Source organism: Puma concolor, chromosome A2 (genome assembly GCF_028749965.1).
Source record: "Puma concolor isolate L17-30 chromosome A2, mPumCon1.1.hap2, whole genome shotgun sequence".
NCBI lineage: Eukaryota > Metazoa > Chordata > Mammalia > Carnivora > Felidae > Puma > Puma concolor.
The window spans coordinates 158403662-158539498 of record NC_141668.1 but is presented as its reverse complement, the minus strand read 5'-3'; the positions used below and the strand labels follow the sequence as shown (position 1 = coordinate 158539498).

The window sequence follows — 135837 nt, the reverse complement described above, 5'->3', positions numbered from 1 at the left end:
AGAGCTGGAATAGGTGAAGACCCTAAGCTCTGGGTTCAAATCCCAACCCCACCATATCCAAGCTTTGTGACCTTGCCAGGGTTCCCATTGCTAGGACTCTACTTTCTTAGCTATGAAATGGGCTGACTCCCCGCCTGCCTTGGTTTGCTGAGCTGAGCCCCAAAGTCTCAACATTTTTGATTCTCACTAACTGGCACAATCCTTAGCAACATGCCGAGGGAGCAGTTAACAAAAGTCAGCTAAACCAGACAGGAAGGTCCCGTGGCAGGGCGGCTTAGCGGTTCCTATGGGGGAAGGAGGGCATGAGGGGAAAGAGATCTTTCCCGTAGGGACACCCCAGTGTCACTAGCTTCCAGACCTGGAATCAGGACTTTCCCAGTCACTCTCCCCAGAGGGGATCAGGAATCAGGACTTTCCCAGGCCCAGGAGCCCTGGAGCCCCAGTCACTCTCTCCAGAGGGGATCACTTCCTATTTCTTTTTTTTTTTTTTTCTTGAAACGTTTGTTTATTTATTTATTTGAGTGAGACAAAGTGCGAGTGGGGGGGGGGGGGGCAGAGAGCAAGGGAGACAGAATCCGAAGCAGGCTCCAGGCCCTGAGCTGTCAGCACAGCACCCGAGGCAGGACCCGAACCCACGAACCTGAGCCTGAGATCATGACCTGAACCGAAGTCGGAAGCTCAACCGACTGAGCCACCCAGGCAGCCCCCACCCCCCTTTCTTTTTTGATCACTTCCTAACAGCGACTTAATTGTGGTCTTCGTGGTCTTTCATGTAAACAGAATCAGGCAGTGTATCTTTCGTTTCAAATAAATCTTAAAGATACAGCCACATTTTAAATATTGAAGGTAAAAAAAGAAAAAGCCAGAGGGGGTGCTTGAAAATGCCCTTGTTTTAACTCCAAAAGTCCCATAGCCCCCGCAGTGGGTTGGTCACCCAATGCTCTGGCCTGGGGCCTGGGAGGGTGGAGGCTGGGAACTGTCCCTCCAGGGACGATGAACTCCAGGCTCGAGGCACAGTGATACATTCAGGTCCAGAGAGCTTGGAATTTGGGGTCTCATGTTATGCCGAACAAAGCTGAGGCCCAGAGAGGAGAGCGTTTGTCACAAGCCACAGAGCCAGCCCTCCCAGCTGTCTGTCTGGCAGCTTTCCTCAGAGGCCTTTCCTTTGTCCCCAGCCACAGCCATTCACACACTCCCCCCAACCCCCACCCCAGAGCCATGTGGCTCGCCAGCTCTTACCTGGCAGCGGGGGACCCTGGGCCAAGGACCGGAGGGCAGAGCCGGGAGGGAGGCAGCAGGAGGAAAGTCCCACCGGGCTCCTTCCTGTGTGGGCCCCTCGGCTTCCTGAGCTGCTGTCACTTACTGAAAGTCATGGCCATGTGGGGGATGGGGACGGGGAGGCAAGAGGGCTTGGCTAGGGAGGGGCAGACAGTTCCAGAAGCCTCCACAGCCCGGTGGCCCTCCTCAGACAGGCTGCTGGAGACCCTAGACCTACAGGAAGGAGCGACAGGACAGAGAAGGGCCCCGGTCACAGAGAGGCTCTCAGCTGGCTCCGGACTCACTCACCGTGGGGCCCTGGAAATGCCCCAGCTCCTAGGGCCTCAGTTTACCCATCCGTAGCACGATGGGGTGGGGTATGCAAAAGGACTAATTCTGCACCCAGGAAGGAAACAGGGAAGTTGCCCCAGATAAACGTCAAGTTCTTCTTCAGGGTACTTTCCCCATGAGATCCTAGGAGGAATAATGGGCCCCTTCCGTGCACCACGCTTTCTGCACAACGCTGTTTGCTCTGTGCACAACCCTAGAAACAGCTCTAACCAGGCAGACCAGGCCTGCCTTCAGGCTCACCTCACCCTCTGGTCGGTCAAGAAGATGATTACTAATTACAGATAATGAAGAAAACCAGGGTGGGGCACCCGAGTGGCTCCGTGGTTCCGGTTAAGTTCCTCTGTTGGAAACCAAGGTCTCAGCTCAAGTCGTGAACTCTCGGTTTGTGAGTTCAGGCCCCCATGTTGGGCTCTGTGTTGACCGTGTGAAGCCTGCTTAGAATTCTCTCTCCCTCTTTCTCTGCCCCTCCCTGGCTCTGCTCTCTCTGTCTCTCTCTCTCTCAAAATAAATAAATAAAACTTAAAAAGAATAAAAGAAAGAAAAAAGAAAACCAGGGTGATGAGACAGGCACAGGGTGGAGCTGGGGGCAGGGAAGTGCCTTTTGCGCAGAGGCCACGATTAATTGACCTGCGACGTGAAGCAGGACAGAGAAAGGGCACTCCTGGTGGGGGCACTGTAAGTGCAAAGGCCCTGAGGTGGAATGAGGTGAGCAGTCCGAGGACCAGAGAGGAGGCAGGAATGGCAGGAAGAGGTAAGAACGGAGGGGGAGGCACAATGGTGAGCAGGGGTCAGATCTGACTTACCTTTTTTTTTTATTTAAAAAAAAATTTTAACGCCCTGGAAGCTGTCATGAGTGGAGGAGGCAGGAGGCTAGGGCAGCATCCTTGGGGAGACCCCAGAAAATAGAGTTTTGGGGATAGACTTTAGAGGACTCTTTCTATAATTCCATCACATATCCTGGCACCAAAAACGGCTTTGGTATGTATGTATTTTGTTGACTTTAGTTCAATCACCCACGGACACTTACCAGGCACCTCCTGTGTGTAGGGCACTGGGGACACATCGGGGGACAGAACAAACCCAGTCTCTGCCTGGTGGAGCCGACCATGGTGGGGGGGGGGGGGGACATGATATTAAACTGTTACACAATAATTGTTTCAGTTGCCCTCGGGGCTGGGCTGGTAGGAGACACCCGGAGTCTGCAGGGCTTCCTGGAAGAAATGACTTTGATACTGAAATCCAAGGGCAAGTGGGATTGGCCGAAGAGTGGTCTGGAAGTGTGGGGAGTTCCTGCAGAGGGAACAGCCCAGGCAGAGGCCGGGTCACAGCGTTTCTGAGAAGAGCAGGATGTCAAGGGCAGAGGGCTCGGAGACTTGCTAGGAAGCATCAGTGGGGCCTTGCGGGTGGAGGGAGGGGTAGGAGGGTGGCCTCAGTGGCAGGAGCCCCAGCAGGCTAGTGGCAGGAAGTGCCGCTGGGGGTGGGGGGACTTAGCTGTGGTATTTTTCATTTACTTCCTGGGTGGCTTTGGCAGAAACGAATGTAAGCATACTCCCATCCCTGGCCCTGAGACAGAGGCTCCAGTCCTCCAGGAAGGACGGTGAGTTTCTAGGGCCCTGAAAACTTCAGTGTGACGGTCACTGTGGTATTTTGAGAGTGAGCAGGAAGGGAACAGGGGTGGGACAAACGTGACATCCTCAGCCCCAGAGAGGGCTGTGTGAAGGGGGAGGAAGTTTCAAGGAGGCAGAGCCCAGACCTTGCTCAAGAATAAATTGGAGGGCGCCTGGGTGGCTCAGTCGGTTAAGCGGCCGACTTCGGCTCGGGTCATGATGTCGCATTCCGTGAGTTCGAGCCCCGCGTCGGGCTCTGTGCTGATGGCTCGGAGCCTGGAGCCTGTTTCGGATTCTGTGTCTCCCTCTCTCTGACCCTCCCCTGTTGATGCTCTGTCTCTCTGTCTCAAAAATAAATAAACGTTAAAAAAAAATAAAATAAAATAAAGAATAAATTGGAAACTTTAGTGAGGCAAATATCTCAATTTTCCTGCTGCCAAAAACCTCATAAATACAGTCAAAGAATAAATAAGACTGGAAACAAACGTGAATTCATATTGTGGATAAAATCTCTTCATTATACAAGCACTTCCTGCGAAACAAGAAAACACCAAAGCTTAGCAGGATATGAACCCAGAAGTCACAGAAAATGAGGCACAAATGGCTCTTTTTTTTTTTTAATAAATGGCTCTTAAACCCGGGAAAAGATGCTCAGCTTCACTCATAATAGGAAATGCGCAAATTTAAAAATTTTTTTAAGGTTTATTCATTTTTGAAAGACGGAGAGAGACAGGCTGCAAACAGGGGTGGGGTGAAGAGAGAGGGGGACACAGAATCCAAAGCAGGGCTCCAGGCTCCGAGCTGTCAGCACAGAGCCTGACGCGGGGCTCGAACTCATGAACCGCGAGATCACGACCTGAGCCCAAGGCAGACACTTAACCAACTGAGCCACCCAGGACCTCCAGAAAGTGCAAATTTAGAGCACAGTGAAACCAGATGATCATTTCAATGGATGCGGGAGAGATTGGCCAACACTCAACACCTCTTCATAAAAACGTCTACCAAAGTAGGTGTAGATGAGAATGTCCTCCACCTGATAAGGAGTGTCTACAAAAAAAATCTATGGGTAATATTTTACTTAACGTGAAAGACCAGATTGTTTCCTCCTGAGACTGGAACAAAGACAAGGAGTCCATTTTCATCATTTCTATTTGATGTTCCTCCGGAGGTCAAAGTCATTACAATGAGGGTAGAAAAACAAACACAAGGCATAAAGATTGGAAAGGAGGAAGTAAAACTCTTCCTATTTGCAGATGGTATGGTTATTTACAATGTAAAAAATCCAAGGGAATCTATGACAACTCCTGGAATTAGCAAGTTCACAGGTTAAAAAGTTAACGTACAAAAGTCAACCGAATTCTTATATACCATGTATTCTTATATAAGACCACACAATTGGAAAATGAAATGTTTAAAAAATCCCATTTGCAGCAGCACCAAAAAAAAAAAAAAATTAAGTATCTAGAGATAAACCAAACAAAGGAAGTTTAAGACCTCAGCACTAAAAACTACAGGCATTACCGAGCAAAATTCATGAAGACTTAAAGAAATGGAAAAGTATACCATGTTCATAGATTGGCAGACTCAGTGTTGTTAAGATGTCAGTTCTCCCCAGACTGATTCATGAGTCAACGTAATTCCAATGTATGGGGCACCCGGGTGGCTCAGTCGGTTGAGCGGCCGACTTTGGCTCAGGTCATGATCTCACCATCCGTGGGTTCGAGCCCCGCGTCAGGCTCGGTGCTGACAGCTTGGAGCCTGGAGCCTGCTTCGGATTCTGTGTCTCCCTCTCTCTCTGACCCTCCCCCGTTCATGCTCTGTCTCTCTCTCTCTTTGTCAGAAATAAACATTAGAAAAAAATTAAAATTGGGGCGCCTGGGTGGCTCAGTCGGTTAAGCATCCGACTTCGGCTCAGGTCATGATCTCGCGGTCCGTGAGTTCGAGCCCCGCGTCGGGCTCTGTGCTGACGACGGCTCAGAGCCTGGAGCCTCTTTCAGATTCTGTGTCTCCCTCTCTCTCTGACCCTCCCCCGTTCATGCTCTGTCTCTCTCTGTCTCAAAAATAAATGAACGTTAAAAAAAAATTAAAAAAAAAAAGAAAAAATAAAAATTAAATTCATCAGGATTTTTTTTTTTTTTTTTTTTTTTTTTTTTTAGAAACTGGCACTGACTTTAAAATGTATATAGGGGCACCTGGGTGCCTCAGTCGGTTAAACATCTGATTTCAGCTCAGGTCACATTCTCATGGTTTGTCAGTTCAAGCCCCACATCGAGCTCTCTGCCATCAGTGCAGAGCCCGCTTCAGATCCTCTGGACCCCCCCCTTTCTGCCCCTCCCCTGCTGGTTCTCTCTCTCTCTCTCAAAATAAATTAATCAATTAAAAAAAATAATATGGAGGGCGCCTGGGTGGCTCAGTCGGTTAAGCACCCGACTTCGGCCCAGGTCATGATCTCGCGGTCCGTGGGTTCGAGCCCCGCATCGAGCTCTGTGCTGACAGCTCAGAGCCCGGAGCCTGCTTCGGATTCTGTGTCTCCCTCTCTCTCTGCCCCTCCCCTGATCATGCTGTCTCTCCCTGTCTCTCAAAAATAAATAAATATTTAAAAAATAATAATAACATGGACAACAGATACGAATAGACGTTTCACCAAAGCCGACAAGCACATGAAAATATGCACAAAATCATTGGCCATAAGGTAAATGCAAACCTAAACCAAGGTGAGATAGCACTATACAGTCGGCAGGATGGGCAAAATTAAAACGACAGACAAGTGTTGACGATGTGGGACTGGCGGGGGGAATGCAAAAAAAAGGTGCAGACCCTGTGGTGAAGTTTAGCGGTTTCTGAAACCGTATGAGCCAGTCATTTTCCTCCTACGTGTTGAGAGAAGTTAGAGCATAAGTCTATATAAGGGCTTATAAACGCATGCGCTCGACAGCTTCATCCGTAATGGTTCTAAATTGAAAACAGCCCAGATGATCACTCACGTGAATAGATACACAACCAGTGGTCCAGCCATGCAGAGGAATACAACTTGGTTAGAAAAGAAAATAAAGTAATAAACTAGTGAAACACGCAACAATATGGGACAATCTCAGAATCATCAGTGATGATCAGTGAGTGAGTGAAAGGAGCCAAGCACAAGGCTTACACGCAAAATTCTGGAACGTGCAAACTATTCTTAATGGCAGAAAGCCGATCAGGTTGCTGCCAATGAAGGTGCCGAGAGGAAGGCATCGTGAAGGGGTGCAGGACCCCGCTGGGGGTGATTTTTAAACATTCATTTTTGAGAGAGAGAAGGAGGGGCACCTGGGTGGCTCAGTCAGTTAAGCGTCCGACTTCGGCTCAGGTCATGATCTCACGGTCTGTGGGTTCGAGCCCCGTGTCGGGCTCTGTGCTGACAGCTCGGAGCCTGTAGCTTGCTTCGGATTCTGTGTCTCCCTCTCTCTCTACTCCTCCCCCACTCATGCTCTGTGTCTCTCTCAAAAATAAATAAACGTTAAAAAAATTTTAAATAAAATTTAAAAAAAGAAAGAAAGAAAGAAAAGTATAAGACTTCAGCGTATGCTCAAGGATCTGCGCCAATTCTCATCGCTGCCGTCACGAGTGGAAACGGCCCAGCCCTGTGGAGGGAATCAGGCAGAAGCTGAAGAAAATGCCCTAGAACCCAGCAAGGATCCTTCTAGCAAATCGGCCTTCCATGAGTGATACCTATACAGAGCTAAGGAGCCATCATGGCACACTTTGCAACAGCAACGAGCTGGAAACGACCTAAATGCCCAGCCACAGGGGATTTGCTGTATAAACATGGCTGGTCTCAGCAATGAATATTACACACCTGTGCAAAAGAACGCACAAGGACAAGGCAGCACAATGCTGACAATATGGGAAGACCTCCGAGATATTTCACAAAGGCAAGAGCAAAGGTGCAAACCTGCCTGGGGAGGAAGCTTTGGTTTGTGTAGAAAGACGAGAGATGATGAGGATAGGTAGACCCTTTGCAGGGAAACATAGACAATAAATAACTTGTTCCCGCGGTGGCCACTGGGGAGCCATGGTAGACAAAGGAGGGAGATAGTTTCTGTCATTTACCTTTCCATGCCTGTTGAATGTTGTATTTGTTAATAGTGTTTAAAGGTAAGTGTTTGATCAAAAAAGGAAACGTATAGGGGTGCCTGGGTGGCTCAGTTGGTTAAGTGTCGACTTCAGTTCCGGTCATGAGCTCACAGTTTGTGAGTTTGAGTCCCGCGTCGGGCTCTGTGCTGACAGCTCAGAGCCTGGAGCTTGCTTTAGATTCAGTGTCTCCCTCTCTCTCTGCCCCTTCCCTGCTTGCCCCCCCTCTCTCAAAAATAAAAACATTAAAAATTTTTTTAATTAAAAAATGCATATCCCTTGCGGAGAAAGAGGATGTCTTTTGCATTGTTGGTGGGAAGGCAAGCTGGTGCAGCCACTCTGGAAAACAGGATGGAGGTTCCTCAAAAAACTAAAAATAGAACTACCCTACGACCCAGCAATGGCACTACTAGGCATTTATCCACGGGATACAGGTGTGCTGTTTCAAAGCGACACATGCACCCCCATGTTTATAGCAGCACCATCGACAATAGCCAAAGTATGGGAAGAGCCCAAATGTCCATCAATGGATGAATGGACAAAGAAGATGTGGTATATCTATACAATGGAGTATTACTCGGCAATCAAAAAGAATGAAATCTTGCCATTTGCAATGACGTGGATGGAACTGGAGGGTATTATGCTAAGTGAAATTAGTCAGAGAAAGACAAAAATCGTATGACTTCACTCATATGAGGACTTTAAGAGACAAAACAGACGAACATAAGGGAAGGGAAACAAAAATAATATAAAAACAGGGAGGGGGACAAAACAGAAGAGACTCTTACATATGGGGAACAAACTGAGGGTTACTGGAGCGGTTGTGGGAGGGGGGAGGGGCTAAATGGGTCAGGGCCACTAAGGAATCTACTGCTGAAATCATTGTGGCACTAGATGCTAATTTGGATGTAAATTTTGAACAGTAAAAAATAAAGTTTAAAAAAATGCACATCCTTAAAAAAAAAGAAAGGAAACATTTAAGCACTTGGGATGGGAGAGGAAATAGTAACCAGAGCTGCTGTTCAGAGGTTGACCGTGAACCAACGCAATCATATTGATCATGAGAAGAGCAAACGCAGCCAGCGCTCAGCAGTGCAATCTGGCTTTGTTTGCTTACCTCCCCCCCTCCCCCAGCTCACAAGGCCCTAGGATCATCCTCCAATGAGGTTGAGAAAAAGGAAATGGGATCTGGTCTCTGGGTGGGGATGGGGGGGGCGATACTTGCACGGAGCCTACAGAGACCCCCTTCCTTTTTATTTTTCTCCCTAGCACACATCGCACTGTGTTGTAGTGCCTATTTTTCTTATTTATCTTGTGCTTGTCCATTTCTCCCATTGGTATATCAGCTCTCAAACGGCTGGAGTTGGTTGTCTTGATCACTGCTGTGTCCCCAGTGCCTGGCCCACAATAGGTACTGGAATTCATTCATCCATCCATTCATTCATCCATTCCTTCCTTCCTTCCCTCATCCATTCATTCATCCATTCCTTCCTTCCTTCCTTCCCTCATCCATTCATTCATTCCTTCATTCATTCATCCATTCCTTCCTTCCTTCATTCATCCATTCCTTCCTTCCTTCCTTCATTCATCCATTCCTTCCTTCCTTCCTTCCTTCATTCATCCATTCATTCATCCACTCCTTCCTTCCTTCCTTCCCTCATCCATTCATTCATTCCTTCATTCATTCATCCATTCTTTCCTTCCTTCATTCATCCATTCATCCATTCATTCATCCATTCATTCATCCATTCCTTCCTTCCTTCCCTCATCCATTCATTCATCCATCCATTCCTTCCTTCCTTCCCTCATCCATTCATTCATTCCTTCATTCATTCATCCATTCCTTCCTTCCTTCATTCATCCAATCATCCATTCATTCATCCATTCATCCATCCATTCCTTCCTTCCTTCCCTCATCCATTCGTTCATTCCTTCATTAATTCATCCATTCCTTCCTTCCTTCATTCATCCATTCATTCATCCATTCCTTCCTTCCTTCCCTCATCCATTCATTCATCCATCCATTCCTTCCTTCCTTCCCTCATCCATTCATTCATTCCTTCATTCATTCATCCATTCCTTCCTTCATCCATCCATCCATCCATCCATCCATCCATGAATTCGAAGAAAGAGCCTTAGGAGGGTTGAGAGCAGGAACAATTAGGGGCAGGAGACAAGGCGCAGGAGGCTGGGGCCTGAACCTTGTGGCATCTGGGTTCCATGGGAGTGAGTGGCTTGGGTCATTTGCAGGATAAAGTGACAGGAGCAGAATCTTGGGCCACTGCATGGAGCACTGGAAAGACGGAGGTGCTGGTGGCCCAGATGGAGAAGGGGGTGAGCTGGATGGGAGCAGCTGAGGTGGTGACTGCCAGGACAGCTGAGGAAGGGTGATGATCCAAACTGGGGTGTGGCCAGAGTGTGGCTCAGGAGCCAGGATTAAAGCCTTCAAGGTCTCAAGGAGGAAGAAGGGCAGTCAGGGAGGGGGCAGCCCAGGGGTGGCCCCGCCAACCAGGAAGTCAGCCAGGCCTAATTGAATGGTGGTAACAGAGAGGAAGGGATGCCTAGCCAGGACCAGTTGACCCAGCTGGGCTTCCCTGGGCGGGGGCTGCCAGGAACAGGAGCCACGAGATGGAGGGGGGTGGAAGGGCAGGAGGGAGGAGCAGGTGCTCAGAGGAGGGGCCAGGGCAGCCAATAGGGGGGCAGGGAAGCTCAACAAACGTTAGGACACACCCCCTGCCCCCCCCCGCCCCGCCCCGTTCCTCCTTCTGCTCCAGCTGAAGCGGTCACCCTGACCTACCTGGCTCCAAAGCCCTGCTGAGCCTGGGGCCTTTCCTTCCCATTCATTCTCCCCCCTCCCTTCTCACCTGTCTTCCCTGCTCCCCCTCCTCTGGCCCCTCTCTTGCTCTCCCAGCACTCATTTTCCAGGACTCCTTTCTACCTTCCCATTTCCCGCCCCCAGCCTGGGGAAACTGAGGCCCAGCGCATGGAGTTCACCCGTGCCCAAGGCGCACAGCTCCAGGGCTGGGGCTTCTGCCTCCCCAGTCCAAACATTCAACGCCATTTAAATCTCATAACCCCAGGAGCTGGGGACTATTATTAGCCTCATCTTAAGGATGGGGGAACTGAGGCCCAGAGAGATGATGTTCCAAGGAACTATGAGTGGGATTTGAACCTGTTCCTGCCCCACCCACACCGACGTCCAGGCTCTTGGCCTCAGCCCGGTGGAGACAAAGCGAAAGGTCTGCTGCCACCTGGTGGACAGTCCAGGCAGCGCCGTTTGGATGGGGTCGTCTCTTCCAGAGAAAAGGGCCAGAGCCGGGAGGAGGCAGGCCTGGTCCCTTGACCACACTCCACGTCTCATGCTCCTTTCCCGCCAATTTTCCGAATTTTCAACACCTACGTGTCCATGAAAAAGGCACAGCCTAACCCATTTCCTGCTCACGACTTCTTTAAGTGCAGAAAGACCCTGGATGTCAATTCTAACACACGTGAAAAATGAAAGGCCACGGGGCGCCTGGGTGGCGCAGTCGGTTAAGCGTCCGACTTCAGCCAGGTCACGATCTCGCACTTCGTGAGTTCGAGCCCCGCGTCGGGCTCTGGGCTGATGGCTCAGAGCCTGGAGCCTGTTTCCGATTCTGTGTCTCCCTCTCTCTCTGCCCCTCCCCCGTTCATGCTCTGTCTCTCTCTGTCCCAAAAATAAATAAACGTTGAAAAAAAAAAAAAAAATGAAAGGCCACAAAGACAATGCTGTAATTATAAAAAACAGCACAAATGCACTTTTTTGATCTCTTACCTGATTTGGAAAGCAATTGTAGGGGCGCCTGGGTGGCTCAGTCGGTTAAAATACCAAATTTGGCTTAAGTCATGATCTCCCGGTGGAGGAGCTCGTGCCCTGAATCGGGCTCTGTGACGGCAGTATGGAGCCTGCTTCAGATTCTCTCTTTCCGTCTCTCTCTCTCCGCCCCTCTCCCACTTAGATTCTCTCTCAAAATAAATAAGTGAAAGTTAATAAAAAGCAATTGTATAACAATTATATTAATTCCATCATCAGGTCTATAGCATGTAGGCATGTAATATATTTGACGATAATACAAAAAGACGCGAGTAAAGCCGTATAGGAATGAGGAAATGACACCAGGTAGTAATGCTAATCCACAAACACAAGTGGAGGGAACCAGAAATGCAAATGGAGAAAATTAATATAACAAACTTTATAAATACATACTTGTCCTCCTTTAATTTCTCATGATTCTTTAACAGACATACGGTTGTAAGTAACAATTATAGCAACGCGTTGTTAGGTCTGTAACACATAAGAGACGTAATATGTATAGCAGTAATAGCACAATAATAACAATACTTTGGGACAAAAGGGGGAAGAGGAAATGAGCTCTATAGGAGCTACTATAGGAGTAACATTTTGGCATCTCATTAACATGAAGGCAGCATAAATCGTAAATAGATTGTAAATTAAGATGTACGTGTTAGGGGCGCCTGGGTGGCTCAGTTGGTTAAGCATCCTACTCTTGGTTTCAATTCGGGTCAAGATCTTGAGGTTCGTGAGTTTGAGCCCCACGTCAGGCTCTGTGCTGACAGTGTGGGGCCTGCTTGGGATTCTCTTGCTCTCTCCCTCTCTCTCCACCCCTCCCCTACTCTCACTCAAAATAAATAAATCAACTAAAAAACAAAAAAACAAGCAAACAAAACAACGATGGATGTGTGAAGCCCTAGAGCATCCACTAAGGAAATAACTTAAAAAATACAGTAGGCTTGAGGGTGCCTGGGTAGCTCAGTCCATTAAGCGTCCAACTTCGGCTCAGGTCATGATCTCACGGTTTGTGGGTATGAGCCCCGCGTTGGGCTCTGTGCTGACAGCTCAGAGCTTGGAACCTGCTTTCGGATTGGATTCTGCTTCCCCCTCTTTCTCTGCCCCCTCCCCTACTCATGCTCTATCTCTCTGTCTCAAAAATAAATATATATAAATATATAAATAAACATACATACACATATATACATACACACACACGCACATATAGTAGGCTTGGGGCGCCTGGGTGTCTCAGTTGGTTAAGTGTCTGACTCCTGGTTTCAGCTCAGGTCATGCGTGGTTAGTGAGTTCGAGCCCCACCTCAGACTCTGCACTGCTGGTGTGGAGCCTGCTTGGGATTCTCTCTCTCCCTCTCTCTCTGCCCACCCTCCACCCCCGCTAGCTCGTGCTCTCTCTCTAAATAAACACGTAAACTTAAAAAAAAAAAAGTTAAAAGGAAAATAAAAACAAAACAAAAATATACAGAGTACGTTCACGGTGCCTGCTTGCTAGTTAGAGCCCCACCTTGAGTATAGAGATTACTTAAAAAATAAAATCTTAAAAAATAATAAAAAATATTATATAGTAAAAAAAAAAACAATTAAAAGAATTAAAATGTTACACTAGAAAAGCCACGTCATGCAGTATAAAGCAGTAAAGACATAAATTCTAAAAACAAACGAATAAATAAATAAAGAAACAAACAAACAAATAAATTCCACACAAGAGCATCACGGTAAGTGGAACGCTCGGACTGCCACCCAGACACCCCTAGGCCGCCTACAACTCCCAGCGTGCCTGGCACTCCCAGGCTCCCTTACCAGTCAAGGCGGAAGGGGAGGGGCTAGTAGACCTACCTCCTGTGAGTTGTAGTCTAGCTGCGAACGAAGGCGGGGCTGTGTGAGGTTGGTGGATCCGGAGGCAATGAAAAAGCAGATCTGGTTGAGCGCCGGGCCGACAAACCAATGGGCGTGCGGCTTGCGGGAGGCGGGACTTCCGTCAACGAAGTCCTGGTGAGCGGCTGCGCGAGGGCTGCCACTTCCTTTCTTGGCTGGCGGCGAGAGCGGAGGGTGCGCCATGAAGGCCTCGGGCACAGTAAGGCGAGCGCGGTGGGGCAGGGGGCCGGGGAGTGCGGTGCGGAACGAATCCGGGGCCCCGGCAGGTGGCGTGGACCGGGTAGAGGGAGCGTGCGCCCGGCTTCGTCCCTCGCCACGCGCGCCACTGCCTTCAGGTGCAGCCAACATGGCGGCCATCGCGGGCGCCGCGTGGGGAGGCTAATGCCATGCTCCCGGCCCGCTTGGAAATCACGGGGCCCGAAGAGGCCGGGCCTCCTTTCCGGGGGAAGGGACAAGTTGCGCGACTTGGACGCTCGACCGACGGGACCTTGTTGAGCCTCCGAGCCTCAGTTTTCCCATTGGCGAAGAGGACCCAGTGGGAGGGTGCAATAATATTACTCTTCTCGGCGTGGCTGTGAGAAGTAGAAGAGAACTATAAACCCGAGTTGACACCGGGAGTGCGAGCCTTATCTGTGACAAGTGCTAGGTGAAATCAGAGGGCGCTGTGGCGCAGAGATGGAAGAGCAAGTCCCCGGGACCGAGGGGGTCATGTACAGCTCTCCAGCCTCAGGCCAGCCGCATCGGTCCCTTCCTGAACGGGTGGTCCGCGGGGCTGATGAGTCAGATTGAGAGGTGGGAGTATGAGCCGAGTTGGCGATACTTGGGGCTGTTATGTAAGTAAAACAGCAAGTCCGTGAGAGATACGTTCCTTTGTACTATATCGCAGAGTTTGGCCTTGGCCGACATACTTGTCTGTGCATCCGTGTAAACAGGGAGTTTCCACTGGGAAGTCCAAACCCCTTGGACTGCTGCTGGGAAACAGGTAGCTGCAGGTCCCGTGGCAGCAGTGCTGAGAGTCCAGAGCTGGGGAGGGCACTGGATTTTTTTTTTTTTTTTTTCCTGGTTCTGCCTGGAGCGTGCTGTGGGATTCCAGGCTGGTCACTGTCTTTGGGCCCCCGAGTGGAAGAGAACTTTGGGCAGACGTAGTGAGCCGCAAAGATGCAACGGAGTTAGGAGGCTGCAGGCCTAGGCTTCAGCTTTTCCCAGGAATGTAAACGGAAGGAGGAAGGACAGTGAGATTCATAGCCCTGCCCAGCTTTCTGGAGCCGAGGCAAAGGGTACACAGGCACCTTAGTGAATCCTCCCTGCCCTCAACCCCTGTTGTGGAAAGGCTGGGACAGTGGCGTGGCTCCTTCATCAGGATTCCACACGGATGCCCTGGGAGGGGACAGTCTTCTCTCTCTCCTGCTCCGTATTGGGAAAGGGAGCAGGGTCAATCTTCACGGTTGCCTCAGAGCTCTGGGTCAGGCCTCATCTCACCCCTGTTTGTCTTTCAGCTGCGAGAGTACAAGGTGGTGGGGCGCTGTCTGCCCACCCCAAAGTGCCGCACTCCACCGCTGTATCGCATGCGAATCTTTGCACCTAATCACGTTGTCGCCAAGTCCCGCTTCTGGTACTTTGTGTCTCAGCTGAAGAAGATGAAGAAGTCTTCAGGGGAAATTGTCTACTGTGGGCAGGTATGGGGCGTCGGAGACAGCGTGAGGTCTGGAGTGGGTTTACACGTTCCTGTGGGGGCCTTCCTCACTGCACAGAGTTCCCAGACTTCATAACCCCTGGCCTGTTCGAATGTGCTGTTGAGGCCCTAGGTCAGGATGGGACGGATCCCTCAGTGCCCTTTTCCTAATGAAAGAGCCCAAGGCCCAGAAGGGTGTGGCTGGCATGCCGGGACACCTTGGCTGAGGCCCGCGCCTTTGCTGGACCTCATCTACGAAGGTGCCGTCACTTAGGCACGTTTGCTGTGTTGGGCACTGGACTCTGCGTCATACGGCCGCACAGGGTGGCAGCTGGTTTTTGGTCTAGATAGACCTGGGTGAGTGGCGTTTGGGAGGAGCCTGGAGCTGGTGGTCCACACGGGGGGAATATCCAGGCCTGGGCTGCTGTGTGCCCCCCGGCTGTTACGGTGGGAATTTGTCCTGGGACAGCAGGTCTTCCTCGTGTACTTCAAAATTCAAAGACTGGGAGATAGGCTCGGGAGAGGCCTGGGGCTGGGCTGTCCTTGGAGCAGCAGGGGCAGGTGATCAGCCAGGGTAGCAGACGTTGGGCTCGAGCCCGCTCCCTCCGCTTGCCTCAGCCAGCTTCTTTGGCAGGTGTTCGAGAAATCCCCCTTGCGGGTGAAGAACTTCGGCATCTGGCTGCGCTACGACTCCCGCAGCGGCACCCACAACATGTACCGGGAGTACCGGGACCTGACGACCGCGGGCGCCGTCACCCAGTGCTGTAAGCTTCCGGTGGCCACAACCCGGTTTCTCCTTTAGACTCACCTCGCAGGCGTCTGCAGCTCATCTGCCTGTGTCCTCCCACTGCTTCAGACTGAGGCAGGACGGGGAGTGGGCGGTCCCAGGCATGGTGGTTGGGATGCAGCGGCAGTGTCTGTGTTTGCTCAGGGGACAGGAGTGGAAGGGATGTTCCGGGTGCGTCTTTTTCCGGAGCCTGGCAGCAGGCGGACCTTTGGAGTTGATCGCTCGTGTGGCGATAATTCCCACCCAGAATCTAGCCGGGGCCCTCTCCGTAACGGATGTGGTGCTGGTGGCCCCAAGTGCTCCCAGGGCAGGTTGCCTGCCGGGGCCACAACCGAAGCACCTCAACCCAAGAACTGCTGTTTCTTGTAATGGCGGTTTAAACAGAGGTGCTGACAGCAAGTTGATCTCGTCGCCTTTGGGGGGCTGTGGCCGTGCTCCTCAAAGTGAATTGAGAGGTTCTACAGCCCTGGTAGCCCACGCCTGTTGGGGTCCTTCCGGGTCAGTACTTGACGGGGGGTTTAAGGAGTGCGCGGACCCCCGGCACACGTTCACCTTCGCCCTCTGCAGACCGAGACATGGGTGCCCGGCACCGTGCCCGGGCCCACTCCATCCAGATCATGAAGGTGGAGGAGATCGCAGCCAGCAAGTGCCGCCGCCCGGCAGTCAAGCAGTTCCACGTGAGTGCCCTGGGGGCCCTGCTGGGTGGGCTGGGCTGAGGGGGGGGGGGGTCTCCCCTGGAACATGGAGCTGGCCTAGCTGCTCCCCTGTCCCCCAGCCTTGGGAGCTGCAGGGAGGCACTGGGTTTGACGCAGGAGCCCGGTGGGGGGTGGCCACACCTCAGTGGCCCCTGGAAGAAAGGTTAAGAGGCTTCGTCCCCCTCACCCATCTCTCCTTACCACAGGACTCCAAGATCAAGTTCCCGCTACCCCACCGGGTCCTGCGTCGCCAGCACAAGCCACGCTTCACCACCAAGAGGCCCAACACCTTCTTTTAGATGCAGAGCCTCCCTGGCCCCAGGTCCGCCCAAATAAACTCCTTGGGAAAACCCGGGTGCTCAGACACGCTTGTATTCTTTGTACACCCTGCAGAGCTCAAAAGGGCGCAGCCAAGCTGTGAGTTCTCTGCTCCGGCAGGGGTCTTTCTCTCTTGAAATGGGACCCAGACACTTGATTTCTCCAGAAGGGGAGCTCTAGAAATGAGAAGGCCACACCCCCTGGGACTTCATCCAGCAAGGGGCTGTCATGGGCCGGGTCCTAGAGCCAGAGGGCCCATCTTTCAGCCCCATCGACTGGCCCTCTGCTGTGAGCTTTGTAGCGTGTTGCAGGCCAAAAGGTTTGGCCCCTAAACCTGTTCCACCTGCCTTGTGAGGCACAGGCCTCAACTCTCCTCACGTCTGTGGTAAGCTGTGGCACTTGGATGCCTGGAAGGAATCGGGATGTTAGGGTTGGTTCATTCCACCTACGAGTTTTCCCTTCCAGGCTTAGAACCCTAGTCTCTGGTTCCGGGATCCTCAGAGCAGACGTGAGGGGGCACCTGAGAGGGCTGTGAGCTGTGGTAGTTTGTCCTTCGCTGGCTTGGGGGCCCCTCAAAGGACACCCTAATCCTGCCCAAGGAGGTGAAGGACTCACTGGGTATCTGTCTCCAGGCAACCGCTTACAGCCTGGGGAATTCTAGGCATGAAGCTAATCCCACCCTGGCTGAGCCCATCGGGAGGCCGACACAGCCAGGAAGGAGCAAGGATCTTGGGAGGCATCTGTCCTTGGTTTGTGACCTTGAGCAGCCCCGGCCCTTTGAGCCTTGATGTTCTCAGAAGATGAGGGCACGGAGCAGATTTAATTTACTCGGTTGACAGTACTGGGGAGAGTCGCAACTACGGGCACCGGGGGCAGAGGTCAGTCAGGATCGCCTTCTATTCCGGGGAGCCAGGGAGCGAGAAGAAGGCAGGGCAAGTCTGTGTGGAGTGGGGTGTGGGGAGCAGTCTGCGCTGGAGTGTCCCAGGCAAGGGTACAGCCTCCCCTCTCCCACTTGGGGGGAGGGGGCTAGTTGGCATGATCAGTCTGAGTGGTTTCCGGAAAACTAGGTCCTTTCAAATTCCACCTATGCTTGGAGCGGCACCCAAGCCAGGGTTTGTGCACAGCCAGCCGTTGTCATAGGAAAGATCCCCGAGGATGGGGTGCCAGGCTTCCGAGACCTTCGCGGCTGCCCTGTCTGCTGTTTTCGAGTGGTTCTTTCCCATCTCCAGGCCTTTGTGCTTTGATGGCTAAAGAAAAATCACTTCTTAGGATTTGAATTTGCTATTTTCTTAGGAGGTGGGCACTTTTCTTTAAGTAAAAATACTTGCGTGGTCTCGGCTCATTACGGGGCTGCGGGTCATTTTTTAAGTTACTGTTTTGTAAAGGTCTTTATGTATGTAGGCGGAAGATGTGAAAAATACATGTTTTTCCCCATAGATGGTACAAATACTTTTCTAGGGCACTTCATGTTTCTTAAGGTATATTTGGGGAGCCAGGCTAGAGTTTTTGAACTTTTTGCCTTGTTGATTTCATTAATCTTTTGGGACTTCGGGCAGAAACTCCTCCTCCTTTCTCAGTAATTGGATCTCTGTATCTAGATGCCCCCCACAAAGAAAAAATCCATTTCCCAGCCTTCTCATCTGGGAGTAATCACGTGATACTAGCAGTGGTGATGTCTGCCATTTCCAGGATGTCCCCATCTGGCTGGAATAGAGGCAGGATGGCCGGTGCGCCAGCAGCCCTCTTTGGCCATCGAGAAGCCACACTTGAGCAACAAAGTGGAAGGGCCTCGGACACCTGACCCTGTGTCTGCAAGATTAGAACATGGAGAAGGAGCCCCAGTCCTGCTTGGACTGGAATCTGGAGCCCTTCAGTCAATTGTGACTTGGTCTTGAGGTGGCCCTAATGGTTGTGCCTGGGGCTAGTCACTACCCACTCAGCTTTTGTTCTGTGTGAAGTGGGGGTGGGGATAGTTCAGGTGAGCTAGAGACTGGATGCGTCACTGGGAAAGTGGAAGGCCAGGGCCTCGACAAACTATCCATGTTACAGCCTGGGGGCTGGCTGGGAGGGCTCTGCCCAAATCAGCCAAATGGTGGAGTCAGTCCCACTATTGAGGGACCTTTGAACAGATGATGAGTGCACCCCAATTCCCTAACTTCCATGTCTTTGTTCACCCACCCCCCCCCCGCCCCGGCCATCTACTCATTCTTGCCTGCAGACCCCTCTACTGTGTCCCCACCCCATGGACCCTGCACAGAGCAGCTGGCAGGAGGTGGAGACCACTGAACTGGGCCCTCCGTCTCCAGAGGTAGGTGAGGTGCTGGAACCACGCAGAGCGAAAGCCCAGAGTAGGTGGCGATGGGCCCTTCGTTGTGAGGCCCATGAGATAGGACTGGCCTCTTGGACTTTTAACCCTCTGGCTGGCTGGGGTCCAGGGAGGGGAAGGTTCTTTTGGGATCACCCAGCCAGCTCAGGTGGACAAGAATGTGGAACCCGCAAGGCCCTGGTGGGCCTCTCCTGCTTCCGGCGCTGAGACTCCCAGGTCCTGTCCCTGGGTTTGTCCAGGTGCCAAGTGTCATTCCTGGGCTGGGAGCCCTGGGGGAGAGACCTCATGAGCTGCCCCTCACTCCTGAGTCAGGGACCATCAGGGACAAGGGCGGGCACCAAGGCAAAAGTGGGACAAGTGGGGGTCCCAGAAGACCTGACCCAGATCCTGAAACCAAGAGAGACCGAGAATTGTGGAATCCTAGAACCCAGTTGGGGTCCTCAGGATGTAGGAATCGTGGAATCTCACAGAGCACGCAGCACCGTTAGTAAAAAAAAAAGTTTGCTTTTACTGAGTGCAAGGTAGAAGTTCAAAGACAGCCAGCCAGAAGGTCGCGCTGGAGCCACAGTAGCTCATAACCAGGGAGCTGTGGGAGCACTGTGGGTGCCTGGGCAGCAGGCAGGGTTGGGAACAACAGATCCCCGTGCGACAGCCCCTTGTGCGTTCAGACTGCAGCTGCCCAGCCTTCAGGGTCTCCCTGCCCCTCCTCCACTGGGCTGCGTCCTGCTTGCCCCCTCCCTGTTCTGTGACGGGAACTGGGCAGTCAAGGGAGGTAAATCTCACCACCCTGCTCCCCGTACTCCCCCCCCCCCCCAACCCCCGGGAAGATGGTCCTACACACCTCTTCAGGGTTTCCAGAACACGTTCCCATCCACCCATCTCTCCCCGCCACACAGCCACTGCCTTGATTGGACATGGCGGTGGGCTTTTCAGAATCTACAAATCTCACTAGGTCCCTCTGGCTCCAAACTCTCCAGTGCCCACGGTCCCTCCCTTCCCCACCGCCAGCGCCCTCAGAGTAAATTCCACACACTTCACCAAGGCTCGAGGTCCCTCGTGGCTTTCCCTGTCCTCACTCTGCTTATTTGTTCCACCTCAGAGCCTTCGCACTGGCTGTTCCCCCTGCCCCAAGTGCCCTTCCCCCCCACCCCCGAAGCTTGGCTCGTTCCCCGCCTTCAGGTCTGCAATCACCTCGGAGAGCTCCCCTCCCCGAAGCCCCACATAAAGTCGCCCCCCAGGCCGGCTCCGTCTCCGACTTGACTTCACACTTGTCACCCGTCAGCTTCTGAAATGTGCGGTCATCTGCTGGCTGGGTCAGTGCCCTGTGCCGGTGAGCGGTAGGGGTCCGCCTGGATCCTACTGCGCCCCCAGCAGCCGCGGCATGGTTCTGCACACAGTAGGCACTCAATGAATGCGCCTCAGCCCGAGCGTCAGTCTGTAGCCTCCCACCTCACAGTAGAGAAAGGCCGGCAGGGGCTGGTAACCGCTCCCGGGACCCCCCTGGCGATGAGGACTAGTTGGCCTGCTCTGCAAAGGTTTGCATATATTTGCATCCGTTTGCACGGCTTTTGGGGACGGGGATCCCCACGCGGATTTCCTCTTCCCACCAGATTTTCCAGGAGGGTGCAGCGAGGCCGGGCCTGGAAAGCATGGACGCGGAGGAAGGAAGGGAACTCGGTGTCCTCCCCACCCTCCTGGCCCGCGTTGAGGAGTGCATGACAGCGGGCAACAGATGCCCGTGTGGCAGCCGCAGAATGGGAGTCCCGTGGGGTGGGGTGCAGGCCCTCTCCGCACCGCTCGCCGAGAGGGAGCGAGAAGGCAGTCCCCCCCCCCCCCCCCCCCCCGCCGGACACTAAGGGATGAAGGGGGGGAGATGCTGGACCAAGCGAGAGTGGCGTGTGTCGACCAGAGAAGACCACCAGGGGGCGGCAGAGGCTTGGGGAGGACTCCGGTACCCTCGCCTAGAACCCCGCGGTTTTGATCCCTCCCGCTTTTGCAAGGAGGGAACCCAGTTTGGGGAGACCAAGTCAGGACTCAAGCACCGAGGTCCGAGCCTCCAGTGGCCAAAGTCCCTCTGGTCCACCAGCGAAGGGCCCCAAGACGACAGCGTCTGCGTCCTTTGATGGCACGACCTCAGGCAACGGGCTTCGCCTCCCCAAACTGGGTCTGCTCATCTGTGCCATAGGGACGTGTCACATACTACCTCCCAAGTAGTCGTGGCCCTCCATTTATTCTGGCTCATGGCCACGGACAGCCCCTCCCCCATGACCTCCATTATACATACACTTAATGCCTGGCGCAGGACAGTCGCTCCTTGCCGGTGCCATGCTGGAAACCACAAATGAATAAAGAGTGAATGAGGTGCTTACTCTGTGCCGGGCTTGTATTATGCAAGTTCAATTTATTTCTCCGAGGCAGGGGCTGTTATATGCCCATTTACAGATGGCGAAACTGAGGCCCAATGACAAAGATTCCCCCCAAGTGTGTGCATTTAAGCCCTGAACCCCAATGTTTCCCACTCAGCTTAGCCCGAGGTTGGGGCTTGGTGATGCCCTCCCACTGGGCTCCGGAGAGAGGGAGTGGGTCCAGATGCCAGTTGGGGGAGGGGTTCAAGCGGCAGGACAACCCAGAAAGTGAACCCCTGTCCCGTGGGAGAGTGAGCTCCCCTCAGCCTAAGGCACAGAGGGAAGCACAGCGGCGAGCTGAATGCGGAGGCCAGCTGTGTGGCCGGCCTCAGGTGAGTGACATATGCCATCTCGGAGCCTCAGTTTCTCCACCTGTCGACGCGAGACATCATCAGCTCGTGGGGAGAGGAAACCGTCACACAAAGTAAGAGGGGCGTTTGGGAGCCTCCCCCAGCAGCCACCCACGTGGTCGGTCATGGGCCTTTCTGACCCAGTCCTGCGCGGAAAGGGTGCGGGTCCTGCCCGCCCCCGAGTCCAGGGGCGGAGTTTCGCGCACCCGGGGAGGCCAATAAATTCACAGCCGGTCGCCGCGAGCTGCCCCTTTAAGCCCCACGGAGGCCACCGGTGGTCAGCGCTGAGCCCAGCCCCCAGGGAGAGGGACCGACGGCCGCCGGGCGGGGGGACACGCCGCTGCGCTGGGCAGCCCCGGGCCGAGAGGGGGAGGCGAGGTGGACGGACAGGACAGACAGACGGCAGACGCGTAGACGCCGAGGAGGGACGGGGAGGCAGACGACCGCCGCGAGGATCCACAGATCCCTTGCCCAGGGAGCCCCTGCCCGAGTCCCGGTCGCTGCCTCCCTCCAGGGAGCGACGGAGACAGGCGTGCGGCCTCGCTGCGGGGGCCGAGCATCATCCCGCCTCCACGCGGCCCTGCCTCCTCGGCCGCTGCGGGTTTCCCTTCCCCGGGGCACGCGGGGTGGCTAGAAGGGCCGAGGACGCGCTTGGCCCCCCGCACCTGCGCGTCATGGCCGCCGTCCAGGGCGAGGCGCGGGCCGCGTTTGGACCCTGGGACTACGGGGTCTTCGCCCTCATGCTGCTGGTGTCCACGGGCATCGGGCTGTGGGTCGGGCTGGCGCGGGGCGGGCAGCGCAGCGCCGAGGACTTCTTCACCGGCGGCCGGCGCCTGGCGGCCCTGCCCGTCGGCCTCTCGCTGGCCGCCAGCTTCATGTCGGCGGTGCAGGTGCTGGGCGTGCCGGCCGAGGCCTACCGCTACGGCCTCAAGTTCATCTGGATGTGCCTGGGCCAGTTGCTCAACTCCCTGCTCACCGCGGTGTTCTTCCTGCCGGTCTTCTACCGCCTGGGCCTCACCAGCACCTACCAGGTACCGGGCGGAGGCCCGGAGGCAGGACCCGCCCGGCTGAGGACGCAGGGATGCGGCGGGGAGGCCCTGGGACTTTGAAGCGCTGCCCAGGGGGCCGCAGGCGGGCTCTCGGGTGCTTTAATGGGGAGAGGAAGGGGGCAGGCAGCCCTACGAGAGGGTTCTGGGAAGTCGCCCCAGGCAGTGGGGGGAGGGTCAGGAAGGAGGAAGAGGAGCCGCCGTCCCGGTTCTCCTCGGTGGAAGCCCGCGAAAGGCGGAGCCAGATGTGCACGGAGTGTGGGAAGGCTCATACCTGCCCCCCACATGCCTGGGCGTGCGCACGCCCGAGCCGTCGCCGGACAGCGGGCGCAGGGTTCGAAACCTGACTTGCCTCCTCCCTCGGCCCGGGTTTCCCAGTGTCAGACTGGGCTGATCAGGGGGCCTAAAGGGATTCAAATCGTGACCGGTCCACAGTGGGCGACCGACGAGAGTTGGCCACAGGCGCTGGGCAGTTCGCGTGTTTGTTCAGAGCGGCGCCGCCCCGGGGGCCAGTTAGCCGCCAGTGGGGGGCGGAGGGACGTGAGCACTTCGGCTGGATCGGGCTTCCCGGGCACACGCCTTGCGCACAGGTTGTCTGCAGACCGGTCGGAATGTGTGCGCTTGGCGGGGGCCCCCGCGGGGACGAGCGGAGAGCAGAAAGGCCTCCGGAGGGAGGGCAGAAGCCGGGAGGGCGGGCGAAGCACCCCAGAGGCCTCGGTCTCCTGGGTAGGACCTGCCCAGGTGACCACGAGCCTCGGCTCCTCCTTGCAGTACCTGGAGCTGCGCTTCAGCCGCGCTGTGCGGCTCTGCGGGACCCTGCAGTACCTGGTGGCCACAGTGAGTGGCCTCGGTCCTGCCCTCCTCGCCCGCAGGGTCCCGCTCCGGTCCCGCTGGGGTCCCGGTCTTCGTCGGCCCCGCCCACAGCACGCCCCCCGCCCCACCCCCCACCCCCCACCCCCCATCCATCACTACCGGGTCGCGCGGGTCCCACCCCGATCCTGGAAGGCCCCGCCCAGGCCCGGCCGCCAACGCTGGCCCCGCCCCTTCGCGCCCGGCCCGGCCCCGCCCCCGCCCGGCCCGGCCCCACCCATCCGCCCTCACTCCTCCCCTCCCCACCTGCTGATCCCCTGCTGTCCCGACGCCGCCAGCTCCGGCACCGCTCTCTCCTCCTCTCCTCCTCCTTCCCCCTCCTCTCCGTGGGCCTCACCCGGCCCCGCTCTCTACTTGCAGATGATGTATACTGGCATCGTGATCTACGCCCCCGCGCTCATCCTGAATCAAGGTTTGATTCTAGGAGGTCAGGGGAGGGTGACGGGGAGGGCGCAAGGGCTTCAAGACTAGACCAAAGCAAAGGGGAGGAGCAGCCCAGGAGACACTTGGAAGGAAAGAATCCTGGAGAGAGGAGGGGCCTAGGCCCTGGGGCCAAGTCCGCCCCCTGCCCGGAGGCCTAATGTGGGGGGGTTCCTTGCACAGTGACTGGGTTGGACATCTGGGCATCGCTCCTGTCCACCGGAGCCATCTGTACCTTCTACACGACTGTGGTGAGTGCCCCCCTCCCCGCCGCCATCCCCACCCCACGTAGGGGCTCCATGCCCGCTGGGTGGGGGACACCCTGAGGGCATCCTCCCCTCCCTCCTTTTCCTTCCTGCCAAGGAAGCCTGCATCCCGGCTGGGCCTCAGTTTCCTCATCTTAATAGTGAAAAGTAATTTGAAAGGCTTATTGCGGAGACTTCTGGGATAGGCCAGCTTCGGGACGGGCTGGATCCGGGGGCTACAACAGGATCCCCTGGGTCCCTCTCCCATCTCTTGGGGTCGCAGCAGCTAGGAGTTGTCGTAATAATAACGGCAGCCATCACTCATTCACGCACGGAACACTTGTGTGCGCCAGGTGTTATTCCACATATTTTCCTCAGATTAACTAATTAAATCCTCCTAACAACACCGTTTTACCGATGAGGAAACAGGCAGAGGGGGGGCATCGGTCCCAGCCCCTGCTGGTGGCCAGACTGGGTTTGGCTTCAGGCAGATCCCCGTCTGACCCCCCCCCCCCGTCTCCCACTCTGTCACATCTTGCAGGGCGGCATGAAGGCTGTGGTCTGGACCGATGTGTTTCAGGTCGTGGTGATGCTCACTGGCTTCTGGGTTGTCCTGGCCCGCGGCACCGTGCTGGTGGGTGGGCCCAGGCATGTGCTTGACATCGCCCAGAACCACTCCCGGATCAACCTGATGGAGTGAGTAAAAAACGGTGGATGCCTCCTGCTCCCCTCCCCAGACTCCCCACAGGCAAACCCTTTGTTTCCCCTCCCTATACTGCCCCAGCCCCCATCCCTCCATCTGTCCCACCACGTCCCCCAGCCCAGACTGGAGACTCCAGGCTCTCGGAGGTCCCAGCTGGGCACAGGGAGAATGGTTTTTGAATGCATACGTGGTCGACTTAATAAACAAACGAATAAATTTTCAATCTGGCAAACTCCTACTCACACTTCAAAACCCATCCCGCAAATCCCCTTAAGGCCCATAAGGTCCGGAGTGTCGATCTGGGGCCCTTGAGAGGGTGAAGTCAGAATGGCATTCCCTTATGGCTGTCCTGCCCTGCCCTTCTCCAGCTTTAACCCGGACCCACGGAGCCGCTACACGTTCTGGACTTTTGTGGTGGGTGGCACATTGGTGTGGCTCTCGATGTATGGCGTCAACCAAGCACAGGTGCAGCGCTATGTGGCCTGTCGCACAGAGAAGCAGGCCAAGCTGTGAGTGTTTCGGAGGGGCCGAGTGGGGGCGTCAGGGCCGCGCTGCCCACCTCCTCTGCCTGAGGCTGCCCCCCCCCCACAGGGCCCTGCTCATCAACCAGCTGGGCCTGATCCTGATCGTGTTCAGTGCTGCTGGCTGTGGCGTGATCATGTTCACGATCTATATAGACTGCGACCCTCTCCTTGCAGGGCGGATCTCTGCCCCAGACCAGGTAAGTCCGGCCCGGGCTCCTAGGCCACTCCTACCCTCCCCACCCCCACTCTGAATTTCTACACTCTGGGGGGTGAGGGTAGAAGAGAGAAGAGCCTGCACAGAAGCCCAGGGGCAGGAAAGAGGATCTGGAAGGATTAGGGAAGATGAGGCAGTGTGGAGCTTTGGGGGGAGGGGCAGGGGGAGGGTGTGAGTAGGGGAGGGGCGCATTCAGATTTAGAGTCAGACTCCCTGAGGGATATCAAGGGGATAGGACCGTGGTCCAGCACGAAATGACGGTGTTGAGATTAATAATAATCACCAGCTCTCGTGTCCCAAGCACCTACTCTGTGCCTCATGCTGTTCCCTTCACAAGCAGTTGGTCTCCCATAAAATCCTTCAACATGCGATGAGGCCAAGGCTGTCACGGCCCCCACTTTATAGATGGGGAAACTGAGGCTGGAGTAGGCGGGCAGCAGCTGCCCGAGGTCCACAGGCAAGTCAGGGGCAGCACCAGGGCCAGGACCCATGCCTGGTTCAGAGTCCGTTCAGCATGAGCAGAAGGTGGAAGGCTGTCCCACCTGCTGTCCTCCCCTGGGGTCAGATCCTGGACTGTGCCTGTCAGCTTTACTGTCCTTGTCAATAAAATGGAGATGACACGGGACTCTGCCTCACTGGGATCCCAGGGCTCTGTGCGCGGTGGGGGCTCAGTGACTATCCTCGGGTGTATGCAGTCAATCAGCAAACACACACCAAGTGCCCGCTGTGAGCCTGGGCTGCACTGGGCCCTGGGGACATGCAGTGTGAAGACAGACAGAATCCCCTGTCCTTGGGGTGCTGCTGTCCTGGAGGTCGACCCCTGCCTCCCCCCAGTACATGCCCCTGCTGGTGCTGGACATCTTCAAGGACCTGCCTGGAGTCCCCGGGCTCTTTCTGGCCTGTGCCTACAGTGGTACCCTCAGGTGAGCAGTCCTGAGCAACCCCGGCCACATTTGAGCCCCTGTGGGATAGAATGTTCTGGGCGTGTCCTTCATTTACAGCTCCTGCTTGGTCCCCAGTGGGCAGCTCAGGGCCCCACCTGAGTCCCCTCTCCCTTCCTTCTTCCCCCAAACACATGTTGATTGAGCACCTGCTATGTGCTACTGCTGTTCTAAATCCCAGGGCACGGCCGTGACCATGTGGTCCCCTGCTCCAGCCCTCAGGGGGCCTCACGTTCTGGTGTTTTCAAATATTGCATGACTTCTGTCACACCCCTGCTCCACGCACCCGTTCTCTGTGCCCCAATATCGATGGCTCTGTAATGATAACTCCTGTCCTTCGTGTCTTTGGTCAAGGGTATCCTTGCGCCCGTGGGGGTGTCTCAGGTCTGGGGGCGGGGATGGTGGGACGGCAGGCACCTCCCCCACTCTTGGGGTATTCTGTCACCCAGGCCTCTGTCCTTGGGATGGGTGGGGTCCTGGGAAGTCAGATGGCCTGAGCAGCCGCGGCCTCCCCCAGGGGGGGTGTGGCCAGTCCCTCGATGGGACCTGATGACCACCCTCCCCGCCCCCAGCACCGCATCCACCAGCATCAATGCCATGGCCGCAGTCACCGTGGAGGACCTCATCAAGCCTCGGCTGCCGAGCATCACACCCCGGAGACTCATGATGATCTCCAAGGGGCTCTGTGAGTTCCGGGGTGGGGGGGTGTGCAGGGGGGAGACTCAGGGGCAGGGCAGGGGGGCATCTCCCTGCTGAGGGTGACATCCCCATCTGCTACAGCACTCATCTATGGCTCAGCCTGTCTCACCGTGGCGGCTCTGTCCTCACTGCTGGGGGGAGGCGTCCTCCAGGTGAGCCCCCCCTCCCGGGCCCAGCCCCATCCCGGCAAGGAGGGGGGCATCACCCTCATTGAACTGAAGTCCGCAGAGGGCCCTAGCTTTTTTTTGTGGCGGAACTGGGTTCTGTCTGATGCCACGGGCCTGATGCATTCTGCAGCCAGCCACCTGGCTGGTGGCACCTTGAGGTGGGAGGTGGGCGGTGGGTGGCTTGGAGGCGGGACCGGAATTTGTCAGGACAGAGAATCAGCGGTCTTTGCCTCCCACGCAGGGGACAGAGGCAGGAACGGGGAGTCCCCTCCCCTTTGGGGACACTGAAGCCGGGAGGGGTCTCTCGAGGCCCGCAGTGGGATTCCTCAGGTCTGGCTTTCCCAGCGGGGTGACTGACGCCGGGAGAGGTGGGGTGGCGCTGCCCTCAGCTCCCCCGCTCCCACCCACTGTCCCAGGGCTCCTTCACCGTAATGGGAGTCATCAGCGGCCCCCTCCTTGGAGCCTTCATCCTGGGAATGTTTCTCCCTGCCTGCAACACTCCGGTGAGTGGGGGCGGGCGGGACACAGGGTTGGGAGGGGGAGAGGCTTCTCTCCCCTGACGTAGGCTCTGCCCCCAAGGGTGTCCTCTCCGGGCTGGCCACCGGCTTGGCGCTCTCGCTGTGGGTGGCGGTGGGCGCCACTCTGTACCCGCCCGGCGCTCAGTCCTTGGGAGTCCTGCCGTCATCGGCCGCCGGCTGTGCGGTGCCCTCCGCCAACACCTCCGGCCTCCAGGGCCTGCTCGGGGCCACCAACACCTCCAGCAAGAGCCCCAGGTGAGCGGGTTGGTCTGAAGGGTGGGCGTGGCCTGAGAGGGTGTGCCTGGGGGCGGGGCTCTTAATGAGTTACCGAATGAGAAGGAGGAATGTGTTGGGGCTTCCGGGTGGGTGGTTCGGGTGATGATCTCACAGTTGGTGGGTTCCAGCCCCGCTTCGGGCTCTGTGCTGACAGCTCAGAGCCTGGAGCCTGCTTTCGGATTCTGTGTCTCCCTCTCTCTCTGCTCCTCCCCTGTTCACACACTCTCTCTCAAAAATAAATAAGCATTTAAAAAAAAAAAAAAAGAATCTTCTTGGGAAGAGGTGAGGGAAGGACATTCCCAGTGGAGAGAGGGAAAGTGCAAAGGCCCTGAGGCCACCTCAGTTTAGTGCCTTCCAACTATGGTGAGGTTTGGTGAGGTTCGGGGGGGTATTTAGTGGGAGGAGAAAGGTTAGGAAATGAGGTCCAGCCAGAAGAGTTTGGTCTGATTCTTTATTATCATAAATATTATTGAGGTGTAATTAAAATCAACCACTTAAAAGTGGTTTTTAGTAGATTCACAAGGTTATACGGCCGTCACTATTAAGTCAAGAACATCTTCATCACCTCAAACGGAAGCCCCCTACCCATTAGCAGTCACTCCCCATTTCCCCCTCCCTCCAGCCCCTGGCCACCCCTAATCTGCTCCTTTTTGCTACGGGCCTGCCTTTTTTGGATATTTCTCATACATGGTATTATCCAACATAGGGCCTGTTTTGTCTGGCTACTTTGGTGTTTTCAAGTTGTTGTTTTTTTGTTTTTTGTTCTTGTTTGTTTTTATGTTTCCAAGGTTTATCCACATGGTAGCACATATCAGGGCTTGATTCCTTTTTATGGCTGAATAATATTCCCTGTACGGATGGACCACATTTTGTTTAAGCACCCATCCCTTGGGCATCTGGGTTGTCTACACTTTTTGGCTACTGCGAACAGTGCTGCTGTGAACATTTGTGTGCAAGTCTTGGTGTGGACATGTGTTTTCATTTCTCTTGGTTTATACCTAGTAGTGGAATTGCTGGATCATATAGTAATTCTTTTGTTTTTGTTTTACTTTTAAAATGTTTATTTAAGTAATCTCTATGCCCAAGGTGGGGCTCGAACTCACGACCCTGAGATCAAGAGTTGCATGCTCTTCTGGCTGAGCCAGCCAGGTGCCCTCCCCCAACCCCACATAGTAATTCTCCGTTTGACTTTTCAAGGAACCACCAGACTGTTTCCCACAGCGGCTGCATGAGGGTTCCAATTCCTCTGCATCCTTGAGAAGACGTGTTATTTTCCATTCTTTAAAATCCTGGGGTGATTGGGTGGCTCCGTCAGTTGGGCACCCGCCTTCAGCTCGGGGCGTGATCTCACGGTTCGTGAGTTCGAGCCCCGCATCGGGCTCTCCGCTGTCAGTGTAGAGCCGGCCTCAGATCCTCTGTCCCCGCCCCGCCCCCGCGCCTCCCCCACTCACGCTCTCTTTCACTCAAAAATAAATAAACATTAAAAAAAAATAATAAATTGGGGCGCCTGGGTGGCGCAGTCGGTTAAGCGTCCGACTTCAGCTCAGGTCACAATCTCGCAGTCCGTGAGTTCGAGCCCCGCGTCGGGCTCTGGGCTGATGGCTCAGAGCCTGGAGCCTGTTTCCGATTCTGTGTCTCCCTCTCTCTCTGCCCCTCCCCCGTTCATGCTCTGTCTCTCTCTGTCCCAAAAATAAATAAACGTTGAAAAAAAAATTAAAAAAATAATAATAATAAATTAATTAAATTCTAGCCATCCTGGTGAGTGTGAAATGACATCTCATTGTAGGGGTTTTTTGGTCAGTCTTTTAACCTTTATTTCATCTTTCATAAAGAACACAGAAGAGCAGATATGCAGTATCATTTAACGATGACTTTTATTTTTTTAACAGGTTTTTTTTTTAAAGATTTTATTTGTAAGTCATCTCTACACCCAACACGGGGCTCGCACTCACAACCTTGAGATCAAGAGTCACATGTTCTACTGGCTGAGACAGCCAGGCGCCCCCCTAATGAATATTTTTAAACTGCCGAAGTTTAGGGGCATGTCTGGCTGGCTCCCGTTGGTGATGTGAGCAACTCTTGACCTTGGGGTCATGAGTTCAAGCCCCATGTTGGGCATAGAGATGACTTAAAAATAAAATCTGGGGGTGCCTGGGTGGCTCAGTTGGTTAAGCGTCCGACTCTTGATCTCAGCTCAGGTCACGATCTCATGGTTCATGAGACTGAGCCCCACTTTGGGCTCTGTGCTGACTGCACAGGGCCTGCTTGGGATTCTCTCTCTTCTCTCTCTGCCCCTCCACACCTGGTGCTGTCTCTCTCTCTCTCTCTCTCAAAAAAATAAATAAATACGCTTTAAAAACTTTGTTTTAGATAATAAAATCTCTAAAAAGTAAATTAAAAACATAAACTATAGAAGTTTAGATTATAAATCAAAACTTTCTTTTACCTAAAACATAATAGTTATTTTCCTAATATTACTCACTAATATAGGGTTGTATAAACATTGACATATAATTCAAATACCATAAAATTCACCCTTTTAAAGTGTACAACTCGGGGCACCTGGGTGCCGCAGGTCCCAGGGTCATGGGATCGAACCCCGTGATGTGGAGCCTGCTTGAGATTTTCTCTCTCTCTCTGTCTCTTTCTCCCTGTGCCCCTCTCCCCTGCTCATGTGCTTCTCTCTCTCTCTCTCTCTCTCTCTCTCTCTCTCTCTCTCTCTTCCTAAAGCAAAAACGAAAGCCAAACCAAAACAAAACAAAACAAAAAGTGTACATCTCAGTGGTTTTGAATATACTGGAAGCCTGTACCTCCCTCTCCCCTCCACCTGTTTCGCTCATCTCTCCGCCCCCTAATCATTGTAATTTTGATTTGCATTTCCCTAATGACTAATGATCGACCATATTTTCATGCGCTTATTAGCCATTTTTACACCTTGTTTTGAGAAATGCCTATTCGAACCCTTTGCCGGTTTTTTAAGTGGGTCATTTCTTTTTTATGGTCAGGTGGTAATTTGTATATTCTTTAAATCTGTACGTAGTCGGGACACTAGATCCTTATCAGATGTATGATTTGCAAATATTTTCTTCCACTCTGTGGGCTGTCTTTCCATCCTCTTGATGGACAAAAGTTTCCGGGTTCGATGAAGTCCAGTTTATCTACGTTTTTGTGGGTTGCTTGTGCTTTGGGTGTCAGAGCTAAGAAACGATGACCTGATCCAGGGTCACAAAGATGCACACACCTATGTTTTCTTCTAAGCGTTTAATTTGGGTAGATTCTGAGGGTCCTAGGGAGCCACAGAGGGTGGGGAGCAGTGGCGGGAGGTGATCTGAGTTACCTTTTAGTAACGCTCCCGCTGGCTGTGTGTAGAGAACACCTGTGGGTGGCAGTGCGTTAGCAGGAGGGAAAGAGAAGTGAGCACTGCACACATCTGAGTGGGCAGTAATGGAAGGCTGGGCTAGAACAGATTGGGAGTGGCTTTTGGACTCATGCCTGCCTCTCACACCCCCAGCCCCGGAATGGACCCCGGTCGACCCGCCTTAGCTGACAGCTTCTACGCCATTTCCTATCTCTATTATGGTGCCCTGGGAACGCTGAGCACTGTGCTGTTTGGAGCCCTCGTCAGCTGCTTGACAGGTAAGCAAGGTGTATGCCCTTCTCCGAGATCACCTTGCGCATCCCTCTGCCTCCAGGACCCACCGGGCGGGGAGAAGAGGAAGGACATTCCTGTCAGCCAAATGGCCACCGCGTGCTGGATGCATCTGCAGCCTTTATGCTGTGTCGTCTTCGGGACAACCCCGCACTTCGCAGGGCTTGTCCCATTTTGCAAAGGCAGAAACTGAGGCACCCCCTCGCCCCTTCTACCTGACTCTAGTCCCTCCTCTGCCTCCAAAACTAAGTCTTTGCTAGAGGTCGCGGGGTGGAGCTTGGGACGCTGTCCATTGTGCTGAAATCTCTTCTCATCAGGGCCTTGGCGACTCCGTGTCCCTCCTGGAATTCTGAATGCCACCGAGAAGTGGAGAGAGATCAAGAGAAATCAATAGTGATCACAGCACCTGTTCTTGCTTCCTGTGTCTCAGACTTGACACTCATCTGGGCTTTACTGAGCCCTTTCCTGTGCCAGGCGTCATTCTAGATGCTGGGGAAATAGTGAACCACACACTGGACCTGCCCAGCCACCCACTGATGTATTACATCCCCTCACTGTGTAGATGAGAAAACTGAAGCCCAGAGAAGGGCAGAGGCTTGCCAGGGCACCTAGTGGGTCATTACTGAGCCCGAGATTGGGACCCATCAGTGTCTCCCTTCCCCCTCCCTGTGCTTGGTCTCCAGTTCTCATTGCCCTGTCACTAAATACCCCCATTTCCCTCAGGCCCCACCAAGCGCAGTGCCTTGGGTCCTGGGCTGCTGTGGTGGGACCTTGCACGACAGACAGCATCGGTGGCCCCCAAGGAAGAAGTGGCTACCTTGGATGACAGCTTGGGGAAGGTCAGTCACAGGGCTGGCTCCCAGAGCAGGGGGAAGGGCAGTGAAATGACTTTGGGTACTCTGGGCATGGCCATAATTCAGGGGAGGGACATGGTGAGTCACTTTCTCAACCTCTTGTTACCTCCAGTGGAAAGCCTCCACTGACAGTTGATGTGTCTTCAACACTTTTTATTCTTCCCTTAGCAAAGACTGAGCAGCATTTCATACTGTTCATTTCCTTGTATCATTTTTACAATTATTTTCAGTCTATGGCAGGTGAAACTGGTTTGCCTTTAGGGTGTTGATGTAAAGTCCCTCCTGTAAATAAAATTACATAATTCCAAAGTGAGTCAACTTGGAGAAAATCTTACATGAGAAACACAACAGGGAGTAGGCCAACTTCAGCCAAAGCCATGTGGTTACCATGTGAATGCCCCGAATTTGGAACATGCTGTCCCTGATCCAGACCTGCCCCTGCTTTGGACTCCCTGTTTCATTTTCTCCTTTCTTACGCACTTGCTGTGTCCCCAGGCCTATTCTGGGCTGGGGTTCGAGTCCACTGTCTAGGAGGAGCAGGGGAAAGCTGAAGTGAGAAGTGAGTAGGATCTCAGCAGGTAATGAGGACAATAAAACAGGGTCCTGTGATGAGGGTGGCCTCTTGGAAGAGGTGAGAGCTAGAGCCCACAGGGAGGAGGAGCCAGCCTGCAGAAGATCTGGGGGGAGGGCACTGTTGATGGAGAGCACAGCAGGCGCAAAGGCTGAGGCCAGAAGCTTGAAAGGGGGAGGTATGGAGAGGGAAGGGATTTGGCTGGAGTGTTTTGAAAGCTCCTTCCAGCTGCTGAAGGGAAATATTTATTTTCTTGAAAGGAGAGCAGGCAGAAAGTCAGAGAGAGAGAGAGGGAGGTATGCATCCGTGCAAGCTTTAACGGCCTGGACTATAGGTCACCTGGGCATTGGGGGAGAGAAGTGGATGGGGACTTTGGAGGCAGAAGGGACAGGACTGGCTGATGCACTGACCAAGGGGACAATTGTGCAACCCTCCCCAAGTCTGTCCTTCTAGGCCCTCAGTGATCCCATCTGCGGGATGAGCTGACACAGAGCAGAATGGGGTCTCTGAATGGGATTTCTTCTCTCTCCCCTCCAGGGTGCTGAGGAGCTGCCCCCTGGAGCCAAGAGGCCTCCTGACTTCTTGCCCAGTGATGAGGACCATCCGCTCTTCCTGGGGCAGAAGGAGGTGGAGAGAGCCGGCTCCCAGACCCCCAGCAGTGGACATGACCATGGCCAGGACCTTCGGGAGACCCACCTCTGAGCCAGCAGGCAACTGACCACTGAACCCCGCAGGTTCCTGGGATGGAACCTCAGGGTGGGCCACTCCCAGGCCACAGGAGCATAGCCTCGGGCTCCGATTGGCTGGACTGTGTCCTATGCAAATGAGTTTGGGACTGAATGTCCCGCCCTACAGAAAGAGATGAAGCCCTGCCTTTAGGAGGTCATTTTATCCAGCCCCCTTCTTCCAGCCAGTCCCTAGTCTTAGGTGCTGCACCCTTGCCTGCTCCCCCAAAATGAAGCCAGATTTTTCTCCACGTTCAATGGAAAGATGTTGGAGTCCCCTCTGGACAACACGGGAAAACTCCAGGCCCAAGATGAGGGTCTGAGAAAGTCTCCAGGGCTCTCTGGAACATGTCTGAACCTTAGCAAGGATTTTGAAGGTCCTCAGGCACAACCCCCTGCACCCCATTTCACAGATGGGGAAACTGAGGTCTGGAAAGGGACAACAACTTGATCAAGGTCACAGAGCAAACTAGAGATTCATTGAGAGTTGGGCACCAGCTCTTCCTCCTTCACCTGTCTGTTTTCCTCCCTTTGAAGGGTCAGACATCATATGGCCCTTGACCTTGGGAGCAAGAAGGGAGGATAAAAGAGAAATAGTGTTTTCAATCTTCTTCTTTGCACTTGGACACTCTCCGTCGCATCTACTAAGAACCATGAGCCCCCTTCCCAGAGGAATACACTAAGGCTTAGTGGGGTTTCCTGAGGTCACACAGCGAGTTGGGTCTGGGCAGGGACAGGCCTGGGAGCTGCGTGACGCTGACGCTCCATTGCCAACATGTCACCGGTGAACAGGGTCACTTAGGTTGGGCAAACCCACGTCCTGGGGATGCTCTTGACTTTGGTTAGAGACTTACTCCATGCACATCAAATAAACGGACTTTGACGCTTGATGTTCTGTGCTCTCTGAAAAATCATTCTGGCTGTTGCCTCCGCTGTCCTCCGTCAGATCTGAGTGTGAATCTCAGGGTCTCTTGACCCAAGCCTGTGAATGAATAAACCCGAGTATTTAAAGCAACAGAGCAAGGTAATAATTGCCACATCGGGGTGCATTGTGCTGCCCTTCCTGACCGCTAGCTTCTCTCCCCTTCTGACTTGCTCTTGAAGCACCCCTTCCTCACCGCTCTTTGTGCCTGGACCCTGCCAGTCTCCACACTGTCCTTGCACCTGCGCCTTGGGGTTGCTGTGGCCTCTTGAAAGCTGGCTGCACTCACCTCTGCCCACACAGCTGCTGTGGCTCCTTTGGTCCCCAAGGGAGCATCCCCGGCTCGTGTCCATAGGGTGTCCCCAAAATTCAAGACCCAGAACCTCAGAACGTGAGCCTATTTGAAAATAGAGTCTTGGCAAGTGTACCTAGTTAGATTAAGACAAGGTCGTACTGGATTAGGGTGGGCCTTCAGTCCAATGTCTGCGTCCTTATAAGAGGAGAAGAGGCACATAGGGAGAAAGCCACGTGGACACCGAGGCAGAGATGGACACAGAAATGGACACATCTACCAGGCAAGGGACACCAAGGATTGTTGGAACCACCGGAAGCCAGGGAAAAGGTAAGAGAGGGATTCTCTCCTAGAGTCTTCCGAAGGAGCACAGGCTGCCAACATCTTGATTTTGGACTTCTGGCCCCCAGAACCGTGAGAGAATAAATGTCTATTATTTTAAGCTATGACAGCCACAGGAAATTAACACACGCTTCCAGATCTGGTCTCTCTCCACCCCTCAGAGACCTGGCCCTCTGTACAGGCTGTTTTCCGGAGACCTTTGGATTTGGACTTAAAAGGGACCATTACAAATTTCAAACCAATGACTGAGCAGCACGGGAAGCGGACTTTCCACCGGTTGGTGGTGTTTGCTCAGAGCACAGCCCAACGTGGGGGTGAAAGAGGCATGAGGGGCTAAGGCAGAACAAGCTGGTCTGAGGTTTTCGAGATCCAGCCAGGCTGGATGTATCAGGAGTTCGTTCCTTCTCATTTTGCTGAAGCTCAAGCCACAGCTCGTTCATCCATTCACCGTGTCAGCCTTGAAAACAAAGCAGTCCGTTATTTTACCAGCAGAATGGGCTTATTTGGGAACGGCAGAGGAATTGCAATTCGGGACTCGCAAGCTGTGGCCGAGTCTAGAAGACAAAGGAGCGGAACATTACTTTGTAGAGAAAAAGAAGGAAGTGGGGAGGGGTTGGGGAAAAGTGAGGGTTCAGGGTGGTGATGGTTTCTCACTGGCGGTTCCTCCTGCAGGGGTGGTAGAGTAAGCTCCTTCCTGCTGGAAAATGCAAGGTGGCTTCTTCCCCTTGAAGGGCCGCCCGCCATTGACAATGAGTTGGTAAGGCGTCAGAGCGCCCTCTTCTGGCCTCCCAACTATTTTAAACGCAGTTTCCCTTTCCGTTTCACATCCGGTTAATGAACACTTGGGTTGTTTCCATCTGGGGGCTGTGACAGATAAAGTTGCTGTGAACATTCACATACACGCCTTCGTGTGGACCCTGCTTTCATCGCTCTTGGTTAAATACCCAGGAGTGAAATGGCCAGAGTCTACGGTGAGCGTGTGTGAAAGAAACTGCTGAACTGCCAACAACGTGGAAAGAGTTCCAACTGTTCCATATCTTCACCAGCACTTAGTATGGTTCATCCTTCTAATTTTGGTCATTCTCGCGGGTGGTCTACAACCACGGTCTTGATTTATATTTCTCTAATGACTAATGGTGTTGAGCATCTTTTCATGTGCTTGTTGCTTATCCATGTGTTTTTGGCCAAGCGGCTATTCAAACCTTTTGCCCATTTTTTAACTGCGTTGTTTATTCTCTTATTATTGTAAGGATTCCGTTTATATTTTGAATACAAGTCCTTTGTTAGCCATGTGCATTGCCAACATTTTCTCCCAGCATGTGTCTTGCATCTTCAGTCACTAAAGATGACCTTTGGCAGAGCAGAATTTGTAGTTTTGATTTATCAAAATTATACATTAACATTTTTTAAATGTTTATTTATTTTTGACAGAGAGAGAAACAGAGCACGAGTGGGGGACGGGCGGGGAGTGAGGGAGACACAGAATCCGAAGCAGGCTCCAGGCTCCGAGCTGTCAGCACAGAGCCCAACGTGGGGCTCGAACTCACGGACTGCGAGATATGACCCGAGCCAAAGTCAGACGCTCAACCGACTGAGCCACCCAGGCACCCCAATCAAAATTATACATTAAAAAATTTTTTTTAATGCTTATTATTATTTTTTTTTTTTGAGAAAGAGAGAAAGAGAGAGAAACAGAGTACGAGCAGGGGAGGGGCAGAGAGAGAGAGAGGGAGACACAGGATCCCAAGCAGGCTCCAGGCTCTGAGCTGTTAGCACAGAGCCTGACGTGGGGCTTGAACTCACAGACTGTGAGATCATGACCTGAACTGAAGTTGGACGCTTAACTGACTGAGCCACCCAGGCATCCCTCTTTTCTTTTTTTTTTGTGGTAAAATATAGACAACGTAAAAAATTAACGTTTTAGGGACGCCTCGGTGGCTCAGTAGGTTAAGCGTCCAACTGAGGCTCAGCTCACAATCTCGCCGTTCGTGAGTTCAAGTCTTGCGCCGTCGGGCTCTGCTGACAGCTCAGAGCCCGGAGCCTGCTTCGAATTCTGTGTCTCCCTCTCTCTCTGCCCCTCCCCCACTCACACTCTGTCTCTCTCTCTCTCAAAAATAAATAAACATTAAAATATATATATATATATATATATATATATATATATATATATATATTTTGGTCATCTGAATGACTATATATATATACACACATATATATGTATATATGTGTGTATATATATATATATATATATATATAATAATCTCAATATCACAATGTCTATTATATTGTTTGGGGGTCCCTTGAGATTCCATATGAAATTAATGATAATTTTTTTTTTAATTTAGATTTTTCTACTTCTTAAAAAAAAACACTACTGGAACTTGATAGGGATTCCATTGGCTCTGTAGGTCACTTTGGGTAGTATTGATATTTTAACAAGTTTAAGTCTCCCAGTGCATGAACGTGGGACATCTATTTGTTTTTAAATTTCTTTCAGGAACATTTTGTAGTTTTTAGTGTACAAGTCTTTCACTTCCTTGGCTAAGTTTTTCCTAATATTTTATTCTTTTTTTTTTTTTTTTTTTTTTTAGAGAGAGAGAAAAGAGAGAATGTGTGCACATTTGTGCATGCAAGTGGGGGAGGGGCAGAGGGAGAGGGAGCGAGAGAATCCCAAGCAGGCTCCATGCCGAGCACAGAACCCAAGGTGGGGCTCGATCTCATGACCGAGAGATCATGACCTGAGCCGTCAAGAGCTGGATGCTTAACCTACAGAGCCACCCGGGCGCCCCTCTTCTTTTTAATGTTATTGTAAATGAAATTGCTTTCTCAATTTTTTTTTCCATAATGTTCATTATTAGTACATCGAAATGCAGCTGAATTTGGGGCCCCTGGGTGGCTCAGTCAATTAAACGCCCGACTCTTGACTTTGGCTCAGCATGATCCCAGCGTCGTGAGATCAAGCCCTGTGTCAGGTTCCACGCTGAGCATAGAGTCTGCTTGAGTCTCTCTCTCTCTGCCCCTCTCCCCTGCTCTCTCTCTCTAAAATAAAAATTAAAAAATCATGTGTCACTGAAATTAAAAAAAAAAAGTCACTGTCAGAATTTCTCAGCCATGGCACTGTTGACGTTTCGTGCTGAATAGTCCTCTATTGTGGGTGCCGTCCTGTGGGTTGTAGGGTGTTGAGAAGAATTTCCTGGCTTCCACCCACTGTCCCTCCCCCTAAGCTGGGATAACCAGAGATGTCTTCAGACATTGCCAGTGTCCCCAGGGGAGCAGAATTATTTCCGGTAGAACACGACTATTCTATGTTCAAAAAGAGTCAAGATGGGGGTGCCTGGGAGGCTAGGTTGGTTGAGCATCTGACTCTTGATTTCAGCTTGGGACATGATCTCAAGGTTCGTGGGATCGAGCCATGTGTCCAGCTCTGTGCTGACAAAAAGGGTCCTGCTTGGGATTCTCGCTCTCCCTCTCTCTCTGCCCCTCCCCACCACTCTATCAAAATAAACTAAAAACAAAAAGCAAAAACAAAAAAGAATATCTCTAAAAAAAAAAAAGTCAAGATGGTATACGTAGGATGTCCTTTTCCATAGCATATTTTTAATTTTTAAAGTCATTCATTTTTATAATCAAAATAGAAGAATATTTTGAGGGGCACCTGGGTGGCTCAGTCAGTGGAGTGATTGACTCTTGATTTTAGCTTAAGTCGGGATGCTGGGGTCATGAGATCAAGCCTGTGTTGGCTGTGCTGAGTGTGGAGCCCACTTGAGATTCTCTCTCTCCCTCTCTCTCTGCCCCTTTCCCTCCACTCTCACCCACTCTCTCTCTCTAAAAAAAAAATAAATAAATAAAGGCTATGTTGAAATGGTTGACATTTATTGAGCATGTACTATGTGCCAAGTGGTTTACTCATGTTAGGAGTGTTGGTGATGTGTCACCTGGGTGGCTCAGTGGGTTAAGCGTCTGACTCACTTTTTTTTTTTTTTGAGAGAGAGAGATGAGGGAGGGGCAGAGAGAGGGAGAGAGAACCCCAAGTTTGAGTAGGGCCCAAACCCATGAACTGCAAGATGATGACCAGAGCCAAAACCAAGAGTCAGTTGCTTACCTGAAGTATCTGACTCTTGATTTGGGCTAGGATCATAATCCCGGAGTCATGAAATTGAGCCCCATGTCAGGCTCAGCACCAAGCCTGGAGCCTGCTTGGGATTCTCTCTCTCTCCCTCTCCCTCTCTGTCCCTCCCCTACTCGTGTTCGTGTTCTCTCTCAAAATAAGTACAAAACTTTTATTTATTTACTTATTTTAAAGAATTTTTAATGTTTATTTATTTTTTGAGATGGAGACGGAGTGTGAGCAGGGGAGGGGCAGAGAGAGAGGGAGATACAGAATCCGAAGTGGGCTCCAGGCTCCGAGCTGTCAACACAGAGATTGACGCGGGGCTCAAACTCATGAACCAGGAGATCATGACCTGAGTCAAAGTCAGATGCCTAACCGGCTGAGCCACCCAGGTGTCCTGTAAATGAATGTAAAAAAATTACTTTAAGGGGCACCTGGGTGGCTCAGTTGGTTAAGCGTCTGACTTCAGCTCAGGTCACGATCTCACAGTTTGTGGGTTCGAGTCCCGCATCGGGCTCTGTGCTGACAGCTCGGAGCCTGGAGCCTGCTTCCGATTCTGTGTCTCCCTCTCTCTCTGCCTCTCCCCCACCCACGCTCTGTCTCTCTTTCTCAAAAATAAATATTAAAAAAAAAAAAACCACTACATTTTTCTTGCTTTTGTTTCCCTCATCAAGTACTGGTACATTATTATTAACTGAAGCCCACAGTTTACTCTTTGTGTTGTATATTCCATATGTTTTGACAAATGCAGTGTCCTGTCTCCACCACTACAGTATCATACAGAATAATTTTACTGTCCTACAAAACCCCTCTGTTTGTTGATTTTTTTTCCGATTTTCTGTGGATGATAGTATCATCAGGTTTCAATTGTTTTTCTTACGTTATTACTTTGGCCAGTGCTTCTGCATCAGCATTTAAGAGTAGCCATGACTGTGGGCGTTCCAGCCTCGTCCCGGGCTAGTTTACCTCTTCTGTTTCACCGTCCGACACAAGGCAGATGATTGCTTTCCAATCATGATCTTTGATCAGACTAATTTTTTTCCTAGTCACCATCAACTAAGAACTTGGAAAAAAAAAAAATCAGAGGTGGTTGCTGAATGTTATCCAATGTTTCTGCAGCCCAGTGAGATGATGATCATTTGGTATTTTTCTCCTTTCATCTCTCCATTGAGTAAGTGAGGCTTTCTGAGGCTGAACTTTCCTTGCCTTTTTAGGGGGAAAAAAAAAATCTGCATCCCCCTGGTATGGTGTCCTTTAGAGTACAGCTGCACTCAATTTGCTGATATTTTATTTAGCATTTTTGCAGGCAGCCAGGCTCCTGACCCCTTCCTGGCATCTGCTTACCCTGCAGCTGTGCTGATTCCTACAGAGTGTGGGGGAGGGTCTGCTCAGAACATCTGCATCAGCTTAACCAGGTGACTTCAACTCAGCACCTCCCCAGCCCCCTTCCCAGAGCGGCTCCTTCTCCAGGTTACCCAGCTCCTGGACTTCTGCTCCCTGCTCACCTTCTAACCCCATCCCTTAGTACCGTTGACTGAGTCTACTGAGGGGGGGAGGGGCCGGCCACAAAGCTTCCCACCTCCCCGACACCCCAGGGCCTCCGGCTTGGCTCAGTCTCCCCTGCCCCGCTGATCTTGGCATCCGCAGCTGAGGCCAACAGAGGCCCCAGATTCTTGTTGAGATTCTTGTGAGACTTGTCAAGAAGCCAGACGGAGCAAAAGACGGGACCTGGTGGGAGGCAGGTAAGTTTCCACTGGTACAACCCCACCGGCCTCCTCCTCGGGGTGACAACTTGGGTCAGCTTCAGGCTCAGTTGGCTCCAGGCGCACCTGCGGCAGAGCAAGGCAAGGATAAAGGACCACCCCCCCACCAGCCCCTCTATCCTGTCCTCCTTGGGGCCAGGTCTCAGACTGGGGCTGGAATCTGGGATTCCCCCTAAATCATCAGCCCCTGAGGACCGAGGAGGCAGCTGACCTCACACCATCCCAACCCACAGTATAGAATCTCAACGAAAGAGCTGTGCAACCTGCCATCAGTTGCTGCCCCTGTCTGGGTCATCCACATCACTTTCTCCAAATCCTGACCTGGCAACAGGTCACTCAAAAAGCAGGTCAACCTCTTTGTTGTCCCAGCAACATAGGGCTCCTACATCATGGAAAAAAAAAAAAAAAAAAGATCACGAGAGGGAAAGATTTTCTTTTCTTTCTTTCTTTTTTTTTTTTTTAAATGCCTACTGGGTCATATTCACATTGCTCTGAAATTTACTGTTTTCTTTTCAAGAGTAAATCACAGAAAGGTTTCCTGGGCAGTAATTATAAATCTGATTCATCTCTTGACTTCTTAAAAAACTTGAATTTTCCTGTTATCTTTTTATCACACAATATGAAGTTTAGAGAGCCAGATTGTTCTGGAACGCTTATTATGAAACTCTGTAGCCCCCTACGGCTCCCATGTTTGATGAAATCAAGAAAAACAGCAACACCATCGGGAGAGAAGGAAGAACAGTGTTGGAGGGATCTGGACTCACGGGTATTAGGGAACGAGGGTGTTTGGACTGGAGCCAGACACGCGGACAAGCCTCCCTCTTGCCCACCTTCAGCACCTGTGGATCCCAGATCCTCTTTCCCCAGATTCTGAAACAGCCCCTTGGTCTCCGCTCCCTGCATTCCGGCCTCTGCCCTGCTTCTCTACTCCCGAGGGATCTGACACCCAGCCTCCCTCCCCGGCTCACACATCCTTCATAGCTCCCTACTGCCCTCAGAACAAAATCCATCTGGTAGCATGAAGCCTCTCGAATCCCCTTCCCCTCCTCACACCCACTCCCAGTGAGATAGTGAGGGCTCTGGACTTAGAGCCAGGCAGAGCAGAGTTCAAATCCGGATTTTGCTGTTTGCCGGCTCAGCCCGGGGCGGGGGGGTGGGGGTGGGGGTGGGGGGGTGGTGTCTCGGTCTCTTGGAGATTCACATTCCACGTTCCAGGTCCGTAACAATGGGTGTGTGTTCTAAGGGGGCCGTAAAGGCATTGCCCTTGACCAAAGGCATTGCCGGGATGACTGGCCGCAGGCCCTGAGGAGAGCCAACCCGGGGTTCCTGGTGGAGGCCCATGTTTGATGTAGGGAAAGAGGCACCAGACTGGGCTACTATCGGGGCGAGGTGAAAATGACGTGATTTGAAGTGAGGTTCAGGAGCGAGCGGTCAAGAAAGAGTTCTTGAGGGGCGCCTGGGTGGCTCAGTTTGGTAAGCGTCTGTCTCTTGATTTCAGCTCAGGTCATGATCTCACGAGAGATCGAGCCCCCCCTCCACCCCATGGGGCTCTGCGCTGGCAGCCCAGAGCCTGCTTAGGATTCTCTCTCCTTCCCTCTCTCTGCCTCTCCCCTGCTCATGCTCTCTCTCTCTCTCAAAATAAACAAATAAACATAAAAAAGAAAAGAAAAGAAAAGAAAAGAAAAGAAAAGAAAACAAAAGAAAAGAAAAGAAAAGAAAACTCTTGAGATGTTTTGGTACAAAAAGGTGGGTTTTTTTTAAATGTTTAAATTTAAATTTAAAATTTTTAAATGAAATTGAAATTTGTGAAATGAAATTTAAATGAAATTTAACATTTGTGAAATGAAATTTAACATTTGTGAAATGAAAGTTAACATTTGTGAAATGAAATTGATTTTTTTTTTAATTTTTTTTTTCAACGTTTATTTATTTTTGGGACAGAGAGAGACAGAGCATGAACGGGGGAGGGGCAGAGAGAGAGGGAGACACAGAATCGGAAACAGGCTCCAGGCTCTGAGCCATCAGCCCAGAGCCTGACGCGGAGCTCGAACTCACGGACCGTGAGATCGTGACCTGGCTGAAGTCGGACGCTTAACCGACTGCGCCACCCAGGCGCCCCTGTGAAATGAAATTTAAATGAAATTTAACATTTGTGAAATGAAATTTAACATTTGTGAAATGAAATTTAACATTTGTGAAATGAAATTTAACATTTGTGAAGTGAAATTGAAATGAAATTTAAAATTTTGTTAATTTAAATCGAAATTTTTTAAATTTAAATTTAGAATTTAAAAAAATTTTTTTTCCAATGTTTTTATTTATTTTTGGGACAGAGAGAGACAGAGCATGAACGGGGGAGGGGCAGAGAGAGAGGGAGACACAGAATCGGAAACAGGCTCCAGGCTCCGAGCCATCAGCCCAGAGCCTGACGCGGGGCTCGAACTCCCGGACCGCGAGATCGTGACCTGGCTGAAGTCGGACGCTTAACCGACTGCGCCACCCAGGCGCCCCAAAATTTAGAATTTTTTAATTAAAATACTGAGTGTGTTTGTACTAAAGCATGAGGAGAGGACCGCGGGCAGAAAGAACCGGAAGACCCGCCCTGGGGTGGGGAGGGGCCACTGATGATACACTCTGGAGTTGGGGGAGGGAGAGTGGAAGCCTTCAGAAGAATTTCCAAATGTCAAAGACTTCTGGGATCCTGCAGGCCTAGCTATTGTCAGGCTAGGTTGTTTTTATCTCTAGTGAGGCATTAACTCGAAGATTGGAAGGTCTTGGAGGAGGGTTATACCCCCCCAGCCCTCCCACCCCCGTCTGCCTCAAGTATTTGTCAATGGGCTATAGGTTATAAGGAAATGTAATTTTATCTACATTTCCTTTTGCCTTTGTTCCCCACACCCGAGGTGTGCAAGGGCTTCAGGGAACCCACAGATTACTCTTATTGGGAAGAAGGGTCAACTCCAGAAAGCAAATAGCAGCTCCGTGTTCCCAATAGCCCTGGTCACCCATCGAAGTCTGGTCCCCACCCTAGCCCACCTGGGGTCACCACCATCCACAGAAAGGTGCAGCATGTTTGCTAAATGCAGTCCTTGCTCAAACATTTGTTTTCAAGACAAGACGCCTGCAGAGGCCCCATATGCCCTTTAGGCAGGGACAGAGCCCACAGCTGGCGTGGAGGAGGAGGAGAGGCGTGTGTCCCCCGAGGCTGCACACAGCGGGACCCAGGGCTTCTCTCCAGGCCCGAGACTCTGGGCCAGGAGTCCCGTGGTGGGAGAACACGCCCCGCTCAGAGCTCGGGCCACGGACTCAGAATCTCCAGCCTTCATCATAAAGAAAGAACGAAGTACCGACACAGGGCACAACACGGACGAACCTTGAAAACATCACGCCAAGTGAAGAAAGCCAGGAAGCAAAGGCCACATAAGTGTTGGTTCGTAGGTTCGAGCCCCCTTGTCGGACTCTGCGTTGACAGCTCAGAGCCTGGAACCTGCGTCGGATCCTGTCTCCTTCTCTCTCTGCTGCTTGTTGTTGTGTTGTGTCTCTCCCTCAAAAATAAATGAATAAACATCAAAAAAAAAAAAAAAAAAAAAAAGGAAGAAAGAAAGAAAAGAAAAGAAAAGAAAAGAAATGTCCAGAACAGGCAAACCCATAGAGACAGACAGCAGATTAGTACTTGTAGGGACTGAAGAAGGGGGATGGGGAGTGGCTGTTAATGGGCATGAGGTTTGCTTTCGGGGAGATGGGAGCGTTCTAGAACCAGATGGACAGGATGGTTACACAACACCATGAATGTATTAAATGTCACTGAATTGTACACTTTAATCGGTTAATTTGATGTCATACCAATTTCACCCCAACAAACAATCATAAATAAGTCAAATACTGTAATAAAAAAAAAAAAGAATCATAGCCACTATGGAAAACTATATGAGACTTCCTAAAACAATCAGATGCAGAATTACCACATGACCCAGCAATCCATTTCGGGATAGATCCCCGAAAGAATTGAAGGCAAATATCGAACAGATTTTTGCAAACATAGCAACATTATTCAGAATAGCCAAAAGGTGGAAGTGACCCAGATGTCCACTGACAGATGCACGGAGAAATATATATATATATATAGTGTGTATATATATATATATATATATATATATACACACACACACACATATATAAAATTATATATATATATAGTGTGTATATATATGTGTGTGTGTGTGTGTATATATATATATACATATATACACACACACACACACATACACCTTGGAATATCATTCAGTCTTAAAAAGGAAGGAAATTCTGATGCAGTCTACAGCATGGATGAACCTTAGGGACATAATGCTGAGTGAAATCAGCTAATCCCAAAAGGACAGATATGGCATGTTTCCATTTATGTCAGGCCTCTAGAGTAGTCATATTTGTAGAGAGAGAAGGTAGAATGGTGGTTGCAGGGAAGGAACGGGGAATTAGTGTTGTTGTTTTTTTAAAGTTTATTTTCAGAGAGAGAGGGCCTGAGTGGGGGAGGGGCAGAGAGAGAGAGGGAGAGAGAGGATCCCAAGCAGGCTCTACACTGACGGTGTAGAGCCTGACGTGGGGCTCAAACCCATGAACTGTGAGATCATGACCTGAGCCAAAATCAAGAGTCAGACGCTTAACTGACTGAGCCACCCAGGTGCCCCATCCTCAGCCCATTTTTAAAAAAATTGTTGAGGGGCACCTGGGTGTCTCAGTCGGTTGGGCGTCCGACTTTGGCTCAGGTCATGATCTCACAGTTCGTGGGTTTGAGCCCCACATCAGGCTCTGTGCTGACAGCTCAGAGCCTGGAGCCTGCCTCGGATTCTGTGTTTCCCTCTCTCTCTCTGCCCCTCCCCTGCTCTCTCCCTCTCTCTCTCTCTCTCAAAAATAAATAAACATTAAAAATTTAAAAAAAATTGAGTTATGTGAATTCTTTATATATTTTGGATATTAACCATTTATTGGACATATGATTTGCAAATAACTTCTTCTGTCCAGTGGGTTGCCTTTTCATTATGATGATGGTTTCCTTCACGGTGCAGTTCGATGTCATCCCATCTGTTTAGTTTTGCTTTTGTTTCTCTTGCCTTTGGAGTCAGACACATCTCTACATCTAAGACCACTGCTGAAAAGCCTACCACTTGTGTTTCCTTCTAGGAATTTTATGGTTTCAGGTCTTACGTTCACATCTTTAATCCATCTGGAGTTACTTTTTGCGCACAGTGTAAGATATCAGTTTAGTTTCATTCTTTCACATGTGGCTGCCCAGTTTCCCCAGCACTGTTGATTGAAGAGGCTGTCCTTCCTCCATTAAATGTTCTTGACTCCTTAAAAAAAAATTTAAAAAAAAAATTTTTTTTTAACGTTTATTTATTTTTGAGACAGAGAGAAACAGAGCATGAACAGGGGAGGGGCAGAGAGAGAGGGAGACACAGAATCTGAAACGGGCTCCAGGCTCTGAGCTGTCAGCACAGAGCCCGATGCAGGGCTCCAACTCACGGTCGCGAGATCGTGACCTGAGCCGAAGTCGGCCGCTTAACCGACTGAGCCACCAAGGCGCCCCCCCAAAAATTTTTTTTAAAGTTTATTTATTTTTGAGACAGAGAGAGACAGAGCATGAACGGGGGAGGGTCAGAGAGAGAGAGGGAGTCACAGAATCTGAAACAGGCTCCAGGCTCTGAGCCGTCAGCACAGAGCCCGACGCGGGGCTCAAACTCACGGACCGTGAGATCATGACCTGAGCCGAAGTCGGCCGCTCAACCGACTGAGCCACCTGGGCACCTCTCTCGACTCCTTTTTATAAACAAACTGTTCATCTATGTGTAGGTTTATTTCTGGGCTCTCAGTTCTGTTCCATTGATCTGTGTGTGTGTTTTTATACCAACACCATACTGTTTTGGTTATTATAGTTTTGTAGTATAATTTGAAATCAAGGAGCATAGAGTTTTTCTTCTTTCTCAAGATTGTTTTGAGCATTACATAATGATAAAAGGGCCAATTCAGCAAGAAGATACATATTTATAAATATTATGCATATCTATAAATATTATATATATATATATATATATATATATATATATATATATAACAGAAGTACCAATGACCTTAAGTGATACATTAAACCAGATGGACTTAAGCTATATTTACGGAACATTCCAGATCATATATTGGGCCACAGAGCAAGTCTCAATAAATTCAAGACTGAAATCATATCAAGCATCTCTTCCTGCCACAATGGTATGAAACTAGAAATCAGTCATAAGAGGAAAACTGAAAACAAAAATGTGGAGACTGGGGCGCCTGGGTGGCTCAGTCAGTTAAGCATCTGACTCTTGATCTCAGGGGTGTGAGCTCAAGCCCTGCATTGCATTCTGCAGTGGGCATGAAGCCTACTTTAAAAAAATGTGGAGATTAAACAGCATGCTGCTGAACAACAAATAGGTCATCAAACAAATCAAGGGAGAAATAAAAAATTATGTAGAGACAGTTGAAAATAGAGATACAACATACAGTAACACCTTGGTTTGTGAGCCTGAAACATGCTTGTAATCCAAAGCACTTGTATATTAGAGTGAATTTCAAGAACCACTGACTCAGTTGTCATCGTGGGACATTTCAGCGTCACGTACTACTTGTATGGCAAGATATCGCTCGTTTAGCAAGTTAAAATTTATTAGAAATTTTTGCTTGTCTTACAGAACATTTGCACAAGTTACCTGCAGTCCAAGTTTTACTGTAGCAAAATCTATGGGATGCAGCAAAAGTGGTTCTAAGAGGGAAATTCATAGCAGTCCATGGAATCCTTAAAAAACAAACCAAAAAAAAAATCACAAGTAATCAGTCTAACTTAACACCTAAAGGAACTAGAAAAAGAAAAACAGGTAAAGCCTGAAATTAGCAGGAGGAAGGAAATCATAAAGATCAGAGCGGAAATAGATGAAACAGGGACTAAAAAGACGATAGGAAAGATCAATGAAACTTAATGCTGGTTCCTCAACAAGACAAACAAAATTTACAAACCTTTAGCTTGACCAACCCAGGAAAAGGGGAAGTTAGTATTTAATGGGGACAGAGTCTCAGTTTGCGACAATGAAAAAGTTCTATGGATGGCTGGAGGTGATGGTTTCACAGCACAGTGAATGGACTTAATACCACTGACCATTTAAAAATGGTTTTAAATACCATTTAAAAATGGTTAAAATGGGGGCGCCTGGGTGGCGCAGTCGGTTAAGCGTCCGACTTCAGCCAGGTCACGATCTCACGGTCCGTGAGTTCGAGCCCCGCGTCGGGCTCTGGGCTGATGGCTCAGAGCCTGGAGCCTGTTTCCGATTCTGTGTCTCCCTCTCTCTCTGCCCCTCCCCCGTTCATGCTCTGTCTCTCTCTGTCCCAAAAATAAATAAACGTTGAAAAAAAAATTAAAAAAAAAATGGTTAAAATGGAATGTGATGTATATTTCACTCCAAATTAAGAGAAAAAAGAATCTAGAGTCTTCAAGTGGCAGATTCCTAGAATTTGGGGATTTTAGGGACAGTAACCTTAAATTGTGTTCTTCTGACAATACTTTGGGCTCTGACGAAGGCCAGCAGCCTTGTCCATGGCACCCTCTCTCAGTGACCTGGCCTGATCCGGCCAGGAAAGCCATGGAAGCTCGTATGTCGGCTTCTTCCCTTCCCTTCCCTTCCCTTCCCTTCCCTTCCCTTCCCTTCCCTTCCCTTCCCTTCCCTTCCCTTTCCTGTTTTTTCTTTTTTGAAGTTTATTTTGAGAGACACAGAGATAGTGTGAGTCGGAGAGGAGCAGAGAGAGAGGGAGAAAGAGAGAATCCCAAGTAGGCTCCATGCTGTCAGCACAGAGCACGACGAGGGGCTTGAACCCATGAACACTGAGATCATGACCTGAGCCGAAACCAAGGGCCGGACGCTTAACCACCGGAGCCACTGAGGCGCCCCATGCTGGGTATGTTGGTTATTGGCAAGGGAGACAGACACCATGGGGACCGGAGCGCAAGGAGGGGCTTATTTTTATTGGGTTCAAGGAAGGAGAGTTGTGCTCTGGATCGGCCACAAAGAGGAAGAGGGGGATGACTCTGTTTTGGCACCTTGATTTTTCACCCAGGGGCCAGGAGGAATCGGGGGAGGCTGTGGCTATAACTGTGAGTATCAGCAGTTGCTCCTGGTAGCCAGGAAGGGAGACTTCTGGCTGTTTTTGTGATTTGCAAGGTGTTCTTGTGTTTGCCCGTGCTCAGACATGATTATGAAGGGGTCTTTCTGGGTTTTTTTTTTTTTTCCGTTTTTTATTTTGATTATGATTATAGACCCACAAGGAGTTGCAAAAATAGTACAGACAGGTTCCCTCTGCTGATCACCCGGCTACCCCCAAAAGTAACTTGCGTATATTTGCAAAAGCAGGAAATGGTGGCAAAAAAAAAAATTTATACACACACACATACAAGTACATTATACGTGTGTGTGTGTGTGTATATATATATATATATATATATATATATATATATATATGATGTGTGCATATTGCGTGAAGTAGAAACATGGCAAAAAATAAAGGCAGATTACAATTACGTGTAATGACCGGCGTTTTGTATCTCTTCCTTACTTAGAAACCAAATTCCTTTCCCATCGCTGCCACATCAGATGAGTGAAACTTAGCGGCTGAAAACAACACTCATTTCTTATCTCATTATTTTCTGTAGGTCCAGGCCCAGGTTCATCAGAGCTCAACTGGGCTTTGGGTTCAGGGTCCCACAATCCCAAGTCAACGTGAAATTCAGTGGCATTTTGTTTCTTAAGTTTATTTATTTTGAGAGAGAGAGAGAGAGAGAGAGAGAGAGCGCAGCGAAGGGGCAGAGAGAGGGAAAGAGAGAGAATCCCAAGCAGGCTCCGCGCTGTCCGTGCAGAGCCTGACATGGGGCCCGAACCCACGAACTGTGAGATCATGACCCGCGCCGAAGGCAGACGCTTCACCGACTGAGCCACCCGGGCGCCCCCAGGGTTTTGTGTCTTTTCGACAATTTTGTCCCATTAGCCAGAGCAGATGCTCTGAGAACATGCGTGGAAAGACAGTGCCATTTCCATTAAATCGTCTTTAAAGTTTCCCAAGTGAGGAGGAAAAGGAGAAAGACAGAAAAAAGAAATGAGGGGAGTCCTTTTCAGATACGATATTTCCACTCGGTCAAAGGACCGAGAAGTTTCAGTGGAGGAAAACCCATTGGCACAGGCACACAAGCACAAACAGAGTCATTACACCCAGTTCAAACATTCATCTGGGTCCTTGATAATCTCATCAAACCGTGGATTGCGGAGCCCAGCCCTTGTTACAGACGCCCCAAAGTCTAAAACAAACAAAGGGGTGTTTGGCCAAATGGTCTGTTTAGACAGGATGATCTCCCTGTGACAGCCTCTTTCTTTCTTGTTTCTAGATCCCTGTCCAATGAAAGGCCCCACAGTGGCCACTGCAATCCGAAACTTTGTTCCAACTCGTCCCCGATGGGGACAGTCCCAGCCGAGAGCGCCGTGTTCCAGTTAACGTGACGGAAACACGAAAGACGCAGGTGCTTGGCCCGGACCAAGCGCAGCTTTTTTTTTTTTTTTTCAACGTTTATTTATTTTTGGGACAGAGAGAGACAGAGCATGAACGGGGGAGGGGCAGAGAGAGAGGGAGACACAGAATGGGAAACAGGCTCCAGGCTCTGAGCCGTCAATCAGCCCAGAGCCTGACGCGGGGCTCGAACTCACGGACCGCGAGATCGTGACCTGGCTGAAGTCGGCTGCTTAACCGACTGCGCCACCCAGGCGCCCCTAAGCGCAGCTTTTGATGGAGAAAACTCCACAAGAACACCAACGAGTGTCGGGAGGGCCCCTGTGCAACCTCGGCTTTCCAGAACTTTGCTAAAGGCTGGTCGATACCCATCAGAGGCCAAGATGAGATCAGCCTGGATTTAGAGTGGACCCTCAACCCAATGACACGTGTCTTTAGAAGAGACACAAGGGAAGGCCGCGTGAAGAAGGAGGCGGAGACTGGAGCGATGTGGCCCCGAGCTGAGGAATGCCTGGGGCTGCCGGAAGCTGGAAAAGGCAAAGAAGGATGTCCCCCAAAGAGCCCTTGGAGGGTCCTGGGTGGGGGCAGCGAGGGTCTTGGCGGGGTCTCGACAGGATGCCCATCCCTACTGATGCCCTACCAGACATACCTGTAGTCAGACCGAGCTGGGTGTAATGGCTCATTGCAGGGGGGCTCTGTGTAGCATCCCAGAAAGAGGGGGTTCGGAAGGGCCTATTGTAAAACTGGGGCTTACATGAGGCAGTTTGAGGACGGGGAGGTTTGGCCCTCTCGGTGGTTTGTGATCATGACCTTGTGTTTGTCTGAGGTCACATGCACCGGAGGGGGCTTGTTTTTGCCTTGCTTCATCCTGGCTAGAGTGGCCTTTTCTGATACTGACGTTCTGTGAAATTACGTCATGTAGGAGAAAACCATAGCGCAGCTGTAGACGCTGGGCCAACTCCCACCGGACCAAGGTCACCGTCCGCTTTCTTCTTTCTCACTTTACACCTATCACCCGGCCTTTGTGCATGCCATTCCCTCTGCCCAGAACGCCTTTCTCTCCCTTTCTTCATGCAGCCCTGTTTAAAGGCCACCTCCTCTGAGAAGGCCTCTTTGATCACCCAGCCTGCTGGCTTCTGTCACCCACTCTCAACGTGGGGAATATCTTCTGAGTATGGTGAAGATCATAATTTGAGGGGGGGGGGGCGCCGGGGTGGCTCAGTCGGTTAAGCGTCCGACTTTGGCTCAGGTCACAATCTCCCGGCTCGTGAGTTCGAGCCCCGCGTCGGGCTCTGCGCTGACAGCTCGGAGCCTGGAGCCTGCTTCGGATCCTGTGTCTCCCTCTCTTTCTGCCCCTTCCCCGTTCACGCTCTGTCTCTCTCGGTCTCAAAAGGAAACAAACATTTAAAAAATAAAGGATCATAATTTTTCTGTGTGTGACTTCCTGACTGTGTGAGCCCCAGAAGACCAGGGACCACGTCTGTCTAATTTTTTTGTAAATGCTTATTTATTTTGAGAGAGAGAGAGAGAGCAAGAGGGGGAGGGGCAGAGAGAGAGAGAGAGAGAGAGAGAGAGAGAGAGAGAATATCCCAAACAGGCTCCATGCTGTCAGTGCAGACCCCCACATGGGACTCGATCTCACGAACGATCGCAAACCGAGCCGAGATCAAGAGTCAGACACTTAACCATCGGAGCCACCCAGGTGCCCCCAACTTGTCTCTGTATTCCAGCACAGGCTCGAAGTAGGCACTCAACACTTGTTTGAGAATGAGGGCATCGAAGAGCTGTAGTGTCACCACGACAGAAGCTAAGAATCCTTAGGATGGGGAGTAGCATTGTGAGGTAGAGTGCCTGGCCGGTGGCAAAAGTCATCTTGCAGAAGATTTTGCTTGTTCTGGAACGATTCACTTGACCTACACCTCTGAGTTATGTCAATATGAAGCAAGAGGCATCCTGCCCCCGGGAAGGTGTGACGAGCCAATCTCTCTTTTAAATTATTTTAGCATTTTTTTTTTTTTTTTAAACCTGGCTCTTTACCAGCAGAAGGTTGACTAGGTGTTGGCTTTGCCGCCTCCACACATCCTGTACCTAATACTGAACAATACAGGTGACCCTTAAACTGCATGGGTTTTTGGGGCGCCTGGGTGGCGCAGTCGGTTAAGCGTCCGACTTCAGCCAGGTCACGATCTCGCCGTCCGTGAGTTCGAGCCCCGCGTCAGGCTCTGGGCTGATGGCTCAGAGCCTGGAGCCTGTTTCCGATTCTGTGTCTTCCTCTTTCTCTGCCCCTCCCCCGTTCATGCTCTGTCTCTCTCTGTCCCAAAAATAAATAAACGTTGAAAAAAAAAACAAAAAACTGCATGGGTTTTTAACCGCACGGGTCCACTTATCCAAGGGTTTTGTTTTGTTTTGTTTTGTTTTCTCCATAAATGCAGTACAGGGCTACCAATGTATTTTCTCTCCCTGATGCTTTTCTTAGTAACATTTTTTTCTCTAGCTTACTTTCTTGTAAGAATGCATTATATAATCTATATAACATGCCAAATATGTGTTAAGCAACCGATTGTTATTGGTCAGGCTTCCGGTCATTCGTCATTAAGTTTCTGGGGAGTCAAAAGTTATAGGCAGATTTTTTTTTGCAAGGTTTTTTTTTTTTTTTTTTTTTTTTTTTAATGTTTCTTTAATGTTGAGAGAGATAGAGCGCGAGCAGGGGAGGGGAAGAGAGAGAGGGAGACACAGAATCGGAAGCAGGCTCCAGGCCCTGAGCTGTCAGCACAGAGCCCGACGCGGGGCTCGAACCCACGAACCGTGAGATCGTGGCCTGAGCCGAAGTCCGACGCTTAACCAACGGAGCCACCCAGGCACTTCCAATGTTTATTTTTGAGAGAGAGAGAGAGAGAGCGAGAGAGAGAGAAGGGGAGGGGCAGAGAGGGAGGGAGACACAGAATCTGAAACAGGCTCCAGGCTCCGAGCTGTCAGCACAGGGCCCGACGCGGGGCTCGAACTCACGGACCGCGAGATCAGGACCTCAGCCGAAGTCCGACACAACCGACTGAACCACACAGGCGCCCCTATACGCAGACTTTCGACCCCGTGGGAGTCGGTGCCCCTAAATCCTGTGTGGTTCAAGGGTCAGTTGTACATGTTTTCTGCTGAGGCTGCTCCAGCTGCGTGGGTTCCGTCCCATGTCACAGCCACGGGAGAAGCAGAAAACAAACAGGTCAACAAATGGACAACGCAAGCTGATTCTCCGACCGAAATAAAGGAGTGTTGAAAGGCAGTGGGAACCCACCAGGCTCTAGAGCAAGGTCCTGGCAGTGTGACTGGGGTTGCCTTTCAGAGAAGGACTCTGTGGTCCACGCGTCCTGCCCGGACGGTCCCCTAGATCCAAACCCTGCCTCTTTCCCCACAGCCAGGTCCAGGGTAACCACCCTCAGACCCCTAGTACTCCCCATCTTTACAGATGAGGACACGGAGCCCCAGGAAACTCTCAAGTATAGGTGCCTGGGACAAATTGGCCCCCCAAACGAATTGCTGAATAAAATAAAAAAGCAAGGTGCGTGTGCAGGGGGTCGGTGAGAGTGGAGCATTTCAGGAGGGGCCAGCGAGGAATTTGAGCTGCTGGGGGGGGGGGGGGGCGCTTACATTTTGAGTAAATTCACTTCCTGGTGTCTCTGAGCCTCGGTTTCCCCAGCTGAACGGGGTGGGGTGGTTCGTTTGTCTGCCACTTTCTCCGGCCTCCCCTCTCCCCAGCTTCGCAGGTGGGACGCAGAGAGTGTGGATTAGAAGAGCGCCTTCCCAGCGCAAAGCGACAGCACAATTTGGGAGGATTCTTCTGGGCTTGGCCGGCTGCGGACAGCGATTGGACCGCAGGCTCTGGCGCCCTCTGGTGGCAGGGCAACTCCCGCCTGACGCCGTCGGACCACGTGTGAAGTGGAGGCCGCCATATTTCATCCGGGCAACGGCCATCTTGGTAAAGGCGACATTCTAGATTGTCGTTTTTAGCCGCCCCTCCTAGTTTGCCAATATCTGAAGCGAGAGGAGGGGGTGGGGGACTCATCAAATAGCCTCTTCGCGGAGAGGAAAAGAAGTGGTTGATAACCTTGGCTCGGGTGGGAGGCCAGGAAGCGTTTCCCTTACCAAGATGGCGACAACGCTGACACGTCATCAGCCCGCGCCTCCGGGAGCTCGGCGCGCAAGCCCTGCGGTGACGTCATGGATTCGCGACCGGGCCGGCGCTGGGGGAAGGAGGTAGGAGCGGCCGCGGCGCGGGCGGAGCCGGGGGGCGGGGTGCGGGTGGGCCCGGCGGGGTGGCTAGGCCTGAGACCGTCTCCCTGGGGGGGCTGGAGGTGGGGTGGTCGGAGACCCGGGCACTTTCAGCGTCCAGGCAAGACGGCTCTCGCGGGGGCTGTGCCCATTTCCCGGAGCGGGCGACCGAGACCCGGGGAGAACTGCGTCCTTTTGGAGGCCAGCCAGCTCCAGCCCTGCCAGGCTTGGGGGTGACAGAGATGGGTACGGACGCCCCCCCCCCCCCCCGGTGTCTTGCAGTGGGGTCAGGACTGGGGAGAGGCACGACGGGCAAGGGGGAGCCCGGAAGGGGTAGCGGGAGGGCTTCTTGGAAGAGGCGGTGTTGAGCTTTATCTTCTATTCTCTCTTTACTTTTGCATCCAATCAACCACGTGGGTCTGGATTCCGCCCTAAACGTACCCCCTTGTCCATCCGGAGCCACTCCCCGGATCCCTGCCTGAGTTCCTTGCTTATCGCACCCCTACAGTTCGCCTCTTATCCACAGATCAGCGCCTCCCGGTTCTAACACCCTCCGCATGTTTTCATCACCCTGAAATACAGATCCCCGCTTCGCAGCCTGCCTCCCCCACCCTCCTGGGGGCTCGGGAGCCCCTGACCCCTTCAGGCCTTTTCTTAGATGTCTCCTTCAGGAAGCCCTTTAACCCCAGTCTGGGTCAGAAACCCCCCTCGGGGCTTCCCCAGCGCCCTGCATGTCCCCATCACAGTTCTTATGGCAAGTTGTCACTCTTACTGTCTAAGCCCTAGCCAGCCTGGCGGTCAGATGGGTGCTGCTTCGCTACCCAGTGTCCCACGCGTACTAGGTGCTCGGTGCGTGTTTACTGAACGACAGCGTAAGTGTTTACCACAACAGAAGAGAAGCTGTCTGTGTAAAGCTCGGGCTGCCATCAAAAAATACCACAGACGGGCGGCCTAAACAACAGGAATTTCTGTGCTCACGGTTCTGGAAGGGAGGAAATGCACGATCCAAGTGCCCCCCAGTTTGGTTCCTGACGCAGGCACCCTTCCTGACTTGCAAATGGCCACCTTCTCAGCCGTGTCCTCACGTGGTGCGGAGAGCAAGCCCTGGTGTCTTTTGCAATGATAGGGGCACCAGCCCCATTAGATTAGGGCCCCACCCTTATGACTTCGCTTAATCGCTATGGCTCCCTCACTGGCCCTGTCTCCAAAGACAGTCGTCTTGAGGGTTAGGGCTTGTTGAGCCCCTACTGTACTGGGCAGTGGGGACCCAGTAGGGACCAAGGCAGTCCCTGCCTTCGCAGAACTCCCAGCCTGGTGGGAAACATGGACATTTGTCAAATAATCATATACGTGAACATAAAATAGCAACCCAGACGAGGGCCTCAAAGAGAAGCTTGTGGTCTGAGAGAGGGTGTCTCAGGGAAGGCTTCATGGAGGCAGACACACCTGATGTAGGCCCTGAAATTTAAATAGGAGTTAACTGGGGCTCCTGGATGGCTCGGTCGGCGAAGCGTCCGACTTCGGCTCAGGGCGTGATCTCACGGGTCCTGAGTTCAAACCCCACGTCTGGCCCTGTGCTGACGGCTCGGAACCTGGAGCCTGCTTTGGATTGTGTGTCTCCCTCTCTGTCTCTGTCTCTGTCTCTGTCTCTCAAAAATAAATAACCATTAAAAAAATGAAAATAAATAAATAGTCAATTGGGTAAAAAGAGGTGTGAAGAGCAGCCAGGTGGAGGATGCAGCAAGTGCAAAGGCCCTGAGGTGGGAACCTGCAGTATGTTTGGAAGATGGCAGGGAGGCTGGTGTGGCTGCCACCAGTGAGTGAGGGGAAGATGGAGAGTAGGGTGGCAGGTTTTCTCTCTTTAAAGTTTATTCAGAGAGAGAGAGAGCGCGCACGCACACAAGTGGGAGAGGGGCAGAGAGAGGGAGAGAATCCCAAGCAGGCTTCACACTGTGTGGATCCCCACGTGGGGCTCGACCCAGGAGATCATGACCTGGGCCAAAACCAAGAATCAGAAGCTCGATCCAATCGAGCGCCCCAGGCGCCCCGGGTGGGGAGTTTTCTAGTCTGTAACTTGGACAGTGACTCCCAATTCTTGGCACTCCCCTGGAGAATCCAGGGTGGGGGTGGTTCTATTGAGTGTACTGTGGACACTCAGTAATGAATGCTGACTTAGGTGGTCAAGGAGCAGCTGGGAGGCCCGTGGGATCAGGCCAGCATATCCCCCCGTGGCAGCTCTTAAATCCAGGGGGTTGGGAGAGGGACTGGGATCCATGCTGTGTCTCAGCTCAAGGGGAGCACTTCAGCTGTGATCGCAGCTCTGAGTCTCCTGGGTCCACTGATTGCCCCTACTTTGCCTTGCTCTGCCCCATGGGGCCCTCTCCTCAGTCTCAGCCTGGACCACCTGGCCAGGAGGCCACCCCTTGATGTTACGTGGGGCGGCGGGGGGGGGGGGGGGGGGCCAGTGGCCTCAGAATCCTGATCCGCGGGGAACATCAACGGGGCCTGTCGGGACCCCAGGGTGGGCCAGCGGTTAGGAGCACAGAGTTGGGATTGGGGGTCTGGCCCTGGGTTGGAATCGGGCCTCCTCCACTAACCTGCTGTGTGGCCCTGAGCATCCTACTTACTCCTGCAAAGCCTTAGGTTCCTTCGTCTGTAAAATGGGGCTGAAAGTAGCCTCTGCTGCTGCTGCCGGGGGATGAAGTGGTTTAGCGTGTCCCTGGTGCCGAGCATCGGTCCGAGTTGACATCGTTATTACTGCCCGGCTCCATCCGACGCCACACCTCCCGTTCTGCCCATCGCATCATTGTCGTCCCCTGGCCTATCCGCACAGCAGGCACAGTGGGCTTGGGAGCAGCCTGAATCAAAATGTGTCCGTGTCCTGCTCCGGGCTGCTTAACGGCTCCCTGGTGCCCAGAGAATAAAATCCTTGCTCTTCCTTGGCCCATAATACCCCACTCTGACAGCCCCGTGCCCTCCCACCCTCTTTTCCTCCCCCTCCCCAGCGCTCAGTGGCCTCATCAGTGCCGCAGGGTCTTTGCATATCCTGTGCCCTCTGCCCAGAAGCCTCACCCCTTCACCCTCACAGGACTGCCTCTGACCCGTCCCTCAGGGCTCAGCTCTGCCATCACATACCAGGGTTGTGAGAATCCACTCAGACGCTGCGTACAAAACACGAAGCCCAGTGCACGGAGCTGCTGCAGATGGGAGCTGATGTTAGAGTTTCCAGAGGGCTCCAAGGTGGAAGCTCCTTGCCCCACAAGTCACACAGCTAGGAGGCTGGAATGGGGTGGCCTGGTGGTCCTGGGTCAAAGTGGCCCCCACGTTGTCTCCCCTTCATCTGTGGATGCTGGGCCTATTTCCCTAAGGGGACTGAGCTGGAGATATTCAGGGGAGACAGACAACCCAGGAGTCAGGAACATCAGCCCATTTCCCAGATGACGAAAACTGAGGCCCGGAGGACTGAAGGCACATGCCCTGGGCCGCACAGCCTTCCCTTTCTCACCTGGAAGGCGGGCTTTGGAGGTGAGACTCTAGGCTCAGAGCTATGTGACCTGGCCAGGTACCTTGACTTCCCCATCTCAGAATGGGAACCGGGGCAGTACCCACATTTAAAGCTTTGGAGGCATTCATGAATTTTTTTTTTTTTTTTTTTTTTTTTTGAGTAAGCTCCGTGCTGTGGGACTTGAACTCATGACCCTGAGACAAGAGTCCCATGCTCTACCAACCGAGCCACGTAGGCACCCCGCTTTGGAGGCATTCAGTTGAGTTGGTCCATATGAAGGGGTTAGTGGAGGGAGGGTGGTGCCTGCCGTTTGTGTATATCATTTCCCCAGCACCCGGCGTGGGACTTGCACCGACCATGTGCGTGCTGGACAACAGCTTTCCACTTCTACATCTCCCGGCTGTGCAAGCCTGGGCTGGGTCACTGGGACCAGTTCACGGCAGCCGAGTACCCAGCGAGGAGGATTTGGCTTCAGGGTTCTGGGGACTGAGGTGTCATAAGTGGCAGAATAGGAGGGGCCACACACAGACTGGCCCGCAGGGGTCCACCGAAGCATGACTCCAAAAGCCAAAATGTGGAGGGGCGCCTGGGTGGCCCAGTCAGTGAAATATCCAACTTAGGCTCAGGTCGTGATCTCACAGTTTGTGTGTTCGAGCCTCACGTCGGGCTCCACGCTGACAGGGTCTCTGTCTCTCTCCGCTCCCCCCCCCCCGCCCCTCTCCCACTTGTGTTTTCTCTCAAAATAAATAAATAAATAAACTTAGAAAATGATGGAAAAAAAAAAATGAAAGCCAAAAAGTGGAAGCACCCCAGGTGAACGTTAGTGGTGAACGGATAAACAAAATGTGGTCAATCTGTACAATGGAATATTACTCGGCCATAAAAAAAAGAACGAAGCACTGACATGCTAAAAAGCATAGAGGAACCTTGAAAACATCACACCGAGTGAAAGAAGCCAGACCACAAAAGGCCACAGAATGCACCGTTCTGTTTATATGAAACGTCCAGAAGAGGCAAATCCGTAGAGACAGAAGGCAGATGGCAGATCGGTGGTTGTCAGGGGCTAGGGGGAGGGGGGAGGGTGCGTGACTGTTTGTTAGTGGGTGCGGGGTTTCCTTTTGGGGTGCTGGGAATGTTCCAGAACTATAGAGGTGATGGTTGCACGACATTGCGAATGTATTAAATGCCACCAAATTGGGCACTTGAAAATGGTTCATTTTTTGTTGTGTGAATTTCATCTCAATCCATTTTTTTTTTTTTTTTAAAGGGAGATCACTAAGTCTGAGGCCCTCATTTTACAGACAAGGCCCTTGAGGCTCCAAGGGGCTCTTGACTGCAAGTGAGGGCGCGGGGGCGCCGAAGGCCACCTGCCCCCTGCTCACTGGTCCCTGCCCTCCTCCCGCAGCCTGCTGAGGGATATGCCCAAGAAGTTCCAGGGTGAGAACACCAAGTCGGCAGCGGCCCGGGCGCGGAGGGCTGAGGCCAAGGCGGCAGCTGATGCCAGGAAGCAGAAGGAGCTGGAGGATGCCTACTGGAAGGATGAGGACAAACACGTCATGAGGAAGGAACAGCGCAAGGTGGGTGGTTCCCAGGCTCCCTCAGCTGCGGGTAAGGTGGGCAGTCAACATGGAAACGAGGTAGAAGGTGGCAGGAGGCCCCTGGGGCTTCGGCTAGAAAGTGAGAAGGCCCTGGACGTAGACCAAGGACGAGGAGGGCGGTGGAGGCAAAGGGCCGGGGGCGGGGGGGGGGCTCATTAGGCAAGGCAGCCACCACCCCCTGCGGGCTCCTCTCTCTCCTCCGGGTAATGTCCGGGCTGGGTCAGACTAGCACTTCTCAGCCTCGAGCAGTTCTGCACCCAGCGGGCACTTGGCAACATCCGGAGACATTTTGGGTTGTCACAGCCGGTGGGTGGAAGGGGCCACTGGCATCTGGCGGGCGGGGGCCGGGATCGCTGCTCGACACCCTTCAGGGTCCGGGACAGTCCCACCGTGAAAAGAACGAGACAGCCCCAGACGTCCGCTGCGACAAGGCTGGGAGCTGCTGTACTAGGTCCCCCGCATCCACCCTGCTGACCCCAGGGCTCGCAGGCTCTTCTAGGTGTGTGCAAAAACACAGAAGAGTGCAGGGATGGCCATCTGTCCCCTAGTGGGTCCCAGTGTCAGGCACCCAGTGGGTAACTGAATTGGTGTGGGAAGTGGATCACGGGTGACACTGACTGGCTCTGTCCAGTAGGTGGCGCCAGAGACCCACTGTCCCTGTCTCTGCTTGTTCCTCCCCCCCCCCCCCCCCCCCCCCCCCCCCCGGGGGCTGATCAGAGGTTAGGTTCCTGACCAGACTGGTGACAACTGCAGAAAATAGCACTGGTGACATACCTTCCCTGCTTGCCCGGTTCCGGGCATGCCTGGGTGCTTTTGTGAGTTTTCCCATCATCTTGCTGTGCAGGACTGGATCCTGCCTTATTTTTAGTTGGACATGGCACGTCATTGGTTCCCTCCCCACACCCTGTGCTGCATTTGGTCCATGGAGGTCTTTCAAGTTTCTTTTTGACTGTCAATATTTTGATAATATAGGATAGTTGAAAACCCAAAAGAAAAAAAAACATCATCTGCCAAAGAGCCCTTATGCATTACGCGGAGAGAAAAAGCCAGAGACCTTTTTTTTTTTTTTTTTTTTAAAGTAGGCTCCATGCCCAGCACGGGGCTTGAACTCGCGACCCTGAGATCAAGACCTGACCTGAGCTCAGGAGTCAATGTTTAACTGCCTGAGCTAACCAGGTGCCCCATAGAGACCTGAAGCAGAGGTAGCAGCCCAGGCCCCAGGCCCCAAGAGCCCTCCCTGGGCTAGTGTCTTGGGCTCTGGGGTCCCTGGTTGAGAAAAGTGCGGCACGGATAAGGCAGGAAGCCCAGGTCGCAGGGCTGTGGCGAAGGGCTGGGACTAGCCGAGGCCATGGGTCTACCTTTTGGTCTGTTACAAGGGTTGGCTTAAAGGACAGGCCCTGTCCTGGGTGTGCGGCTTAGGGAGCTGTCTGTCTGCCCGCCTGTGTAGCATGCGCCTACAAGAACATGCAGAGCAGGCAGAGGTCGGACAGGCTGGAGGGGCCAGATGAGCTCTCTCAGCTTTTTGACCCTGTCCTTCTGGCCCAGAGCCACCATATGCAAATGGACTAAAACCTTTACCAAAACAGGTGGAGGACTGTCAACCCCTGCCGTCTGGAATATTCCCAGCCTCCAGGCCCTTCCCAGGCAGGCCACCCTCCTGACTGTTTTGCATGGAGTTGCCAACATCGGGTGGTTTTCTGCGGTTTGTCTAGCCCTCTTCCTGCTGATGGGCATGTGGTGCCCACAGTTTACGTGGCCCACCTAGTCCTTCTTTTCTTCCCTATACAACAGCTGCTTTAAAAACATTGTTTCTGTGGGGGCCCCTGGGTGGCTCAGTCGGTTAAGCGTCCCACTCTTGGTTTCGGCTCAGGTCATGATCTCACAGCTCGTGAGCTCGAGTCCCGCATCGGGCTCTATGCTGACAGCACGGAGCCTGCTTAGGATTTCATATATACATGAAAAAAACGTTTCTATGAAAAAAGCAAATCTGGGCGCCTGGCTGGCTCCATTGGTGGAGCATGTGACCCTTGATCTCAGGGTTGTAAGTTCGAGCCCCACGTTGCGTGTAGAGATTACTTAAAATAAAAGAAAATCTTTTTATTTTTATTTATTTATTTAAAAAGATTTTTTTTTTAATGTTTATTTTTGAGAGAGAGAGAGAGAGACAGAGCGTGAGCAGGGGAGGGGCAGAGAGAGAGGGAGACACGGAATCGGAAGCAGGCTCCAGGCTCTGAGCTGTCAACCCAGAGCCCGACGTGGGGCTTGAACCCACGAACCGTGAGATCATGACCTGAGTCAAAGTCGGACATTCAACTGCCTGAGCCACCTAGGCGCCCCCTAAAATCTTTTAAAAAAGAAAGGAAGAGGGGCGCCTGGGTGGCTCAGTCCGTTGAGCGTCCGACTTTGGCTCAGGTCATGATCTCGTGGTCCGCGAGTTCGAGCCCCGCGTCGGGCTCTGGGCTGACAGCTCAGAGCCTGGAGCCTGTTTCAGATTCTGTGTCTCCCTCTCTCTGTGACCCTCCCCCATTCATGCTCTGTCTCTCCCTGTCTCAGAAATAAATAAAAAAAAAGTTAAAAAAATTTTAAAAAAAGGAAGAAAAAAGCAAATTCATGCTCACTCCAAAACACTAAAAAACCCACATCCTCCCTCACGTGACACCAGACTTTTCCCCCCCAGTGTCCTACCCTAAAGCCCGTGTCTTCAGTTCAGTAGGGTCCCACAGCCATATTTCTCCTGGCCACCAGGCAGCGGTCGCGGATGGGGCCGTAATTCATCGCCACCCCCTCCCCCGCCGCCCGGAAGTCAGCAGTTTATCTCCACTTGTTCCGTATTAAGCAGCTCTGCCTGAGCACCTGACTCTCCGGGTTCCATGTCAATTATTTATGAGACTCACTTTTTATGGCGCAGGAATATTCTGCCGAGTGGACTTATCGTCACCCATCACCAGATACTGCCCATTGCTGATGGCTCTTTTTTTGCAAACTGCAAGTGACTTTGTCACAAAATTTTGCTGAATGTCAAAGCATAAATGCTCATGCTCCCTCCTCAGTCCCATGTCACTAGAGACCAACAGCCGCAAGCGAGTGTCTTTCCTGAGTTATTGGAGCTTTTTGGAACTCACGCGTTCATGCAGCACAATTTTACTAACACCTACTGTGTTACTGGGCCTGGGGCCAGCAGGCAGCTGTTCAAAACCCAGGCCAGGGCCTGCCTCCTGCCTCCAGGACAAACCAGATAGTCAGAAGACCAGAAGCAGGGATTTGCGGAACACGGGAAAGAGCCATGGGGTGGAGGGGCTGATAAGGAGCCAGGAGCTCGGGAGGAGCCGGAGTTAGCCAGGGAAGGAGGCCTCGGCGCCCCAGGAGGAGAGGACAGCCAGTGCAAAGGCTGAGGCAGGGCCGTGTTGGGGACAGAACGAACACGGGCTGTATGAGTACCGTGCAGGGACGAGGGGGCCTCGGGAGGACATTACCTCTAATTGATGGGCAAACTCAGGCTCGGACAGTGGCCCTGCCTGACGTGCCTGAACACAGATGTGGGGGCCCTTAACCTTTAACCTTGCCTCCACTTTCCTGCTGCGCAGGCAGGTTAGAGTTCAGAGGCCCAGGGGGACGCTTCGTTCCACTATAGGAGTGTCACAGAGGGCACTGAAGGAGTGGGGATCACCCCCAGGGCATGGAAGTCAGATGGCAGAGTTGTAGGCAGAGGGTAGGCAGGCGGAGGTGCCTGAGGTGCAGGGCCCTGTGGGGGTGCGGGTGGGAGGTGGCCGAATATTCCAAGCCTGTGGTTGCCCTGCATTACAAATGAACCAGGCCGTGACTCTGCCCCCTGGTGGAGGTGGTGAGGGGCAGCGGCCAAGGGCAAGTCCTGTAGGTCAGATGGCATCAAGGCCTCCCTGAGGGGCAAGGTGGGACCAGTCACAGCCCCTGCGACACTTGGCTAGGGACAGTGCCCATAAGGGCAGACCCCTGCCCCAGCCAGCAAATGGGCTCAGACCTTCCCTGGGTCCTGTCACCTTCGGAATCCAATACAAACCCCTCCCTTGAGGCCCCTTGGGGTCCCACCCTATGTCCTCCCCACCTCTTCTCCTGCCGAGCTTCCCCTCCCTGCTCCAGCCACACCAGCCTTTGTGAGTCTCTCCTCTGTCCTGCTAGGAGGTTCCTGCCTCAGGGCCTTTGCACCTGCATTCCCACCTCTAAGGACTTTCCTGTCCTCCATCTCTCTTCCTGTCTGGCTCCTCCTCCAGCCCAGGCGTCGCTTTTCCTTCAAGAGCCACCATCCACCTGCCCTGGCCAAGGTTCCCTTTGCTCCCATAGTACTGTAGGCTGGGAGCCCTCACGTAGGCCTGTTGTGCTCCAGCTGTGTCCGCTGTGCCCAGCACAGGGTCTAGCACACAGCAGGGCCTCAGTCTGCCTTGGGTGAGATAGATAAAAACCCAGACCTCATGCCAGTGGTGGGGCCCACTCCTGATCGCCTCCCTCCCCCCAGGAGGAGAAGGAGAAGCGGCGCCTGGAGCAGCTAGAGCGCAAGAAGGAGACGCAGCGCCTGCTGGAGGAGGAAGACTCCAAGCTCAAGGGTGGCAAGGCCCCCCGGGTGGCCGCGCCCAGCAAGGTCACCCGCGCCCAGATTGAGGAGACGCTCCGTCGAGACCACCAACACAAGGAAGCCCCAGACCCAGGTGGGGCTTTGGCTCGCTCTGGAGCTGCCTTTTCCCCCACTAAAGGCCAGGCCGCAGGACTAACCCTGGCTGAGTCTAGAGCCCCTTCCTCACCCCCAGAGAAGCTGCCCGGGCTGTGTGGTGAAGCAGGGGTGGGCAGCGTCCTGGCAGGCCTGGCTTTGAGCACCCAGAGCATGGGCACAAACACGTGTGTATTTACTTGCTGTGCATCTGACCTCTGCTTGTGGGCCATGGGGTCTCCGGGGACTGAATGGGGTGCCCGGAGGGTAAGGAGACAGCAGCCAGGAGTGGGGGTGCCTCCTGTGTGCTCAGTTGCAGGGAAGTCAGGATGGCAGCGTGGCCTGGGCAGGGGCCTGGGCGCTGGGAGGACAGGAGGGCGCCCCCATCGTTCTTTGCCTGCTTGCCTCCTTCTCTCTCCTCTCTTCCCCCACTGCGTCGCTCTCATCTCTCCGGAGCTCTGCATCCCCGCTTATCTCTGTCCCTGTGTGTGTCCCTGTCACTTGGCTGTCTTCCGCCCCCAGCCGAGAAAGCCAAGAGCCACTTGGAGGTGCCGCTGGAGGAGAATGTGAACCGCCGCGTGCTGGAGGAGGGCAGTGTGGAGGCGCGCACCATCGAGGATGCCATCGCGGTGCTCAGGTGATGGGGTGGGGCTTGGGCGCCGGGGGTGGGGCTATGTGTCTGGGGGCGGAGCACGGCCCTCCCCGCGGGCGGGGCCGCACCCTAGACCCCTCCCCCCCCTCACTCCGCTCTCCTCCTCACTGTCCTCCCCTAGCGTGACGGAGGAGGCTGCAGACCGGCACCCAGAGCGCCGCATGCGGGCGGCCTTCACCGCCTTCGAGGAGGCGCAGCTGCCGCGGCTCAAGCAAGAAAACCCCAACATGCGGCTGTCGCAGCTGAAGCAGCTGCTCAAGAAGGAGTGGCTGCGGTCGCCAGACAACCCCATGAACCAGCGGGCCGTGCCCTTCAATACCCCCAAGTGAGCCCAGAACTGGGGGAGCCGCCCTACAGGCGGTCAGGGTCATGACCTCACACGCCGTCCGCTGGGTCAGCTGCGTGGGTTACAGAGAGGTCCGGGGCTGAGGCAAGCATCCTGGGGGCTAGGTGGCATCATCGGTCGTGCCTCCCACCGGAGGGTCCCTGCTTCAAGTGACACCCACCACCCCCTTCCTGCGCCCGTGGAGCCCTGGGGCTGATGCCCAATAAAGGCAATCGGTGAGGCAAACCGTGCACTCGACGTCTCTGTGGGTGGCGGGTGGGTGGGTGGTGGGGAGAGGAGGGCTGGAATGCAGGGGTCACGGCCAGAGAAGATCAGGGCCCCCAACTGCGTGTTGTCGCAGCAAGCTGAGACCTGTGCCTGGCTCTTAACGGCCTCCCCACCTGGCTGGCCACTTGTCCATTAAGGGACCTGGACCACCACCCCTGGAAGCTTTGCTGGGCTGCTACGAGGGGACTGCTCAGAGAGGTGGAGGCACTGGCTCCAGGTCACAAAGTACTTCAGGGGCAGAACCAGAGGCGAGCTGAAGGCGATGTGTTAGCATCCTGAGGTTCTGGTTCAGAGTCAGCAGTCAGGTCACATGCTGTGCTCGGGGGGTCAGGAAATGCTGGCTGCTCTGGTGTTACTCCAACAGGGGAGGCATCTGGGTCAAGTCATGGGCAGGCTTCCCAGTGGAGGATTTCTTCAGAGCGGGCCTGAGCGGGAGATGAGTCAGATCCCATTGTATAGGCAGGGCCGTAGGCAGGCGAGGGCCTGGAGGCTGGAACGGGCAGGTGGATCCGGGTAGGAATAAATGTCCCATCAGAGGCTGCATGTCTGGGAAGGGTTGGGTGAGATCTGTTCCTGGTTCTGGCTTCCTAGAGCTTAGTTGGCCTTGGAAAGTTGGCAGAAAGGGAGGGCAGCAGCCAGATGGGCCCCCACGGGTAGGGGTAGGGTCCAAGCATTTACCAGGTCACTGCGATGGCTCTCACCCACGTGACAGCCTCCACAAGGCTGCCCTTGTGGCTTCTGGTCTCCATACCCCCCAACTGTGTGGCATCCAGGGCTGGGCCAAAGGGGGCCATGAGGGTTTCATGGAGGGAAGGCCTCGAAGGATGCATAGGAATTCTGTGCACAGACAGGGACAGAAAAGGCTGAAGGAACCACATGTGCAAAGGCCTGGAGGTCACAGCTTTCCTGTTCAAGGGAGGGGTGCCATTAATAATTGGGTACAGCTAAAATGCAAAATGGAAGGTTCCTGAAGCAGTTGCTGGTTGGCATAAAACTAACCAACATATATTGAACAATGGCTTAGTTTGGGGATCGTGGAGCCAACTCTAAAACCACCACTAGAAGACATGTGAGGAATGCAGGAAGTATTCCCAGAAGACCCCGTGGGCTCTAGGGAAGCAAGACAGAAAGCAGGCGCCCTGCAGGGGTTGCCATGACAAGGAGGAAAATCGCACCAGGAAGCAGGGTGGGGAAGCCACCACCAAACTAGACCAGCTGTGAGAAACATCCCCTAGATGCTGGGCCCTGGCCTAGCACATGGGAATATGTCACCGAAGCCTGGGGACAGCCCCATGAGATATTTATCCCCTTTACAGATGGGAAAACGAAGCCACCTGCCTGTCACATAGCCAGAAGGCACCCAGGGCTGTGAGGGAGCCAGCAGGGACAGCAGTGGGGTCCAGAATCAGGGTTGAAGGCCAAATAATGGGTGGAGGGGCCCAGATGTCTCCTCACAAATAGACGGTTCTGCCTTTTACCTCTGCGGTCTTAGGCCAGGGCCTTAATGGGGCTAAGCTTCAATTTCCTCCTGTATAAAACGGGACTAAAACAGTATCTAACCCCAGGCTATCTCGAGAATCAACGAGATGGTGCCTGGGAAGGGCATATCCTGAAGAAAGGCTTGGCAAAGGAGCCTCCTGCGTGGGCACGTTGAGGTCTTTGTGGTCTGGAATTGGGGGGGGGGGGGGGGGGTTGGTTAGCGACCAATGGTGAATAACCAGAAGGTAGATACCAGCTGGGCGTTCAGGGCCTCAGACGCCGGGCTGAAGAATAGGGCTTCACCGCAGGAAGGTAGGGAGCCACGGCGGGTCTGTGAGCAAGGTAGGAAAACTATCGGAGCTGCGTGTGGCAAGCTCTCCCGGGGACCTGCAGAGAGATGGCCGGTGGACCAGAGAGGAAATAACACTCCGGAGCTGAGAGGACCGCTTCGATCCTCTGACAAAGGGAATATGGTAATAGCCTTTGTTCCCTAGCACGGAAAAGCCCCTTCTTTCTCCGGCCCCGCCCCCGCGGAATCCCAGGCCCGCGCTTGCGCGCGGGCAGCAGGGAATCCCCGACTCGGCTGCAGTGCGCGGGAGGGGGCGTGAGACGGGAGTTCCGTGCTCTCCCAGCCCTCCCCGCGCGCGTTGCCGGGACAACCGGGCGGGGCTGTGGGGACGCCGGGCGCTCACTGCGCCTGCGCGGGGGTGCTCGCTTCACGCGCTAGGGCTTTCCCGTCGAGCGCCGGTCTGGGAGGGAAAGCCTCGCCCTGCGCGCATGCGTCGATCCCCGACCGACCCCCGCCCTGTGGGCAAGGGAATCCTCACACGCCGCAGTGCGCACTGGGGGAGGGGTGGGGAAACCGGCTCAAACCAGAGTGGGGTTTGCTGAGGAGGTGGCGGGGGAGGGAGAGAGAGTGGGGTCTTCCGGAGGTTCCCGCTCCGGCCCTCGCCGTCGCCTTGGCAACCGGGCGCGCGGGCCGCAGGGAGGGGTGCGGCGGCCTCAGGGAAGCCGGGCGGCTCTGCGCCTGCGTGGAGCGCGGCGCCGGTGGCCGGGGTTCCCCCTTGCGCGCCCCGGGGATTGACGGGGGAGGGTTCGCAGAAGAGAGGAGAGGGTGGGTGCCCGGGGAGGAGGTTAGCGCGGAGAGAGGGGCCGTGGAGGAGGAGGGGGGGGTGGTGGTGGAGGGACGAGGAGGAAGGGTGGGTGCCAGAGAAGGTGGGGGAAACGCGAAGGGCTGGGGAAGATGGGGAGAGGGGTGCAAGAGGAGTAGGAGGAGTCGGAGGATGGGGTAACGAGGGAGGGCGTGGAAGGAGGGGGACAACAAAGGAAGAGAGAGGAGGGGAGGGGGAAACTTGAGGAGCAGTTAAGGGACGTGGACAGCGTGTGGGGGACAAAGAAAAGCCTAGGAAGGGAACATGTGCGGCGCCGGCGACAGCGTGATGGACTGGGAGAGGACGGACACTTCCAGGGCCCCTTCTCCTCCTCCTCCTCCGCACAAACCCCAGGTTTGCTTGGCCAGAAGATCTGGGCTTAGAGTTTCCAGGTTTAGAAAAAGAAAACTACGTCGCCCAGTAAAACTTGACTTGCAGATAAACAACGAATATTTTTTATTTTTACAAGTATGTCCCATTCCGTGTCCTGTATTTTATGTGGCAGCCCTAATTGTGCATGGTCGGGCACCCCCCTCCCCCCCCCCCCCTTACTGTCTTCCCCCACATTCCGGCCTGTCCTTTGAGACTTTCTGAAACCTCTCGGATGATGCCTTTGTCTCTTGCCTGGCTGGTTCCCCTGGTCCTGCATGCCAGGTCCCCCCACTTCCCATGCCAGTTCCCACCCTTCTGGCCTTGAACACCAGCCTGAGGTGTAGTCTGGGCCGGGCAGTGAAACGTGCAAAGACAGGGCACTCACCCATCCCAAGGCTTTCTCCCTCAGCACCCACAAGCCCCCCCCCCCCCCCCCCCCCCCCGTACGTCCATGGCTGTGGGCCTGGCCCTGCTGACACCACATGTCCCTGCTCATCCCCAGCCCATCACCTTTTCCCAGAATCCACAAGGCTCTGTATTCTCAGGGACCCCAGGAATCCCCCGCCTCCTCCGAATTCAACCCTCGATCTCTGGGCATATAAATATATAGATAGTAGTTGCTCAAAGCTTTCAAGGTAAATTTATGGAGGAAAGTATGGAGGGGGGGGGTTTGATTTCTCAACACTGGCAGCTGCGCTTTCTGTCCCATGGGGGGCACATACCCTCTCTGAGCTTTTATATCCTCCAACAAAGAGATTTTCCCTTTATCCTCTCCTTGGTTTTAAAAAGTGTAAGCTAATGAAACATGGAAAAGCTAATAACAAAGGAAAGGTCACTCCCCTCCCCTCGGTCACTGCTGAGGTCACTGCTGCGGAAAGGTCACTGCTCCCAGTGCCCCCTCCTCCCCTCAGTCTTTGCTCTTTATACTTACTTGCCATCTGAGCAGACACGCCTCCGAGCTGGCTTCTCAACAGGCCTGGAACTCCGTCCCTGTGGACCATAACCATCCTGTTACTCTGGAAACGGGCTAAGCCATCCCTGGTGGGGAACATTTGGGGGCCTGTGGTTTTTAGTGTCCCTGTGCAAGGTGACACCCCTACGGGAGCAGATGATGGATCTTTTGTGCCACGTCCCAGGGGTGCTTTCCAGAGTGGCTAGCTGGGGCAGTGGTGCTATCTCTGTCTCTGGAGCTGGGTAGCTCCTGGGGAGGTGCTGGGTCAGAGTTGGCCCACCCGTCATCAGCCAAGCCCGAGTTGCCGAGAACCCCCCCCCCCATTCCCTGGGGGAGGCAGAAGGTGGACAAGTAACACAGCACACCAGGAATGGAAGACCTGAAACTAGACGGATGTTCCCAGAGCAGGAGGTGACTTTGAACCGGGCTCTGAAAGACAATAGGGGGTGAGGGAAGGGTGATCTTGGCAGAAAGAAGGGCGGATGCAAAGCCCCTGAGGCTGGACACATTAACACAGAGGTTGAGTCAGGCCAGAGTGTGGTGGGTGGTCTAGGGAGACAGCCCTAGTGCTGGGACAAAAGGGAGTGGGAGCCGGAGCTCTCAGGACTTGGAAGAGGGGGAGAGTTCAAGGAGGAAGGTGCTAGTTCTGTGGACAGAGCCATGAGGAAGGTGCTAGTTCTGTGGACAGAGCCATGATCAGTCACATAGCTGAGTATGGAATTCTGTAGTTGCATCACGGAGAAGGGACGAGGGAGGCCATGGGTGCGAGGCAAGGAGCAGTGGGAGGGGCCTTCTGGGGGCTCCGCAGGGCAGATGTCCAGGTTCAAGGGTGGAGGACTCCCCCCTCCCCCCGTGAAGCCACCCGGTCACTGCTGACTCTTGACCCTCCCTGTGTCCGACCAAGGTGCAGACCTCAGCCTTCCCCCCCGCCGGTGGAGAGTCATCCCCGCAGGGGTACTGGGTGGGACCCCTCATCGGTGGAGTCCCTGCGGTTCCCCCCAGCCCTCCCTTAATCTGCCTCCACAATGAATACCCTAGAGGTCCCCCGCCCCTTTGTTCTCTTTCCCTACACACACGGTCACGGTCACGCTGGCGGCTCCTTCTGAGAGCATCTCACACACAATGGGGGGGGGGGTGGGTGGTGCGCTCCCAATCGCCCCCCACTCCATCCCCCCCCGCGGCCCCGCCCGCACCGCGGAATCCCGGCCTCCGGGACCCCACCCGGGGAGTGCATTACCTTTCCAAGGGAGGCGCCCGGCGGCGTGGGGGGGGCGGGGGGGAGGAGAGTTGGAGAGGGAGGGCTATTTTTAGAATGAATGGAAGAAAAGAGGGGGGAAAAAAACAACCAAAAAGAAAAAGGATGGAGGCTCATGGAAGCTTCCTGGCTCCCAAGAGGAAACCCCCCTCATCCCAGGCCACGGCAGAAGGTGGGTGGGGGTTCGGAGACTGGGTGGGTGGGGCTGCGGGGCGCAGGGGGCCGAGAGGGAGAACACGGTGGTCTGGGAGGGCACCACTCCTCCTGGGGTGGGGGGTGGGGGGCGGAATTGGATAACAGCAAAATACAGCCGGCAGCCCCAAAGACCTCGGAGAGCTGGAGGGACCCCAGAAGTGAATGCTGTCCAGTCGCAAGAAAGAAATAGGCTGAGAGAGGGGCCTGAACAGGGCCAAGGTCACAGGAGGGGCTGAGCCCTGCGCAGCGCCCCCTCTGCCATCCCCTAGTGACCCTAACCCCGGGAGCCGCATTCTTGTAATTTGGCAGAGTGACCTTCACAAACAATCTCGCGGCCCAGGGCCCGGCTGTTCACGTACAGCGGGGTCCCTGAATCGTGCGGTGAGAAGAGGGACGTCACAGCCCAACAATGACATTAGAGAAGTTTTCTGTGGTTTGTTTCATGGCCACCCGAGGTACCCCTCCCTCACTGGGACCTTCCAGCCCCCAGCAACGTCACCAGCTGCCTGAAGCCTCCGGGTCCCCCCCTGGACCTCCCAGGCCCCAGAGCCCGCTCAAGGTGGGGGGCTGAATTGCCTCCCTTTCTCTCCGCGGCTCCATTCCTAACCCGGACGCCAGGAAGCGACCCCCCAGAGACAGGCGGGCAGCCGCATTTCTATGCTGCTGGGGCGCTGGGCCCTGGCCAGGGGCGCCCCAACTCTGGGTCTCAGTTTCCCCATCTGTAAAATGAACGTGATGGGCCAGCGGCGGCGGAGGGTCCTCCCAGCTCTTTGAGCGTTCTTGGAGATTGGCTGTTCCACTCCTGCGGGGAGGGGGATTCCCTCCCCACCCTTTCTGGAAAAGCAGAGCGGGAGAGGGGGGGGTCGCACGGTGGCCGCCGCAGTCTGCCTCTCTCGCTCCACCGGGTAGGCGCCCCTCCCGGGGAGGCGGGGCGGGGCCCAGGTCGGCGGGGAGGGGGTCAGCTCTGCGGCGGCGCGCGCACACCCTCCCGGCTCACACGCCCTTGCCCGGCCGTGCACTTGTCTTCGCGCTCGGGCCAGGCGCTGGGGCTCCGGCGGCGGCGGCCGTCTCTGGCCGGTGAGTAGGCACTAGTGGGGCATTGGGGTGGGGGCGCCGACAGGGCGGAGGGCCCAGCGGTGCTCCCCTTCTCCTTGGTGGGCGTTTCGGTCAGGGTTTGCCCCGACTCCCGGAATTCAAAGGGGGGAGGTGCGGGAGGGAGGGGAACCCCTTCCATCTCCGCCCCCCCCTCCCCAACTCCAAGCCTCGAGTCACTCCAGACGCCCCCCGCCCCAGCATCCCCCTGGGAGGAGGGGGGCTTCCGCTCCCGGAATTTGGAATGCGGAGACGTCCTCCCACAGAGGAGAAGGTGGAGACCAGGGGACCCTCAGGCGCTAGCGGGGGGGGGGGGGGGGGGGGGGGGGGAGGGGGGGCGGTGGTGGCTCCATTGCTCCCTTCCCCTGCCTTCCCCCTCAGTCCTTCCACCTCTCACGGAGTGTGGTGGGGATTCCCCCGGCTGGCCCACTGCAGAGTGGAAGGGAACCCCCCACTCCCCCCCACCTGCCAGCCTACTGTGCGTGGGAGCTCCTCCTCTGCTCTCTTCCCTAAGCTCCGCCTCCCCCCGCCCCCACCCCACTGACTGGGAAAGGGGCCGAGGCCCAGAGAGGGTTAGCACTTACCCAAGGTCACCCAGCTGGGCAGAGGCAGAGCTGTGTTTGTGGCGGACTCAGATTCAGGAACCCCAGAACTCAGCTGGTGGTGTGGGCTCCAGGGTCCCCTCTGCTTCCTGCGTTTAACTGTCAGGGTGGGGCTTGAGGGCCCTGTCTGGAACTGGGTAGGGGGAGTACCACACTCTCTCCAAGTCTCTCCACACTGCTGGAGGCCCAGACAGGACTGAGTGGATGAGCCCCCTAACTGGCTCCCTCCTCCGGGTTCCCCGGTCTCATGTCCCTCCTAGTCCTTCTTCCCCCAGCTTCCTCAAGCTGCCTTAGACCTCAAAGGAAGTCTGGCTGGTGAAGGGGAGAAAGGGAGGGAGGGCAAGGGGTCCTTCCAGAGCTGGTAGAGTGATCACTCTGACGCACCGACCCACTGGGTGACCTTGGACAATCTCCCTGTTCTCCCAGAGCCAGAGTCAGATCCAAAGCCCCCCCCCTGACTAGAACAGGCAGCCCCTGACTCGTCCAGGTGGCCACTGGCCCCACTCCAGATCCCCAGCGAGAGGAAGGGCAGCTGGGACCTCCATCTCAGCCCGTGTTTCCCCTTCAGTTCCATCCTGGCGTGGTGCTCCCTCACCCCTCTCCGCCACGCCCCCTCCTCCGGAGTGGGGCCTGGGTTCCATGGGTACCATGGGGCTTTCGCAACAGCCCAGTACAGAGTGAATTCCTTGAGGGAGTTACCCCAGGGCAGCTGCAGACAGGGTGAGGGTCAGGGGGTGGCCAAGAATACAGCTGGCTGAGTCAGGGATCCCTACCTCCTTCACCCTTACAGCAGCCTGTCCCAGCCTCATCCACCTAGATCTCCCTGTGGTGAAGGAATTGGGGGGGACCTAGGAGCAGGACAGGGAACAGCATGGGGAAAGGCAGGTAGAGCCTTTAGTGTGCAGTGTCCAGTGGATGGAAACGGGGCTTCCAGGGAGAGGGCCTGGTATGGGGTACTGATCTTAAACTGATCTTAAATTTCCTTCATGCTCACAGGGTAATTCGGCTAGTTAGAAGACAGGTCTACTCTAAAAACCATTGCAGTGTGGGAGGTACCTACACGCCACCCTCCTGGGGCCCTGCCTCTACCCCTTACCGGTGTCTGGTCCTTACAGGTCAAGGGGAGAAGAAAGGCAGCTCAGCCCCCTGCCAGCCAGGTGGTAATCCAGCAGGACTGAAGGGGACAGGCCCTTTGGTGGTGGCTCATCCGGGAGACCCCTGCACACCAGGGTGAGTGAATCCAGGTCTGGGTCATATTTGGGAGTAAGGGTGGCCCGGGAGCTACGTGGACAATCTGGCGACGTAAGAAAAAAGCGCCAACCTCTGACATCAGACTAACAGTGCAATAACCACCACCACAACAGCTGTGCTTTCTAGAGCCCCCAGAGAGTCACTGTCCGTTTTCTCCAGTCGCTCGTGGTGGGGAACCCGCTCTGTGTCACACAGCCAGAAGGGAGGAGATGAGCCAGGTCGGAAGGTCCCCCACCCCTGGTCCGCCACCCAGATTCTGTGGTCTCGCTCCGGGACACAGCTTTTAGGGAGTAGCTCCTTTGCTCCTTCTGGCCCCTACAAACATTGGCTGACATTTCAGGGTCAGCAATGAGCTGCCAATGGGGACGGGGTATGGAGAAAATGGAGGCTCTAAATACGTATGGTCGGTTTAATCAGTCAGCAAACACCGAACAGGTACTGTGTGCCCTGGGCTGGGTGCTGGGGACCCGGCAGGGGCTGAGGCAGGCCCAGATCAGCCCTTGAGACATACTGGGAGGGAAATAGAACACAGTGATCCTTTTTTTTTTTTTTTTTTTTAAGTTTATTCATTTATTTTGAGAGAGAGAGAGAGAGAGAGAGAGAGAAAATGAATGAGTGGGGGAAGGGCAGAGAAAGAGGGAGAGAATCTCAAGCAGGCTCCTTGCTGTCAGCTCAGAGCCCAGTGCGGGGCTTGATCTCACGAACTGTGTGTGGAATCATGGCCTGAGCCAAAATCGAGCTGGATGCTCAACCGACTGAGCCATCCCCCTTCGCAATGATGTATGAGAGAACAACCCAGGGAGAGGGAGGCTCCTGGAGGGGGGACAGAAGGCGGGAGGAGGAGCCAGCCAGGTGGCAGTTGGGAGAACGGCATACTTGGCAGCAGGGACAGCGAATGCAAGGGTCCTGAGGCAGAAATGAGGTTGGCACGTTTGAGGAACAGTGAGGAGGCTGCTGTGACTGGAACAGAATGAGCGAGGGGGGGAGAGGAGGAAGAGGAAGACCGAGGGATCTGCAGGCAGGGGCTGAGGTCAAGAAATAGACTGCAGAGCCGTGGGGAACCATGGAGGGTGTGTGAGCAGAGAGGGACAGGGTCTGGTTTATGATTTTCAAAAGCCTCTGTGACTACTGTCGAGAGCAGGGACTGGTGGGGCAAGAGTGGAAGCGGCAGAAGGCCGGAGGGGAGCCCAGGAGGCAACTGGGTAGAGTGAGCTCAGCCAGGACTGGATAGAGGCAGAGACGAAGAGAAGTGGGCAGATTCTGGGACTAAGCTGGGTGTGGAGGATGGACTGTGTGTGGCCAGTTTTCTGCCCAATGCTGAGGAACCACAGGGAGGAGGGAGAGATTTGTTGTGCTCTGGGAAATCTGGGAAGGCATCCTGGAAGAGGTGTTCTTCTTGCTCTTTGAGCTGGGTCTGGTCGGGCAAGTAGGTCTTTGCTGGTGTCCAACTGGAGTTGTGCTGAGGGTCAAATTGCACAGATGCCATGAGGGCCATGGGGAGCCACTGAGCATTCAGAATTAGAAGCAACATAATGAGATTTTAGCAAGGAAATATCCCTCGGGGGCGCCTGGCAGAGACTGGACGGGAGCCAGAGAAGTCAGAAAGGCACTTGAAATGGTTCAGATCCCCATCAGGCTAGTAGCAACTGGGAGCATCCAGTGAGCGCTTGCTGTGTGCCTAGCACATCTGAGGGGGATTGGATCCCCAGCCCCTCTCACTGCCCTCGGAGGGCCCCACTGCCCCGCTGAAGAAACTGAGGCTCAAAGAGGGATGTGCCTTGCCTGTGACCGCTGTATGACTTTCCAGGGGCTGTAGTAATAAATGACTACGACCTGAGAACGACAGAAATGTCGCGTCTCACAGTTCTGGAGGCCAGAGCCTGAGATCCAGGCATCGGCAGGGCCACATTCCCTCTGGAGGGTCTAGGGGAGGATCCTTCTTTTTGTCTCTTCCCCTTCCTGGGGGGCTTCATGTGTCCCTTGGCTTATGGCCACATCACTCCAGTCCCTGTATCTGTCTTCACGTGGCCGTCTGAGAAGGACGCTGGTCATTGGGTTAAGGCCCGCCCTCGTCTAGTATGACCTCACGTTAATTTCACTGTGTCTGCAAAGACCCTGTTTCCAAATAAGGTCACATTCTGAGGTCCTGGGTGGGCTGGAATTTGGAGGGGAATACTCTCCAAACTAGTATGGCCACAAGCAGAATACCCTACTGCAGCCATGCCTTTGCCCCCAGGGCCTATGGTGAAGCAGTGGCCGCAGGGATGGGGACCGAGTGAATTTAGGGACAAGGATGGGCAGACCTGGGGTCCCATTAGATGTGGGGGTGGCCGGAAAGGAAGAATTAGGCTGGAGCCTTCCAGCCTGAGTGTGAGAAGGGAGGGGACGCTGGTGCCTGGAATAGGGAGGCTGCCGCCAGCTGAATGGAGGAGACAGCCCCCGGGGTTGGGGGGGGGGTGGGGGGAGGCGGCGGGGATCCCCTGGTGGGTGTGACAGGGGCTCCCAGGCCAGAGGCTGCTTTTTGGGGAGTCTGTGCTTCCGATAATGCTGCTTCCCTGCCTGCCTGTCACCCCCAGACTCCCAGCTCCTCCTCCAGAGCAAGGATTAGGTGGGCTGCCCATGGGGAGGACCAGGGGCTGCCAGGCTTAGCTCCTCTGTACCCCTCCCTGGCCACATTTCCCCCGGGGACCATCTGCAAGGGTCAGTTGTATTCACTTAGTGTCTCAAGATCTGATCTTGCCTGCTGAAAACACGAGTTCAGGGGACTTGTTTTTGTGTCTTCACCATGGTATCTCCACTTCGGGCCCATGCCTTGTATATGGGAGGCGCTCAAGAAACACTGATAGAATGAATGAAGCTTCTCTAAGTCCCTGAATCCCAGAGAGCCCAGGAATAAGCCCTCTGAGACACACACTCCAGCTCCCTTGGGCCTTCCTGTCCCCCTTCCTGCCCCTACAATTCACAGGACCCTAAGGGGCTTAACCCCCCATGACTCCCAGTCTGCTGAGGCCTCGCACACTCAACCCTGCATTTGGAACCCCTGCCAGCCTCTGGCTTGCCCCATCCTTTTGCCCCTTCCCCCCAGCCACACAGGTCTCCCTTCCCTTCCTCAAACATTGCCCACCTCAACGTCTTGATCCTTGCAGCGTCCTCTACCCGATGCACCCTTCTAGCTCTTCGAGGGCCTGCTCCTTGACCCCTTTTGAATGTCCCCCCTTCCGGGAGGCCTCCCATGACCACCTCAAAGTCTCCCCATCCCCATTCCTATTTTTCTCAACTTCATTGGATCTTTTCCTAATACTTTTGTGTATCTAGAATTCTTACTGGTCCCTTTATTTGGAGAGGGTTGTGCCTAGCGTTCTAGAAATGCAGCGCCACGAAGGACGGGTTTGTATCTCTGCCTCTGCATTCCCAGCAACAGACTCAGAAAAGGGGCTTGGTGGCTAGGTGAATGAATGAATGAATGAATGGACGAATGAATATGTGAGTGAATGAATGAATGAATGAATGAATGAACGAATACGTGAGTGAATGAATGAATGAATGAATGAGCGAATGAGTGAATACATTCCCCACTCTGCCATCTCCACACTTATGGGGGACTCAGGGTCTAGCCTCCTTCTGGGCAGCTATCTGTTCGACCCAGGATGGGTCTGAGATTTCTGTGGATGCACACCTGCGGGCTTGAGTCCTTCCCTACTCAGGCAGCCTGTGGGTCCCTCAGCCCCTGGGAGACCTCTCCCAGGTCTCTTGCATCCGGACCTAGACTTGTGGCCCAGCCCTCAGGCTCCTGGAAGAGGGGCTTCCTGTTCAGCCACCACCCCAACCCCTGCCTGTTTGATCGGCCATTTCCTGGGAGTGTGAGTCCTGGGGCATCCCAACTGACAGGTTCCTTTGGAGGCTCCTCAGGTCTCTTCCAGCCAGCCATGGGCTGATAAGAGGCTCCATCTGGAATGGAATCTCAGGTGATGCCCACCCACAGCCCCACCTCCATCCACCCCTGACCCCTAGCCACCTCTGCCAGCCTCGTCTCTGAGGGGTGAGGTTCAAGCAGGCAGCAGGGCAGACACGGGTGGATGGTGATTGTTCACCAGGCCCCCCCATTCTAAATTCAGCCCCTTCAAGGGGGTCTCTGACCCCTCAGGGCAGATGAGCCCAAAGGGGAAAGAGGGATCTTTCCAGAGAGAGAAGGTGGGTATAGAGCCTGCAGGGCCTGTTCAGGGTGGGAGGCCTGGCAGAGCCTCCAGGGTCTGTGGCTCGTGCTTTTGTGAGTATCTGGATGTTGACATATTGGACTTGAATTCAAAAAGCATCAGATGCCGCAAGGACTCCACAGAAGTCTGCACAGGCTGGAGTCAGCCGGTGGGCACAGTGTGAATGCTTCTTACGGGGCAGGGACCCGCACAGGGGCAGGCTCTGTTGTCAGGGGCTGGGGCACTGAATGCCATACAGGGATGTGTGCCCGGTCCCGAGGGAGATGTGGGTGGCTTCATCACGACTGTGCTTTAGAAAGAGCCCCCAGCAGGCCATGCAGGCCTGGGGTGGGGGCCTGGTGAGTGGATGGGGGGATGGAGAGGGGATGGCTGCTCTTCGAGCATGGCTGAGAATGCATCCATTTAGGGTCCCCTCTCCTGGCATCCCTGTGGACATGGGAGGGCATGACTGGTCCCCAGGCCTCCTCTGCCACCACAGCCAGGCCTTCTCCAGGGTGTCCCCAAGAGGCTGGGATGAGAAACCGAAGTCCTGTCTGCAGACCCCAGGCCATCACCTGGCTCTGCTCAGCCTCATCGCTGGCCCATGAGGCCACCCCCTGCCCAGGCAGCCGTCCACTCATTCATTCATGCGGCCCAGCTATTTTATGGACACCACAGAGGAAACAGATCAGCTGCCCGCAGGCAGTGATGAGCAATCAGATGTCTTGACCCTGTCCCAAGCTCAGAGCTAGGAAGAAAACACTGGGAGAGAGATGGTGTGTGTGTGTGTGTGTGTGTGTGTGTGTGTGTGTGTGTCAAAGCTGGACTCAGTCACCCCCAGCCAGGCTGGGACAGGGTGAGGCCTAGGTAGTTAGGAGGCCTGGGGGAGGAGGAGGAAAGGGCTCCCCACCTCCCTGTCCCCAAGGCTGAATGAATGAGTCGCCCAAGCACGCCCTCTGTGCCAGAAAGGAGCTTGGTTTTGGACAGCCCCAAAGCAGGCTTCTGCTGGCCTGTCTTCCTGGCATTGGTGATAAGGGTTAGAAATGGGGGTGGGGGCTCAGTCCCGAAGATGGTGGCCTTGAACCTATGGCCCTAGCAGGCACCCCCTCAGCTCCTGGGAGCCCCCACGTCGGGGTCCTAGGCACCCTCCACGTGGCAACATCCTGCAAGCAGGACATCTGAGGAGGTAGTTTCAGGACGGAGGTGTCCAGTCGCTTTGCAAAGTTATCCCCTCAGCAAATGCGTGTATTTGAGGGGTTGAAGGAGGGTTGGAGTTTGAAGACCCGATTTTAGAAAGGGGGCGGCTAGGAGTTCTCGAGACCTGTCGGGGACCGGAGTTGTCGCTTCGCTAAGTAAGGTCCCCTCCATTGCGCCCAGCCAGAGAGCGAGTTTGAGGACCAGCTGAGCGCTGGGGGCCGAAGGGGGCTCCCGGGAATGTGGGATCTTTAAATGTAGGCGGAGCTTGCGGGGTCGCCGGGGGCGGTGCCAACCCGGGCTCGACCAATCGGCGGCGCCGTCCGCGTCGCACCGCCCCCTCCTCTCCCGGCCCGGGCGGGCGCTCGCCCCCGGCCGGGCCCGTGGACAGGGCGGCGGGGGATGCACCCGCCGCCGCCCCCGGCCCGGCCGCCTCCGGGCCCCACGCCCGCCGGCTGCTGCCCGCCCCGTCCGCGGCCCCGGGCCCGGCCCCCACGCGAGGGTCTGCGGCCGCGCGGGACCCTCTCCCCTCCAGGTTCTTCTGCCCACGGGAGCCGAGCCCTGCAGGTACCGGGTGGGACGGACCGGAGCGCCCAAAGAGGGAGGCACGTCGTGGAGGGGGGACGCGGTTTGGGACAGGGGCCAGGACGGAGGGTCTCCGAAGGATCCGGAACCCAGGGGACACGGAGAGGAAGGGAATGTGTGTCTGTGCACTGCCTGAGCGAGTGGAGATTTGCGGACCCCCAATCCCGGAGGGGGAAGGTACTGGGTTCACTTTGGCCGGGGTAGAGCAGTGAGTCTCTAAACTCCATAGATACGGTGGGGGGAGCTCTTGGGGTGAAGGCAGTGACCTGGGACTTATTTGGGAACGGGAGGGAGGAGACCCTCACCACTGGCTCCCAGATACTGCCGTTAGGGTCGCCCTAATGCAGGGGCCAAGGAGCTAGGTCTCTCAGCTGTCCCCGGACAGAGGTTCGGGTACCCTACACAGGGCACTGCCTTGGCTGTCCTGGAGGGCAGGCTGCAGATGTGAGTGCTGGAGGCTGGGAGCCAAATGGGAGACGCTGATGGAGAGGGGTCAGCGTGGAGGGCGCTGGTGGAGGCAGCCCCGCGGAGGGCAGAGCAGGCTAATTGCACCCTGCTGAGCGCTGGCAGGTTCTTGACTGGTAGTGATGGGGGTGGGGGTGGGGGGGGCGCCCAAGGGAATTGGGCGGTCAGCGCCTGCCTTACTGTACCCACTCCTGGGCAGCCCAGGGGTGGGAGGGCAAGTGGATCCCATCCACCCTGCAGAGCTAGGGTGCAAACAGTGCTGGTGGGTGGGTTGTCTTAGGATCCTTACGCACCCTCCACTGGGACACACACCCCACACAGCTCACCCACACGTCCTGGAAGGTTCTGCCATGTGCTGCCCTGGCCACGGTTCCAGGGAGCGGTGGGATGTGGATTGCACCGCAAGGGGGGCTCTGCTTTGGAGATGGGCCCCTTCTGGTCCAGCTCCGAAGGATGGGCAGCAGCACCTCCTCAGATGTACCCACGGCCACATGCTAAGCATTTTCCATGTGAGATCTCACTTCCATTTTGGCCACCAACCTGCTGGGGGGGGGGCGGGGGGCGGGCACCGAGACATCCTTTTACTGAAGAGGCAGGCAGCTGAGGAGGGGGGCAGTGACTTCCTCCTGGCTGGGACACCCAAGGGTCCCTCCCAGGCAGACACTGCACCAACTTGTCATTTGTAAAAGGGCTCACTCGAGGACCTTGGGGGGTCTGGCCAGTTTCTTTGTCTTTCTGTTGAGTAGAAAAGCTTTTGGAGAAGCCAGCCGCCCTGCTTCCTGTCACCTGCCTGCCTTCTCCCACTCCTCGAGTCCTCCTGGGCGCCCCCTGCCGTGGGTGGCCCGCCAGGTTCCCACAGTGTCTCTTGGGGTGGTGTGAAGGGGGGGGGTTCGGCTCATCCTCCCATGCCAGCCTTCAGTGAACAGAGGGCTCATGCCCCAGACACATTAGGGAATTTTGGCAATTCTAGGGACCTTCCGAACCAGATGCAGCCCACAAGGTGTTTCTAACTTTTCAGAACTCATTGGCGAACCCAGGGCCTTCACCCAGAAAAATACACCCTTTCACAGACATCCAAACCTTGGCCAGAGTTTTAGAGAGGCTCCTGGTTCTTTGGGAGTCTCTGAGGGTTCCAGGGACCCCAGCTTTGGGCCTAGTTGCAGTGGGGGAGGGGAAGGTATACCTGGGAAGGGGTGGGGTCTCTCATCTCCCAGGGCCCCCCCCCTCCCCGGTCCCACCCGAACTGCAGAAACCAGCTGCCCCCTTCTATGGAATCTCAGGCAGGCCACTCTGTCCTGTTTCCTCTGAGGTCACAGGAAGGGTCAGACACCCACCGTGCCTGGGTCCTGAGCTCTGTGGCCCCTCAAGGGCAGGGCTTGGCTGACTCCCTTCCCAGAAGGCTCGTCAAGAGGGAACTTGGCACATCCCACCACCCTCTGCCCCCCCCCCCCCAGATGGCACTGACTTCGTCTCTGCTCCCTTCCTGACTTTGTGACCTTGGGCAAGGTGCTAAACCTCTCTGAGCCTTGTCTCCCATCTGTAAAATGGGAGCGGGAATGCCGCCTGCCTCACTTAGTGGCCACGGAGGTTAAACATGATAATTCTGATAAAGAGCCCAACAAGCCCACAGTAAGCGCCATGGGCACGTTAAGGTGATGGGCCACAGGAAGGCCCTCCACCTCTCTCCCTCCCAGAAGCCACCTGTACCCATCCCCCCAACCCCTCCCTGCCCAGGGCACCTTAGGACGAGGCTGCCAGGCAAAGAGGAGCATGGCCGACACACGGCTGAATTTGGCCTATGCGTCGGGCGGCTGAGTCACGTCCCCAAATTGTATCTTCGTAAGTGCGTTTCGGAAGGTCGTTTGCAACACCCCCACCCCCTCCAGGCTCCGTCTGCCAGGCCACTCGCCTCTCCTGCCCGTGCCCCCGAGCCCTGGGTGAGGACCCCCTGCACTTTCAGGAGGGATGGTAGGAGCGATGCCTGGGGTTTCCTCACCTCCTGGGAGAGAGCAGGGTCTGCGATCGCTGTGTGTCTCCTGGTGACAGGCTCCCGGCCCCACCTGCCAGCTGATGGCCCTTCAGGTGGCGAGCAGGGGCCCTCGCCCGGGAGTAGCAAGGCCCCTGAGTGTTCGTGAAGGTGGAGAGAGAGATCCGGGGCCAAGGTCAGCCTTATAAGCCGTGAAGTACGGGGCGTGCAGGAGACCAGCTCATATAAACCGTGAAGTGCTAAGCCCGTGTGAGGCCAGGACTTCTAAACCAACGTGTCAGGCCACAGGTGGCCACGGCCTGGTTGAGGTAATGGATGGAGGGGCGAGGGAAGGGACATGTTCTCATACTCATGAGGTCGCTCTGCCACGAAAGGAAGGTTTCTTGTGCCCCTACTGTGCGCGGGCACCAGCATCTGGGGACATGCGGTGAGTGGGACAGACACTGTGTGGGGGGTGCCCGACAAGGTGTCGCCTTGGCATGTCTTTTTTTTTTTTTTTAAATTTTTTTTTTTTTCAACGTTTATTTTATTTTTGGGACAGAGAGAGACAGAGCATGAACGGGGGAGGGGCAGAGAGAGAGGGAGACACAGAATCGGAAACAGGCTCCAGGCTCTGAGCCATCAGCCCAAAGCCTGACGCGGGGCTCGAACTCACGGACCGCGAGATCGTGACCTGGCCGAAGTCGGACGCTTAACCGACTGCGCCACCCAGGCGCCCCAATTGGCATGTCTTTATGTGACAGTTTCCGTGTCTGTCACCCCCCCTCCCCCCTCCACCACCAGAGTGTGGTTGCAGGGCCGCAGAGGCATCCTGTCTGTGCGCACAGCCCTCTCTCCCGGGCCTGGTCCACAGGGGCCCGCCGTGCATGCCAGGCTGGCCTTTTCAAAGGGGGTCAGCACTTGGCCGCTGCCTGTCGCTGCCCCGCTTATTCCTGCTGAGAGAATCTTACAGAGCAGCCCGGTCCAGGATCTGCCCTAGAAGGACATGGCCCCTTCACGGCACAGCGCCTCAGTTTCCCCACCGGTAAAACTGGCCAAATCCCAGCACCCCTTCTTGGGGGGTATTGTCAAGGATCAAGGAGCAAATTTGTGTGAAGGACATAGCCTGGCGTGTTGTAGACGTTCGCTAAACATCAGCTCGTAGTGGCAACGGGGGGTACACAGGAGGGAGGGAGAGATGGTGGGTTGGGGTGGGACAGGGGAGGGTCTAGCAAGTTGGGACCCAGAAGGTGAGACTCCAGGCAGCCTCCTCTTGTATGGGTCACTGTCCTCAAGGTCTTCGCTCTCGAACATGATCCCAGAGGACACTGCCCTACGCAAGGGCAGAATCCCAGGATGTTGGGGCGGTCAGACAGTCTGCTCTCTGGTGGCCTGGTGGGGAAACTGAGGCTGACCCGGGGTCACAGGGCCAGGCTGAGCACATCTCACAAGGCCCTACAGAATCAACTCTGGGATCTTAGAGGTAAATACCGGGTTGCCACGTTGGTCCCGGAGTCTCTTTGGAGATCACAAACCTCCTTCCACGCAGGCAGGAGGGGGCTGGGGGGTCTCTGTAGCCACAGCCACGGTCCTCGTGTCCCCACACTGATACCCCATGCTTGCGTGCATTCAGGCCTTCGGACAGCTCTAGGGGAGGAATTGGAGGCCCAGCAGGGTGAGCTTGACTTGCCCGAGAACCTGAAGGTCAGAAGGAGACGAGCCCAGGTTGGAACCACCTCCTGACCACACACACGGCCTCTGGTCCTCCCAGGCAAACCTGCCAGCACATTCTGTCTCCAGACATTCCCAAGTGTTTACTGAGTGTCAGCTGAGTGCTCGGCATTGTTCTAGGTACTTGGAGACAGAAAACCAGTGGGCAAAGGTTCAATAAGAGGGTGTTCCAGGCAGAGGGCCCAGCAGGTGCAAAGGCCCCAGGCTGGACCAGGCTGGTCAGGATCTGGTGATGGGGATGCTTATGTGGCTGGAAGAGAATGACTCTGGAAGAGTGAGAGGGTTGAGGTGGGTAGGAGCCAGACCACAGAGGGCCTCCTGGCCACAGTGAGGTCTTTGGTTTTTGTGCAGCAGCACTGGGGAGCCATGGGAGGGTTTTGAGCAGGAGAGGAATGTAGGCTGACTTGGGTGTTTCTTGGATGGCCAGCCCACGTGTCAGTCACGTGTCTGGGTTCAGGGCTTCCTGAGCCTCAGAATGTCTTGGGGTGGTGACAGGGGTCCCTGCCCTCTGGTCGGTTGGCAAGGCCCTTCCCTGACTGTGTCCCTCATGCCCCTCAGGTCGGCACAGGAGCCCGGTCACTGAGCCATGCTGGGCCCCGGGTGGCCTACAGCGAGCCCAACCCCGGCACCCACATAGTCATGAACAGCCACAGCCACAATGGCTGTGGGGGGCGGCCGCTGGGCAGCGGGCTGGGTGCCCTGGGCAGAGACCCTTCGGAGCCCGAGGCCGGCCACCCCCCCCAGCCCCCACATGGCCCGGGCCTCCAGGTGGTGGTGGCCAAGAGCGAGCCAGCCCGGCCCTCACCCGGCAGTCCCCGGGGGCAGCCCCAGGACCAAGAAGAGGAGGAAGACGATGAAGAGGATGAGGCAGGCAGGAGGAGGGACTTGGGGAAGACCCCAAACGTGGGCCACCGCCTGGGCCACCGGCGGGCGCTCTTCGAGAAGCGGAAGCGCCTCAGCGACTACGCCCTCATCTTCGGCATGTTTGGCATTGTCGTCATGGTGACCGAGACGGAGCTGTCCTGGGGGGTCTACACCAAGGTAGGCATGGCCTTTCCCCTTGGCCCAGGGAGGGCCCTGTGGACCTACTTGGCTCCTCACTGCCCCTGGGGCGTGGGGTCAGGGACCATATTGGCCCCAGGAGGAGCAGGTGGAAGATGCTGGAGGAGGGGAGGGGGCGGGGGTCCTGGAGGCAGGGCAGGGGGTGGGTACTGGGCCTCCCACTGTGTCTACCTTCTGGGGGTTGCAGGCAGGCTGTACGTGGGGGAGTTAGGCTCCAGCCCATTCCTTCTGCCCTGCACCAAGAGGCCACACCCTGGCTTAAGGGAGGTGGGGGGTGGCGGCTGCCCCCCAGTCCAGGCCTAGGACAAGAGAGCCCCAGCGAAGGCCTGGGCCTCAGAGCCCGGAAGGAGCTTCTCCTCCTGAGAGTGATCGGGCTGGGCTGCGGCTATGGCTGCACGCCCCCTCGTGCCACCCAAGGGTGTGTGAGGATAGAGAGAGAGATCGGGGCACGTCCGCCGGTAGACTGTGAAATGCCGCCGGTGGATGCGGCGAGGCCTTCTAAACAGTGAAGTACCTACGTGAGGCCAGGCCTTATCGGCTGTGACATGCTGGGCCTTTAGGAGGCCAGGCCTTATCAACTCTGAAGTATAGGCCCGCGCTGCCATCGACCCAGGCCTAAGGAGAAAGGACAGGAGCATTCCTTCCTGAGGGGGGAGCCCAGGTGGGGGGGGTCAGGAGGGCCACCCACCCCCCAGCGCCCTTGTCCTCCTGCCCTCCTCTCTCCGCCCAGGAGTCCCTGTACTCGTTTGCACTGAAATGCCTCATCAGCCTCTCCACGGTCATCCTGCTGGGCCTGGTGGTCCTCTACCACGCCAGGGAGATCCAGGTCAGTGGCGGGCTGGCCAGGGCAGTTCCCCTCTCCGTGCCCCCAGAGACCCTCCCCGTACCAGGCACCGGGGACCCCAGCCCCCTAAAACCTGAAAGGACCAGTAGCCTCTTTATAGAAAAAAAAAAAAAAAAAAAAAAAAGACCTCTCTGAAGACATGCCCTTTAGATCACTCTAAATTTCTTTACAATACTTGTCTATGTTTTATTTTTCATTGGTTATTTGGGGGTGGGGGTGGGGGGGGGGAGGACAACGAGGGAGCCAGCGGTGAGCTGGGGTCTGGCACACATAAGTCATCTTCGCAGCCCTGGGGGTCTTCCGAGGTTTTGCAGCCTTGGAAGCCGACCCCAGCCTTCTGTTCCTATTCGGTTAGACCCTGCATTTGAAAGATTTATTACATGCCAGGGAGGCTGTTCTCCTGTTTCGGGAGTTCACTGAAACCTCGATGGACCCCGGAGAGGCCCGCTCAGGGCGTGCTGTCACAGCCTGTCACAGCAGGCAGATGTCACCTGGGGTCGGCACCGGGGCCTGGGGATGCCAGAGGGTGTCAGATCTGGCTCCCGACTCTGGCCCCTGATCCCTGGCCTGAAGGAGCCGTGGTCTGACGGGAGGTGGGTGGAGGAAAATCCTGCCTGGGTTGAACCACGTGCAGAGATCCCTGGGGACATCCAAGGGAAATGAAAACCTACACCGCCTGCATCCACACGCAACTCGTATACGTAGGCACCTAGCAGCCCTATTCGCGGGTACCACAAAGTGGAAACAACCCAGATCCCCGGTGTATGGACCAACAAAATGTCGTGTGCCCCCCAGTGGGATGTGGTTCACCCACTAAAAAACCGAAGCACTGTGTGAGGGTGCTCCCGGCTGCTTTAACAGAGCACCACAGCCGAGGGGCTGAAACGGCAGGCAATGTGTTCTCACGGTGCTGGGGCTGGAAGTCCAAGATCAGGTGCTGGCAGGGTCGGTTTCTGCTGAGGCCCCTTTCCTCCACTTGCAGACGGCTGCCTTCTCCCCCTGTGTCCTCTCGGCTTCCTCTGTGTGCGCGCATCCCTGGAGGCACCTCTTCTTACGAGGACACCGGTCCTGTGGGAGCAGGGTTCCACCCTTAGGACCTCATTTAATCTTAATTACTTCCTTGATTTTTTTAATGTTTATTTATTTATTTTTTTATTTTATTTTTTTTTTCAACATTTATTTATTTTTGGGACAGAGAGAGACAGAGCATGAACGGGGGAGGGGCAGAGAGAGAGGGAGACACAGAACTGGAAACAGGCTCCAGGCTCTGAGCCATCAGCCCAGAGCCCGACGCGGGGCTCGAACTCACGGACCGCGAGATCGTGACCTGGCTGAAGTCGGACGCTTAACCGACTGCGCCACCCAGGCGCCCCTGTTTATTTATTTATTTTGAGAGAGAGAGAGAGAGGGTGAACAAGAGAGGGAGAGAGAGAATCCCAAGCAGGCCCTACGCTGTCAGAGCAGAGCCTGATGGGGGCTCCAACCCGCGAACGGTGAGATCATGACCTGGGCTGAAATCGAGAGTCGGACGCTTAACTGACTGAGTCACCCAGGCGCCCCTAACCTTAATTACTCCGTTAAAGACCCTCTCTCCAGGGACACCTGGGTGGCTCAGTTGGTTCAATGTCTGACTTTTGATTTCAGCTCAGGTCGCGATCTCAGGGTCGTGAGTTCGAGCCCCACACTGGGCATGGAGCCTGCTTAAAAAAAAAAAAAAAAAAGGCGGGGGTGGGGGTGTCTCTCTCCAAATACAGTCACAATGGGAGTTAAGGCTTCAATTTATGAGTTTTGAGGGGACACAAGTCAGTCCAGAACATTTCAGCCTCGGGCCCATCCCCCAAATTCATGTCCTCCTCCCACGCAAAATGCATTCACAACTTCCCACCTGCCCCAAAGTCTTAAGGCATTCCGGCACCAACTCCCAAGTCCCATGTATCACTTAAGTATCAGATACGGGTGAGACTGAGGCGCCACTCCAGCCGAGAGCCGGACAAATCACCCAAGATGTAGGGGTGGGACAGGCGTAGGATAGGCCTTCCTATTCCAGAAGGGAAATCTGAAGGAAGGAAAGTTGGTAGATGCTGAGCAAGTCAAAGAGCTCCCAAGGCAAATTCTCTGCGTTCTGAATGCTCAGTGCCGCGGTTTCCGGGCCCACTGGGGTGGCACCGTTGTCCCCTCGGCTCTGGGTGGTGGCCTTTGGTGCCTGTGTTCTTCGACTCAGCGTGTTTTCGAGGTTCTGCCACATGGCAGCGTGTATCAGAGCCCCTTCCTCTTGACGGCCGAATAATAATATCGCGTTGTTTGGAAGGATCCCATTCATTCATTGACGGACACTTGGGTGGTTTCCGCGTTGGGTAGTTGTTCGCGTGCAAGGATTTGTCCCAATGCCGGTTTTTTCTTTTGTTTTGGTTTGTATGTTTTTTGTTTTTTTTTTTCCGATGCTTGTTTTCATTTCTCTTGCGTGTGTCCCCGGGGACGAGATTGCTAGGCCCTTGGTAACCCCGTGTTTTCTTCCACATTTAGTTTGAATCGTGGCTGACCCCGAGAGCTAGGGAGTTTCGCGTCAGAGGCTGTGTTTCTCATAAAAGCCAAGCCAGGGGTTCGAGGGCTGGGGGGGGGAGGGGGGTCCTCCCGGAGGGGGACACGGGCGCGAGTCTGACACCCACCGCCGCCTGTCCCCCCTCCCCCGCCCCGCCCCCCCGCAGCTGTTCATGGTGGACAACGGGGCGGATGACTGGCGCATCGCCATGACATGCGAGCGCGTCTTCCTCATCTCTCTGGAGCTGGCCGTGTGCGCCATCCACCCGGTGCCGGGTCACTACCGCTTCACGTGGACGGCGCGGCTGGCCTTCACGTACGCGCCGTCGGCAGCCGAGGCTGACGTGGACGTGCTGCTGTCTGTCCCCATGTTCCTGCGCCTCTACCTGTTGGGCCGCGTCATGCTGCTGCACAGCAAGATATTCACAGATGCCTCCAGCCGCAGCATCGGCGCCCTCAACAAGGTCACCTTCAACACACGCTTTGTCATGAAGACGCTCATGACCATCTGCCCGGGCACCGTGCTGCTCGTCTTCAGCATCTCCTCCTGGATCGTCGCCGCCTGGACGGTGCGGGTCTGTGAGAGGTACGCCCCCGGCCCCGGGGCCCACCGTGCCCTCCCGCGGCTCCGGGGACCCAGGGCTCCCCTGGCCATCACAGCCCCCGACCCACATGACACCCCCCCCCCCCCCCAGTTCCTGGCCTCAGTGACCGTCCTTCAAGCGTGGCCCCCTCATCCCTGGGACTCCAGCCTGTGTATCCTGTCCCCTACCCCAAACGACACCCCCCTGGGACCCCAGGCCTCTCCCCCAGGGGGGGGTGGGGGCGGGTCTCATGCTAGTCTTTCTCCCAGCTCCTCCGCTGCGAGCAGCTAACCTCTGACCTCTGGCCCAGGGCAGTGGAGGCAGCAGGAACAGGATGCCCCCCGCCCCCCATCTGCCTGTTTCCCCCACAATTTAACCAGCTCTCCTTCTCCCCTCCGCCCGCCCCACCGGACTGTAGGGAAAACATGTGAGTCCTACCCTTGACCAAGCTGTGTGCACAGAACCGCTGCTGTCCTGTCCGCCAGGAATTTAAGATTAGCTGCCGCAAGGTGGGGTGGGGCGGGGGGGGGGGGTGCGTTGGTGCATAGGGAGATGAGGCGGGGCCGGGGCAGGCAAGTTCGGAGTCAGGCCCAGGACTGCTCTCAGGCCGTGTCCACTGGGCATCCTGGAGGTCCTTGTCTCCGAGGTTGGGGAGGGTTTTGTCCGGACAGCTGACCCTGGGGGACTTGGACAGCCCCTCCGGAGAGTTAGGTGGGTCTGGAGTAAATAAAAACTGGCCCAGCCTTTAGTACCTCTCTCTGCACGGGGTTTGCTCTCAACACCCCTGGAAGGTGCAGGCCATTCACCCAACTTACAGATGGGGGAAGGGAAGCTCTGGGGCAAAGGAACATTCCTGAGGGCCTGATTCCTGGTCGGCCCTGAGACCCACAGGGTGCTTCGGGAAAGGGAGGGTCTGCACTGGGCCTGTCGGGACGTGGGGGTGCCTTGGCTGGGAAAGAGCCTCTCCTACCTCATGCTTTGCTGGGGAAGGCCCTGGAAGGGTGTATGGCAGGTGGGGCTGAGACTGGGCTTCCTGGGGGTCCCTGGGCTGGACTTGTCCCCCCAGGACCCCAGTCTTCACCCCTTAATCTCCTCCATGGCGCCTGCCTCAGCCTGATGTGGGGCTCACGGGGGCGAGGGCCCAGCCCTTCTCGTCCTCGAGGCTTACCGTCTTGGGACCAGACGGGGTCTCCTTGGACCCCTGCTTGGATCCCTATGCCAGTTCCCACAGCCCATCCCCTACCCTGTCACGGCGGGGTCAGGACTGTGGTCTGGGGAGCGAGAGAGGGGCTCCCCTCCTCGGGCATCCTTGAGGTGCAGTCTAGGTCATCGCAGGGGTCCCCAGGTTGGGGCAGGGAACGGGGCAGGACCAGGGGGGCAGCCAATCCTAAATTCTGAGCCCTATGATGCTGCTTGAAGCCCCCTCGCCTGCCTCGCTCCACCCCTGCGGCTCTGTCCCACCCCCACCCTGCCTCCCGCATGTCCCCCACTCTGTGGTCCTAGGTAGTCCCGGGGGGTCCTGCAGCATCCACCACAGCTCCAGCCAGGCCCCGGGCTCCCCCACCCGCTGCTGGAGGGCCTCCCTCTCGTCTTACTTGCTGGTATGGGGTGCTGGTTTACCGGGAGACAGAAGCCAGGGTAACTTGGGGCTCAGATGCCTCAGTGGGATTCGGTCCCAGGTCCCCCGCACCCAGCAAGCAGACTGGCAGCCCAGGAGGAGCGGCCTGGAATGGCATCCCGACAGGGACCCCCAAACACCACACCTGCCGAGAAGGTCTCCAGCCTTCCCGTCCTCCTTTGGGGGCTTCTATGGCCTCCTCTTGAGCCCCTGACTCCAGCCCTGTCTGTCTGGAGCAGCCCTCCCCCCAGCTTCCCCTGTCCTGCCCCTGCCAGCGTCCCCCCTCCTCTGCGCCACCTCAGTTGACCTCTAACCTTGAGCCCCCTCAGGGCCTGAGGCCTGGGAAAGAGTGGGTCATCAGGAAAGGGCTCCCTGAGCTGGAGGGGCTTCACAGGCTGGGGAACCTCGAGCTAAACCCCTCTGACCCGCAGCCTGGGCTGACCGTAGGTAGGACGTGTTTGTAGCCCACGCGACCGGGTTCGCAGGGCTGGCCATGGCCAGGGACGAATTCATGTCCCTTGGGGCCCGCCCCCCCATACCAAAAAGTTAACCGCCAGCCTCCCCCCAGTGCCAAGCTGCCGCCTCCTTCCCCAACTCCCAAACGAACCCTAAGCCTGGGATTTGGGGACCATTGGTGCTGCCCCACACATGCTGACTTCCCTTTTGCTCCCAAGTCCTGGAACACTGCAGCCACCCGTGTCCCCCAGGGGCCCTCTCCCCCTGCCCCCTCAACCTCACGGAGCCCTGCTGGCTGGGGAAGTTCTTCCCGACGTCTCACCTGAATCCTCACCTCCACTCCTTGCCGCTTCTGGCGCCCGTGGCCACCTGTGTCTGCGTCTGTCTGTGCGTCTGTCTTTGGGAGGGGGATCGCGTGGACACAGTGGACGTACCCTCACCCGGACCCCTCTGCCCCCGGACCGGGGCCAGGGAGGGCACACATCCTGGGCGGCAGCTTGGGGTGGGGGTGAAGGGAGAATGGGGGAAGGGATCCTGGGAGGAGAGTGCGGGTGCCCTCCGCCCGACGGTACCCTCGGGAGGATGCTGACCATCCCCTCTCCCTGCAGCGGTACCTTTCCGAGCCCTCAAAGTGGTCCGCTGCTTGTAGTCAGGGTCCCCACCCAGCCGGGTGGACCCAGGGCACCAGAGGGAATGATGAAGGCAGAGAGACCAGTGCGGACTGACTGGGCCTTCCCCGGCTCCCCTCAGGTACCATGACAAGCAGGAAGTGACCAGCAACTTTTTGGGGGCCATGTGGCTCATCTCCATCACCTTCCTCTCCATCGGCTATGGCGACATGGTGCCCCACACCTACTGCGGGAAGGGCGTGTGCCTGCTCACTGGCATCATGGTAAGGGCGGGGGCCCTTGCACACCCCCTACGGATGGGGAGCTCACTCCATTGTGAACCGTAATGCATCAGCCTGCCCCTTCCTCTTTGTGTCATCCTGCTCCTTCACCCCCCCCCCCTCCTTACCCCGGCCGTGACTCAGAAATCTGCACCCTTGGGCTTCCTGGGGGGCATCTCTTCTTGGCTTCTTCCAGCCCTAGGTATGTATGTAACTCCTGTGGTCCCCGCAGGGCTGGATGCTGTGGTCCGCTGTTAGCCCAGTGTTTTTCTGCCCTTTTATTCTCTGAAGCCTGCTTACTTCACAGCCCTGGGGTCCAGGGCTAGGGACTTGATGCTTCCATGCCTCAGTTTCCCCAGCTATAACCGGTGCCCATCTCCTCTGTTCATCGTGAAGCTCAAGTCTGTCCCTTTTGATTCATTTATGTCTTTTTAAATTTTTTAAAAGTTTCCCTTTATTTTTGAGAGAGACAGAGACAGAGCACGAGCAGGGGAGGGGCGGAGAGAGAGAGGGAGACACAGAATCCGAAGCAGGCTCCGGGCTCGGAGCTGCCGGCACAGAGCCCGACGTGGGGCTCAAACGCACAAACCGCAAGATCACGACCTGAGCCGTGGTCAGACACTCAACCGATTGAGCCGCCCAGGCGCCCCTCAAGTCTGTTCCTTTATGTGAAACGCCTAGAACGGTGAATGCTGTGGACACCCAGTCAACACCCTCCGGGTTGTGCCGTCACGGCTCCCTTCCCCATCCTTGCCTGATTCTTGGGACATCCCAAGCACCCCGCTGAACCCCCATGCTGTGCAGCTTGTCTCCTGTGACTCGTTGGGCCCTGATAGCACCCGTTCTCCCCCAAAGACTTCTCAAGTCTGTCGGAGGGTGTGGGCAGCCTTTGACACCCAGCACCTTCTTTCCCTGGTCCCGTCTTCGGTTTTGCTGTTCATCCCCTTCTGGAACCTTCTGGAACCTTCTTTCTCCAAGCTTCCACCTCCTTCACAAATGCTCTTCCGTGTTTTGGGTTGCAGATTATCGGATGCGTGATAGGGGACTCCTCTCCCCAGTCCCCAGTTAATAACCTGTTCATTTGTGAAGAACAGTGAGCATCGGTGGGACCAAAGTAGCACCAAAGAAGCTGACTTAATCCCACCCCCCAGGTTCCACGCCAGGCCACTCCTCCTCCGTTCTTGCAAACCTAGGGCACGATCCCCACAAGAGTTTCCTTTTCTCCCGCCGATGGAAGGAGCATCTTGCGGTGCCTCTGCCCACCCTGTTTTGCTGCTTGCAGACCGTGGTCAGTTGTCACTATGTCCCAAGGCCCACGGCTCTGTCCCCATTTCTCCTCACCCTCTCTAAGCTGTTTGAGCAGAAGCTGGGGGCTCCACGTCCTCCTCGGGCCCCCACCGGGGCCTCCTTCCTCCTGGCTGCGCTGACGCGGCCCCCCCTTGTGAAATGGCACCACGCCTATTTGCCTGTGTTACTTTGCAAGAGGCGAAGGGGGAAAAACTAAAGGTGGGCCACAGTCCAACCCCCACTACAAGCAAACGAACTTTACAAAAGAACCAAAAAAGGACTCAGGTAAGGCGAGCTCAAACCCGGAAAGCCCAAGACAAAATGGAAACGCCGAGTTCCGTTCTTTGGGACATGGCTCCTTCTGGAAAATGAGTTCCATGTGTGGCCACGTCTCCGCCCTCGCTGCTGGCACACGCACGGGTGGTCACGCTTGGGCTGGTTTCTAGCTCTCCTCTTGGCTCTCTCTGCCAACCTTGCCCAAGCGTGTCCGCTCCCGGTCACTGCCCTGTCCAGGATCTCACCAGCCATGCGTCTGTCTGTTCTTGAACTTCAGGGCATCCCAGTGTGGCCCCCTCTGAGCCTGGCGTCTTTTGCTGGGCGTGGTTTCCATGCTATTTTGCGGAGCCACCAGATGTCTTTTTTTTCTTTTCTGCGTCGTATTCCACCTGGAGGGTTTTGTTTCGTTTTGTTTCGTTTGTTTGTTTGTGTGTTTTTTTGCCCCAGTTGACAGGGCTTCTTCTGAGAACAGACTCCAGGAACCCATGTCAGGGTTTTCTCAGAAGGCGACCTTGTGCCCATGTCGCCCTGGCGGGGCATGTGGGGACCCAGACCTGCCCAGGACCGTCCGATGGTGGCCCTGGCCCTGGCCCACCCCTCCCCATAGATGTTTCCATCCATCCCTAAGAAGAACTGAGCATCCCTGGCCAAGTGTCCCAGGCCGAACTCTCCCTTCTTCCTTCTTGGAGGTCGTGGCCTCAGGAGCAAGCAGCTTGCAGGAAAGCATCAGGAACAGCCCTCCGTGCAGGCGGGGAACTGCCTCCCCCCTTCACACCTGCTCCCGCCACCTGCCTTGAACACCTGCTGGCCCCCCTCACCTGCTCCTGTCGCCGGCCTCGGGCACTTCTGGGGCTGATGGCACTCCTGGGGGCTCTAGGCTGGCCCCTGGCCCCTGCTCCTCGGTGGCAGACCCTCTCCCTCCCTCCCACGTCACTTTTTGCTGCCCCCCTCCACCTGTCTGCCCTCTCCTCTCTTGGGTCCTCACTCCTGCTCTTTTCTCTCTCTTTCTCTCTCTCCTAGGCTGCTCCCAGTAGACATACAAGTCCTCTCTGACCTCCTTCACTAGCCAGGAGATCTGCCATTTAGGGCATCCTGGGAAGTGTGATTGCATCAGGCGGGGAGGCCACCATTCTCCCCTCCACTCCCCACCTCTGCTTTGCTCCTTCCTACCTGCAAATGCCTCACCACAGGCAGCCAGCCTGACCCTTCACTCATGCTGCCTTCTCACCCTGCCAACTGACCCCTCCCATGACTGTAGAAAGACGTGTTGTCTGGGTCTCTGCCCTCAACGCCCAGACCCCAGCGCCTTGAGGGAAATGCTTCCAGATCCTCCCTCCTCCATGTTCCGAACGTACCTGCAGATCCTGCCCTTTTCTTCTCCCTTTCTTATCTCCAAGCCTCAGTTTCCCTCTCTGTCTAGTGGGGATAAGAGTGGTATTACCTCCCAGGGCTGTTGGGGATCAGATGAGCTCATCAGTGGGACACAGTCCCCAGACATTCAACCGATATTAAGCAGGTGGGGCTGGGAGTCAGTGAGCTCAGCAGGTGGGACCGGCCAACACTGTGGGCTTAGAAGGTAAAGGTGAGGGTGGAATCAGGGCAGGCTTCCTGGAGGAGGGAGGGTGTCCTGCCTGTGACCCGGGACCTACATGGGGCAGGACACTGATGTGTTCCCCACCCTCCGCATGCAGGGGGCCGGCTGCACAGCACTTGTGGTGGCCGTGGTGGCCCGGAAACTGGAGCTCACCAAGGCAGAGAAACACGTGCACAACTTCATGATGGACACTCAGCTCACCAAGCGGGTAAAGACCTCCATCACAGCCACGTCCTCTTCTCGGTCATCAAGGGCAGACCCTCCCCACCTTACTTCTGTACGTGCCAGGCATGTGCACATGCCCACCGGTCACTGCCCTGCCTTGTGCTCTGCTCCCCATGTGAATGTGCATGAACCATGCACAGAGACGTGGCAGTGGCCCCAGGTGCCCACCTGTGTGCCTAGTCATAGCCCCACCCTGAGCCACACAGCAAGAGGCAGGCATTTGGGGGCCAGGCAGCCGGGTACAACTTAAAAGCTGTCTGACCTTGGCAGGTCGACCGCCCTGTGCCTCAGTTTCCCCATGTGTAAAGTGAGAGAGATGCCAGCGTGTGTAGATTCACTGATATAACATCTGCAAGGTGTATAGAAAGGGTCTGACCCACGCTGAATGATACAAATGAAGTGCACACACACATACACACACACACAGACCCACACAGTGCAGGTGTGGCCACGTAAACATGTCCTTGCCTTACGGTCCCAGGATCCCAGAGGGGCATTTCCAGGAGTTTCTAAAAGTTTCTGGAGGTTTCCGGAAGTTTCCAGAGCCTTCCACAGTTTCGTGCCTGCCTTGAGGAACTGTTCTTTTTCTGGCCCCAGGTAAAAAATGCCGCTGCTAACGTTCTCAGGGAGACGTGGCTCATCTACAAACACACTAGGCTGGTGAAGAAGCCAGACCACGCCCGGGTTCGGAAACACCAGCGTAAGTTCCTCCAAGCCATCCATCAGTAAGTCCAGCACCTTTCCCGCTCACGTTTCTGTGTCCACCTGGTGCGGAGGCAACTGTGGTCCTCGGGAGGAGGCTACAGGCCAGGCCAGACAGCTCAGCATGGCCTCATCACGGCCCCTCCCATGCCGGGTGGTCAGTTGGTTGGGGCTTGCAGTGTCTGTGCTGGGTGGGATGGTCAGAAGGAGGCAGGTGATGGGCCCAGCACTCGTCCGGGGCGATCACCTTTGATAAGTCACGCAACCCACCCCAAATAAATGGCAAGAAGCATATTGTATTCTCCAGAATAGCCAAAATTGTTTTACCTTTTAGATGAGAAGCCATTTCCCTTTTTTGCTTTGGCTGCCAGGAAGCTCCGAATTAAATTTGTGTCCTGATCCATGTGATCATGTGGGGTAACTAGAAATTCCTTGATTCCCTCTGTTGTCCCTTTGTCCTGAGAATTATTTAGTCAAGTAGTTCTCCACCTTGGCTGCTCACTGGAATCCCCCACGGGGCTTTAAAAGGCCCACAGGCTGCACCCAACACAGCAGAGTCTGGGATGCACCGTGAGCTTAAGTTTTAAGTTCCTCGGGTGAGTCCAGTGTGCAGCCAGAGTTGGCAAACTTTTCCTATAAAGTGCCGGAGGGTAAATATTTCAGGTTTTGTGGACCAGACGGTCTGTCACAACTACTCTACTCTGCCACTGTCACAGGAACGCAGTGAAGAGGAGTGGGTGGGCTATCCTCTAATAAAACCTTATTTTCCCAAAACAGGTAGCTGGCCAGATTTGGGCTGGGCCAGGCTATCATATGCCAAGCACTGTCCACTAGAAATATCACGTAAACCACTATATAGTTTTAAATTTCCTAGTAGCCACATTAAAAAAAAGTAAAAGAGGGGGACCTGAGTGGCTCAGTCAGTGTCTGACTCTTGATCAAGGTCTTGATCTTGGGGCTGTGAGTTTGGGCCCTGTGTTGGGCTCCATTCTGGGCATGAAGCCTATTTTAATAATAATAATAATAATAATAATAATAATAATAATAATAATAAATTAAATTTTAAAATAGTAATGAAAACAAGTGAAATAAATTTTAATATATTCATGCAATAGATGCAAAATATTATCTTAACATGATTAGTATAAAAAATCAGGTATTTTAGAATTTTTTTTTGTGCTAAATCTTCAAATTCTATTGTGTATTTTACATTTATTTACAGCCCATTTTTATTCAGACCATCCACCTTTCAAATGTTCGGTAGCCACACTGAGGATGTATGAGACCAGCACCCAGTCTAGAATTTTAAACAGCTCCAAATCCTGGGAGTGAGGCACTCAAATATAAACTACAACTGAGTCCTGTGGTACCTGATTTAAAATAGTAAAAACATATTTAGGCACTTTTCAGAATGAGCCCATGGATTCCCATCTCTCGTGTTGTGGGAAAACCTATTCACAACTGGGTTCCCCTAAGAAAATCAGGTGGCTCCTTGCCCCGGGAGCTCCTAGGCCAGACTCAGGGGCCAATGAGTCACAAAGTAAAGTGAATAGTGTTAGAGGCTGAACTAGTACAGCAGCAAGGCAGCTGATTCAGCTGTGGAGAAACAAGAGGCAGCATGGAGAACCCTGGTGTCAATGGTAGAGTAGGAAGGTTGGGTTGGAGCAGAGCTGAGGGTGTGGCTGAAGCAGCCCAGCTTCTGGGATGTCAGAAGGTAAACGAGTGTGGCCATGAGGAGACCAGGCCATAGGAGAGGAAGCTCAGCCAGCTGGATTTCAACTTTTTAATCCTGTTTAATAATCTTTGTCTCTTTAAAAAAAAAAAAAAAAAAAAAAAAAAAAAAGCTTTATTAAGCTATAATCGACTATAGTCAACTGCACCTATTTAAACTGCATAGTTTAATCAGTGTTACCGTATGTATACATCCACATAACAATTAGCACAGTGAAGATAAAAAAAAAAACAGATCCATTGCCCCCAGAGTTTCTTCGGGCTCCTTACCGTCTTTGTCTTTTAGCTAGAGAGTTTAGTACATTTACATTTATTGTGTTTACTGTTATAATTGGATGGGTTTCAAATGATAACAGTCCCTACTTCACAAGACTGCAGGGAGATCTAAATGGGAGGATATGCAGAAATGCCTGGCATGATCCTTGGCACAGAACAAATACTGGTAACACATGATGCCCTCTGCTTCTGCTTCCACCATCGTCTAAAAAGCAGGGAGAGGAGCTGGTACCACACTTACTCAACCTCACTGTGTCCAGTGCCTTCTCACAAGACCCCAAGCCCCTTGAGGACAGAGACCCCTCCTCGTTGGCCCTCCCGCAGTTAGTAACTGACTACTGTTGTCCCAGTCTGGTTTCTGCCACCTAACTGTGGGACCTTGGCAAGTGACTGTGCTATTCCAAGTTGCGTTTTTGTATCTTTATAAGTGGAGCCAATGGTCGTTAATGTGCCTTTCCTCCAGGGATGAGGTGTGGATAGAACACAACTGGGGATTCACCTCCGCCTACCTGCCGTACAGTGTTTTGTAAACAGGAGAACCAGCAATGTTGTCATTACAACCCTCGATATGTTCATTTGGTTACTGTATACGCATTTCCTATGCCAGCCGGTGTGCCAGGCATGGGGGGCACAGACATTGGCCCTGTCCTGGACTTTGCCCCAAGGGAGTTTCCGGAAGGTTGTTGGAGGGAAGCAGGAGGGTAGGAATTTAGGAAAGCCAGGTCTGTGGAGAAGGCACTTGCTCTGTGAGTTACCTGCTTCCCTTTGTTCTGGGGCAGGGCTGTCTCCTTCTTCTTTATTTATTTGTTTGTTTGTTTGTTTCTTTATTTATAAATAAGCCACCTGAGCCACCTGGGCGCCCCCATTTTTTATCTTTTTAGCGATTTCATTTTTAAGGAATCTCCATAACCCACATGGGGCTTGAACTCACAACCCTGAGATCAAGAGTCGTCCACTCCACCGACCAAGCCAGCCAGGCGCCCCTCACTCCATCTTTGGGTCCCCCTAAACCTACTCCCTTCCCAATCGGAAAAGAAAAAGAAAAAAATGGCCCCGTAAAGCTGATAAAACCAAACAAGTTGGAACTAGGGCCTGAAGGGTGGGTGAGATTTGGTTAGGAAGCCAAAGGGGCGGGGGGGGGGGGGGCGGGCATAGCAAGGATTGTCCACAGCCCGGGCAGTGGTGGGGATGTAGGAATGAGCGTGGTGCCAGGGAGACTGGAGGTCTGATATGCGAGCATGAGGGAGCCTTGGCAGGGTCTTGCGCTGGGGAGTCTCCGTGACGGGGACACCGTATGATCAGCCAGTGAAAAGGCGGACGTGATCTCTGGACAGATCGAGGAACATAGTGGGCGCTTGCTCGGGATGCCATAACAGATTACTACCAACTGGTGGTTTAAAACAGTAGCATTTATTATCTCACTGTTCCAGAGGCCGGAAGTCCAAGATCAGAGTTGGCAGGGCCGTTTGCCCTCTGAAGGTGCTAGGGGAAGATCTGTTCCAGGCCTCTTTTAGTTTCTAGCAGCCTCGGGTGGTCCTTGGCTTCTAGATATATCTCCCCAGCCCTCCATCTTCAAACGGCCATCCCTGCTGAAGTGCCGGTGGGCACTGGCTTTGCCTCTCGGAGCCCCGTTATTCTTGGGAAACAGCATGGGCATAGTTCCCTGGACTGAATGTCACCTCTGGGACCAGGTGCCTGGCACAGACTGGGATACCGTGGCACCACAAGGCTGTAGACAGCTGCATTTGCTGGGTGGGCGCGGCTGGAGGGAGGGGAAGCCAACGGATGCGTCCCCCAGGGGCTGGCGCTGCCCGCTCAGGCTGAACCTCTTCGCAGAGTCAGGGCGACAGCCCCTCAGCCATCCAGGGCCCCCGGTCTGGTCTTGGAGTCGTGCATGTGGGAGGCGGGCAGGGTTGGGCGCGCGGCACCCGGCCGCACGGAGATTAAAATTGCCTTGTGATTTCTCTCTGCTCTGCCGGGGCCTGCCAGAGCTCAGAAGTAAGTCTCTCCCGGGGGTTGAGGGGTGCATGGTGCTCGCGGGGCAGGGGACACACCCAGGGCCGAGGGCGGATCACTGCCCGCTGGCCCCAGGAGGTGGCCAGGGCACGTGTCCAGCGTGTGCAGTCTTCACCTAGGCCTGGGAGTCCAAGTTCCCGGGACATCCTGAATCAGGCCGCATGGACGTGGCCAGAAGGTGGACGCTGTCGGGGGTGGCTTAGCCACCCGCCAGGCCCTGCTACCCCATGTGTGCTAGGAGGGAATGCACAGCATGGGGCCCGACCCTACCTCCGCCCTCATCTCCCACCTTCTGCATGTCCCACAAGGCGACCCCGGCTGGGGTGGGTGCATGAAGGGCCCCACTCCCCTGCAGCCTCCACCAACCCTGTCTACCCACCCCCCTGTCTGTCTCCCAGGCTCCGGAGTGTGAAGATTGAGCAGGGGAAGCTGAATGACCAGACCAACACTCTCGCCGACCTGGCCAAGGTGAGCCAGGCGGGGCTGGGCAGGGTGGCTCCCCAGGCCAGCAGGGGGTGGTCAGGCCCCTCCGAAGGAGGATGGGAGACATTCAGTAAAGAACAGAGCCCGCCTCCTGCCCGGGGAGGAACAGTGAGGGCACTGGTAGGGCAGACGGGGGACTCAGGCCGGGTCTGCAAGGCTCCACAGGGTCCGCTTGTCAGAGAGAAGCTAGGAATCCACATCTGTAAGTAAACTACTTTTTTTTTAGCGTTGGCAGCTTTTTTTTTTTTTTTTTTTAACCGTATCTAGTAAAATAGCTTTAAAGGGATATCTTTTTTGTTAATGTTGATTTAGTTCTGAGAGACAGAGCAGGAGAAGGGGAGGGGCGGAGAGAGAGGAAAACACAGAATCCCAAGCAGGCTGCAGGCTCTGAGCCATCAGCACAAGAGCCCAACGCCGGGCTCGAACCCATGAACCATGATCGTGACCTGTGGCAAAGTTGGGCGCTTCACCAACTGAGCCACCCAGGTGCCCCTTTAATAAGAATATCTAATTAGTGGGCCACATTGGTGAAGTAGTCCTTTGTGTTTTAGGCATATCGACACCCAAGCTCCAAAATTCAAGAGAAAATCAAAATTCTTTTGCTACGGATGGAAATTCAAATCCTAGCATCAGCAGAGAGCTGCTTTGCACGGCAATTAAACATCTTTCAGGAAATTAAAGCTGGTTGCAAGGGCTCTGTAAGATCAGTTTATGGTATACACCAATCTATTTGTTGGTCTTATTAGCAAGTCCTGCTCTTTGAATATTCGGCACACTGTTCTGAACCCCCTTCTGAGCAGTGGCATACCCTCCACGAATAGTTCATGTGTGAACTCTGCTCATTGGCTCCCTCCCCGAATCAGTTTAATTAGTCTGAGGTTAATTTAATATTATCTTCAGAAGATGCTTATAAGTCCCATCCTACTTCTTATACCCAGAGCGTTTCGGACTCATTCTCTTCATCATTGTCGAGAGAATGCGATATGATGTTAACCTACATAAATTAAATTTGGAAAGAAACATTATGGAGGAGAAAACATATTCTAGAACCCTGAAGAAATCATTCCGTTGGTAGTAGAGAGAACATAGTCTCAAAAGCATATGGAAAATCCTTGCCAAACTAATTTGATGTCGTGTGAGATAACGGCTATAAATACACATGAAATGCCTTTGAGACATTAGATATTATAATTTGGATTATCTCTATCACACTTCCTTCTGTTAGTACAGATGACTGAAATTTGAATTTTTCAAAGTTATTTAAACCTTGCAATCACGGTAGTATACTCCGAGTACATTTAACAAAGCCTTCTTTGAAGGAAGGCTTTAATTGGATTGGATTATATGGGTTCCGGATTTTTTTAATTTAACAAGGTTAAGATGTTTTCCAGTATTAAACTTTAATGCGCTCCTGCCCAAGGTTGCTGATTTAATTTGTGTATCTCTGATAAAAGTCACATGTGTATTCCAAGTTTAAAAAAAATTTAAACCTCGAGGCCAGGGGAAAAAAAAAAAATCATCAGAGGGCTGGATGCCTCCAGATGTTATCCTCTGGTCCTGGGGACCGCGGCCCTCTGAGGCATGGAGGTTGGAAGGGAGAGGCTAGGGGTGGAACGCAGCAAAATGCCGTGGTAGATGCCTCATCCTGTCCCCCTTCCATGGAGCGGGGGGGGGGGCGGGGGGGGGGTTGGGGGCTCTTTCCCCGCCTCAGCATCAATTCTCCCATCCCAGGCGGTGGCTGGGGAGTGGCTGTCCTCCTTGCGGGGGGGAGGGGGGGTGCCCAGCGCTTAGCTGAGGTTAGAGATGAGGAACAATATTCTATCGCCACCTGGTGGCAGCATTGGCCCACCACGTGGAGTGGCCAGCCTCCCCTCCCAGGGCCCACGTGGACAGTCGCAGAACCGCCTCCTGCTTGCTGGATTGTGGGGAGCAGTCGAGTCGGCGGGGACATCCCATGGCCTACCGTAACAGTAGTTGTTGTGGCTGTTGTACTCCCTGGTCTGTGACCGGGTCGGATCCTTGGAGCGGTCCCTTCCCCAGTGTAGGGCGGGGCGCGGGGAGGCGGTTCACAACTGACCTCCTCCCTCTCAGCCATGGCCCCAGCCTGGAGCAGCATCAGCCCCAAACCCCCTCCGGGCCTCTGGGCCGTGGTTCCCCTGGGTGAAGGCACCACCCAAGACCCCCCCTTTGGCTGCCTGTCCAGGTGGCCAGTTAAACCCCTCAGGGCAGCTCTGACCACTTGTGCCCCCGGACCTCCCTCCACCTTCCCCTGGCCTGCTGGCCCCCAGCCTGGCGTCCAAGACCTGTCTCTCCTCTTGTCTCTCCTACCAGTTCCGGGGGCCCAGCAAGAGACCTGTGGCTCTGCCATGTCCTCACAGTTGTCCCTCACTTGGGTCCGCCTTCCTGGGCCCCCCCCCCCCAACTGGGGCTGGTCAACCATCTCTGCGCCTGGCCCTCCCTCTCTCTCACTTGGCCTCTCCTCTCTCTCCCGCTCTGTCTCTGGCAGACTCAGAATGTCATGTACGACCTCATGTCCGAGCTGCACGCCCAGCACGAGGAGCTTGAGGCCCGCCTGGCTGCCCTCGAAAGCCGCCTGGATGCGCTGGGCGCCTCCCTGCAGGCCCTGCCCGGCCTCATCGCCCAAGCCATACGCCCGCCACCCCCACCCCTGCCTCCCCGGCCTGGCCCCGGACCCCTGGACCAGGCAGCCCGGAGCCCCCCGTGCCGGTGGCCACCCATGGCCCCTTCAGACTGCGGGTGACAACCCTGCCCACCACCAGACCCCTCAATCTTGGCCATCGTGTGGCCGCCACGTCCACGCCATCCAGGAAGCCCTGTACAGTGGTGCCTCTTGGAGTTCAAGGAGCCGAAGCTGAGTTGGGCTGAGTGGACCAGGGCCCTCCCCACCCAGACCGTCTGGGCAGAAGGCAGGGCCGGACCGCAGGCGAGGGCAGGGGTGGGCCACCACCCGTTTCCTCCCTGAATGGAGCCGGGGGGAGCCAGGAGCTTCCTCTGGTCCCCTGGCCCCCTGGCTTTCCCCAGGCCCCCGGTGGGCACGGAGCAACCAGGAGAGGGGTCCTTGCCAGTTCTGAATAAAGCAGGACCCACCCAGTTGCTGCCTGTTTTGCATGGCTGGGGGACACTCATGACATGGGAGGTGGCCACCCGACTCCAGGTCCCAGAACGGATGTGGGGGTCTAGGCGAGCCCCTGCCATCACTGTTCTAGCCTGGTGGCCCCCCAAGCCGGAGCTCAGCTGGGTACACCTCCTGAGGACAGCAGCGGCAGTCCCCACTGGACCCAGCCCCGGCCTGCAGGAGGCAGCAGATAATCGAGACATCCTTCCCATTCTACCGGCCGACTTTGCTGGAGCACCCGCAGTGGACCAGGGTCCGGTGGGGAAGGCGACATGAGTAAGAGCACCATGTTCATTGGACCTGCCGTGGACAGGGACCATCACGTACATCCCCACGCTTCGTCACCAGAACCTGGCCCCGGTGGGGTGGGGAAACCGCGAGCCGGAGAAGTGAAGCCACCTGCCTGGGGCTGCAGAATGAGGAGGGCTGAGTCGGGATTCAAACTCGGGGGCCCATGGGTCAAAGCGAAAAGCCTCGGTGGAGGGCGCTGGAGGGGGGGGGGGAGTACAAGTGGGGGAGGGTGTGGTAGGATCCTCGGGTTCGAGTGGCCTCCGGGGTGGGCTTGGGGCGGGCTGGAGTTCCCCTCCGGAACCTTCCCGGTTCTGGACACAAGGAAAATCAGCAAGGTCCCTCCAGGCCTTGGGCTCAGTGTGCTGCGGTGAGGCGGGGGTGGCAGGCACTTGGCAGCTGCTGGGCTCTGGGTATAGCAGGGAGATGGTGGCCTGGCCCCTGGGAGGCTAGTCCTGGCCCAGCTGAGAGCCTCAGGTCCTGGCAGCCTCTGATAAAGAGCTCAGCAGCCTGGCTCAGGAGATAATGTGGGCGCAAGATCGAGAAGAGTGGGGACGTGCCCATGGGCTCCAGACCGGAGTTGGGAGTCCTGACTACCAGGGCTGGGTGCTACCGGGCAGAGGCTGCCCCCCTGTGGGGGCCTCAGTTTCCCTCTCTGTAAGATGGGCTGAGGAGAATAGGGCACAGTGCCCAGCTTTGCGGATCACCTAGTCGGAGGGAGGAGGCACGGTAAACAGCACTCAGACAGAGACCAGAGCCATAAAGAAATCAACAAGGCAGAGTATGACTAGGGGACTCTGAGGAAGTGACATTTGGGCATGGGCGGGGCGGAGGTTGCGGGGGTGGGGGGGGGTAGTTGGGAGAGCCCATCTGGGGAAGGGCGTTCCTAGTAGGGGACTGGTCAGTGCAAAGGCCAAGTGGCAAGACCTGAGCTCGGGGGGTTTGGAGAACAGTCAGGAGGTGGCACCGAGACCAGAGTGGGAGGCTGGGTCGGTGCCCGGGGCCAAAGGTGCCGGGTAGGGGCCAGATGAAACCACAAGATAGCCCGGTGGCTGCCTCCGCTCCGGGCCAGCCACATCCGCCCCCGCCCGCCTCTGACTCAACGGCGCCGACCCTGCAAAAACAGGGCCCGCCCCGCGCCGGGGGGGTGGCAAAGTCAACAGCGCGGGCACGCGGGCGGCACGTCCCCGGCGGCCCCGGGCGCGTCACGGGGGCGGCCGCGGAGGACCAGGAAGTCGGCGGCCGACGCGCCCGCCGGGGGTGGGAGACCCGGGGCGCCCGCACGAGTTCGCGGAAGCCGGAGGAAGCTCGGGGGCGACCGGCGCCGCGAGGAAGGGCGCTGAGCCGCGGGAGGGCCTCGGGCGCACCCCGGTCGCTGGGCGCGGGGGCCGTCCTCCCAGCGGGGTGCCGCGTCCCCGCCGTGCGCCCGGGCCTGCGCCATGCGCCCTGGGGGCGTGCGAAGCTTCGCGCTGGAGCTGGCCCGGGGCCCCGGCGGCGCGTACCGCGGCGGGGAGCGGCTGTGCGGCCGGGTGCTGCTGGAGGCGGCGGCGCCTCTGCGGGTGAGAGCGCTGGAGGTGGCGGCACGCGGCGGGGCGGCGACGCACTGGCTCGAGGGCCGAAGCGTGGGTGTCAACGCGGTTTCCAGCGACTACGCTGCTGCCGAGACGTACCTGCGGCGGCGGCAGCTGCTGCTCCGAGGTGAGCCTCTCAGCCCCCCCGCCCCCACTCCCGGCTGGGATCCCCTGGGACCCTCGCCCCAGATCTGGGCGCTCTACTCCAGTGCGGGGAGAGTTTCAGTTTAGAGGCTGTGTGGTCGAGTGATCTTTCTTAAGTAGTGGGGACCTCCTCCCCAGGGTCTTGACCCTCCCACAGGACACCTACCCACCTACCCCCCTCCCAAATCCTCTTTCCCAGGAAAGAGACACCCCCCCGTTTACAGGGGGTGTCTGGGCACCCCCCCCCTTGACAGAGCTGGGAAAACCCTCCACCTAAAGGCTATGCGGGGGGACCCTCCCCCCCACCCCTCCCATCCAGAGTTTGGAGAACCCCTGGGTGGAGTCGGGACATCCTTCTCTCTGGACCCCAGGATCTCCTTTTAACTCCAGATTTGGGTCCCTGATTTCCCAAAGAAGACCCCCATCTCCCGCGCCCTCAGTTTACCCCCAGTGTTTGCAGGAACCAGTTCTAACCCGGGTTGGGAGTTCTGGTGATAGCTGCAGGTAGGTTTGCATCCCAAAGAGAGAGGAGACTTGGGGTGGGGACAGATCGGGCTGGGAAGACTTCCAGCTCTGAACCTCAGCCCCCCACATTTAGGCCAACACAGAGAGTCAGGAGCAGGCCAGGGGCGAGCCTCGGCAGTGAGCTATGTTTGCTGTGGAGGATGTTGGCTTCCTGGGTCCGCCAAACCCCTTCGGCTAAGCCAGACTTCACTATACTCTTCTGTAAAATGGGCAGAGGAAAGAGGCAACTCAGACCTGGTTTCCCACCTATGGCCCCCTTTTTTCCAAGCAGATGCTTTGCCCACAGCCTTTCAGTCTTGTCTCAACACCCCAGGTGCAGGCTCTCCCCTTACTAGCTGTGGAAACCCAGACCTCAAGGGCCCTAGGGCGGGACAGGAAGGGGCCCCCCCGAGGCACTTCCCTTCCCCTGAGGGTTCAAGGGAAGTTGGGGCTGGTCTCACCCCTGGTTCCACTCACCAGCTGCTTCATTAAGACACTGCAGGGGTGAAGCTTGCAGAACTGCTGGGTAGCCTCAGGTGAGGCCCTGCCCTTCTGTGGGCCTCTGGGGACCCATCTGTGAAATGGACTCACCTCATCCCCCATCTCCTCCTGGGCTTATAGCCTCCAGGGCTCCACTTGGCCCTGGTGGGCGGGGGGGGGGGGGGGGGGGAAGGTACTAGCCCTTCATTTTGGTCTCAGAGTCCCCTCTTCCGTGCAGACCCCCCAAGCTGATCACTGCGTCTACCGCCTCTGCCCCTCCCTTACGTACTGTTCTGACCCCAATGCCCCTGTGGCCACTCTGGCTGCAGGTTACCGTGTCCGGTTATGATTTCCTCCCACTGGGGCTTCCGAGGCCTCAAGGGTGGTCCCAGGGTCGTCTGAGGGCCCCTCAAAGGTGGCCGCCAGGGTAGTGGGTAGGTTCGAGCAGCTGCTCATCTCGCTGCCAGCAGAGGGCGCCGGTGCCCTGCAGACCGCCAAGAGGAAACTGCCTTAGAAACTCTCCTGGAGGTTCTTCTCTGAGGAAACTGAGGCCCAGAGAGGAGTCCTACCGTCTCGAGGGCACACCGCAGCCCTGACCCTAGGGGTTCCTGGGACGTCCCTTCCACTCGGCTGTCTGGGAGGGGACTGGGGCCCGGGTGAGGGGCGGGGGGGGGGGGGCTGCCAGGAGTGGGCACAAGGACGCCTAGGGGGTTTGTAGGAGTTTGCTGGGGGCTGCAAATTGGGACAGGAACATCGAGAGTTGGGAACAGCCTGGGCAAAAGCGCCGAGGCGCGACAGAGTGGCGGCTTGTGGGGAGTGGGTTGATGACGTGGGAGCAAGGCTCTGGGAGAGGTCGAGCATGGGCTACACGGTGATTCAAGGCCCGACATTCTGAGGTCAGGACTGATTTACTTCCAGCTCTACAAACATGGAAACTTAGGTTTTAAGAGATTGTCACTAGCCCGGGGTCACCCAGCTAAGCGGGATTCTAATCAGAAGAGGGGGGCGGGTGCCCAAGCAGAGGAGGGCCCCACGCACTTCCTCCTCCTTCCGCCATCACTTAGAGGGGAAACTGAGGCCCAGGGTAGTCCTGGGCACTCAAGGCCCCGATTGGGTCCAGCCCATCCCACACCCCTCTAGCTCGGGGCTGGACGTGTCTCGAGTCATATCTGAAAGTGGTGGCCAGTTGATGATTAAACCTAGTGCCAGAATGCTCTTGCTGGGTAACTTCAAGCCCGGGACCCGCTTCCGGCCCTGTTTCCCCTCTTTACCCCCGGGGTCTTCGAGAGACCGGCCCTGGCCCCCGATGCTTCAGTTTCACCGAGGGTAGAGGGCAGGCAGCTGGGGCGTTTGAGGTTTTGTTCCACGCCTGGGAGGAGCCACGCCCCTCGCCGCGCCATTGGTGTGGTCCTTTGTGGGGGTGGGGCCTGTGTCTCGCCCCGCCCCGCCCCGCCCGCCGTATAAAGGCAGCGCCGGCGCCGGGCGCGCAGGAATTTCTGGCCTGGTCCGCAAGTGCGCCTGCGCACGTTGGGCCGGTTCGAGTTCTGAAGCTGTAGCCTCGGCGCCTCGCGCCGCCGTGCCGCCGCGTCGCGGGTTCGAGGCCAGGGTCTGTGCGTCGCGGGTTCGCATCCCGGCCGCGATGCTGTTCGACAAGGTGAAGGCGTTCGTGGTGCAGCTGGATGGCGCGAGCGCGGGCGCCGAGCCGGTGTTCAGCGGCGGCCAGGCCGTTGCCGGCCGAGTGCTGCTGGAGCTGGCGGGCCCGGCGCGCGTGGGCTCCCTGAAGCTGCGCGCGCGGGGCCGCGCCCACGTGCACTGGACCGAGTCGCGCAGCGCCGGCTCGAGCACCGCGTACACGCAGAGCTACAGCGAGCGTGTGGAGGTCGTGAGCCACCGTGCCACGCTACTCGCGCCAGGTACCGGCCGGCGACCCCAACGCGGCGCACGTGCTGCGCGCTCCTGGAACCTGGCGCGGCCGCTGAGCCTCCCCTTCTGGCTTCTACTTGCAGACACCGGAGAGACCACGACGCTGCCTCCCGGGCGCCACGAGTTCCCGTTCAGCTTCCAGCTGCCTCCGTAAGTCTTACGGTGTCTGGGGCGCAGGATTGCAGGGGAATCCCTAAGCCTGCTGCTGCTTTCAGGTTTAGGGCTCCATTGCTCTGTATCTGGGGACCCTCGAAACCCCAGCACCCCAGCACTGCTCCCCTGGGAGAGGATCCTCTGGGTCTCTGCCTCTCATCCTAAGTCTCTGGGGCCACCCCCCACTTGTATCTCGCCCCCTGAAGTCCCTTCCCTCCATCTCCCCCCCGCCCCAGGACCCTGGTGACGTCATTCGAGGGTAAACATGGCAGTGTCCGATACTGCATCAAGGCCACCCTGCACCGGCCCTGGGTCCCTGCCCGCCGGGCAAGGAAGGTATTTACTGTCATAGAGCCCGTGGACATCAACACGCCTGCCCTGCTGGTGAGCGGCTGTTCCAGGGGAGGTGGGATGGGAGCGTTGCAGGTGGGGGCCTGGCTGCTGGGTGACCCCGACGGGCTCCTCACCCCCTTCACTTCCTTCACAAAGTGGGAAATCACTGCTGGGCCCTGGCAGGAAGGGAGGCAGGCGTGGGGATGCCTTTGGAGTCCAGCGGAGCTGGGTGCAGATCCCACCTGCACCAATAATCTGTGTGGCTCTAGACAAGTATCTCACCCTCTCTGAGCCTCGGAGGGCTCCATCTGTGAAATAGGGGACCGCCAGGACTTGCGATGATAATGGTTTTCCGAGCACTGATTGTATACTAAGCGATTAGCTCGTTCATCACATTTTCAGCCGTCTGAGATGGGTTTTATCTGCGGCTGTCTGTTACAGGTGGTTATGAAGAACCCAGGAACGCTGCCCCAAATCCCCCCTCTGCTGGGGGTGGTCGGGAAGCTCTTGGGGCGGGGTCTGTGGTTTGCACAAAGTGACCTGTTCCTGTCCCTCTCCTCTGCCCCACCAGGCCCCTCAGGCGGGAGCTCTGGAGAAAGTCGCCCGATCATGGTACAGCAGTCGTGGCCTTGTCTCCCTCTCGGCCAAGATTGACCGAAAGGGCTATACGCCAGGTACCAGGCGAGCGCAGCTGGTTGGGGAAGAGGGCCGACGTCAGAGCTGCAGACGGGGAAACTGAGGCCACTCCCCCCCCCCCCCCCCCGCCCCGCTCCCCACTGCAGGTGAGGTAATCCCAGTCTTCGCCGAGATCGACAACGGCTCCACACGCCCAGTGCTGCCTCGGGCAGCAGTGGTCCAGACGCAGACCTTCATGGCCCGAGGTGCCCGCAAGCAGAAGCGAGCAGTGGTGGCCAGTCTCTCGGGCGAGCCCGTGGGCCCCGGGCGGCGGGCGCTGTGGCAGGGCCGGGCGCTGCGGATCCCCCCCGTGGGTCCTTCCATCCTGCACTGCCGGGTGCTACACGTGGACTATTCCCTCAAGGTAGAGTGCCCCGTTGGTCCTAGGAGGCAGAGGCGGCCATATCTGCTCTGTTCTCCAGACTGGGGTTCCCCCGAGGCTGCCTGGGGGCCCTCCCTCACGGTCTGTCCCTCCAGGTCTGCGTGGACATCCCTGGCACCTCCAAGTTGCTCCTGGAGCTGCCGCTGGTCATCGGCACCATCCCCCTGCACCCTTTCGGCAGCCGCTCGTCCAGCGTGGGCAGCCGTGCCAGCTTCCTGCTGGACTGGGGGCTGGGGGCCCTGCCAGAGCGACCTGAGGGTGAGCTCCCCATCCCGCTGTCCGGGGGCTGGGGGGGGCGGAGAGGCGGGCGCCAGGCTGACCCTCCCCGCCTCCCCCGGCCTCAGTGGCCACGTCTGTGAAAGTACACGGTAACGATCGCATCGGTGGCCCCAGATCCCCCCCGCAGAATCTCATCCTGAGGGCACACCGCCCGGCATCTGGGGCTCCCCTTTCCCACCGGCCTCACCCACCCTGTCTCTCACTTGCAGCTCCTCCCGAGTACTCAGAGGTGGTGGCAGGTGGGGAGGTGGCGGCCGCGGGGCAGAGTCCCTTTCCACCGCTGCAGGACGCTGACGTGAACCTTGAAGGCCCCTTCTTCGCCTATATCCAGGAGTTCCGCTACCGCCCCCCACCCCTGTACTCCGAGGTGAGCTTGGGGGTCCGAGAAGCCTCTCCAGGCCCTGGGAGCCCGGGTGGGGGTGGGACTCGGATGAGGTTTAAATGTGAATGGCATGCATTCGCTCAGGGCCCGAGCCCCCCTTGCGCCCCAGTCCGCACCGCGTGCTGCTTCCCGGCTGAATGCAGGAGTCGGAGACGAGCAGGGCGGGAGAGGGGTGTTGCCGAGCCTCTGGAGCCCTGCCGTGGTAGTTGACCGGGTTCTTTCTGTCAGGAGGATCCAAACCCACCCTCAGGGGCCATGAGGCCACGCTCCATGACCTGCTGAGGGGCAAGTGAATACCTCGAGGGATGCGGGTACACACAGGCTTCCGGCCTCCGTGGACACGGGGAATGGCTGGATCGAGAGTGGCCCGACCGGACTGCGCTGAAGTTGGGGAATCCGCGGCTCGGAACAGGGCAGGGCTTTCCGACATAACCCAGGACGGGGGAAGAATCTGGAACCTGACTGACGTGGACTGGCCCTCGCGAGGCATCAGATGCCCCTTGTCGGATCCCGTCTTGTCTACACCGGCCTGTGGACAGGGCTTGGGTCCCCCGGGAGCCTCTGGTCTGGGAGAGACGTCACCAGACGTAAACGCTTCCGGTCCCGTGGGACCAGAGGAAGAGACCCAGGACCGGGAGAGTCCAGACGGGAGCAGAGAGGGCTTCCCGGAGCAGAGGGCGTTCTGGCTGAGGCGGTGGCGTGTGAATAGCGGCCCAGCAGGCAGACAAGCAAGAGGAGGAAGAAGTCGGAGAAGGTCAGAGCTGAGCGATGTTTGGAGATCACCCCCTTCATCTTAGAACTGGGGCTCAGAAAGCGAGTGCCTCCGTTGAGGCCACACGGCAAGGGCCGGCAGGCGAGAGGGCCCAGGAGTGAGGCATTCAGGGAAGCGGGTCATTGGAGCTCTGCGGGGCTTATGGGTGGCAGGAGACCACTGCTCCAGCCTTTGTTTTGTTTGTTTTTTAAAAGTATTTATTTATATTGAGAGAGCGCACGAGCAGGGGAGGGGCAGAGAGAGAGGGAGAGGGGAGAGAATCTCTAGCGGGCTCCATGCCGACAGCGCAGAGCCCAGCTCGGGGCTTGAACCCACGGATGGTGAGGTCATGACCTGAGCAGAGATCAAGGGCTGAACGAACGCTTAACTGACTGAGCCACCCCGGCCCCCCCTCCAGCCTTTGAAAGCCAGAGGGAGATTCCTGGCCTAGGCTGGGCCTGCCTGGGGGCTCCTCCAAGTACTCCAGGACATGCGACTTGCCTGGGTATTGTATGACCAGGGAAACCCGGTTCAGAATATTAAGCCAGACCTTGGGGTCAGAGGTCAGCCTGGGGTAACACAGGAGGACCAGTGAGCCTCTGGAGCCCTCCTGTATCCTGGAGGGACAAAGTGTGAGGGGGCAGCTGGACAAGCCCCCAGTTGGAGAGTCTCAGCCATAGCTGGGGGCGGGGCCCCCGCCTGGGACTCATCATTTTTGATAAGCCTTACATTGTTCTCTTTTTTACAGATTTTTTTTTTTTTTTTAAATAAAAGCGTGGGGAACGAGACTGGGCTTACTGGTTTATTTCCCCCAGCTGCCAAGGGAGCTGAGTGGCCATGACCTCCATCTTGCGTCAGGATCTCAAGGGTCGAACTCCAGGCCGAGGAGGGCGGAGGGGCCCCTTGTCCAGAAGGAGAAACTGAGGCCCAGGGACACAAAGGGAGGCTGAGCTCAGGTTGGAGCTGGACCCCGTGCCCCTTCCCTAGCACAGTCACAGAGGCTAGGAACTTGAATGGGGGAAGGCAGACAGAGGCCTCAGAGAGGAAAAAAAGCTGGCCGGGCAGGGGCGCCCCGGGACAGGTGGATCTTGCTTCTCTTGAGTTTGAACCGCTTTTGTTTTTATTCAGATGAAACTTCTATGCCATGAAATGAACCCCTTTAAAGCATACAGTTTGGTTAGCGTTTTGTGCATTCACACGTGCGGTGTGCACCCATCACCTCCCCAAAGGAGACCCCGCCCCTGTTAGCAGTCACCCCCACCCACCCCCTCCCTCACTCCTGGCACCCACTCATCTGCTTCCTGCCTCTGTGGATTTTCCTGTTCTGGGCATTTCACGTGGATGGGATCATGCTCCGTGTGGCCTCTCCGGCCTGGCTTGCACTCAGCATAAACGTCCACGTTTTCGTCCACGTTTTCACCCACGTGGCAGCGTGTGTCAACGTTTCGTAACTTTTTGTGGCCAAATAATATTCTTTAGCGTGGATGGACTACATTTGGATTCTCCCTTCACCCCTCGATAGACATTTGGGCAACGGCGAACAGAGCTGCTTTGGGCATGCGTGTGCAAGGATTTGTTGGCATGGAGGTCGTCATTCCGCTGGAGCTGCGGGTAGGGAAAGGGAGTCCAACGGAGTGAGGTGACTCGTGCAGGGTCCGGAGTCCCCACTCGGAACCGCCAGGCTCACAGGTCGGCTCCTGGAGGGGCTCCCAGCCGAGCCGGCGCTCAGGCCCCGCCCCCGACCCGAGGCCCCGCCCCCACAGGGCTGGGCCCAATTAGAACCCCATTTTAATAGTCCCGGCTGTGTTCACCCATTTGCCCCAGGCAGTGAGAATTAACTGGCAGTCTGGGGTGACCATTGGCGAGGCTGAGGAACAGGGAGGAGGACGAGGGCACCCAGGGGCTGGACCCTGGCAGGTGTGGGTTCAGGCTTAGCTTTCTGAGTGACCTACGGGCAAGGGCAAGTCACGTGGCTCTGAGCCAGTTTCCTCACCCGAGACTCTTGGGACACCTCCCTGCCACAGCCTCAGTTGTCTCCCACCCGTGGTGTGAATTTTGGGTCCTGATCCCCACCGACTTCCGGCCCCGGGTTTTGCCCAGCCCTCCCTGTCCAGCGGCGTCTGCCCTCGGCAGCTGACCTGGCATCCAGCTTTGAACCCGTCAGATTTGGGGTTCCTTTGGGCCCAGCAGAGGGGAGATGCACCCACAGCACAGACCAGGTCACCCAGACCTCCACAATAGCTTCAGGAGGGGGTGAGCTCCCTGTCGCCCTGGTGTGCAAGACACAAGATCCCAGTCTCCAGAACTCTGTCCCCAAACAGAAGAGTAAGGTGTTTGTTACAAAAGTTTCCCCTGGCAGGCTTGGGAGGACAAGCCATCGCGCGTCCCCGGGACTTCTACGTCTGCAACTGTCTGGAACCTGATCCCTTAAGAGGTGGATTATCCGGTTCAGATAAATGAGAATCAGAATGGAGCTGGCTTGGGTCATCCAGAATTCAGGGAACCCCCTGAACACAGAGTGAGGCCCATAGGTCATAGAGGGGGGTGGCCGAGATAAAATCCCACCCTTCCCTAGGCCCCTCTCACCCACCCCTCCTTCCAGCCCCCCCCCCCCCCCCGGATCCCTGACTGCTAGTCACGTAATCCAAGCTGGTTTCCACCTCAGGACCTTTGCACATGTGGTTCCCTCTGCTGAAAGGCTCTTCTTCTCTGTGACTGGCTCTTCTTCACCTCCTAACCTCATTTTTCCAAGAACGCCCCAACCTGTTGGTTAAAGGTGACACTCTCTGTTACTCCCTCTCCCATCTCCCTGTGCTGTTGCCTTCATAGCCCTCATCCCTCTCTGAAATTTTGATTTAGATACTCATTTATTTGAAGCTTTGAGGGCCTCTGCCTCTCTCTGCCTCTCCCATGTTTTTTCACTTGTCTCTTTTGCTCACTTTCTGTAAGTCTCTTGTCTTTGTCCCCCACCCCCACCCCCTCTCTGTCTCTGGTTCACCGTCTCTGCATCTCTGTTTTCTCTCACTCCTATCACTTGCTGTCTCTTGCCCCTGGCTCACCATCTCTTATGGTCACCATCTCTCTGTCTCAGTCTCTGAGTCTCTCACTGTCTCTCTGCTTCAGTCTGTCATTGTCTCTGTTTCCCCCTGTCTGGCTCACCATCTCTGCATCTCTCTCTCTCTCTCTCTCTCTCTCTATCTCTGTCTTTGTCTCTGTCTTTCACTCACCGTCTCTCTTGTTTTCCATCTCTCTGTCTCAGTCTCTGTTTCTTTCACCATCTCCGTCTCCTTTCCTGGCTTGGCCAGGCCCCCGGGGCCCTGGGGGTGACAGGCAGGGCGCCCTCTGCTTGTTTTCCACCCTCGCTGGCAGGGGGCCCGGCTGGGCCGCTGTTCAGGAACCCTCCAGCTGCCTAACTGCAGCCACCAGGCACAGCCGCCTCTGGCCTCTCCTCCCAGCACATTCTGTCCCGAGCAGGGAGCACTGGGGGTGGGTGGGGTGGGGGTGGAGGGTTCCTGTTGGGCTCCAGTTACAGGACAGCCCGTCCTGGTGGCCTTGCTCCCCACCAGTGCTGCCCCCTGATGCCTCCCCTCCTTGCTTGGGACTTAGATCTTCATGAATGGGGCCCCTCTGCCAGCTCATCCCTACCTCAGGGGCTTTGCACCTGCTGTGCCTTCCCCCTGGAGTTCCCTCTCCCCAGATATGCCCAGGACCTTCTCCCCAGCAGGCTTCAGATCACAAGTCGCTGCCTCAGGATGCCCTCCCTGTCTCTGGGTCAGAACACCCCTCAATTCCCTGACTCCTGTCCTGATGCCTTTCGCTTCCTGATCTTCCCCCTTCCTCAAAGTTATACATTTACTTGTTCGTTGGTGTGGTGTCTGTTACCCCAGAGCCCTCCCGGGCACACACTAGGTGCTCAATGAATGCTTTAGAATTGTTGCCATTTCATCCCAAAGTTCAGCTCTAGCTTAGCCACCCAGGCGCCCACACACAGCTCCCGTCCCTTCAACCTGGCTGACCTACCCCAGACCCTGCCTCCTCCTGACCTTGGCGCCCCCTGCGCCCCCCCGCACACCAGCAATATCTCTGCCCTCCCAGCTGCTTCTGGTGACTTCCCTCCCCCAGATGCACCTTTTCCAGTGAGGGGCTGAGTCTGTCTGTTTTTTAGACCCACTGGGCTCCATGCGGGGTCAGCTATCTCACACACACACACACACACACAGAGACCCAGAAATGGGCCAGTGAACTCGGGCACACACAGCCTAGACCTCCACGGACACAGACCCGCGTGCGCCTGCGTGCACACACACGTAAGGTCCAACAGTATTGACCACGCCGGGCGCCCCCGGCTCTGGTTGAGGGCTTGCAGGGTGTTCCCTCTGCCCTCGCTTCCCCCACCTTATTTCGGGTGTTCGAGGAAGGCCAGGAAAGTCCCCAGAAAGCATCAGGCTGGGCGAGAGGCCCAGGAGGAAGCAGTGAATCAGCTGGCAGCCATCAGTGCCCAAAGGGACCCCCTCCGGGGGGTTGGGGGGACTTACAGAAAACAACAATAAAGGATTGGGGGGTGGACGGGGCCAATGGGGCCTGCTGAGCGGGGTGGGGGAGGGGAGGGGGCATGCCTCAATGGGTTCCCGGGGCTCCAATACCCCCACTCTGCTGAGCCTGATTCCCAGGTGGGGAAACTGAGGCACAGGGATCAAATGACTTGCCCAAGCCCCTCCAGCCATGATGGGGCAGGCAGAGGCCCCGGAAGTCCTTGGTAAAAGGTTTTGGGGGGGCGTCCCCTCTTCCTGCTCTCCTTTTGGAGGACGAAAGGAGTCTGGTCCACTTCATGGCTCCAGATGTGGACATACGACCAGGTCCGGCCAATTAGAGCCTTTTGTGACCACAGACTCAGGGACTGGTTCAGGAATAGGCATGTGACTCTGGGCCAATCGTGCTGGGACATTGGGGGGTTCCCAGAGTTGCTGATAGGCCTGGAGGTGATAATAAAGAGGGGCAGAACAGAGAGTTCCAAGGCTATTGTGATGGAATCCACAGACACCCCTTCCCTGGAGGGTCCCGGGAGGGCTCCCAGGAGGAGAGGCCACTGGAGTTGGGGTTTTGATGGGTGAAGAGGAGTTCACCAGGGAGGTAGAGAAGGGCATTCCAAGAGAGGGCAGCCGCGGCTGTGTTTATTTGCTCCTAGGCACCCCCACGAGCCCCCTAAGGGTGAGACCACCTCTTTGCCGGCAGCCTTGTTGGCAGCTGACGTTCCATTAACGTTTGTGGCGTAGGTGGCCCTTGTCTGGGGACGCAGATGAGTGAGATGGGTGGGCCGTGAATGGGAGAATGGGATTCAGGGGGCCAGAGAGCCCAGGGGCGGGTCAGGGTGGCCCCGGGGGGGCCTGGGAACAGCACCGCGGTCCCAGGCAGGAGGGGGCACTTCCCGTCTCCCCGTCTGTGAGCCCCCAGTCCTGGGCATGGCCCTCCAAGGGGAGGCAGGTGGGGGCCTCTGCCTTCCTGTGCGACCCTGGGATGGTGACGGCACGTCTCCGGGCCTCAGTTTCGTCATCTGGAACCTGACTTCGCGGTAGGACAGGGTCGGTACCGGGCACAGAAGCAACACCAGGTCTGCGGGACCGGATGGGGTGTGCTGAGCCAGTGGAGGAGGGGCTGGGCCGTCCAACACATTCCCTCAGCAGTTCCTGGCCTCTTTGAAAACAGGAAGCTGGCTCTCAAGGGAGCCCCCCAGCAGCGCTTCCTGAGCCTCCTCATGATGCGTGCTGGGGGGGGAGGGAGGGGGGAGGGGGGGGGAGGTGCCGTGCACGCACATGCGTGTTTGCAGGCGGCCTGGAGACGAGTGAAGCCCACCAACGCGTGCACACGTGTCTGCGTGTCAGCTTTGTCCGTGGAGTTACCCGGAAGCACGTGCCCATGGTGCGTGTGCTTGAATGTGGGTTTGCACACGTCGGCCAATACGGGAAGCAAACGCGGGCTGGTGGGTGCATTTGTGAGTCTGGGTCTAGGTGGCGGGCATCGGTGTCTATCCGCAGTGGGGACCGGGGAGTGCTGGCGGGAGCTAGCCAGTGGGGGGAAACACCTAAGGGTCAGTGACGGTCTGCAGTCACTCAGCCACAGGGGCCAGAGGGGGCCAAACTGGGGCCTCCTCACGCCATGTTCCTGAGAGGCTTTTCACTTGCCTGCAAACTTCTACTCATCCTTCAAAACCCCATCTCGCCTGGGTGGCTCAGCGGGTTGGGCATCTGACTTCGGCTCAGGTCACGATCTCACGGTTCGTGAGTCCGAGCCCTGCGTCGGGCTCTGCGCTGACAGCTCGGAGCCCGGAGCCTGCTTCGGATTCTGTGTCTGCCTCTCTCTCTCTCTGCACCCCCTCCTCTCAAAAATAAATAAACGTTAAAAAAAATTAGAATAAGAAAACCCCATCTCAAATACCCCTTTTTTCTAAGCCAGTCCTGACGCCATGGGCTGAGGGCATTTCGTGTCTGGCCATGTCTATCCCCTCTGGATGCTGAGGGGCATCGCCAGGAACACAGGGCCATGTTCCCCACATGCTGACTTTCTGGAGTTGGCCCAGATTCCTTTGCCATACCTGATCCCCAGGAGGGGGACTCCTGCTGCCATATCATCCTCAGGACCTGCCAACCCCGGTGGTTTAGAAGGTCGGGCAAGACATTTCCACTTGATCCACAGGCCCATGTGTTCCGGAAAGTCCCCCGCCCAGGCCTGTGGGCTTTCTGGCCTTGGCCCACAGCAGTTCAATGCCAGTCTGCTTTGTCTGTAGGATGGACCAGAGGTTTTCCAAGGCCCAGGCCGTGTGATGGGGGTTTCTCGCTGGTGTCTCAGTGTGCCAGCCCCAGGGACGCCATGGGGGGCTTCGAAACAAGGCTCAGATCCCATCGCTCACGCCCCCTCCCCCAAAGCCCACCAGGCCCTCTGTGGCCTCGCCCCGCAGCCTCTATCACAACAGATTTAGGCCTACCTCAGGGCCTTTGCACTGTTCCTTCTGCTCAGAGAGCCCTTCCCTCGCTCCCTACCTTCTCCTCCTTGATCTAAGTTCAAGTGTCCCCTCCTCAGAGGCCCCTCAGCCTGACCAAAGCTGCCGCTCTCTCAACCCCTCCCTTCCGCCTCTGGCCATTCATAATTACCACATATCTGTGGCTTCATGGCCATCCTCCACCTCTCCTCTGTAATGGGACCTCCAAAAGGAGGGGGCGGGGCATAACGCCCCTCCCCCAAATGGGAGCGTTTCCCAGCATCATGTCTCACCCTTTCCTTCCAGACTGGGCCTAGAAGTTTCCTCATTCTGGCTGTTATCAGCCAACAGCATAGATGGGAAATCCCAGGGAAGGAGAGGCGGTGTCCCCGTGTCCAGGCAGAGCATACTCCTCCCCCTACGTGGCCAGAGCTCCACCTCACCTGCGGGAGAACGTCCGGCTCTTAGGCTCGGAGTTCAAGGTCCAGCCCGCGTATGGCAAAAACCCTTCCTCTTCCTTTCCTTAATTCTCAGCTGCTGTCAGAGACCAACTATTTGCTGCACTGAGCATGTCAGCACATCGGGCTGAGTACAAAGCAAGGGACTCGTTTGCACGGTATATGCACGTTGCGGACCGACGAACTCATAGTCGGCCCCGTACGTAAACGCCGTTGCTTGTTGGCTACTGACAGCCGCGTAGAGAACAGAGGCTGCCCAAGCGCTTAGATCAGGGGTTGACAAACTTTTGCTATAAGAAGTCACATAGTATGGGGCACCCGGGTGGCTCAGTCGTTGGAGCGTCCGACCCTCGCTCTCAGCTCAGGTCTTGATCTCAGGGTCAGTTTGTTTTGCTTTGTCTTTAACGTGTGTTTATTTATTTTGAGAGAGGGCGTTCGCATTAGCGGAGGAGGGGCAGAGAGGGGGAGAGAGATTGGGAATCCCCAGCAGGCTCCCTGTTCCACGCTGAGCCCGACGCGGGGGCCGGACCTCATGAACCCCGAGAGCCGGTGGCCCAAGCCAAAATCAAGAGTCCGCCGCTTAACCCGCTGAGCCACCCGGGCGCCCCTCAGGGTCATGACTTCAAGCCCCACGTTGGGCTCCATGTTGGGCCTGAAACCTACTTAAAAAAAATAAAATAACATAGGGGCGCCCGGGTGGCTCCATCGGCTGGGCGACCGACTTGGGCTCAGGTCGCGATCTCACGGGTCGTGAGTTCGAGCCCCGCGTCGGGCTCTGCGCTGACCGCTCGGAGCCTGGCCAGCCGTTCCCTTGAAAGCAGCCATAAACAATACACAAATGAGGGGGGGGGCGTGGGCAGTGTCCCAATAAAACTTTATTTACATAGTTGAATTTCATATAGTTGGTCGTGTGTCCGGAAACCTTCCTTCGTACGTTTGTAATCCTTGCAAAAGCGTAAAAGGCACATCTAGCGTGTGGCCAAAGCTACATCGTTTGCCAACCCCTGGATGAGACCTTCAGTGGGTAACAAAGTATCGGGAGTGGTCGTCTTACAAACACTGCAGCTCCGCTTAAAGGATTGCAGGTCGCCAGCGAGGAAAATTTTAGAGCAGGGTAGACGCTTAATGGCGTCTGACCCCTGACAGGCGACAGGTATCATGCTTGATGTTTACGAAGCATTAGATCGGAGCAAGTGAGGGTGGCTCCCTGGGTGTCAGGACCCAGTTTAAGTTGGACCCAGCCCCCCCCCCCCCCCCCCCCCCCCCCACCACCGCTCCAGCACCACGCGGACCAAACCGGGCGCCGCCTGCCCATTCTCAGAACACTGTTTACCAAGTATCAAGTGACAGGGGCCGGCGGCCGGGTATCGAGTCACAGGGCAGTCACACTGAGGCTTGGGCGCTGTGACAACATCTCCAGACACCAGCTGTTTACAGTGACATGAGACTGGCTGTTTACAGGGGACCAGCTGACCTGCTTCCGGATGCCAGAGCCCAGATGGCCGGTGGGACGGGCTCCTCTGCAGGTGTTTGCAGAGGGCCCAGGTCCTGGGGACCCCCCCCCCCGCGGCTGCCTCCAGCAGCAGGAGTGGGGATGAGGAGAGAGCTCGTGGCCGAGGCGAGGCGAGGCTTTTGCTCGCCGAGGACCCGCACGCTCATCCCTGCTCTTTGGGGGCAGGAATTGAGCCCTGCGGGGCATCAGGTTCCGAGGTCTGGCCGCCACTCTCTCTCTGTTCATTCCCGGCTGCGCCACCTTGTGCGCATCGCTTCGCTTATCTGAGCCTTCACTTCTCTATCTGGAAAATGGGAAGGGCGATGGATCAAGGTTGCCAAATAAAATACAGGATACCCAGTTAATATGGAATTTCAGGGGCGCCTGGGTGGCTCAGTCAGTTGAGCGACCAACTTCGGCTCAGGTCATGATCTCAGGGTTTGTGAGTTCGAGCCCGCGTCGGGCTCTGTGCTGACAGCTCGGAGCCTGGAGCCTGCTTCGGATTCTGTGTCTCCCCATCTCTCGGCCCCTCCTCTGCTCGTGCTCTGTCTCTTAATAATGGATAAATGTTCGGGGCGCCTGGGTGGCGCAGTCGGTTAAGCGTCCGACTTCAGCCAGGTCACGATCTCGCGGTCCGGGAGTTCGAGCCCGCGTCGGGCTCTGGGCTGATGGCTCGGAGCCTGGAGCCTGTTTCCGATTCTGTGTCTCCCTCTCTCTCTGCCCCTCCCCCGTTCATGCTCTGTCTCTCTCTGTCCCAAAATAAAAATTAAAAAAAAAAAAAATAATGGATAAATGTTCAAAAAAAATTAAAAAAAAAAAAGAATTTCAGACAACCAGCCAATACATTTTTGTAGGAGTATATCCCAAATGCTGCATGGAATATACTTACGCTAAAAAAAAAAAAAAAAAAAAAACACACAAAACAAACAAGAAAACAAGGTGTTTATCAAATATGCCTCTCCTATGATGAAGTCTCCCTGATAGGAGGTTGTGAAGGTCTTGAGGGGATCACAGGCCGGACACAGAGAAAGGGCCTGATGCATCATAGGACTGACGTTCACTGTCCCTATCTCCCCCAGGGGCTCACAGGGATGAGCCCAAGTGAGGATGCTGATTAGCTCATAAGTGCATCATGTGCCTCTGGGGAGCAGGGCCTGGGTGACAAGAATGATGCCATTATTCAAGAGTTTCACTAGGATGTCAGCAAGAGGCTCTGCACCACAGGAAGGAGAGGATTTCTTCATTCATAGTGTGTCCCCAGCACCCAGATGCTCTGAAGGGCTCAGCAGAGTTGTTGGGTGAAAATAAGAAGACATTCAATAAATAGTTGTTGAACTCCATGTTTGATCCCACCACTCTTTATTGAATACTTACTGCATGCCAGGCGCTCGAACCCATGCGTGCCCAGGGCTCCCCATCAGCAAGGGAGATGGGTATTAATACAGTCATCAGGGGCGCCTGGGTGGCTCAGTTGGTTGAGCGTCTGACTTCGGCTCAGGTCATGATCTCGCGGTTCGCGGGTTCGAGCCCCGCCTCGGGCTCCGTGCTGACAGCTCGTAGCCTGGAGCCCGCTTCAGTTTCTGTGTCTCCTCCTCTCTCTGCCCCTCCCATGCTCACACTCTGTCTCTCTCTGTCTCAAAAATAAATAAACATTAAAAAAATTAAAAAAAAATACAGTCACCAGCATAAATGCAAAATTATAACTTGGACAAGACATGCCAAAGGGAGATACACAGTGCTAGTAGGATCCAGAGGGTCCTGAGTAGGGCCCAGAGGGGCTTTCTATGGAGTGACACTTTATGGGGAGCTGGAGGAAGAGATTCGCAGGTACAAACATGGCACAGAGCATCCTAGGTAGTGGGCACAGCCTGTGCAAAGGTCCTGGGGTGAGAGCGAACGTAATTTTGGGGGCTGGCTTCGTGCCACCCCCAGCTCCCTTTGACAATTTGCAGGCTCCAGCAGATAGTCAAGGCTAAGTTTAAGATGGTCGGGGTCTCCCAGCGAGTGGAGCAGGATGTGATGCCCTCAACCACCCACAGTGGGGAAGGACAAAAGTCTGGGCGCATCCTCAGCCAGAGGGGTGGGGAGGAGCAGGTGAGTGTGAACGGCGCCCAGCACCGCCTCTGCCCTGGAATTTCCTGAGCTACTTGCCGGCCCAGTCCACCCTCCTCGCCCACATGGCCATAGCCACTTCCCAGGGCACAGAGCAGCAGGATCGAGACAAGGCCACAAGCCACTGCTGGGTGGAGTCAGGAGGCAGAGAGAAGAGTTCTGGGACGCCCAGCTGGGAACTCTCAGGACCGAGAACCAGAGCCGGGATGGCAACAGTGGCAATCACAATAATAATAGCTTCTAAGGCCTAAAGTGCCCAGCTGAGTCCTGGCAGGGAGATTTAATAGCCGCAAAAGCCCCAGCAGGCTGGTTCAGAAGTATCCCCGTTTTACAGACAGAGAGACTGAGACTCAGAAGGATGAAGCTACTGGTTGAGGGCTCCTGGTGACCCCGGGATGTGGCAAATCTTCATTCAGGCTCCTACGACAATAACTACCACGGAACGGGGGGCTTAAACAGCAGACAGGTACTTCTCACAAGTCCGGAGGCTGGGAAGTCCAAGATCGGGATGCCGGCAGATCCGGTGTTTGGTGAGGGATGATTCTTGGTTTGTGGACACCTGCCTTCTGTCTGTGTCCTCACATGGCAGAAAGCAGGGAGAGGGAGCAAGCTCTCTTGTGTCCCTTCTCATAAGGGCACTAATCCCATCGTGGGGGCTCCGCTGTCGTGACCTAATCGCCGCCCAAAGGCACCCCCCCCCCTTGTAACGCCATCACACTGGGGATCAGGGTTTCAATTTATGAACTTGGGAACGGACGCAAGCATTCAGTCTATAGCCACACCCGCATTTCCTTTTTATCCTCACTGTTGAGGGGCTGACATCAGGGCCCATTGACCCTCCGGGCCATTTGTCTCTAGCCTCATTAGTACTGGCCATAAAATGGGACTTTGGCCAATTGCCAATATCCAGAGGAAGACCTTGACCCCGGGCCCCTGAGCCCACTCTGGGCTCAGCCCAGGGGGACTATGGCAGGAGATGTTTCCATCTCCCGGTTGAATCTGTAACTCACCATGTCCAGTTGGTAAAGGCAAATGTGTACATCCACTATCTGTTACTGTATACCTGGGGGAGGGGATGGACTGCCACGGGGCCGATGGAACTTTCTGGGTGATGGAAATATGATATCCAGATTGACAGTTTCAGGATTTATGCATTTGCCAAAACACATCCAACTGTACTTTACTGGGTTTTGTTTTGTTTTTTTTTTTAATTTTTTTTAACATTTATTTATTTTTGAGACAGAGAGAGACAAAGCATGAACGGGGGAGGGTCAGAGAGAGGGAGACACAGAATCCGAAACAGGCTCCAGGCTCTGAGCTGTCAGCACAGAGCCCGACGCGGGGCTCGAACCCACGAACCATGAGATCATAACCTGAGCCGAAGTCGGCCGCTTAACCGACTTAGCCACCCAGGCGCCCCTAGGTTTTATTTTTTAACGTTTATTTATTTCGAGAGAGAGAGAGAGAGAGAGAGAGAGAGAGAGCTCAGGAAGGGGAGGGGCAGAGAGACGGAGAGAGAGAATCCCAAGCAGGCTCTTCGCCATCAGCACAGAGCCCAACTCTGGGCTCGATCCCACGAACCACGAGATCATGACCTGAGCTGAAATCAAGAGTCGGACACTTCACCAGCTGAGCCACCCAGGCTCAGTACGTGAGTCACGTACTGAATTCTATTGTATGGAGTTATGCCCTAACAAAGCTGACCTTTAACACATTTATATGAAATTTTATTTAAGACCAGTTGGGGAAAGGCAACATCATAACAAAACTCACGTGCTTTTTTTATTTTTATTTTTATTTTTTTTAACGTTTATTATTTCTGAGACAGAGAGAGACAGAGCATGAATGGGGGGAGGGTCAGAGAGAGAGGGAGACACAGAATCGGAAGCAGGCTCCAGGCTCCGAACTGTCAGCCCAGAGCCCGACGCGGGGCTCAAACTCACGGACTGCGAGATCATGACCTGAGCCGAAGTCGGACGCTTAACCGACTGAGCCACCCAGGCGCCCATAAATTCACGTGCTTTTATACAAAGTCTTCTGTTTGGGGAACTTGAGTTTTTTGCTGTACCTACGGAAGGACGTCAAGTGCTATCTCACTATAGACTCTAGTTGTCCAGACGTGCCTGGTAATGTTCCCTTCCTCCCTTCGGAATAAAACGCATCTGTATTTTAAATCATGTCGACCCTAAGGTGCTATCTGCAAAGCCTTGGCGAAATACACACGAACATACTGTTACATAAACACAGAAAAGAAGATAAAAGCAGTCAGTCTAGGCTGGGCGATGTCACAGCTGTCAAAGCCCCACACCCAGACGCTGCCTCCGTTTCCCCATCTGTGCAATGACATAATAACCTCCTTGGGATTCTCTCCCTCCCTCTCGCTGTCTCTGCCCCTCCCCCGCTCACACGCGCTCCATCTCTCTCTCAGGATAAACAAAAATAAAATAAAATAAAAATACATCCTAGATTGGATTTGGTGTCCTTTGCCCTGTCTGCTGTACGTGTTTGCTTTATGCTGACGTAAATCGACACAACGGGTGGACCGCGATTCCCACCGTTGTCCAAGTGCCTGAGTTGTTCGTCTACACGGCAGGCTTGCTTGCAGGGTGCGGGCCAACCCAGTGAGGCGGCGTTCAGCAGCACCGCCTCAGCCATGCCCAGCGCGCAGCCGCCCCTTGACAAGGTCCACTCGTGGTCTGCTTCTCTTCTAGAACAATCTTGGGGGTGCTGAGGAGCCCAGGCCGGTGCCTTGAGACCCCGGAGCCCCTGGGGTCACCAGGAGGTTGGATTCAGGGTGACCAATGGGGGAGCTGGGGTGGGGGGCTTTGGGACCCAGCAATGTGGCTCCCAGGATGAGGGGAGGGGGTTAACGGGTGGGGCAAGGGAGCCAGGCCCAGGTTGGGCTCAGCGTGTATAACTTTGGCCCCTTTCAAAGTCCAGCCCGTCAACCATTCCCTGGAGGTTCGACAGCGTGGCTCATCCCACTCAGACTGGAGGCCCAGAGCAGGAGACGGGGGAGGTGAGACAGGGGACCCAGTCCACCTGTGAGAGAGACAGACAGATGGGGGAGAGACGGGGAGAGAGGGTCTCAAGGGTGATTTTGATTTTGGAGCCGGGCTCATCCTGTAAGACCCATCTCAAGTCTCGGATGAGAAGCATGACCCTGGGATTAGCAGGAACCTCATAAGGTCGAGGGGGAAGGCGTGTCATGGAACTGAGGTCAGTGCCTCCTGGGTCACTGTGCGTCCGGGGACGGGCCCATGGGTCACCGTGCATTCTTGACTTCAGGGCATGTTTGAAATTTCCATAACACAAGGCATTTTTAAATGATCTCTGGAAAAAATAAATAAATACATAAAATGATCTCTGGGCTCCTGGGTCTGATCCCAGGCCTGATGTCCAGGATCGAGGGAAATCTCAGCTCTTCCTGGAGCAAAGCCCAGTGGCGCCAGAGTGGGGGCTGTCTAGAAAACTCCGAGAATGCCCCAGGCCTGAGACAGAGGCGCCAGGCCGCCTCGAGAAGGCGGCTGGGAATTCTGCTGCTAGCCTCCCCCTGCCATTCCGGAAATATGTGATGTGCACCCCCACACCTGCCAGCTCCGAGGCTGGAGTGACCAGAGCAGTGACTCCTTCATCCCTGGGGAGGCACTTGCAATATAAGGAATGACCGCCCTTCCATGGGCTGCCTTCCTGGGAGACGCTGGGGGGAAGGCCGGACAGGGGAGAGGTGGGGAGTGAGAGGTGACAGCCTGAGTTTTAGGGGACCTGGGGATCTCATCTCATTCCCTGAGACTGGGGGAGCGGGGCTGGCCTTATGACTGATGTCGCTGAGGAAGCGGGCCGGAATCCAAATGACCAGATCTGGAGAAACCCATCATTTCACCAGGAAAGATCTCTGAACCATGACCTCCACCAGGAGTGGGAACAGAGGACGGATAGCTTAAATGGACTTGTCGTGCACCCCAAAACCCATGAGGGCAGATGCCGGCCATGTGAAAATCGGTCCATCCAAAAACAAACAAAGAAACAAAACAGCTCGGTGGTTATCGGGAATATGATAGAGGAAGGAATGATCTGGTGAAACAGATCAAGTGGAGGCCTCCCTACATTGGAAAGAGAAATAAATGAAATAAATGGGGCTCTCGACCCTTCAGGGAAACAGAAATGGCTCTCTTAAGAGATCCTAAAGAAGCAACAGGGAAGGTGGATGTACCATATTCATGGACGGGGGAGGCTGAGGCTTAAAAGATGCAGATTCTCCCCATCTGAGGGTCTGTTTTGTCTCCCCCACCCCGAAGTTTTAACACAACCCCATCCAAAGTCACAACATGGGCTTTCCCTCAGGAGCATGATAAGGTGACACAAAAATTCACCGGGAAGGGCAGAGGGTTGCAAATAGTCAGAATACTTATACAGAAGAACAGGGCGGTGTTACCTGTCCTACCAGCTATGGGGACCTATGACAAAGCTTGTAATTAAGTCAGAGGGATACTGGCACAGGCAGGGACACGTTGACCAATGGATTGGAATTAAATGCCCACAGTCACCCTATGGAGGTCAGGAATTGGCTCCAAGATAGAGAGGATCTATCTCAGCAGCGGGGAGGGGAGAGTATTGTCTAAAAGAATCCGTACAGTGAGAGTCTATGTTGAAAACAATTCAGGTAGTTCTTTCTGCCCACGGGTCCTGTCCCCGTGCTCTAATAAAACCAGTTACCTTTTCTGTACCAAAAAAAAAAAGCCCAAACAATTCAGTTGGTCCCTTTGTCACATCACACACAAAACTCAGTCTCCCGCTCCAGTCTCCGTTTCCATCTCACATGGCTTTCTCTTCTGTCTCAGCTCTTCCCCTCCTTTCTCTTATCTTCCAAGGACACTTGGCATTGGATTTAGGGCCCACCCTAAACAAGAATGATCCTATCTCAAGATCTTTACCTTAATGACATCCGCAGAGACCCTATTCCAAATAAGGCCACATTCACAGGTTCCAGGTGGCCCCGTCTTTTGGAGGACACCAGGCAGATCGCTTCGGGGGACCTTTGGTCTTAAGCTCATATCAGAACACAGTGAACACCCATTAGCCTGGGGTCCACAAGGTCATGTACCTGTTGCTTCCAATCCTTGCTCGCCTCGATGTCCCCAGCTTCCGGCAAGGGCTTGGCCCACAGCAGATTGGAGAGGATTCCAGAGCGGTGAAGCGAATAGATTCAGGCTCCCGACAGCCAGGGTTGAAGTCCTAGCCCCTCAGAGCAGCAACCTGATCTCTCTGTGCCTCAGCTGCCCATAAAGTAGAGCTGATAATGATCTTCTTGGACAATGCTGGGTTGTGCCCCGCCCCTTCACAAAAAAGAGATGTCTACCCACAACCTGAGAATGTGACCTTAAAGGGCGCGAAAGCAAAACCAAATGTCCAAGATAGTGTCCCTTAGGCCAAAAAGGGGCTTAATACCTAACCTAATTGCAAATTCAACCTCCCTGAGAGTGTAAGTCTTAACCAGTCAGCCAGGAATTTTCTTTCTTGTTCTTTAATTTTTTTAAAGTATTTATTTTTGGGAGAGAGAGCGCGTGCGAGGGAGGGTCAGAGAGAGAGGGAGACACAGAATCGGAAGGCAGGCTCCAGGCTCTGGGCCATGCCCAGAGCCTGACGCGGGGCTCGAACTCACAGACCCGCAAGATCGTGACCTGAGCTGAAGTCGGACGCTCACCGACTGAGCCACCCAGGCGCCCCTCTTTTCTTTTGCTAATAACTTTCTAGCCCCACCCTTCTGGTAAAAACCTTCCATTTTTTTTACAACGTCCCATTTGTGCCTGGCCTGATTAAAAAAAAACAATTTTTTTTTTTTAACATTTATCTATTTTTTGAGAGACAGTGTGAGCGGGAGAGGAGCAGAGAGAGAAAGACACAGAATCCGAAGCAGGCTCCGGGCTCTGAGCGGTCAGCACAGAGCCCGCTGCGGGGCTCGAACCCATGAGCCATGAGATCGTAACCTGAGCTGAGGTCGGACGCTTAATCGACTGAACCACCCAGGCGCCCCGTGTCTGGTTTGATAAAGGCAATTAGATCTTCTACTTGGTCCAATTTTTGTTCTTTAACAAGGGTCACTGCAAACATAATAAGCTTTGGATCTGGAGACAAGAGCTTCGGGGACTCGGGTTAAGGGACAAAGAAGAAGACAGAGACAAAGGCCACGTGCACGTGGACACAGAGGCAGACATCGGGGTGATGCAGCCACAAGCCAAGGAACCCCACGGGCTGCCGGCGACCACGGGAAGCCAGGAGACAGGCCTGGGTTGGGCGCTCCCTCTGAGCCCCCAGGAGGAGCCCACCTCGCCACCACTTGGGTTCCAGGCCTCCGGCCCCCTGGACTGTGTGAGAACAAGTTGTTTGAAATGTGGCAGGTTCACGGTCATCTGTTCCAGCCCCAGGAAGCTCAGACTTTGCCTTATAGCGTTGTTGGGGGTGATGGGATGAACTAGTACCTGGTACACAGCCTTTTAAACAGCAAGCACTTAATGTATGCTCCGCAGAATAAAATGTGCTAATTCAGCAAAGCATGAAGTCATTGTTGACTGTTGATTGAATGAGTGATCAAAGCTCAGTGGGGATGAGGGCTCCGTGCACTCCCAGGCCCCTGGCTCCCCTGCCCACATGGTCCCCAGACCCCTGACCTCCCCTCTGCCCAGGGTTACCCTGCCTCCCCTGAGCACACAGGTTGATCAGCCCCGAGCAGCAAACCTCCCCAGGCCTCAGGCGGTTGGAGCCGGACGCTATTTGCAAATCTGCAAATCGAGCAAATCGAAACCGGGACTGAGGCTTTGGCCACCCACTTGTGAAACCAGCCGCTGCTGTTTCCTCCCTGTCAGAAAGTCCCCCAGTGAGGGGACACGGGGAGGGGCAAGGGGAGTGGAGGAGGGCTGACTGTGTTCCCAGGGGACCTTGGGAAGTAACGGCACCTTTTTGCTTCGGTTTACCCATCTGCCACTGGGTGGGGGCAGGGGAGGGATCTGCGGGCTCCTGGTTGGAGACGTGGGAGTCGGGGACGCTGGGTAAGTGACTTCACCCCTCTGAGCCTCAGTTTCCCCATGTGTGAACTGGTGAGACACACACAGCCGCTCTTTCCTTTGGGAGACATGACTCCAATCCGATCACCTGCCTTGAGATCTCCCAGGGTGCCCCACCGCTCTGAAGGTGACGACAACCCCCTCCCTGTGGCCCCAAAGGCCCCATAAGTCCCACCTTGCTGCCCTCTCCACATGACCTCCCCACGCCACCTCCTCAGGAAGAAACAAATGCATTCCCAGCTCAGGGCTTCGGTCTCCATGCCGCCCCTGCCAGAAGGTGCTCATCTGAAAAACTCTCTCTCTGCCACATCTGGCCAAGTGTCCTACTCCATTCATTCCATCCATCTCCCTCCCTGCCCCCAGGCCATAAATCCCACCAAGGGATATGTCCCCATCGTCCTCAGCCCTGTCCCCAGCCCCTAGCACACAGTAAGCACCTGGTAAATGGCTCTCATTAAGAACGTGATTAAGCGCGCTGATTAAGCACGTTGGCTTGACATTGCTGTGAACAAAACACAGACTCCTGATGGCAAGAGAAAAAGAAGGGCATGTGGGCGGACCTCCGAGCTGAGACCTGAAGGAGGTGACGGAGACATATGGATGTCTTGGGGGAGACTGTCGCGGGCAGAGGCACGGCCTGTGCAAAGGCCCTGGGGCAGGAGAGTGCCTGCCGTGGAGGAGTTTCCCAGAGGCCCATGTGGCCTGAGTGGAGTGAGAGTTGTGTTAGAGTCAGCAGTTCGTGAGGCTTTAACGGGATGTCTGAAGGCCAGCAAAGTGTGAGTCACGGTCAGTTATGGGGAAAGTCAGAGGTCTGTCCTGGCAGCCCGCCAAAACAAAGCCACAAAAAGCCGGCTCAAACCAGACAGGCCCAAGACAACAACAACAACAACAACAACAACAACAAAAGTGCAAAGCCCTGCTCCCCCCAAAATCCCCTCCCCAAGAAATAAATATTCCACCCCCTCGTTAACAACTGTCAATAAAGGCTAGAGACCCAAACCCCAGGCCCAGCAGCTCTTCCTTGAGCCTGCCCGCTCTCACCTCTCAAGAGTGTACTCTCACTTGAACTACACATTCCTTCTTGAACCACTCAGCCGTCATGCCTGGTCTGTCCTCGAATTCTTTCTCGCAAAGGAGACCAAGGGTCTCTGGCAGCATCCCGGGGTGCAGCCGGATGGAGGCCGCAGGACCCGGGGTTCTCCCCAGCCTCCCTGCCAACAGTTGGAAGGAAGTGGGAACCGCAAGGCCAGCAGGGTCCTGGGGCTATGGCAAGGCCTTTGGCTCTTACCCCACGGAAGGTGGGAGCCATAGAGGGTTCTGGAGAAAGGCAGGACGAGTCTGACCCTGGCCACATGGAGGGAAGGTTCTATGGGGGCTGAGAGCAGAAGCACGGAGACCAGGGAGGCAGTGCCTTGCTGGTTACAGGGACAGATTCTGCTGGGGTTGGACCAGAATCTGGGGAGAAAGGGTCGGGCTTAGGAGCAGTTTTGCGGGAGAATGGAGAAGAGGATGGGCCTGTTTGAGCCCATCTCACAGGGAGGTAAACTGGGGATCTGGGGGTGGAGGGATGTAGGTAAAGGAGAGGTTGAAAGGGAAAGAGGGGAGTTAAGAGGTGGCCAGGGTCTGGGACGGAGATTCGGGGCCTCCCCAGACTCACCAGGGCTGGTACAGACACCATGCTTCTATCTCTGATTGTCTCTAGAATTTCAATCTTGTCAGAGGGAAGAGGCTCACCTCTTCCGGTTGACGATAGGCCCGACCCAGCTTCCCACAGGCTCATTTACTCCCCTCAGCAGCTCTGAGGCCAGGGTACCATCTTTCACCAAAGGGGAAACAGAGGCGCAGACAGATGAACCCGTCACGCAGGTCGATGAGTGGCAGAGGAGGGGTTTCGAACCCAGGACGTCAGGCTCCAGACCCCGTTGTTGGGATGGCACTCTGCCTTGGGGAGGGGGTGGCGTCATCCAATGTCCCACCCTGGAACGTATTATTTAGTACCCGGCTTCAGATGGGGTTTTTGTGGTTGTGGGATTGTTCATTCATTCCTAGCCACCTTCAGGTTCCTGCCTTGTGCAGGTGAAGTCCAAGGCCCCAGCTTGGAAGGTCTAGGCCTGACACAGATACTCCTAGTTCCATAGAGTCTAGGCCGGGAGGAGTTACCCGGAGCTGGGGGTCCCCAAGGGCCTGGGGGCTTCCTGAAGAAGGGACCCTCAGCCTGAGACTCCTTTCCTGCGCCCCCCCACAGTTACGATGAAAGGCAGGGAGCTCGGGGCCAATGGGGGCACTTCCTGGGTGGAGGTTCCACCTCAGACCCTGCTTCTAGCTGCCCACCCCCCCCCCCAGCTCCTGGCTGGCACCAGGCCACCTCCAGTGCCACCGCGACATGACTTGGGCCACCCACGAGACCACAGTCACTGGGAAACCAGCTGCGGGAGGTGAGGGTGTCACTGTCCAGCCTGCCCGGGGTGGGGGGTGGGGGGAACCATTTACAGCGACTATTTATAGGGCAGGCCCAGGGGACCGCAGGCTGGAGGACAGCCTGAGAGCCACAGAGCCTGGTGGCTGGACCAGAATGACCAGTCATGCCACTGGGGGTTGGAGGCCCTGGATGAGACTCCTCATGATACAGGCTTCAGTTTCCCCATCTAAAAAAGTCAGGGGAGGGGAGTGGTGGCTGTGTGTAAGGCTGTGGATGCTGGGCTGCTGGGTTTCCTAGGTTTGAGAGGGATTCTGACGCGGTTTGGGTCTCCTGGGCAGCAAGAGAGAGCCCCAGGCTTCCTGGAGCGGAGGCCCCGAGGCCACAGTGAGGACAGATGGGGGGGGAGATTAGGATCTGGGCTCGGGAGAGCCTCCTGGACTGAGGGCTGGCGCTGGGTTAGTGCGGGAGATCCCCAGGCAGGCTTGAGGGAGAGACGGAAGCAGAGAGAGACAGGAACGGATCGGGAGAATGTGAGACAGGGAAATGAAACATGAAAGGGAGAGAAATGGGAAAGGGGGGGGGTACGCTCAGGGAGGCACAGGCCCCCCCACCCTACAAATCCATGGGAAGCTGGGGGGGCTCAGGACCAGCCCCCTTGTCCATTGGGCCAGAGGAGCCCCTGGGTGGGGCATTAATCTGTGTGCTTTTTAAAATTATTATTAAATATAATTTATTGTCAAATTGGTTTCCATGCAACACCCAGCGCTCCTCCTGACAGGTGCCCTCCTCAATGCCCCTCACCCACCCCCCATCAACCCTCAGTTTATTCTCAGTGTTTAAGGGTCTTTCATGGTTTGCCTCCTTAATCTCTGTGTGCTGTTGAGCAAACCATGACTTTAATATTATGGTGGATGAGGGGCACCTGGGTGGCTCGGTCGGTTAAGCGTCCAGCTCTTGATTTTGGCTCAGCTCATGATCTCGCGGTTTTGTGAGTTCGAGCCCTGCTCCCGGGCCCTGTGCTGACAGCTCAGAGCCTGGGGCCTGTTTCAGATTCTGTGTCCCCCTTTCTCTCTCCGCCCCACCCCTGCTTGTGCTCTGTCTCTCTCTGACTTTCAAAAATGAAGAAACATTCTTAAAAAATGTTTTGTTTTTTTTTAAGATTTTCTCTCTCTGCCCCTCCCCCCCAAGTAAATAAATAAATAAACAAACTTCAACAAATAAACACACTTTAAAAAAAACATACCGTTGTGGATGATGTTAGCGACAGCTTCACTCTGCTCGCTCTCCACTCTCACAACCCCGAGGGAGGACTAACTACCCCCATTTCACCGATGGAGAAACTGAGGCTCAGAGAGCGCCCCCCCCCCCCCCAAGGCTGCACAGCTAGGCTGGGAGCAGAGCCGGGACAGCCCGGGTGCGGGTGCGTGAGACGTTTGTCGGTTGCCTGGGTGACCCCACCCTCGCCGCCCCCCCTGCCCAGCCCCCAACCCCAAGGCACATCCGCCAACCGCCCCCTTCCCCCACCAGCCCTCCCGGAGTGTTTTTCTTCCCTCCTCCTGGGTGTTTTGGTTTCGGGCCCCGGAGCGGCCGGCCGCGTAACAGGCGGTTCCCGCCGGCAGGGTCAGCCCAGGGCTGGCGGGGAGCCAGGAGCAGCGCCAGGGCCAGGGTTTGCCCCCCCAAGGCGGTCAGCCAGTTCCGTTTTCCTCTCCCCCTGTCCCCCCCCCCCCCAAAACCCATGTCCCGCTGGCTCCACCTGGACAGCGGGGCCCAGCGTGGTCGCGGCCCCCATCTGTGGCCACGGGGGCCCCCTCGCTGGATGCGGGCGGGTGACTCCGGGCGGGGTTTCCCGCGTCCTTGCCAAGGTTCCGTGCGCTCTGTTCGTTATTAAACATTGATGGAGGCTGCAGGGTGCGGGCCCAAGAGGCCTCCCGGTTGGGGGAACGAGGGCAGGGCGCAGACGCCCCAACCCCAGTGGGGTGGGGGGGTGTTCCGGCCAGGACCCGAGGGAGGGGCTGGGGGCAGGAGGATGGGACAAGTGCCTGGAAGGCCGGGAGAATTCTTAGCTATGACACCTAATCACAAGCAACCAAAGGAATACGTAAATTGGTCTCCATCAAATTAAAAAGAAAAACAAGGGGCGCCTGGGTGGCGCAGTCGGTTAAGCGTCCGACTTCAGCCAGGTCACGATCTCGCGGTCCGTGAGTTCGAGTCCCGCGTCGGGCTCTGGGCTGATGGCTCGGAGCCTGGAGCCTGTTTCCGATTCTGTGTCTCCCTCTCTCTCTGCCCCTCCCCCGTTCATGCTCTGTATCTCTCTGTCCCAAAAATAAATAAAAATGTTGAAAAAAAATTTAAAAAAAAAAGAAAAAAAAGAAAAAAAAAAAGAAAAACAACAAAAATTGACCAAGGTCATTCCTAAGAAAGTTGAAGAGGCAGGGGCGCCTGGGTGGCTCAGTCGGTTAAGCATCCGACTTTGGCTCAGGTCATGATCTTGCGGTTTGTGAGTTCCAGCCCCGTGTTGACAGCCTGGAGCTTGCTTCAGGTTCTGTGTCCTCCCCACCCCCACCCCCACACCCCGCTTGTGCTCTGTCTCTCTCTCTCTCTGTCTTTCAAAACTGAATAAACATTAAAAAAAATTCTAAAAAGAAAGTTGAAAAGGCAACCCACAGAATGGAAGGAGAATTATCTGCAAATCTTGTATCTGACAAGGGATCGATATCCAGAATATATGAAGCACTCTTACAACTCAAAAGGAAACAAATAGCCCGATTAAAAAATAAGGAAAAGAGGGACTTAATGTGACAGCCTGTCAACATTTGAAGATATTGGTACTTGATATCCTGTTAAGGAAAACGTGCCTCCGAATTTTAAGCTGGAGGGTCACTGGAACAACTTTTCGAAGAGAATCACAACTATGTGATTTTTTTAGATTTTCAGTACATACTAAG

The 135837-nt window shown here is 55.4% G+C and overlaps 6 protein-coding genes, 4 long non-coding RNA genes and 2 other non-coding genes across 29 annotated transcripts in view; 7 read left to right on the top strand and 5 right to left on the bottom strand.

Moving 5' to 3' along the window:
* The window catches only part of JAK3 (Janus kinase 3), a 15178-nt gene extending 13617 nt beyond the window's left edge, over positions 1-1561 (bottom strand). The window contains exon 1 of one of the 3 annotated variants that reach the window (XR_015248465.1): positions 1240-1561. The gene's annotated coding sequence lies outside the window, so the exon portion shown is untranslated. The remainder of the gene's footprint in view (positions 1-1239) is intronic. The other 2 variants (XM_086698648.1, XM_086698647.1) reach the window with 2 other exon arrangements.
* Positions 1562-13085: 11524 nt separating this feature from the next.
* On the top strand, positions 13086-16546 carry RPL18A (ribosomal protein L18a). Its single transcript, XM_025916096.2, has 5 exons — positions 13086-13227; positions 14525-14704; positions 15335-15464; positions 16055-16164; positions 16389-16546. Exons 1-5 carry the CDS (start codon positions 13210-13212, stop codon positions 16479-16481), a joined length of 531 nt encoding a protein of 176 aa, XP_025771881.1. The 5' UTR covers positions 13086-13209; the 3' UTR covers positions 16482-16546.
* LOC112853086 (small nucleolar RNA SNORA68) lies at positions 15821-15953 on the top strand. The gene has a single exon (XR_003222890.1). It is a non-coding gene; the product is annotated as a small nucleolar RNA SNORA68 (small nucleolar RNA).
* A 4180-nt stretch (positions 16547-20726) lies between the features above and the next one.
* Positions 20727-35022, top strand: SLC5A5 (solute carrier family 5 member 5). Of its 4 annotated transcripts, none has more exons than XM_086698643.1 (15): positions 20728-22612; positions 23399-23464; positions 23858-23909; positions 24101-24168; positions 24743-24858; positions 25234-25374; positions 25457-25586; positions 26438-26526; positions 27117-27229; positions 27325-27395; positions 27827-27913; positions 27990-28183; positions 31716-31840; positions 32577-32692; positions 33816-35022. In XM_086698643.1, exons 1-15 carry the CDS (start codon positions 21575-21577, stop codon positions 33978-33980), a joined length of 2571 nt encoding a protein of 856 aa, XP_086554769.1. In that variant the 5' UTR covers positions 20728-21574; the 3' UTR covers positions 33981-35022. The 4 variants fall into 4 exon arrangements, with proteins under 4 accessions (XP_086554772.1, XP_086554769.1, XP_086554768.1 ...); XM_086698642.1 differs by having other exon boundaries at positions 24704-24858; XM_086698646.1 differs by lacking the exon at positions 32577-32692 and having other exon boundaries at positions 20727-22612; positions 24704-24858; positions 33816-33946.
* A 20127-nt stretch (positions 35023-55149) lies between these two features.
* On the top strand, positions 55150-66270 carry CCDC124 (coiled-coil domain containing 124). Its single transcript, XM_086698641.1, has 5 exons — positions 55150-55251; positions 60177-60348; positions 64859-65048; positions 65570-65684; positions 65821-66270. Exons 2-5 carry the CDS (start codon positions 60190-60192, stop codon positions 66026-66028), a joined length of 672 nt encoding a protein of 223 aa, XP_086554767.1. The 5' UTR covers positions 55150-55251; positions 60177-60189; the 3' UTR covers positions 66029-66270.
* A 5316-nt stretch (positions 66271-71586) lies between these two features.
* KCNN1 (potassium calcium-activated channel subfamily N member 1) lies at positions 71587-104487 on the top strand. 9 transcript variants are annotated; one of them, XM_086698635.1, is made up of 11 exons: positions 71587-71693; positions 74526-74640; positions 85354-85836; positions 86588-86683; positions 89407-89825; positions 90134-90250; positions 92648-92789; positions 96041-96151; positions 96766-96893; positions 101292-101361; positions 103883-104487. In XM_086698635.1, the coding sequence occupies exons 3-11, from the start codon at positions 85435-85437 to the stop codon at positions 104135-104137; spliced, it is 1740 nt and encodes a 579-aa protein (XP_086554761.1). In that variant the 5' UTR covers positions 71587-71693; positions 74526-74640; positions 85354-85434; the 3' UTR covers positions 104138-104487. The 9 variants fall into 9 exon arrangements, 7 of the variants coding, with proteins under 7 accessions (XP_086554761.1, XP_086554760.1, XP_086554757.1 ...); XM_086698634.1 differs by lacking the exon at positions 71587-71693 and adding an exon at positions 72664-72793; XM_086698636.1 differs by lacking the exons at positions 71587-71693; positions 74526-74640 and adding exons at positions 80479-80615; positions 84698-84915.
* LOC147583664 (uncharacterized) lies at positions 86920-92651 on the bottom strand. Its single transcript, XR_015248464.1, has 3 exons — positions 92512-92651; positions 87608-87769; positions 86920-87059 (listed from the first exon to the last, which is right to left on the bottom strand). It is a non-coding gene; the product is annotated as an uncharacterized LOC147583664 (long non-coding RNA).
* Positions 104488-105717: 1230 nt separating the features above from the next.
* ARRDC2 (arrestin domain containing 2) lies at positions 105718-113546 on the top strand. 3 transcript variants are annotated; one of them, XM_086698640.1, is made up of 9 exons: positions 105718-106505; positions 109129-109412; positions 109506-109572; positions 109812-109959; positions 110480-110582; positions 110691-110947; positions 111061-111223; positions 111454-111611; positions 111855-113546. In XM_086698640.1, exons 1-9 carry the CDS (start codon positions 106240-106242, stop codon positions 111906-111908), a joined length of 1500 nt encoding a protein of 499 aa, XP_086554766.1. In that variant the 5' UTR covers positions 105718-106239; the 3' UTR covers positions 111909-113546. The 3 variants fall into 3 exon arrangements, with proteins under 3 accessions (XP_086554766.1, XP_086554765.1, XP_086554764.1); XM_086698639.1 differs by lacking the exon at positions 109129-109412 and having other exon boundaries at positions 105722-106498; XM_086698638.1 differs by lacking the exon at positions 105718-106505 and having other exon boundaries at positions 108179-109412; positions 111858-113546.
* Positions 113547-113656: 110 nt separating this feature from the next.
* Positions 113657-115833, bottom strand: LOC147583662 (uncharacterized). 2 transcript variants are annotated; one of them, XR_015248462.1, is made up of 4 exons: positions 115605-115833; positions 115038-115140; positions 114516-114684; positions 113657-113982 (listed from the first exon to the last, which is right to left on the bottom strand). It is a non-coding gene; the product is annotated as an uncharacterized LOC147583662 (long non-coding RNA). The 2 variants fall into 2 exon arrangements; XR_015248463.1 differs by having other exon boundaries at positions 115046-115140.
* A 6923-nt stretch (positions 115834-122756) lies between these two features.
* On the top strand, positions 122757-122841 carry TRNAR-UCG (transfer RNA arginine (anticodon UCG)). Its single transcript has one exon. It is a non-coding gene; the product is annotated as a tRNA-Arg (tRNA).
* A 3038-nt stretch (positions 122842-125879) lies between these two features.
* LOC147583661 (uncharacterized) lies at positions 125880-129014 on the bottom strand. The gene is made up of 2 exons (XR_015248459.1): positions 128517-129014; positions 125880-126454 (listed from the first exon to the last, which is right to left on the bottom strand). It is a non-coding gene; the product is annotated as an uncharacterized LOC147583661 (long non-coding RNA).
* Positions 129015-129214: 200 nt separating this feature from the next.
* On the bottom strand, positions 129215-134344 carry LOC147583660 (uncharacterized). 2 transcript variants are annotated; one of them, XR_015248457.1, is made up of 3 exons: positions 134136-134344; positions 131515-132415; positions 129215-129903 (listed from the first exon to the last, which is right to left on the bottom strand). It is a non-coding gene; the product is annotated as an uncharacterized LOC147583660 (long non-coding RNA). The 2 variants fall into 2 exon arrangements; XR_015248458.1 differs by having other exon boundaries at positions 131515-132289.
* Positions 134345-135837: the final 1493 nt, after the last annotated feature.

Bases quoted from the DNA above. Each gene is read 5' to 3' on its own strand.
- SLC5A5 (XM_086698642.1), top strand. From the start codon at position 21,575: ATGCCATCTCGGAGCCTCAGTTTCTCCACCTGTCGACGCGAGACATCA. The intron at 27,230-27,324 runs GTGAGTTCCGGG...CATCTGCTACAG, and splicing joins GATGATCTCCAAGGGGCTCT to CACTCATCTATGGCTCAGCC. The intron at 31,841-32,576 runs GTAAGCAAGGTG...CATTTCCCTCAG, and splicing joins CCTCGTCAGCTGCTTGACAG to GCCCCACCAAGCGCAGTGCC.
- RPL18A (XM_025916096.2), top strand. The intron at 15,465-16,054 runs GTAAGCTTCCGG...CGCCCTCTGCAG, and splicing joins GGGCGCCGTCACCCAGTGCT to ACCGAGACATGGGTGCCCGG. The intron at 16,165-16,388 runs GTGAGTGCCCTG...TCCTTACCACAG, and splicing joins CGGCAGTCAAGCAGTTCCAC to GACTCCAAGATCAAGTTCCC.
- KCNN1 (XM_086698630.1), top strand. From the start codon at position 80,451: ATGCACCCGCCGCCGCCCCCGGCCCGGCCGCCTCCGGGCCCCACGCCC. The intron at 90,251-92,647 runs GTGAGTCCTACC...GGCTCCCCTCAG, and splicing joins CCGGACTGTAGGGAAAACAT to GTACCATGACAAGCAGGAAG. The intron at 96,894-101,291 runs GTAAGTCCAGCA...TCTGTCTCCCAG, and splicing joins TTCCTCCAAGCCATCCATCA to GCTCCGGAGTGTGAAGATTG.
- CCDC124 (XM_086698641.1), top strand. From the start codon at position 60,190: ATGCCCAAGAAGTTCCAGGGTGAGAACACCAAGTCGGCAGCGGCCCGG. The intron at 65,049-65,569 runs GTGGGGCTTTGG...TTCCGCCCCCAG, and splicing joins CAAGGAAGCCCCAGACCCAG to CCGAGAAAGCCAAGAGCCAC. The intron at 65,685-65,820 runs GTGATGGGGTGG...GTCCTCCCCTAG, and splicing joins GATGCCATCGCGGTGCTCAG to CGTGACGGAGGAGGCTGCAG.
- ARRDC2 (XM_086698640.1), top strand. From the start codon at position 106,240: ATGCGCCCTGGGGGCGTGCGAAGCTTCGCGCTGGAGCTGGCCCGGGGC. The intron at 109,960-110,479 runs GTGAGCGGCTGT...CTGCCCCACCAG, and splicing joins TCAACACGCCTGCCCTGCTG to GCCCCTCAGGCGGGAGCTCT. The intron at 110,583-110,690 runs GTACCAGGCGAG...TCCCCACTGCAG, and splicing joins CCGAAAGGGCTATACGCCAG to GTGAGGTAATCCCAGTCTTC.